At 37.5% G+C, this 144,179-nt stretch overlaps 1 protein-coding gene across 2 annotated transcripts; it reads left to right on the top strand.

Annotated features, from left to right (window-relative positions):
• Positions 1–32,831: 32,831 nt before the first annotated feature.
• On the top strand, positions 32,832–90,454 carry MACC1 (MET transcriptional regulator MACC1). 2 transcript variants are annotated; one of them, XM_047694088.1, is made up of 6 exons: positions 32,875–32,984; positions 54,134–54,230; positions 69,805–69,927; positions 71,399–73,440; positions 77,097–77,285; positions 89,936–90,454. In XM_047694088.1, exons 3-6 carry the CDS (start codon positions 69,813–69,815, stop codon positions 90,146–90,148), a joined length of 2,559 nt encoding a protein of 852 aa, XP_047550044.1. In that variant the 5' UTR covers positions 32,875–32,984; positions 54,134–54,230; positions 69,805–69,812; the 3' UTR covers positions 90,149–90,454. The 2 variants fall into 2 exon arrangements, with proteins under 2 accessions (XP_047550045.1, XP_047550044.1); XM_047694089.1 differs by lacking the exon at positions 54,134–54,230 and having other exon boundaries at positions 32,832–32,984.
• Positions 90,455–144,179: the final 53,725 nt, after the last annotated feature.

The following is a 144,179-nucleotide window of genomic DNA, read 5'->3' as shown; positions in this document are numbered from 1 at the left end:
ATTTTTAAAAGAGATTGTTTCTCTCCCCCCCCCAACAGTATTGAGTGTGTAAGTTTATTATCTATTTGGGGTATTAACCCCTTATCAGATAATATGGTTTATAATTATTTTCTTCCTTTACATAGGTTGCCTTTTCATTTTGTTGATTGTTTCTTTTGCTGTGAAGAAGGATTGTGGTTTGATGTAGTCTCATTTATTTTTGCTATGTTGCTTATGCTTTTGGTGGTAACCAAAATATCATTGTAAAGTCCTACTTCAAGAAGCTTTTTCCTTATGTTTTCTTCTAGGAGTTTTAAGGTTAGAGTATTAACCCATTTTGAATTCATTTTTGTGAGGGGTGTAAGATAGCAGTAGTTACATTTTTTTACATGTGGAAATCCAGTTTTCCCACCACATATTCAATCTCTTTATTGAAGAGACTATCTTTTCCCCAGTGAGCATTTTTGACTACTTTGTAAAATATTATTTGATTGTATATACATATATTTCTTTCCATGCTCTCAACTCTGTTCCATTGGTCTTTGTGTCTCTTTTTATGTCAGTACCATACTCTTTTTATAACTATGGCTTTGTGGTATATTTTGAAATCAGAAAGTGAAAGTTTCTTAATGACCATATAGAAGAGACTTTAATTTTGTTAAGGAACCCCTTTCTTTGGGCTGTTTCTAAATATCAAATCCACTTTTTAAAGATAAAGATTTGGGGGGTGCCTGAGTGGCTCAGTTGGTTAAGCGCCTGTCTTCAGCTCAGGCCATGATCCCAGGGTCCTGGGATCTAGCCCTGCATCAGGCTCCCTGCTCAGTGGGGAGCCTGCTTCTCCCTCTCCTTCGCTGCTCGCCCCCACAGTCAGATAAATTTTTTAAAAAATCTTAAAAAAAGAAAGATAAAGATTTGGTTTTCACTTCTGACCAAGATGGAATGCCAGGGACCAATATCTTCTCACCTGCCTAAAGCTTATGACTTCGGGTAATACTGCACCTGTACTTTCTCCCACGTCCCCCATACCAGAGGTGTAACATTTTCCATATCTGAAGTCTAGTTTTTCTAGAAACATAAGACAAGCAGCCTTCACAACCTCCACACTAAAGCATTCTGCAGGCTAGATCTCTCTTTCTTCCTCCCTTCCTCACTGGAGTGGAGGTAGGTGAGAAGAGGTCAGAGGTCAAAGCTGGGGCAACCCATAGTTTCTTAAACATAGTAGATTTGAACTAATGATTTGTTAAGTGGAGGAATAAATGAATTAATAACAATAAGGTAATATTTTTGACTTTTATTTTTTTTTGTTTTTGCATTTTCGCCTTGTCCTTTAACCATTTTTTTTTTTTTGGGCTATGATAAACACTGAGGATTATCCAGCTGATAGTCCATCATGTACACTTGTACAAACATGCAAACCATGAGCGAGTCCTCAGAAATTCTAGCCTCTCTTTCAATTTCTGACCTTTGTCATTTCCTCCTTCTAAAATATTATTGGCCTTGCTTTTCCCTCACCAGCTCCTAACCTTCCTCCAGATATCAGCTCAGATATCACTTCCTCCAGGAAACCTTACTGCTTAAGATTGGGATAGATGATACTTTTATCTGCTCCCAAAATACTCCCTGCTAACATTTACTTTAGCCCTTAAGATTCTGTGTTGAAATTGCCTATGCTTTTCTGATTCTCCTATTAAATTTTAAACTCCTCTGGGCAAGCACTGTTCACTCTTGCATACCCTGTGCTTAGCATAGTGCCTGGCAAGTGAAAGCTGCTCAAAAATATTCTGGTTATTAGTCCCAGGTTACACAGCTAATGAATGGCAGATCTGTGATTCAAATCCAGCTTTTCATGACTTTGGGGCATTTGTTTTGTCCTGTGCTGAAAAATACTATCTCTTACTCTCCCACATACGCACCTAAATTCATAGCTACTAAAAATCTAGTCTTAAAAGTATTGCATGGTACAGACTGACTGTCTTTGTCAGGGAATGATCCACAGCTCAAGTAAATTATTCTGAATACCTTCACTGAAGTGTGACAAAAGTTGGCACCACCTGTGGTGTTTCTACTGCAGCGTGTTCTGCCGGAGGAATGGGCCCTGCGGCATTTTTCATGTGATGGAACAATAACAATACCTACAACCCAGCCATTTGGAATGAATAGGCCATGGGTGAATTGCACAAAATGACCTCTCCCGATTAAGCAATGTTATTCCATAAAATATATGTAAAAGTTAGCAACTTTTTCATTTAGCTTAAGATAAATGAACTGTTTTGTGGATGTTTCTAATAATGGAAGAAATTGCATTTTAAATCTTTTCACTTAAGTATATTTTAACTGCATTTTCATTATGTGTTGTAAATTGTAACCTATCCGTACTATAGGACAATGTGTCTTTCAGTCTCAGCTGCAATGATGAATTATGCAAATGTCTCTAAGTGTTATTTCTTCTTAATCATTTTGATCTTCAGTTTTTAGATTATGGTAACATTATAGGCTGCTGCAGCTGAAAAGAGAAAAGAGAATTTGATAACAATTCCTACAGCTGTACACAGTGTTTTTTTATACCCTTGTTACTGAGAAAGTTTACTTGTAATTCAGGTGGCATGGGCTGAACACATAATTATTCATTGTAGTTATTCACTCTTTTTAATAGATTTGATGTCTGAAGGCCTTAATTGCCAAGTATCTACCTAGAGCAGAGGTAGTCGAACACATTGTGTTTTAAACCAAGTGAGTTAATGTTTTTAAATAAAGAGATTTAGCCTCAAAATATGTATTTCTGAGATCTGAAAAATCACACGATCTGGGACAGATGCCTGTGCAGCACGATCTCCTGGATTGATGGAGCTGCTGCCAGGCTCCTTTCAGGCACAAGTGGCTCTAGTCCCTCACAGCCACACATTTCCTCCTTTCGTGTTATCTCCTCAGCTTTCTTAGCATTGTTTATTTGTTTTTTGGTTTTGTGTTTGTTTTTTTGTGTGTGTGTTTTGTTTTGTTTTGTTCTGTTTTTTAAGTAAGCTTTATGCATGGTATGGGGCTCAAAACTCACGGGCATTGATTTCTTTATATCTGGGCTAAACTATTCCTCTTTGATTAAATAATAATAACTGTCAATCAGTCGAATGGATCCAACAAAACCTATTTTTTAAGATCCATAGCTATTGAATTCTTAAATCTGTAAGTGCTGGGGAGCACTTTTTTTTTTTTAAGTAAGATGACATCACCACTGGAATAAGTGAAATTTTGGTCAATATTATTTTGTATATGACTTAATTTGGTTCATTAAGAATGTATGGGACATCTGTCTGTGAAGCCCTGAGGATATAGCCATCTTCTTTCAAGGAACTTACTGATCTTCTCTACCACTATCAGTCAACTCTCAACAAACCAGCCATAAAACTTTGGATTTGGGGTAGGATAGGCTACAACCTATTAACTAAAACAGAATTAGAAGAATTCAACTTCTAAGAACTATTTAGAAACATGTTAATTCATAAATAAAGGTCAAAGAATTTTCATCAAAATTAAAGAAACATAAATCCTTAAACTATATTTCTTATCCCCCCGCCCCCCAAAAAAACCCTAAGTGTTTTATATAAGCATTTTTCTTCTTGGGGGAAAAAATGGACAGTCCTTGAAAAGTAAGGTTCACTTGTGCTCTCACTGAGCATAGTTGTAGAAAGTAGGTCATTGCTTTCCTCACCAAATTAACTAAATATGTTAGCCCTTGAACTTCAAAAAAAAAAAAAAAAAAAAAAAAGGAAGAAATTGTTAGTACATTGTTAGTACTTGAGCAGTCATGGTGTTCATGGATCTTTTCCCTAGTTAGGAGACAGCTGTTTACATGCTCTTTGTCCTGCTTTACTGCCTTCTAAATACTTCAGTGTTTCTTCTACTTTCAAGACAGAAGGGCACAGAGATTTGCCAATTCCTGGCACCAGCTCTCCATGGCATGGCATTTTTATTTTAGACATTTTCATTAGTTTGATCTAATTTTCTACAATTATGGCAACACAAGGAAATGAATCCAGGATGAATAGATAGAGTTATAAATCAGTTACCAAGCTTGAAGTAAGTCTATCAATGTATTTTTTACTCCTGAACTGCTTCTCAATCTTCTTTAAAATCCTGTGGTTCTAACAACCAGTACCTCTTCCCTATAAGATGGTACTGGTCTCATAGGTAAGTAGAAATTATATACTTACTTGTTTTGTCCTACAGCCATGCTGACTTTCTTGAAGCCTCCAACAAACTCCACACACAAGTCAGTATTTTTGCTCCTGAAGTTCCCTTTAAATGAAATCTCAGTACCTTCTTTCCATTCAATGATTTCCTAACTTTCTCAAACTGTAACACCATTTCTGCTTTCACCATTCCTTCAGTGGATCTGCTTTAGCTGAAGTTCCGAAGGAGATGCACATTACCAAAAACAATAGATTCTCCTCAGTCTTTCTCTTCATCTTTCTGCAGACTCTTCCTTGGAACTGCTGTTACCTTGCGTGACACTACAGTCTCCTAGTTTGTTCTTCCCTTCCTACTTAGTTTCTTTCACAGATTTCTCTTCCTCTGCCTATCCCTTAAATAAAATAAAACACACTTTATTTTTGGAACTTTCATGTACTTATCTCTTCCTGGAGTGATGTACTACATACTTCTATATGGAGACGCATTCCTATGCCACCAGCTCTCAGAGCTGTATCTTTAGTCTAGATCTTTTTTTTTTTTTTCTTTCCCCCAACTTTTATGTCCCACCTTTGAATATACACATTCATTTACCTGGAATACAGTACTTCAGCTTCAACTCACATTTTTTGCATCCAAGCCTAATCCTCCTCTTTTATTCCTTATCATTGGTAAAGACTACTTTTCTTTATCTATGCAAACATCTAAGCTAAAACCTGGGACTAATCCTGATCTGCCTTCTCTTAATAAGGAGTTCAGTCATTTACTCCAGGGAGGTGGAGAAGAGTTACAAAGACTATCGAGTTCTGCTCCAGTGACCTGCTCCATATCATGCCTGCTGCCTTCTGGGTATAGGCTCCCAGATTTTTGCTTTGGTGATGTAATTATTCTTAGGATCTAACCTCAGGCTCCTTCCACCTCCACTGAAAATCTAGTCAGTGATTTCTTAAAATGTAAATCTGTTCTCATTACTCTCAAGAACAAACAGATGACCTTCTACAAGCTCATTGCCTGTAACAGAGGTTTAAAAAAAATTTTTTTTAATAAATAAAGGAAATGTTAAGTAGAAGCCTAAACAGATAAAAGCTAAGAAGCTTTTCCTTCCAGCAGGCCTGAGAGGACTCTATTCTATAACTTGAAAACCACTGGCCTATGATATAGAGTTCAAATTCTTCCACATAGTACACAAGACCCTTTCTGTTCAGTCTTTCCCACCCTCACACTTTCTCACCAGCTCTTCACAATATTGATTGTCTTGCCTTTTCCTAAACTGGTCACTTTTGTTTGTGGCCTCTGCTGTTTCATATCCTCTACTAGATGCCTGAATGCTCTGCCTCAACTTGTATGACTTATAATATCTGGCTCATCTTTTTGAAAAACTGTGTCCTCAGTGGCATATATCAGTGTTCCCCTGTCCTGCCTACACCCTATATCCCCAGCAGCATTGATTTTTCTTGCTTTTGAGTATGGCAATATATATATATATATATATATTCTCTGTATCTCTAGATAGAGATAGATAGAAAGGTATAGATAAAAAATATATAAATATATTTAATATATATAGAGAGAGGTATAGAGGTATAGATAAAATATATATAAACATACATAATACAAATAAAATATATATAGTTTAGGTATACTTCTATTTTACATATACATTTATTTTAGGTTATTTATGAATCAATTAATTTCTCCCATGATATGAATTCCTTGAAAGTGAATTCTATACTCATCTTTGTATTCTCAGTCTGTAGCAGAATATTTGGATCAAATTCAATATCTGTTACCCTTTATAGTGATTTTAGGTAATTTTCCCTTTTCTGGATATATTACTTACAATGTCTAATCCTTTTCCTCAGAAGCACAAACGTATTTATCCCCTTTAGCACAATTCTGCAGTATCCTACCATGATTCCTTTAGTTATGATATCAGTATGTACCAACTAAGAGTTTCATGTTTTTAAATTTTCATTTAAAATTTTGGAAGTTTTTTTAAATCACCCATTCATTTGTTAATTTATACAATAAGCACTATCAAGAACCTGTAGTGTAGTAGGTACAGAGAAGTGAAGAAAAACAGAGGGAGAGAAGCAGAGATATCCATTTTCCTATGTTGAGACTTGCTGTCTGTGGTGATAACTTTCAAACAACACATTAGGGAAACTTTGAAGAGAAGGTAAGTTCTAAACTAATCGAAACAAAAATTTAAAAATTTTAATACACTAATCCTTAGAACACATGGTGAAATTTTTTTTTTAAAGATTTTATTTATTTATTTGACAGAGAGAGATCACAAGTAGACAGAGAGGCAGGCAGAGAGAGAGAGAGAGGGAAGCAGGCCCCCCGCCGAGCAGAGAGCCCGATGCGGGACTCGATCCCAGGACCCTGAGATCATGACCTGAGCCAAAGGCAGCGGCTTAACCCACTGAGCCACCCAGGTGCCCCCACATGGTGAAATTTAAGAAAGGATCGACTTCACAATTCTGCCTTTACTTTTAATATGTCTGCCACATTAAAGTCATTATGACTTAAGAAGTGTATACTTACATGATGCAAAACTATAGCCAGAATTCATTTTTCTGTCTAAAACTTCTATGATGTCTTCCTCATAGTAAGCAAACTATGAGAATTTCTTCAGTATTTCATACCTATTACTTATATATTTGAAAAAAGTAGTTTTTTGTATCTGAGTATAGTTGATACACAATGTTACATTAGTTTCAGGTATATAATTAGTGATTTAAATTCACATATTATGCTATGTTCACCATAAGGGTAGCCACCTGTTACATTGTATTACAATGTCCCATTACATTGCTATTTATAGAACAAAAGTGTTTTTATCCATTTTGGCAGGGGAGGTGGGGCAGGGAGTGGTTTGGTTTATGTGACTGTAAGCCATTAAACTGGAAATTAAGGATTATTATTATTTTTATAAAAAGTCCTGAGTTGGTTATTTAAAAACAAAAACAGACCCTCTTATTGAAGATAACTCGTGGCGGGCTGCTTAAGTCAGGTGATTTTTTGCTTAGAAAATTTCAAATTTTTATTCAATACACATAGAAAACACTTGGCTTTCCATGGACTGGTTTGCATTTTTAGGAAAGGAAAAGGGAAACTAATATTTATCAAATGTCACTTATGTACTAGGACGATGTCAGATGTTTTTCCTTTAATCCTTTCAACAAACCTTTAATCAAGTAGAAGATGGATGTCAGTAGGAGTGGAGTAATTTCCCAGATTCTTCACTAGAAATTAACAGTCTGATTTAGAAATCAGAGCTCCAGTGTCCATCCACACTCCTCTGTGCAGTATTGCCTCAGACACAAATGTTCCAGGCCAGTAATAAATAATATTACCCAAGAAAATGGGATAAAATAAGCCATTTTTAAGTGATAACACTTCCGGCCTGACCTTCTTGTTGCTGTTTATCTCAGTGGCGCATTCTGTATTTGTAACTATGACTCACTTTTTGCTATACATAGCTCATTTCTCATTCTTTCCTAAGGCTGTGAAGTTTATTAGAATTGTTTTTATGATGCAACGTATAGGACCTAAAAAGTCTACTAACTGGAAATCTAAACTTTTCTTTAAGATTTCTTTATTTGAGGGCACCTGGGTGGCTCAGTGAGGTGAGCCCCTGCCTTTGGCTCAGGGAGCCTGCTTCCCTCTCTCTCTCTCTTTCTCTCTGCCTGCCTCTCTGCCTACTTGTGATCTCTCTCTCTGTCAAATAAATAAATAAATAAAATCTTTAAAAAAAATTTCTTTATTTGAGAGAGAGAGAGAGAGAGAGAACGCAGGGAGAAGGGGCAGAGGGAAAAGGAGAAAGAAACTTAAGCAGACTCTGTGCTGAGCATGGAGTCCATCACGGGACTCAATCTCATAGCCCTGAGTTCATGACCTGAGCTGAAACCAAGAGTTGGACGATAACTGACTGAGCCACCCAAGTGCCGCAATTGTCTGTTCTTTTAAATTATTATATGTTTTGTGGTTCTTAAGGTTTTCAGAAATCTCCCATTCTTTGGTGCTTTTATAGTACTCTCTAGTCCAGCTTTTGTATATTATGCAAAGAGATTTGCTGTTCAAATATAAGATTGCTGTTAGTTCTAGAGCAGAATATAATCAGACTTGGAACCAATATGAAGTTTAATACTTTTTCATTGAATTGGGAATTTCATATTACAATTTTATTTCAAAGCTTTAAAACACATTGCAATTGGCATTTTAACAGTGGAATACTGTGTACAAAATTTAAAAGACCTGGGTGCCTGGGCGACTCAGTCAATTGGGTGACTCTTGGTCTTGGCTCAGGTCTTGATCTCATGGTCATAGTCTGAGGCCCATGTTGGGCTCCATGCAGGATGTGGAATCTGCTTAAAATAATAACAATAATAAAAATTTTAAAACTTTAAAAATTCAAAGAATGTATCTATTACCCTGATTTCCATTATTTTTCTTCAGATCATATTAAAGATTTTAGTTATTCAGACAGTAACGTAAGTATACTTCATTAGCCTTATTCACAAAGTTACTATAATGCGCATATATCTATCATGGAAGTAAGATGGTACAAATTTTTCTTAGCCACACAAAAAATAAGAAAACTGCAACTTGTACTTTTCAAGTGAAGGGAGCCCATTATTAAAACAAATTGCAATCTGAATCAATGGAATAATGAAGAGGAGGAAGTAGGTCTGTATTTTACTATGCTTACCTTTATGTTTCCAACTTCAATAAAACCTAAATTAACAATACTTCAAATTATAAATTAATAACTGAATATTTGAAATAACTTATAATAAACAACTTTACTATTTTCTACAATTTTAAATAGATACTGCTTTGAATTCTTACCAGTTTTATTTTGCAGAACGAGAATCAAAGAGGAAAACTCATATTTTTATAATTAGGACCAGAATAACAAAATTATGTCAGTGCTTATCCTGTCCTCTCTGCTAATCACTACTAACTTCCTGGGTGTAAAGATTTTTAAAGATATTGGCTATTTCCCTACTACTTTTCTTCTCATTCCCATCCCCCCATAACCCTATCCTCCAAAACAATCAAAGTTTGTTAATAGACAGCAAAGATATAATCTTTAGTGAACTGATCAAATACAGCAAAGAAAAGGCTTTTCTTGTCATCTGTGTGATCTGACATATATGAAGCCATACTTTCTCTCTACATTCTCACATTTAGTGGCAGAACAAAGTCTAAAATCTAGATGTCCAGACTGATATTCATGCCACACAACACTGTTGCTTATACTGAATTCAACCAATGATTTTTCCATAGTTTGTGCTATGCTTTTAAATAGATTTCATTGATGGACATTGGGGATGATATGTGCAATGGTGAGTGCTGTGAATTGTGTAAGACTGATGAATCACAGACCTGTACCCCTGAAACAAATAATGCATTATATGTTAATAAATTTTATTTATATCTTTATCTCTATATATGTATATAGATATAGATATAGATATATATTTCCTTGACATTTCACAGATTTTAAGGGATATTCATTCAATTCCATGGGTATTTACTGAGCAACTACTACATGCTAGAGATACAGTTATGACTTAAATGGACAAATTCCTTGCTTAAATTCAAGTAAGGGAGATGGACAATAAGTAAACTGACAAATCTGTAATGTAGTAATAGATATTCAAGCAGTGTAGAGATAGAATATTTTGGATAGTAACTTTGTGAATGCATTGTTTGACTATATTACTTTTTCAGGTAAAGATGGAATTGAGGGACGCCTGGGTGGCTCAGTTGGTTAAGCCGCTGCCTTCGGCTCAGGTCATGATCCCAGAGTCCTGGGATCGAGTCCCACATCGGGCTCCTTGTTCTGTGGGGAGCCTGCTTCTCCCTCTGCCTCTGCCTGCCACTCTGTCTGCCTGTGCTCGCTCTCTCTCTCTCTCTGACAAATAAATAAATAAAATCTTAAAAAAAAAAAGATGGAATTGAGACATTTGGGGGAATGTATTAACAAAAAGTATGCTTTTATCAGTTTTGGCTGTTGTCGCGGCTGGCGCGACAAACCGACCAGGAACGTGAGGGTAAGAGGATGGTGAAAAGAACTTAAGAGACAAAAAGATGGGGGTAGGAGGAGCACTGAGGAGGATGTCCAACAGTGCTAAGTTTATTCAAAGCATTAAGGCCATATATATAGTGATAGGAGAAACAATACACCTGTGTCTAGTTAAACAACCACGAGTTCCCATAATAAGTTTCACATTTAACTATGAGAGACCTCGTGAGGCCAAACGGCTGATGCTAGTACAATTGTTCTGTATTGATACAGCAAACCTGAAAGTAATTTATGAGCAGTATTAGGGCAGCAAGGACCAGCAACGAACTTTTGACCCCAACCAAATTGTTCTCATTTGTTTAGCAAGCATGTGGGAAGTCACATAGGCGAGTGCACAACACATAGCACAGATCCTTTCTCAGTGCTACTCAACTTTTCCCGTCCTAAACCTTTTGTTAGGTTATTCGGACTTTAAAGGAGGCACAAGTCAAGGCCTCGTTTGGTCCTCGTCTCAAGCCTTATTGCGGCCTCCCACAGGCTGTTGTACTTAATTTGGTATATTCACATACTCATGAACTACATACTCATAAACTCACATGCTCATACACACACACAGAGTGAGTGAGTTAGATGGGCATGACAATGGCTTTTCTGATGAATTGTTAAAATGCTGTTTTTGGGGTGCCTGGGTGGCTCAGTGGGTTAAGCCGCTGCCTTCGGCTCAGGTCATGATCTCAGAGTCCTGGGATCAAGCCCCGCATCAGGCTCTCTGCTCAGCGGGGAGCCTGCTTCCTCCTCTCTCTCTGCCTGCCTCTCTGCCTGCTTGTGATCTCTCTGTCAAATAAATAAATAAAATCTTTAAAAAAACAAAATAAAAAATAAAAATAATAAAGTGCTGTTTTAATACAACTCATCTCTTTTCATTGTGAGTGTTGCCATTCTCTTTTACTCCAGTTTATTTCATTGGCATTGTGATCTAACAGTGTAAACACACCTAACTGTTGAGGCAAAATTTGAAAGGCCAAATATATAGAATAAAATATAACAGAATGACTAAAAAAAACCCAGAAAAAATCACTAGGGTCTCTTTAGTACAACTGTGAAGAAACTTTTCCCATTCCTGGGGAATTCTAGTATACTGTGGAAAAGAAAGGCCTCTTGCTCCCTCTCATCCTGTGTTATCAGGAAAAGAGTAATGAAGGTATTCATAGCTTCTGATTGGCCATAAAGTAAGTGGCAAATGTTTTCTTTTTTTAATCTCCTTTACTTTTTTCAAATCTGAGAGTTTCCTTCTACAACTAAAGAAGAAATATCAAGTTGATAATGATAATAGCTAACATCCAACTAATATTAAGCTATCATGTTCTTAACATTAGCATTAGGATATACTAATCACTAATAACTATGCAAAGAACTTTTCATGAATTTTTTTTTTTTGAGTGGAAACAAAAACTCTATGAGTTAAACATTGTTATGTCCATGTTGTGGGTAGTAGTCTTAAAAAGGTTAAACACCTTTTTCAAGGTCATACGTATAATCAGGGGAGTCAAGATGGACCCTAATAATTGGACTTGAATCTCAACTCTTAAACAAAAGCCATCTGTGTGAATCTTTTATTCTGACAAACGAACTTGTGAGTCAGGTTCTAAGTGAAAATTGGGAAAAAAATGAACGGCATGCCATGAAGCACAAAAATCTCTGAAGGTGCTCACTGGTCATGATCAGTAAAAAAGTACTCGAGTGTGGTGAAAGACTATGGTTTTTCTAGGTATCTGTCTACTTTTCCTGAGGGTGATCCCCATGAGCACAACAGAGTTTTTGAACACAGAGGCTGATACAAACAGAAACCTTAGAGAAAATTAGATAATTTTTTTCCCTACAGTATTTTAGACAAGTACTCTTGCTAAAGCGTCTGTAGGGTGTGTTTGGAAAGACCAGGGAAAAGCCTCACAAATATCAACCAAAATCAAAAGGGTACTTGTGGTTGGTGGATACCTGCCACACAGGCTATATAACATGACTTTCTGGTCTCTGCTTCTTCTTCTGTCTCTTGTGGCAATTGAGAGTGAAATTATTCACATTTGCAGACACTTCCTTGATCATGTATTTATTCATTCAACCAATATTTATTGCATACCTACTCTATGTCAAGCATGGAGCTACAAAGTTATGGTATATAGAAGTGAAAGAGCAAATTCCTACTTTAAAAGAGCTTATAGAATGTTCCTTCTCTCCTTCTAATAATCATTAATAGATATAAAAGTAAATCATATGCAATATACTACTTGGTTCTGGTCTATAACCAAAACCAAAGGAAAATATTTACCCGAGCTTGTGTATGAGACATTCTAAAGAGGAGACAAAATAATCAAGTAAACAAATATGGACATATGCTGTGAGAGAAAATATTAGAATGTTACACATTATGGAGGGTAGATTAAGAAAACTTCTCTCTGAAAAAGTGACATATAAGATGAAATGGAAAGATGAGGTAGAGGCAATCATGTAAAAAGCCAGCCAAAAAGAAGTCCAGACAAAGGAAATGAAAGACTTAACATGGGAAGTAAGAGAAATAGGAGGAGGGGAATTTAATGACTTAATATAGAATGAGAAAAAAGATAGTTATTTGCAGGGCTGAGAAAACCAGGTTTTCAGAGACTTATTCCTATGATTTCTGTTTTATTTTCCTATTTCCAAGACAGTGACAGGAGCATTAGATGGACCAAAGGGCCATGAGGAGGAAAAAATTCTTTTCAAATTTAGCTGGTCTTCAAGATGCTAAGGGAAAAATTTTATTTCCAGAGAATTAATGACTCTCATAGAGTAATATACCAAGGTAAAAATCTTAAGATACACATTCCTTACTTGCATAAATGTGTTATTTCCCAACAGTTGATTGAGACACTGTGATGGTAGATTTGTTACTAAAAAAAAAAAAATTTTGAAACTTCAATTAAAAGGCTTTATTGAAAATGTCTGTCATGACAGTACCCCACTTAATGTTTCAGAAAAGTCATTGCTGAGGTCAATATCTGTGGAAAAAAGTGACATAATTTTTGTTTCAACTCAAAATTGCAGAAATAAGTTTTCACTAATGATTAATTCCTTATTTTAACAAGGTACTTTTTTAGTATTGTCACCCTAAGATACTGACACCTCATTACTTGGCAAATTTATATGGTTTTCAGATCTCTGAATTGTCTAAAGAAGACTTTGTGAAGCCCTAATTCACTCAGTTTCATTATTTATGTGACTGATTAAACATTAAGTCAAGAGGGAAGCACTAACAATGTGACTGAAAGTCTGTGGTTAACTGCTAGGTTGTCAAAAGAATCCAACACACACATACACACATGCGGTCACACACGCCCACATACATCCTTGGGGAGACACACACACAGACACGAAACCATATTTCATTGAGCATGAGCATAGGAAGGACAGGACATTCAGAGGCTCAACATTACTTCTTCATGCTCATACTAGATGAGCCTCTGGTCAGAATATTCTACAATTCTTCCCCCCCCCACCCCGCAAAGATTTATTTATTTATTTTTGTGGGGGGAGCAGCAGAAGGGAAGGGAGAGAATCTCAGGCAGATTCCCTGCTGAGCACGGAGCCTGACACAGGACTCAATCCCAGGGCCCTGAGATCATGACCTGACCCGAAATCATGAGTCAGATGCTTGACTGACTGAGCCACCCAGGTGTCCCATATTTTTCAATTCTTCAAAGGACACTGGAATGTCCCCAAATTATTCCATGATACTGCCTTGTGCCTCTCTGCTGGTGATATTGTTTATTATAGGGGACGAAAGAGGAGCACTCCCTGGAATCTCATTCTCATCTCTCCTTTCTTTATAGACCCATCAATTTCATTTTCTCTGATGCCTAATTCTCTATATCCTTGGTTCTCAAGGTGAGGTCCATGAACCAGCTACATCACCTGAGAGCTGGCTTGAAATGCAATTTCAAACCCCACACTAGACCTGCTGAATCAAAATCTGCTTTTTATGTACATTACATCATATGTACATATATATACATTATATATAAGCATTATATGTACATTATATGTACATTACAGTTTGAAGCTCTCCTCTGCATTTAAACAGGCACAGATTTACCCTATCGACAAAGCTATCATCAGACATTGCCCCTCCTCTTGCTCTAATACATTTTTCCTGTCTTTTGTGACAGATTTCCATGTGCTGCTTCATATATTCTGATTCCTTTTTGCTTTCCTCTCCATAGCACCCTCTATTCATGTCTAAATGTAGAGCACACATAAAAGTCATTGCCCGTCAACATCCTTTTACCTTATCCCACCTAGCTTCTACCATGGGGTTCATACCCCTCTCCCAGGGTATAGGATGCATCCAGGTTAAGTCAAATAGTCAACTATGTTTCTCCCGGCCGGGATGATTGGTACCTACAATGGGATGGGCTTGTGATCACTTAGAGTGAATGAGGAATAAGAGACTAGCTCAGGACTCCAGAAATAAACTCTTAGTTTATTTCTCTGAGACTTCAAGATGACAGGATGTAAGTTCTGGAGCTCCTTCCATCCTTCCAACCTGCTGTCTAACCTAGACCATCATGCTTTGGTCCTCTTCCAGCTGTGCTTCTTACCACCAATCAAGGAATCTCTAAGGCTATGGGGATGAATCAGGTAGAGCCCATGACATCCTCTTATCTGGGAACCCAGGACTCTGGAATTCACTGTCCATTTGACTCCCAAGTCTGCTTGCCAGCTTTTTCCAGAAAGAAAGGTGCTCCTGCACTTCTTGAGCTATTTCCTGAAATGTATCCTGTGCTGTTAGTGTATGTACTCTTAGTCTGAGCAATGACCAGGGGAAGTTTTCTATGAAGGGTGTGGACAGAGCTTGCTGCTATGGACTGTGTGTTCACAAGTCTGTCAGAATCCCATCATGTGGGCAAGGTGGGGCCAGAGATGAAGGAAGAAACAGCTACTGACAGCCACCAATATTTATTTACTGTTGGTAGCTTGAGACCCTTCTGCACATCTCTGCTCTGGAATGCTACTGATGACTTCTACGTTGCCACAACTTTCCCTCTGTTTTCATTTTCTTTTATGCTTTCCCTCATTTAGCATGATTGACTACTTTAGAACTTAGAAAACTCAATTATGAAGTATCTGTGCTGTGAACATGTCATAAACCTGAGTGTCAACCTAGACTCTTCCTTCCCGCTCAGGTCTGGTCCTCACCTTTAGGTCCTTTCCAATTAAAAATTGTTTTAATCAGTTACATCTTCATCTTCCTCACTGTAGATGTCATGTATTGTTACCTCAGTAGATTTCAAACTATTCTCATTCTCCTCAAATGCACCTTCTGCACAATCATAGGATTGATCTTCTAAGAGGAAACTAATTATATATTGTTTCCTATTTATTTATCACCAGTGGTTCCTCTACACCTGATGAATATATACAATCCTTATGCTGGCTTACTAATCCCTTCAACCTCTTCAACCTTTTCCCCTTGCTTACATGTGCAACCCACTTCATTCATTAACCAAATATTTACTGAGTGTCTCCTTTCTGGTAGGCAAGACACCATGGTAAATAAGATAGGGTAATGTCTTTCAAGGAACAGTTAGGGCCAAGTTGTCTGTAAATAAACATAAATAAATAAACAAAATAAACACTTAATATGTTTATTGTACATATATTAATGTATATAATGTACAAAATAAACATTTAATAAATAAATAAACAAAAATACTAGTATACTTTGTTAACAGAATGAGAATAGTTATTAGCTAGAAAATTATAAGGGGCTAAATTATTCTATGTGGTTTGTCTGGGAAAGTTTTCTAGAGATGTGACATTTAAGCAGAGATCTGAATGGCTAGAACACATGTGTACCAGAAGTGCTGCTGAGTAAATCTTCTCATGACTCAGAGAGAGTGCAAAGGCCCCAAAAGACCTCAAACTTGTGATTTCTCAAACATGCCAGTCTATTTCAAGTCTCGAGTGGCTTTGTGCGTACTGGTCCATCTGCTTGGAAGGCCTTGTCCTTCATTTTTCCCAGACAGTTACTACTCATCTTTCTAGTTCAATCCACTTGTTACCTCCTTTGTTAAGACTGTTTCCACCACCATCGTCTCGCCAAGCAGATGGAGGTGTTCCCATCTCTGTGCTCCCCTCTCCTTGCATGAATTCCTACTTTAATAATTCTATCATGGTATTGGAATTCTCTTAAAGGCAGAAAGCATGTTCTATCACCTTGTTTTTCTAGAGTCTTGCATATATTACTCACTCAATGAGTATTTGTTAGAATAGATGGAAGAAACTTTCTTTTCAGACTGTCTCATCTATTCAAATCCCCATGCCACTTTGTTCTAATTTTTTTTTAAACTCCTGGACATCCTTATTTTTCTTCTTAATGGGCTCTTCTTTCTTTTTCTCCTCTAGTCTTTATGATTCACTGGTGCTGAAGACTTAGAACCTTCTAGTTTCGAGATCCATTGAATTCGCAGAATGTCAATAACCATTTCTGTGTTGATTTAAATTTTTTATTTTCAATAAGATGTTAGTATTTTCTTAAAAAAATTATTTAGTCATATATTTTCAGCTGACTTTCATCTCCTTGCTTTATTCCTTATCCTAAATGTCTTAAATATTATTTAGAGAGAAAAAAAAACCAGAGGTATTAGGCACAAAAATCGAAGTCCGTATGTATTTTCAGGAATCCCTGGTGTCTAAACATGTGATAATTATCAAATAGCTTTGAGTCAGACATCCTAACTGCTTTTTAAATATGTCATTTAACTTTCATAAGCATCTTATAAAGCACTTTTATTACTTCCATTTTACAGATGGGTCTAATGAGGCTTAGGGAGATTGGAAATTTGCTCTCAGCCACCAGTCAGCACTGGAGCCTGGATTCTAACTCAAATCTTGTCTGATTCAACATTCAACCAGTAGTCCAGAAGGACACACAGAGTGTGTTGTAAATATTAAGCATTTTATGACAATTCTTTGCTTCCTCAGTTTACCATCCTATAGCTATCTTTCAAGTAAAGCTAGGAATGCAATTGGTCTTAAATTCCTGCAGTCATTTAGTAATGGGATTTGTATCCAGCCCTTTACTTTGTGTCTGTGTGTGTGTCCTATAAACAAGTATGTATATTTTGTACATGAAATATCTTTCTGAATCTAGCCACAACACTTCTGTGTTTCTTGCATACACTGAAACATTGTTACTGATGAAAAGGACAAGAATAGGACTCAGACTGCGGCTTTGTATAATTTTTTGTATATAAATTAGGGAACGGAAATTTGGAATTCATTAAGACTGCTAAGAGAAGTACATTTTGTAAATCAAGCAATGCTATAATCAGGCTTCAGGAACACAAAATGGCTTCTTCCAGACAATGTTTTTGAGATTTAATATGTTTCCCCTAGAAAACTGTACTAAAATGGGAGAGCAATCAGATTCCCTGGCTGATTAACTACTTAGTGAGCTTCATAACTTCACATTTACCTTCTCTGCAGGCAGGATAGAGGCTTCTGTTGGGGCATCCTAGCAGTTGTCCTGTGAGGAGAAAGGTGATTAGGCTCAGTTACAAACCATAGTAATTCAATAACAATGAACATTTATTAAGACATTGCCATCACATGCCAGCACACTATTGTAGAAACTGTACGTATATTAAGCTCTGTTAACCCTTGCAAAATCCTACTGATAGAAGTATTAGTGTCATCACTTTCAAGAGGAGGGTACAGGAGAGGCATAGAGCACAGGACAGGAACCAGGCAATGCTGTGCCACAACTCTGCCTTTGACCATTCTGTCATTTTGCACCCTCCCCCATATATAAAGTAGAAAAGACAAGTATTACTAAGAAATTAAGGTTGAGGTGTGTAATCTGTAAGGTCACACAACTGTTCCACAGCTCTTCTATGACATAAACTCACTTTAAGAGCAAATACTACCCAGGCTAGAAATTGCTTACTTCTGAGTAGAGAAAATGAAAAATCCAAAGATGAGTGAATCACCTAATGGAGAAATCAGAATATGACCTAGGAAGTGTGACTCTTACTTCCTAGATTTGGCAGTAGACCAGCAGCTTCTTTGGGGTCTAGTCCTTGCAAGAGAGAGCCCCTACAGGCAGAGCTCTCCATTGAGCCCAGTTTACCCCCACAGTTTCTCAGGAGTGTCAATGTATTCTGTGGGATTTAACTAAAGAAGAAAATGCTGCACCACATCATTTTACTCAAAGCCCACTAAGAGTTACTAGGCAAACAACTGCTTTGTCCCTCACTGCCCTATGTAAGATGGCCTCAGGCATGCTCAGAAAATATACCTATTTTCCCTTTTTTTGCTCCAAGGAGGTTTTCTTGGTCACTTTGTATGCAGACAGAAGGGAATGACCATCCTTCCTCACAAAATAGATTTAACTAACATTATATCCTTACTGTTATTTTGGCTTAGTTGCTAACAAACCATTGTATAAGAAGATGGGGGTTCACTCACTTATTGAGAAATATTTATCTCTACTGAAGTACCTGTAACATTTAATGGGATGGACTCTGGGGCCAGACAGTTGTTCAAATCCCATCTCTGGTCTTTACTGTCTGTGAGATTGATCAATGTCGCTGTTTCCTTATCTGTAAATTGTGGCTAACAATAGTACTTGGATCACAGGGTTGTTATGAAGATGAAATGCCTGGCACATGGGGGCTGTGTTAGAGTTAGTGTGTTACTTAGTGCCTGCTCTGTGGCAGACAATGTTGTAGGGACTGGGAATAAAGTCATAATCGAGGGAGATTAAAACCTTCCACTTCCCATGGCCTGCATTCAATAATTCTAGTGAGAAAGATATTAAGCATCAAGTTCAGTATACATTTTGATTTCAAGTTATGATTTAAATTACATAATAGGTGTCCATATTCATATGTTTAACAATATGGTACTTTATATTAGATAATACTCTAATGTTTCAGGCACCTTCCACATCTCTTATAATCATTTCAGTTATTCTTGGCCCAGAACTCATTAGTTATATTTATTTTGAGTCCTCCCCTAAATTCTAAAAGGCAAGAAACTGAGACTCAGAGAAATTCACTGACATCATAAGTGGTGGAGATAAAATCCAAACCTACATTTGTATCACTCAGAAGTCAATGTCCCATGACTGCTCTATAGTGCCTCACAACCCTGAGATACGAGGAGGGAAATCACAACCATTTCCTACTGAGAAAAGTGGGGCTCAGGTAAGTGTTTTGGATCAAGGTCAAATAGGTTAGTAAGTGGAAGAGCAAGGATGTGAATCTAGGTTTTTGGATTGTCATTGTTTTATCTACAGTAGCAAAATTGCACAATTCCACAAACATTTGAAGAGTGGTTGGAAATTCTCTCTAGTTCCTCAAAACCAAACCACTCTCAAACTTTATTGTTATTATTCATATCATTCTAGGGTTTAACTATGTATACTTTAAAAATCCCTATCGAATGTACCTGAGTCAATTTTTTTGGAATGGGAATGTAGCTTCTCAAATCAACAATGTTCAAATAGTGGTTAGTTTCTTGGATCATCCCACAAAAGTCTTAATGTTTAGGGGCATGAAACTGCTATGTTAATGAAAGCCACTAGATACTAATGATTTGATAGTTTCTCTGGATTTACATAAGGTAAGTTTTCTTTCTCAGTTGATGTTAAAAGTCCTGGTCAGTTGGGAAAGGAAAGATGGAGGATGATTATAGTGAAGGATCACTCTATCACCAGATGGGTCATTTGTCAGTCAGGAAAGACCTGCATTTTCATTTTCTGAAAAAAATCCCATAATAGAATTAGCGGATGTTTCTAACTTTTGTGTGAGACAATAGCCATATTCTCTACAGTTCTTAATTATTAAAAACTAGCATGACTCAGTGTATGCAGTCAGTGATCTGTCAATTCCTTCATGTTCACCTCCCCAAAGAGAATATATATAGAAAGTTTTTTTGGAAACAACTTTCAAATCTAATATTTCTCTGATACTCTCACAATCTCAGTGATGTTGGAAAACTTGGCCCAAAGAGAGAACAATAGGCAAATCAATATCAGCAGCATGAATATAAAAGGAAATTGTGTGGTGACACCACAAACTGTCCTCCTAAGACTGTTAAGTTGGCCAGAAATATTCTTTTATATTATGTGGTTTACCTTTTGGAAATACAAGCAAATGTATCCAAATAAGTCCCAGAGCTCTTTCATTTTTCAGAACTTTTGCTTTCATCTACCCACCAGTGAATATGAAAGGGACTTTTCTCTGTTTAGTTTCTTCTTTGGAATCCTAAAGCATTTCCCTAAAGTGTTTTTGATCTCCAAATACTTTTCTTGAAAATAATTTTTTTCCCCTTTTACTAAATGGTTCCTTTTAGCCACTTATACAAAACGTTTATTTAAAAATATGCAGTATTGGGGCACCTGGGTGCCTCAGTGGGTTGGGACTCTGCCTTTGGCTCAGGTCATGGTCTCAGGTTCCTGGGATCAAGACCCGCATTGGGCTCTCTGTTTGGTGGGGAGTCTGCTTCCCCCTCTCTCTCTCTCTCTGCCTGCCTCTCTGCCTACTAGTAATCTCTCTCTCTGCCAAATAAATAAAAAATAAAAATCTTTAAAAAAATATGCAGTATTATGGTTTCCAGAGTATTGGAACTTCATGATTCCAGAAAAGTTATATTAATTGTCATCATGTTAAAGCAGATCAATATTGAATGAAGAGCACAGAAAGCCAGTGTCCAGCCTGACTCATCTATTACGAAGATTCACTTAGATACTTTAAGTCTCAGTCTGTTGCAGTGCCTGATACATTGTTGTGAGTTATATGAATAAATAATTTTGTATGAATTTGCAAAATAAAGGTAGTCTTTGGGTGTTGTATGGAATAATTGAATCACTATAATGTATATCCGAAATTAATAAAACACCATATGTTAACTAACTGAAATTAAAATAAAAATTAAAAAACAAAAACAGAAACAGAAAGGTAGTCTTAGTCCTGAAAAACTCTAAGTAATCTGTCAATGTTAAGGATCTCTTTTTAGATTCTACACCAGCATCTTTTATCATACCTATGAGTGACTTGGACATCATTTAAATCATGTTCAATAGGACCTTTCTTAGATAATTAGCAAACTATTATTCTTCTGCAAAGATGAATGGAATTGGAGCAATTTATTTTATAAATTTAATAACTATAAATTCATATATAAATATAAATATTTTATAGGTACAGATAATATATGCAAATAACATTTTATAATTACACTAAAATTCATTGATTAGGTCTCTAAGATGTTCATGCTGTAAAGTGCTAAGGGAAATTCAGAATAATTTAATTATACACAGTAATTAATGTGAATAATATCCCCTTATTTTAGTCTCAAACAAATTTGATATTTTGTCTTTCTTACATATATTGAAATTATTTTACTCATGTTCATTTTAAAATGTCTTATAGATGACACAAGGCCTTAAACATAGATTTGAATCTTAAAAAAATGTAAAATTTCTGCTGCTTAATCCATTATTAAAGAATTGATTATGTAAATACAAATGCAAATTTTACCCTTTAAGTGGAAAGAAACATTATTTGTTAAACAGCACTTAAAATTCCACTACAGGAGCTTTAGTAATTTTAAAGAGTTAATATATGTCTAAATTGGGATAAATTATTTCCTTCTTACTGGCAGCGTCAGTCCCTAGGATGACACCAAAAATTATTGCCTTGAGATTTAGGGTGACACATTGCTTTAATCACTTGTGTGTGGGGCTGGTTAATTCCATTGCCCAGAAATACAGTGAAATATGCAGGCCTGTATTTATTTAATATGGCATCCATGACTTTAAACTCTGCCTTTGGAAATTCATAAATTTCTTTTCAAATGGAAAGGCGGAAATCACTGTAACTGTGTTTCGGTTAATTATTCTTTTTCAGCCGTGGCCATCTGGATATGTGTCTAGACTCTACCCTAAGTATTATCTTAGGGGAATGTCCATGACATATAATTTGGAAAGGATGAGCAACTGTGCCTCTTTCATTAGTGAGGTTATCACTAATAATCTCATATACAAGTACATTTTTTGCAAAAACCTTCTCTAATCAAAAAAATTTTTCTTTAAAGATTTCCCTGGTGAGAAGAACCTCATTTCCTTTCCATTTTGGGAGCAATCTTAACGAAAGATCTAAGTCTTGTTTCCACTAAAATCTAGTTTACAAAAGGAGAATAAAATTTATTATTCAGTCATACATTCATACTATGGTTAGCAAACATCTACTGTATCCCAGACACCATGCTAGCTGGGAAAATAATGGTGAAGAAACACAGACACAGGCTCTGGTTTCATGAAGTTTACCTGAACAATAAACATGAAGCTTACCTGAGCAAGAAGGAGACATCTGTTACAGTGAACCCGAGGTTTTGGGGTTGTTTTTCAGTGTGGTATGATCTAGACCATTGTGACTAATATAATCTGAAAGATCAAGAAAGATAAAGATTGAAAAAAAGTCCATTGATTTAGAAAAAAAATGGCCATAAAGAGAGCTTTGATGGGAGCAGGATTCAGACTAAAAAGGAAGGACTGAGAAGAAGTTAGAAAACTGATAGCAAGAACATAGAGGGAGATTCTGCCTAAAGCTTGTCAATGATGAGGAGCAAAGATTATCACAGCTGCTCAAAATGGTGTAAATGTTTGCTGTTTTTGTGAAATGGGGGAGACTTAACAGATGTGTGAGTAAGGAAAGGATCCTGATGAGAGAAAGAGGTAGAATATGAAAGAAAATTACAAAGGAAAATAAGAGATAATTGACACTGAATGTTTCTTTAAAAGGCAGGAGGGATATGGCTTGAGAACTACTAACAGAATTAGGCGAAGTTTAACAAGTGATTCTTGGTTCCTTATGAAGAGAATCATTTATTGGAGGAAAAAAAGATAACTACTTATAAATAAAATAAATAAATTAATAGGTACATAAATAATCCAAAATGAGTGAATAAGAGACAATGAAACCTTTATATTATTTAGCTTACTTCATTCTTCTGTTTTGATCTCAGTGTTATTTGCAAAAGAGAAAAATTCTTACTTCGTCCTCTTTGTTATGAGACTTCTATATGTTTAGAACTAGACCTAGGCAAAACTCTAAGTAATCAACTTTTAATTTGGCTTTTTCATTAATTAGACTCTTTCACGTTGCAAGAAATACAAAAATGAGATTGTGTTGAAAGGATAGGGAACAGTGAAGGGACACAGGAAGTCGTGGTGACATTTGTATGATCAGGAAGAATCCAAACATACTTCAGGGTATAACTCTTAGTGTACATCCACTAGAATAGATTCTTTTTTTTTTTTTTTAAAGATTTTATTTATTTATTTGACACAGAGAGATATATCACAAGTAGGCAGAGAAGCAGGCAGAGAGAGATGGGGAAGCAGGCTCCCTGCTGAGCAGAGAGCGCCGATGCAGGGCTCCATCCCAGGACACTGAGATCATGACCTGAGCCAAAGACAGGGGCTTAACCCACTGAGCCCCCCAGGCGCCCCGAATATAGATTCTACGAAGGTATAGATTTGTGCCTGTTTTCTTCACTGCAATATCCCCAGCTCTTAGAACAGTCCCTGGCACACAGGAGACACTCAGTAAGTATTTGTTGAATGTAGGAATGACAAACAGCTCACCTCACCTTGCCATTGTAAATGGGTTTCTCATGCCTCCAGTCTCTGTGATTCTGCCATTCCTCTAACTTTTCTTTTACTTTGTTTCTTTCTGTTTCTCCTGTCACTGTCAATCACCAGCCCTCCACCCTACTGCTCTCTACTCCCACAGTCTCTGGATATTACTCAAGCTTTTGACTATTTTGTGGTTTCTATTTTCCATCCTGTCAAGGTGTTTATCTTGGTTTTGCAACACTCCAAAGCCTGCAACTCTATTTTGAAGTTTTTCATTTGCATTCCATGAGAGAGATGATTTAATTGGTTAGTTTGTTGCTATTATATATATATATATATATATATATATATATATATATATATAAATTGGGCATAGCTTTCATGCCAGAGTACTTCATAAGACTTCTGTTAAGCTCTGTAGTCTTCAAATTTGCCTGCAGGAAGAAAATAGTCAAACATACACACAGACACATGCACACACAGAAATGGACATATTATGAAAAAATACTGACCCCTTTTATTAGTTTAATGCACTCAGATCTATTCTTTACTAGTTTATTTTCTTCTATTCATCCATGCCACTTATTCTGTCAATTCTGTTCTGTTTCACTTCCATATACTCTATTTCATTCTAAAATTTTGGAGAATTGATTCATAGCCCACAAACAACTCAAACATACAGTTTGAAAAACTGAGATCTAGCTTGCATATGGACAACTTTGTTTTGGACATCAATTTTCAAACCAATCATCTATGATCAGTCATCTATACTCAGGACAGTAGAATCATGTGTTAAAGGCATGAAGAACTCTGTGGCTAGATTCTTTCATGAGAAGGGAAAGACACTCCTTTTACATGTAGATGGGAGATGCAGTTTGTATGGTATCTCTGGTACAGGCAAACTCCTACTTTTCCATTTAATGCTGCCTTTATGCTTCCCATACTCTACCCATTTCATAAACCAACCCCTGCTAAAATGTTTATTGATGAATCCTTGCAGTGGGAATCCCTCTAAGGTATATTTTCATTTTGATATTGTCTTTGTTTTTTGAAGGTTTTATTTATTTGAGAGGAAGAGAAAGACAGCAAGAGTGCAAGAGCAGGGAGAGAGAGAAGCAGACTCCCCACTGAGCAAGGACCTGACATGGGGCTCCCTCCTAGGATACTGGGATCATGACCTGAGGTGAAGGCAGATGCTTAACCAACTGAGCCACTCAGGCACCCCCTCCTTTTTTTTGAGCATATAGTGAGCACTCACATGTTTATTACTGTTGTTACAGTGTCAGGATTATTGGCTTCCTAATGGAATGGCAAAAACTGTGGCACAGCAGTTTGGGTCCTAACTCTATTTGCTATGCCTGCATACAGACTTTGTGAAATAATGTTGAACCATCTTTTGTAGCCCCAGGAGGTCTGGAAATTCAAAAACTGAATCAATCTAAGACAACTGATTATTACTACTTCAGAATATGTTACACAAATTAGAATGAAGAAATGGTGGTTTCCCTCATTGGGTTTTCTTTCTTTCTTTTCTTTTTTCTTAATATTTTATTTATTTATTTGACAGAGAGAGAGAGTACAGGCAGGAGGAGCAACAGGAAGAGGGAGAAGCATGCTCCCTGCTGAACAGAGAGCCCGCGACATAGGGGTCGATCCCAGAACCCTGTGATCGTGACCTAAGCCAAAGGCAGACCCTTAGCTGACTGAGGCACCCAAGTGCCCTGCTCATTGGATTTTCCTTCCCCCCACCCTCTTCCTCCCTTTTAAATATGGTCTTATTTAATTAATTTAATTTAATTACTCTTGAGAACAAATCACTTTTAGAACTGAATCATGAATCTCTCAGAATTAAATAACAGATGCTGTCCCAGAAGCAGGTGATGATTGGGGGACCCAGGGCCTTTCTTTATGCCTCTTCAATTATATATCTTCTCTTAGAATTGGTTCTATGTGCAAATAAACATATTTTCTCTCAACTTTCAAATGGAAGTCTGTATAGGACCCAGTTCTAAACTTAGAATACTATATAGAGAATTTCCTGAGGTGGTAACCTGGTATTATAGCCTGAGTAATGGCCCTTCCACGTGTCTACTTCTTAATCCCTGAGAACTGTGAATATGTTACCTGACATGCAGGAATGACTGAGCAGATATGATTAAGGTCTGTACTTTGAGATGGTGGCGGGGGCAGGGGGATGGGGCAGATATCCAATATCCTGGTCTTCCCAGGTGATCTCAGTATAATCAATGAGTCCTTTGCAGAGATGCTTTCCCAGCTTCTGAGAAAGAGTGAGAAAGACAGAGAAGCAGAGACAGAGTCAGATGGTGACAGAAAAAGGCAGAGAGATGGACAGATAGAGGCACAGAGAAGGAGAGACAGAGAGAAAGAGAGAGAGGTGACGACAGGATTAGAAAGATGTCACTTGAGAAGATTCAACCTGCTGTTGCAGGCTTTGAAGATGGAGGAAGAGGATCTAGGCTAAGAAGTGTGTATGGTGTCTGAAAGTTGAAAAAGTCAAGGAAACGGATTCTCCTCCAGAGTTTCTAGAAAAGAATGTACTCTTGCTCATATCTTGGTTTTAGTCTAGTGAGATTCATGTCAGCCTCCTGACTTACACAACTATAAGATAATAAATTTGTGTGGTTTAAACCACTAAATTTAAGATGATTTGTTATGGTGGCAATTAAAAAAATATATACTCAGAATGATATTGTTAGCACCAGCGGATTGTGTGGAAATATAAGCAGCCAACCTCATATAGGCTCTGACATCCCAGATGGGAATCCTTACAGAATAATGAGTAAGTGACCTAAAACATTTCTCCTTTGGTATGTCAACCAGAACCCTGGATTTTTTTTCTATTTTTTTTTTTTTTTAAGATTTCACTTATTTATCTGACCGACAGAGATCACAAGCAGGCAGAGAGGCAGGCAGTGAGAGGAGGAAGCAGGCTCCCCGCTGAGCAGAGAGCCCAATGCGGGGCTCGATCCCAGGACCCTGGGATCATGCCTGAGCTGAAGGCAGAGGCTTTAACCCACTGAGCCACCCAGGTGCCCCAACACTGGATTTTTGTACCTTGTAGATAATCCTGTGTCTCTATAGAATCCAATCTCTTAACCCACTGTTGTTTAATAGTTATTAGGAACATGCAGAAGAAGAGGCCATATTCCCCGGATATGAACTATACTGCTACATTATTGCAGAGCTTCAAACTGACAGAAAAATTAAACTATTCTTGAAAAATCCCAATGACGGTCTCTGCAGCACATAGCAGTATATGGATGGATATTAACATTTAAAATGTTTTGTGTCTTCTTTGTGCAAAACTTAAAAATGTTCAAGAAACATATATAGTGAAACATATTATACAAACCATATTAGCAGATGAATTAGGATTATTTTGTCTTGGCTTCTAGATTGTGAGGTTTGCACACACACATAACTATTAAATGAATACACAAAATCGCTATTTTAATCAAAGTTCTACACATTCTTTGGATTTAGTGACAAATATACATGTATGTACTTTGGAAATTTTCTGGGAAATATGTAAGTTCCAAAGATGTTGATATAAAAAACAGTTGAAGATTTTAACAAAGAGTGATGTTGGTATAAAAGTGCCAATTGCACCAATAAAAATATAGATGAATCAACAAATGCATAACTCTTTAGGTTATAGTTAGGAGGCAAGTAATCCATAGACGTTCCAGCAAAAGCTGCACAGAGGGTCCTCTGTTGTTGAGTAGTAGCCAAAGGGCAGCATGGAAACATCTTATGATCATGCGAACAGTTGGCACATGTTTTCTTGTGTGTTATCCTGAAAGCAGTGAGCGAAAGAAAACAGTGATGAACTTCTCAACTTCTCAACTTTTACAGCTTGGTTGGGGTCAATTTATGGATGAGTCATCTTATGGTTGAATAAAGAGTCAGAAAGATGTAATGAAGGAAAATATGAAATTGTAAGAACAATTTGGCTCCTTTTCTTAATCTTGGGAAATAAGATCAGTCTGACCGAAATTAACTTTGGCTGTAACATTTTACTATGATTTGAGGTATTCACTGAAATTAACTGGTAAATGGCACAGTTATTAACTGTTTTTGGAAAGTTACAGTATGATCATGACTCAGAGACAAAGTGACCCAGAAAACGGATATCACAGGCAGCCCAGGGGTCTGAGAGTCAATAATAGTGAAAGACAACAGAGAAAAAACTCCTGGGGGAACTTTCTTCTAAGCTTCAAATGTGGCCTTTCTCTCCAAGATAACCTCATACTGGGAAATATCTGAGCATGTGGGGAATATGGCTGTTTCCTATTACTTTTTCTGGTATATTTGTCCTACAGAGACCAAACATGAGTGACATTTAACATAGGTCATTGAAGGATACCAAGAAAATCCCCTTTTGATTATTAAGTAACACCCTTTTTTTGTGTGTTTGATTTTCCCCTCTGGAGGCAGGAAATCACTAACTATGCTCTCTTACTAGATGTAGAGAGGGAATAAAGCCTAAATTCTAAACAGCTGGAGAAAAAACTGACCTCTGCATTAATAAGCAACTGACAGCTTCCATGTAGTTAAAGAATTTTAAAGTTAGAAGGAACTGTAAGCAAGGCTTCCTTATTTTACTGGTCAGTTTAATTTAGGTCAACAGCCGCGGTGGAGTTTTTGGTATTTAGAGATGAAATAAGATCCAGTCCTTGATCTGATGGAGTCTAACAATAATAGGGTAGGCAGAGGTACTCTCTGTGTCATTGAAGTAAGAATTGTGTTAGGTGTATGTATCAGTTGGAGTTTTTACCTCCAAGCAATAGCAAATAAGTTTGATATAAATTGAAAAGCAACACACCAAACTCCCTCCCATAATTTCTAAGGGGTTGCTGGAAAGCCAGAGCAGCAGCCAAAACAATGCCATTGGATAAATTCATTGTTTTTGCTAGCCCAAGAAACCACAGTTTGCATGATCAACATCAAGAGTCCTAGACCCTACTTCCCATGACCATTACAGCCACATTCAGTGTGGGACATTGTTTACACTACTGCCTCTGCTCACGAGAGTGGATTCTCCCCTATCCCTACTTCTTTGTGTCGCCCATTCCTAATTCTCCCAGATGGCTGTGTCTGATTAGGTATTCGGATTGCTCTGCTCTTATCTGGGTCGATGAGTCATTGCCAATTCAGCTTCCATGTCAATTGTCACTATTAGAGTGTGGATGTAGTGAAGCAGGTTTTAAATGAGGTGGCTGGGTGGTGGACACTGGAGAGGGTATGTACTATGGTGAGTGATGGGTATTGTGTAAGACTGTGGAATCACAGACCTGTACCCTGAAACAAATAATACATTATATGTTAATAAAAGATTAAAATTTTTTTAAAAATTAAAAAATTCACAGGTTAGTACATCACAGTCTTTAGCTTAAATAATTCTTTCGGTGGCTCCTATTTTATTTTCAGTTTCTTCTTGTCCTTATTTTCTGGTTTCTCTTCATGATTGTACTTGAGGGTATGGTAGGAGGAGAGACATAACATTATGGTATGGAAAAAAGAAGGGGGCCTGAAGTCCATGTGATGCTATCTGGGTCTTGTCTGGCCACCTGCTGTGGAGTTATCTGGTTTGATTCTGGTGCTTGACCAATGGACCTTTTGGGAACATTGTACAAGCATGGCAAACATCAATGGATGATTTTTACCATTTTTCTATAGTCACAAAGGCACAGTGCCTAACCCCTGGCTTCTGCATGTCCACTGGCCCTCTTGGCACCTTCACATCCCAACACTTAGGGATGTAGGTATAGTTAGTACCTGGTTAGCAATCCCAACTGGGCAAAGAAAGCATACAGTAGTGTAAACTGTGTGACTGAACATGGAGCCTCTGCTTCCCGTATATTTGACTCTTCAACAACTACCAATTTGTTTCTACTGAAGCATCCCTCAGAGTTCCACTCCACCTTTGGCTTGCTTCCCTGGGATCAATAGGGTTGGCTTTCCATACCCCATTTCCATCTGTCAGGAAATAACGTTTGTCCATATTCTACTTATTTTTTAGGTACAATAAATATTATGGCTGCAAGTGATCATGGTTTCATGGGTAAATGAAAACATCTTGGATTAGTGTGAAAAAAAGTCAACCCAGTGAGACATCTCCATAAATTAGAAACATGTAAGGGGAAAAGTAGGGGCAAAGAGATCAGAAAAGAGATTTTTAAGGAAATGACACAGCGGTATATGCTGACCATCAACTTTGTGCCCAACTTTAGATCATTTAGATTATGGTCCCATAGGCAGGCTAAGGGGCTGGCAGCCTTTATGACATGATAGGGAAGAGTTAGGAAGACTTTCCATTCCAGATAACAGTCACCTTCAGCAGCCTGACTTTGTGTCTGATGGTTCATAGAAATATCATTGTGTGTCAGCAAGATCTAGAAGGTTCACTTCCTCCACAGTGGCTGACAGCTAGAAGACAGGGTAGCGTGTGGGGACCAAGAAAATCCCATAGTAGCAGAAGTTTAAGGAACTAACAAGTGGCAAGAGACTTACCTCCCTTGGGTGAAAGAGATTAATGATTAGAAATTATTTAAAGTAGTCCAAAGTTCAGAGATCTATGTTGAGAGCCGGGAGATTAGATTATAGGGGAAATGAACCAGAGATGCTGGAGTGATCAAAATCATAGAAGAAGGAAGGGATGACTGTCCAAGATGCAGTCATGGGGCTGAGGGCCAGTATTTGGAAGCTGTTAAGAAAGCCGGGTGCACCACATGAAGCATAGCCATGAAACAATTAGTGCTGGTCCATGAGAGACTTCATTTCAGGCACTGTCAGGAGTTAAATTGATGGATTTAATACCTTACCTTTCTGTAAATAAAGATTATGGAAGCCACACCAGACTAGACCACAGGGGGACTCTGATAACAGTACTCTTTACATGAATTTGAGAGTTCTTTTAAAGTAAATGTTTGTTTTCTGGGACAGATAGAAATGATACTGGTATTGGGGCATCTGGGTGGCTCCGTCACTTAAGCATCTGACTCTTGATTTTGGCTCAGGTTCTAATCTCAGGGTCATGAGATTGAGCCCACAATGGTCTCCACACTCAGCAGGGAGTCTGCTTGAGAGTCTTTCCCTTTGTCTCCCGCACCCCGTTTGTGAGTGTGCACTCTCTTTCTCTCTCTCTCAAATAAACAAATCTTGAAGAAATGGCTTTGGTATTAACATCCAGCTTAGAGTTGATATCTCACTATTACCTTCATTGGTTATTTATCTGAGTTAGTGAAGTAGGAATAAAATAAGGTGTTGCCTTCTTACTAGAAGGTGTTGCCTTCACACACACAGACACACACACACACACAATCAAGGAAACGAGGTATAAAAACTGTTAGGAGAAGACTAGAAAAAATATTATGCAATTGATAAGGAGGAGGAAAATAAATGACTGGAGGAAGCTACTTAAAGAAGAGTGTTTTTTCAATGAGCTTTGAAAGAAAGGAAAGATTTAAACATTTAAATGTAGGCAAAGAATATTTTAGGGAGAAGAAACAGCATGGAGAACAAAAGGTCTGTAGGGTCTGGGGAAATGGAGTGCCATTTGTTCTAGAAGGAATATAAATAGCAAAAGACAACTTAGGTTCTAGTCAGAAGATTGAAGGACCTGTGACAAAGGCAGATAAAATAGCACCCTTTGGATTGTGGGACCACCCAAGGGGATACTTCAACAGAACTCTGGATGGGTTAAGCAGCATGGGCACATGAAGCCGCAGGGTTCCTTAGGGAGGCAGCATTTAGAAAGAGTAGAGAGAAAGTGCAGAAAAGGGAAAGAAATTTCTCCTTTGTCACTTTTACACCATCTCCTTATTTATTTATTTTTTTTAAGAGAGGGAGAGGGGTAGGGGCAGAGAGAGAAAGGGAGAGAGAGAATCTCACACAGGCTCCACACCGGTCATGGTGTTCCATCTCATGACCCTGAGGTGATGATCTAAAAAACAACAACAACAAAAGGTTGGACTCTTAACAGACTGAACCACCCAGGTACCCTACCATCTGCATATTTTAGGTGGATCTTCCCATTATGTTTTGGGGCCCAGGGCAAGCCAGGGCTTGTCTATATCCATTTTCTGGGTTGTGTCTAAGAGGAAATGAAAGGCTAGAAAAAGATGCTGTATGAGCAAATGGAGGAAACACATTCCTTGGCTTTCTTTTCTTTTCTTTTTTTTTTTTTAAACATTCTCTTTTCCCAGAGTTGCAAAGAAGTGAAACAATCATTGCACCTTTCATTTTACCCAAGTTTTAAAAATCCATTTTTCTTTTTTTTCCCTTCAATTTTCTTGTCCTTGAATTTCGAGCCATCAGAAATAATGCTAGAATATACAGAAGGAAAACACAAAATCAGAAAATGGAAGGAAATATCAAAAAGGGATTCCGTTTTGCTTACATTTTTGAAAGCACATTAAAAAAAAAAATCCAGGGCATTTCTGTCAGATGAAAGGTCAAAGATCTCCACTGTGTCTGTCACACCTCTGAGTGAAGATCACAGTGCTGATGTAGGAGAACACCAGGGACGCACTCATTCATCTGCTCCACCAGGCAGTGAGGCTTCCTCAGCTCTAACTCACTCAAAGAGAATCTGGTGGGGCAGGTTCCACCTCTGCAGGAGGATTTATTTGCATGAGGAGTTTTTAGTTCTTGTCTACACCTTGGCAAACATCAAACCACTTTTGTTTCCTTTTATAGAAATAGGTCTATATTTACAAATTATTCTTACATATTCCCACCTGACCTGACTGTTTTAATGCTTTGCTTTACTGTTCTGCTTTTTACTTATATACCCTTTTCCCCTAGAGTGAAACTGTAACCATCCACCCTCTTCTCCTGGTTTCAGGTGAGGAGTCTGAATTGTGGGTATTGTAGTTCTTTTGCCTTTTAGGGTTTCTGGTTGAGCAACCTTGGAGTCACAGTGGGAGGACTTCCAGTCCCAGGTGGCTCTATAAGCAGCAGTTCAGCCACTACACACAGAGGGAGACACATTTGAAGAGAGTCCTGGGTTTTGGTAGAGTGACTTCCATTCACAAAAATGATGTTCCTGAACTGAAGAAGCTGGGGTTCATTTCCACAACTGTAAGTGTTGTTCTTAAAAAATTTATATCTTTTCACTACTGTTATGTAGTGAAACTAGGAAACCATGTAATTTCCAGAAGAATTGAACAAACTAAATGCTTGTTCCAGCCTAAGTCCTGCCTGGAAAGAAAAAAGGGAAGGTAACTGATATTCAGTGATTTTGTAGGACATGGTTTAAAAATAAACTTTGAGAGGCTAGAATGATAACTTGAGAAATGATCTAGAATAAAATAATTCATAAAAAGAGGAGGAAGATATGCAATGTTCAAAGTCAAATTAGAAACACACACACACACACACACACACACACACACACACTTGTTTCTGGCTTGCTTCATATACATAGATGGTTGAAATCCTCTGAAAACTTTTAACTGTTTCAAAAGACAACCAAGTGAGTTGAATACTGTGGGCCCTGAAGTCAGATAAAGTTGAATTTGATGGCTCCACTACTTATCAGATGTGTGGCCTTTGGTAAGATGTTTCACCTGGTCAAGCCTCAGTTTCCTCATTTGTGGAATCGGTATGAAATCTACCTCATTGGGTTAATAGGATGAAATTTGCATCGTACTAAGTAGTTGAAGTACGATAAGTTTGACTTTTTCCTAATTTTCAACTAATCTTCAAAAACAGATTAAATAAACTTTTTAATGTGATAAGGTGATTCCACTTATATGAGGTATTAAGAGCAGTCAAATTTATAGAAACAGAAAGCAGAATAGTGGTTGCCAGGGGTTGGGGAAGGGGAAAATAGGAAATGTTTAATGGGTGTAGAGTTTCGGTTTTGCAATTTGAAAATGTTCTGATGATTGGTTGCACACAATGTAAATATACTTAACACTAAACCATACGCTTACAAATGGTCAAGTTGATAAGTTTTATGTTGTTTTTCACCACAATTTAAAAAAATAGATCAAAGAGCATGTGGTCAAAATTCTGGTACCTCCAATTTATTAATGTGTCCCTCACTCTTGAAAAATGTCTAAGTCCATTTTCAGAGGATTGATATTGGATCACCTATGTTAGTATCTGTTTTTTACATTCCAATAATTAATAGTAATGATGATGAATTTCTGGTATATTCTTGAAGTTGTCTCCACCTTAATGGTCATCTTTTAATATCTCCTTAACTTAGTTATGTGATTATCTCTAATTCATAATAGTGATATTCAATATGATTTTATGGGTACTGTATAGAATCTAGGAATTAAGAAGTCATAATTATTAGCTATATTTCAATTGCATTATTTATTCAGGTTTTCTCACCTTCATTGTAGCTTATTTATAAACAGATTATTTTTATGTGTCTGTGTCTTAGAAATAACAGACTGTCAAGACAGGATCTGTTAAATGCCACGTTATCTTAAAATGTATTAGCTAATTTGGAGGACAAAAGGCAACTTGGAATTCTCTTGATTTGAATCTTGGAACTTTGTCATTGTTGAACGTCTGGAAAATCCGTTCTTGAAAGACCATATGCATTCCTAGCTGTCTATTAAGACTATCCCCTAGGGTATTTAGTGATAACCGAAGGTCATAACAACATGTGTTTGTGAAGAGTGCAAGGTTTTACATGTAATACACCGCGTGAATTTAAATCCTCTCGGAAGCTACGTCAGGAAATCCAGGTAACATCAGAATGAAAATACAGCAGAGGGAAAGCTGCAGAAGTACTTGATAAATACTTGCCAAAAGAGACCACTGTTTTTGCTATTGAATGCTGTCTCTGCCCTACTTTGTCTAGGAAGTGTCGTTTATTTATTTAACAACTACTTCTAGCAATCCTGCAATGTTCTCCCACTGGGCAGGACCCTGGAGTTAAACTGACTGAGACTTAGTCCTTGAGGGGATCCTGATCGACTCTAAGAGAAATGTATTCATAAACAATTAAAGGGACGAAGTGCTAATCCACTAATCATGCCCACCATTCGTGGCATCACCCTTCATTAATTCCCACTCCTTAGAATATGTGATGCTTAATATCAAGGGATAAAAGGAATGCCATAAATCTTTGCTTGAACTGTCATCATTGGAGATTAGAAGATATAAACTTCCAAACTTTTATCTGAACCCATCAAAAGCAGAATGGAGTGAAAAGACATGTACCCAGAATAGCCGAGAAAGGGGAGGCTATGACCTACTGAATATTAAGAGGACACCATGGGAAGTGTGGAGCTTTAGCCAGACCTGGAAGGCAGAAAAAAAATGAAGAGCCTATCTCATCTAAAGCAGTATTCCCCAAACTTCACATGGATGAAATGATTTTAGGAAATAGATAGAATGGACAATCAATAACATTGAGTAATGCTGTGAGGAAAGTTAGTATGTTTTTCAAATTTCTTTCCATTTTTCAAGGACAGAGTTTTATTACTGTTGTTGATACAACTTCAACTAACACTCACTTCCAACACTTGTTTTTAATTCTCCTTTGTAAGAATTATAGAGTAAGTAACAGGGTCAATGATTTTAGCAGGCAAGAGGTATTTAATTGTAACTTAACTTTTAGAATAACATTTATTTTTGTATGTATTGCCTATTTATTCCAATAGACACTGGTTTTTTTTCCATTTATGATACTGCTAGAAATGTGTTATTTTTAAATACATAAATTTTTATTTACACTTATCTTTATTTTAAATAAATTTGTATTTATCCTTATTTTTTTATTTATCCTTATTTTTATAATACTTATCTGAGCTAAAATCAGAGTGGATTTACAGAGAATATTAAGTAAAAAATAGTTCAGATCATACTTGGTAATGAAAAATCATGAAAAGGTGCCAGAATGCATGAAGTTTGGGAAACATTGAAATAGAGGCACTGTCAAATACAAAAATTAGGAAGTGAAATGGAATCAGTTATGTTTATGTATAGCTTGGAAGGAAGGACATTTGGTATCCTATGAATATCTTTGGACAATGGTGCTGGAATAAGGTTGATTGTGGAAGCTTTAAAAAGATCTGGACTTCAGCTTCTAGGTGGTATCCTGACCCAGGGACATGGTGAAAGTTGTGCTTTAGGAAGATCATCTAAGGAATGGCTTGTAAGAGGTTTGGAGCAGAGGGAACATGAATTCAGGCAGAGTGCTTTGGGCATAGGTCTTAATAATCTGAGCATGGATGAACAATGGGTGCTGGGGATGAAAATGGAAAAGAAGAGAGGGATGAGGAAGCCATTCAGTAAAAAAGAAAACTAAATCATAATTATAAAAGACAGCCCCCAAGTTGCTCTTGTTAAGTTTGGTGGCCTAAGAGAATTACAGTGACACCGAGACAAAAGAGAAAGAGCTGGCATTTGCTGAGGAAGTAATCCCTTCTGCTACAGGTAATTTGCAAATAAGATGAATCAACCTTTCAGTGGAAAGGGAAGCTGTGTTGTTAATCACATGGGACTGGAATTTTAGAAAGCCATCAAAGTTGGCCAGGAAAGTGGAGACAGCAAGCACATCCCTCCTTAAAATGAAACTTAGCCCTGCTCTTTTTCCTGTCCCACTCAAGTACAAATGGAGAAACTTCAGCTATCTAGGGAAAGGGATGGAGAGGAGGTTGACTATTTCCTCCTAAGATTTTATTTTCTTTGGAGAATTATCTCTTAATTATTGTAGTCATCATCTTGCTCAGAGATGAGACTCCTTTATTGGGTCTTTCATGAGAATATCTTCATCTTTAGCCAGGAGAATAGTTACCAGGTTTGATTTCTATGTATTTAAGTGGAGTTTCTGTGTCTTCTCCTTTACTGAGAAGGGCACTTCATTTAGATGTTTCCCTAATATGTAAAATACATGATAGATAGATATTAAGGATAGGCAGATTATCACAAAGATTCCCAGCTTAAACAATAAGATATAGAAATAAAAAAAAAAAAAATACAGCACTTTCCCTGATCCTGTTCTCCACTTTCCCACCTCAGAGGTTGCTACTGTCCTGTCTTTGTACATTATTCTCCATTGTATGCATTTATTCTTCTATCTGTTTTTATTTGTGTTTTTATTCTTCCTGCCACTGTGTGAATATATCCACAAACAGTATATAACATTGTTTTGAATGTCTAAAAAATTTTTATATAAATGTTAGCATATACATTATTCATCTGCAACTTGCTCTTTTTTCTCAGCATTGCACTTTGGAGATGAATCCATGTTGATTTTGTAGCACAACTTATTCATTTTCATAGCTGTGTGGTATTTTGCTATCATAAGTAACACTATAATAAGTATTTTTTACATATGCACTTGGGTAGGAATGTAAGAATTACTGTAGTGACTGTTTCAGGGATTAGATTTGGTGAGCCATAGACATATGCATCTTCAGTTTTATGAGATACTGATAATAAATTGCTTTCCAAAATGTTTATACCACATTTTATTCCAGGCCAAAATGAATGAGAGTAACTGTTTCTCTCCATTCTCAACACACTTATTTCTCTCAAATGTTCTAAATAAATAGTCTTTCCAGATGTAACTGAAAACCAGACACTTGTGGCATCTGAGCATCCAAGATATTTTTGGAACATTCCAATCTCTAAAATATAGTGCAAAATTTGATTTCAAATCAACTTTCTTATTTTTCAACCTATGTGAGAGACTAATAATAATAATGATGATAATATTAACAACTGTTAATGTCATTGAATGCTTACCATGGCTGTCCTAAGCACTTTAATTACATTGTCTTATTTAACTAATTTGGGGGGCAGATAATGTATTATACCAATTTTAGAGATGAAGAAACCAACTCACAGAAATACTGCAACCACAGTTAGTAAGTAGGGTTGGTGGATTTAATATATACTCAGTCTATTCCAGTTAGGACAGGTGAGAAAGGATAGGTGGGGACAGACTGGAGAGAGAGACATTAAGGTATCATAATCCTTAACTTGTAAAAAGTTAAAATCTAGTTAATATTTAAATTACATCAAGAGAATATTTAATTTAATTTAACTTAATTTTGCCTAGGAAATTGGAAAATGACCCTTATAGGTTATCAAACTTTACTGAGCCTTGGAGATGAGAGAAAAGAAGTAAAGAGGCAAGAAAAGGAAGGGAGTAGCTTTTTATAAAGTATGAGGAAGTAGAAAATAGGAGATATATTTGGTGAAGTTAACTTATCTAATTAATTCAACAAATAATTTCTGAACATCTGTACTTTGTGAGGCACTGAGCTAAGTTCTGGGATATAGAACTGAACAGGAAAAGCATCCCTCCTATAGACAGATGTGCTTGGAGATTTAGTATTTGGGGAACTGGGGGCAAAAAAACAAGAGAATAAGACTGGAAAGACAGGTTGTGTCTAATTACAAATGATTTTCAAATGTTGGTCCTAGAAATGTGTACTTTTTTCTGAAGGCAGTGAGGAATCAGTATGAGTCACTGTGAGGTGAGTTGCATTATTTGTTAATTTATTCAGTAAACATTTATTCTGCCTGTGCTTTGCTTGTGCTGGAGATGTAGAGATGGCAGAGCTCATATTACAAAGGAAGTGATAAATAAGTATATAAAATTGATAATACAGTGTGAGAACTAAAACAGGGTTTTATACAGGATAGAGATGCCTAACTCAGCCTGGAAAAGTGTAGTGAGGACTGGGAAGGCCACAGTGGGAGATAGTCCAAGGTGGTTTTGGGATAAAGAAAATTGCTTGAAGAAATTTAATAACCGAGTTTAGTCTTTTTTTTTTTTTTTCCAATTTGAGTACAGTGGACATACAATGTTACATTAGTTTTGGTTATACGATATAGTCATTTATGGTATGCTCACAAGTGTGGCCACTGTCTGTCACCATGCAACCCTATTATATTACCACAGACTAGCATGTACCTTTCATTCCTGTGACTTACTCTTTCCATAACTGGAAGCTTGTATCTCCCATTCCCCTTCATCCATTTTGCCAATCCTCCACTCCTCTCCCCTCTGGTAACCTTTGGATATTCTCTGTATTTATAGGTCTAATCCTGTTTTTGTTTGTTGGTTTATTTATTTTGTTTTTTAGATTCCACATATAAGTGAAATTACATGGTATTTGTCTTTCTGACTTATTTCACTTAGCTAATGCCCTCTTAGGTCCCATCATGTTGTCACGCATAGCAAATTCAATTTTTGTGGCCAAGTAATGTTCCTCTCTGTGTGTGTATGTGTGTGTATACCACACCTTTATTCCTTCATCTATGGGTACAGTCTTTTATAGAATAGCATTTGTTTGCTTTTTCTGGTTTCAAAGTGTTGAATGTCACTGTAGAAAACTTGAGAGCCACGGTCATTCTTAACAAGGATGTACCATCTTTAAGATTTGTGTTTTATGTATATCCTCCCTTTTTATGACTGTAACAGATATTAAGAATGAGTAGTTGAAATATTATGTGATCATTTAGTTCACCCAGTAATAAGTGTACATTTCCATGTCATTGTATATCCTTAAATAACATACTTTTAAATTGTTCATTTGTGTGCGATAATTTATCTAGTCCTTTAAAATTAAAAATATCTTCTCCACATATTTGAGTAGTTGCCACGTTGAATATTGTTGTACAAAAATCTCAGGACATATCTGAGTACTTTTAAAGATAAATTTCTAGAATTTGGATTATAGGTCATGATACCCACTAAAACTCCTGACCATATCATGCAAAAGAAGGAAAGCCCTCACAGAATACTTACAAGAAATTGAATTGATGAAACTTGAATTTTAGAAAGATCATTTTAAAAATATCATACAGGAAAAAATATATATATATCATGTAGGGAGAACAAGAAAGATTGGAAGCAGCAGGCCAGTTAAGATTTATTGCAGAAATCTAGGTGAGAAAAAAATAAAGACTACACAAGTGAAGCCACATTAGTGTTGGAATATGGCAGAAATTTTTAGAGATATTAACTGGGTGAACAGTGGTGTCCTTGTTCCCTTAGATAGGGAAGGCAGAATCAATGGGGTTGGAAGGAAAGATAGGTGAGTTCCCATAAGGATAGTGGATTTTGACCTGCCTATGACTATTTATTTATTCACAAATAAATTATTTAAGCAATAGGACAGATCTGGGAGTCAGGGGTACAAATAAATGAGAGAAAGTTGTAGGAGTCAGCAATCCCTAGACATAGTTACAGTCATGGTTGTGGGTGGGATCTCCCAGAGGTATTGAAGACTGCAGAATGAGAAGAGTAGGGGGCTCATAGTGGTGTCCTCTGACATAAAACATGAAGGTTTAATTAGAGGAAGAAACAGCCATAATGGAGACTGAGAAGGACAGGCCAGAAAAATAGGAGGAAACCCAATGATGAGTAGAGTGAGTGAAGACAAAGGAAAACTTTCAACAAGGGAGAAGTTAAACAGTGTCACATGTCAAAGCAAAGCCTAACAAGAACAAAAGGTGGCCTTTACATTTCTGCGGTAGTATTGCCCAGAGCAGTTTCAACAGAGTGGCCAGGACAGACACCAAGAATGCTATTACTAGACCTGTGTTTCATGCAGTGGGCAGAATAGCATAGGAAAAGAAGAGAAAAGGAAATGGAAGGCTAGTGCAATGGAGAGGGGATTAAGGCTCCATAAAGGATGTAATAAAGACTAACTCAGGGCAGTTGCCATGGCATTAGATAGAAAGAGATGTGGCAAGAAGGTTTACCAAGTAGATGGATATGATATATGTGAGAGAGGATGGAGTTCAAGAGGCTCCAAGATTTTATCTGATATAACTGAGAAGATTGCAAAACCATCAACAGAGTTCTGGGGAAAAACAACAACAACAACAACACACAACAGGAATTTTGTTGGTGAAAATAAGGAAGGAGAGCTGAGTTCTACTATGGATATGTTGATTTGAGGGACATACAGAGATGTATAAGGGTATGGCAGCATTCACACTGAGACAGTCTGAAGGGGCTGTTAAGGTTCTGCCGCTCAGGGCAGAAATCTAGGTTAGAGACAAAGATCAGTGAGTTTTTCCCATAAAAATGGGACATAGAATCATGGGGAAGGCTGGAATAGCTCAAAGAGATCTCCGAGAGTGAAAAAAACAAGAAAACCAGGGGCAATATTTAAATAAACAGGTAACATAGGTGGAGTCACTGAAGAAAACATGGAAGGAATGATCAAAGCAATAGCAGGAAAACCACCAGGATATTAATGCAAGAAAGTAGAGGAGAGGGAGTTTTAGGAAGCCGTGGTCATGACCAAATCAGCGGCAGGCAGTACAATCAGGAAGAGGACCACGGAGGACCTTTGGGATCCAGACTGCTTGCAACTTTTGCTTTGTCTTGGAAAAACATTTTTGGAATATTTATATCTTTTGTAATACTGTGACTTACACTGTCTTCTAGGTTGTTGTTGTTCTTTTTTTCTGTCTTAATTTCTTCTTTCCTTTTGCGTGGAGTTAAATACTTACTTTTGTTTAATTCTATAACACGGCTTTCGATTTGTCTTCCTGACTGAAGTTTCAAGAAATATACTATGACCAAAATGACATTACTAGAAACTAACCAGTTTGACCTCATGAAAATTTACCAAAGGCAAAATTTTATATGGGTTTCTCTTCTTACTTTTTGTCATTTGAAAGAAATAAGTTGTATTAATTCACATATCAGTTCATATACCAAACTTTCTTTTTACTTACTAAAAGTTTCTCCTTCATATCTATAGCTAAATTTAATTCTAGACCCTCAGACTAAGCTATAGAAACAGGCCGTAACTTACTTTGATTGAAAAGTAGCATGTCTCCAACAGAGACTTCTCACTGGGTGATTCTCTTTTTTGGATTATTTCAATACACTGAAAATTCAGTAAAAAATTGTCTTTGAATATGAAGATTCAAATAATCCAGATGTTAAGTAAATCCCTCTGTATTTACATGTAGCTTACAAACTTAATGAATGTAGTTTAATGTAATACCTGTAATCCAGTCTATTTTTCTGTATTCTCCTGGGAAAGAAAGCATTTTGTTACAAATCACCTATTTACTCAATAATATAGACTCATTATCCTGTCTTTGGTGTTTCCAGTCAAGTTTCCAAAGGTTGATGCTGTAAATGAGCTGGCCAGTTATTTAGGTAGGGCATTTCACTCAGACTAGCATTTAGACAAATCTGTGTTGGAAAGCTAGGGTTGATAAAAAGGTGTTAGAGACTGTGCCAGGTAGAGAGACTTGAAAATACTATTTTTAAAAACTGAACAATCAAGAGAGTCTTTAATATCTGTCCAAATATATTTGCAAAGATATTTTAAAAACATAAAGTAATTCTTACTCACAAGAAAAAATCCAAATAATATACAAGCTTAGAGAATGAAAAGTAAGTTAAAACCCCAGGTTTCAGATTCCTTGTCTGCAAATCCTGTCCTCAGAAGCACAGCAGTTTAAGTTTACTCTGAATTCTTTCAGTAATCAATATTCTAAACATATGGAGTATTTGGAGTCCTTACTTTTTTTTACTTAATATTTTCATGATTGATTCATATCATCACATACGAAGATACCACACTTTTTTTTTTTTACCACAATGTTATAGATATGTCAAAACTTACGAACTAGTCTCCTATTGGCAGTTGTTATGTGCTTTGAAGTCTCTAACTATTAACACAGCTACACTGGTCATTTTTGCAAAGTAATAGAATAATAAACTGGAAATTTTGGCTAAGATTCCAAGATAATTGATTGGAGATACAAAAAGAGGTATCTGACTAAAATCCCAATTGGGGATATTTTTACAGTTCGTGAGCTCCTCCCTCACTTCTAGGTTATTAAAAAAACTATAGGGAGAAAGAACAAAGGATTTTGTGAGAATGATTTGGAGCGCTAACCCAATGCAGAGGGGCAGAAGTGAGGAATGGTACTTTTTTTTTTTTTTTAAAGATTTTATTTATTCATTTTACAGACAGAGATCACAAGTAGGCAGAGAGGCAGGCAGAGAGAGAGAGAGGAGGAAGCAGGCTCCCTGCTGAGCAGAGAGCCCGACGTGGGGCTCGATCCCAGGACCCTGGGACCATGACCCGAGCCAAAAGCAGAGGCTTTAACCCACTGAGACACCCAGGCGCCCCAGGAATGGTACTTTTTATCTCAAGCTTTGAGGAAGTGGCTTTATTGCAAACTCCTGGAAAGCTTGACGTGTCTTTCTGCTTAAAAAAAAAAAAAAAAAAAAGCTGAAGGAGTAGCTGACAAAAGAGTTAGATGCATTGCTCATTTCACGAGGGGTGCAGTCATAAGCTTCTCAGGATCCCCCAGAGCTCACTTGCGCGTGGTTGCCTACACACACACACACACACACACACACACACACACACACACACGAGTATCAGCAATAAACATCAGCAGAGACAAAAGCAGCTTTCCATCATACCAGTAGAGTAAAAAAGTTCTGTTTTCTCTCTCCCTTTCCTTCCCCATTCCTCAGTTTTGGAGGCTTCAGTACCAGGATCTTGCAAGTCAGGTGATGGAGGAGGTGTAGCAGGAAAAGGGACACACAGCACTCCCTCCCCCAAAGGCTGTAAAGCTGCAGGGCAGGGGCATCTGTCTCACGCTGGGAGTCCCTTGTACTGATGGAAATACTGGATGGGACATTCTAATTTATGAAACAAAGCTGTGTTTTACAACTTAAAGTAACCGCAGAATTTTCTTTCGGTCTAAGAGTGACCAGAAGACACACGAGGCCAACTGGGGAATTTTTATTAGTGGTATTGGAAAAAACTCCCCCCCCAACCCCGTGAATACATTTTTAAAAGGAAAGTGGTAGACAGAAATGCAGTTGCATTCTGAATTCATCTCACAAGTGTTTTTAAAATGATCACATACCTATCTTTGCCCACATATAAGGAACCAGTCTTAAATAAGTCCAGTATACTAATTTATGGATTTCCAGAGTGGAGCAGAGTTAATTAATTTGCAGTGGAAATAATTGAAACTAAAGCCATATTCCACGGTGCACCTTCCAAGATGGGAATCATAGCTACATGTGTCTTTTAAATTTTAAATTAATTAAAATTAACAATTCAGTTCCTCAGTTATGCTGACATATTTCAAGTGTTTAGTAGTTACAGAAGGACAGATTTGGAACATTCCTAAAACCACAGGATATTTGGTGCTTATAATAGACATTTAAACATTTAATTCTTAAAAAACAAAGCGTCAAAGTCATAATTACTATTCCTACTTAATAGATAAAAAATGAAGATCAGAGACGTTTAGGAACTTGATCAATTTCTTTGATTCCAGGTCCTGTGTTCTTTTCTCTAAACCACATTTTTTGACCCTCAAAACAAACAGAAAATATAAAATCAGCTTTACTCCACTTTCACAATACAATGGGGAATATTCTAAAATCTAGAAATCCCTAAGGGAAGGAGACTTTGCCCTTCTCTATGTCATTACTATTGGTGGGAAACAACACAGTCTTGTTTCTCCTTTCTGATAACTGCCATTTTACATTCCATAACATTTATTTACAGAGGTAGGTGCAACCTAAAAGATAATTTTAATGAGTGGGAAAGGTATTAGTAACAATAACAAGTCCTAAATGTCTGCTTTTACCTACGTTATTCCTTCACTTCAGTAGGGGTCTCTAAAAAGCTTCTCACTGACTTGGATATGTCTAAATTGTTTTGAGACTTGCTCTCTGTATTTTTTTATGAATGAAGATCAATGAAATTTATAATAAAACTGCTTCACACTAAACATGTAACGGTTTATTGCAAATGACTGTTTTACTGGGTGTGGGGAGTATAGGAGCAAAGGTAGGAAATGATCATTAGCAGTGAGTATGTGCACACACACCCTTCCTTTCTAAGAGGCCAGAAAATTCCAGCTGGTGCATGGACTAAGGGAGTTACTTCCATGTTGTGCGTCGTTGGAGGCTGAAGCTCAAAAATGGAAACTAAGGAGGTCTTGAGTGCAGAACTCTAGTCCCTGGGAACTCAGGAGTGAACAACAGAGAATGAATTGGGCTCTGTCTTCTTCTGTCCACTCCCACGACCCCTCTCCTTGTTGAGGATGCTGCCATTTTTCCTTGTGTCTGGTTCTGCTCCACCTTGTGCTTTCCATACTTCTACAATGTAAATCATAAATCAGATCCTGTCATTCTCTTGATTTAAACTCCTCTGTATCTTATTTCCTTTAGGCTAAAGTTCAAGTTCCTCAGCATGTCTTGTAAAGTCATTCAGGCCCAGCTCTGCTGGCCTCTGCATCCTTTCCTCTTGCCACTTCCTCTGTCCTCTCACCTTAATCCCTGCTACATTGCTATGGCCCAGCCTTCCTCAACTACTTGCTTCCTGAACGAGCCACACTCACACTTGCTTCTCTATCCCTGGTATCAAATTCCTTTTACCTGAAGCACTCTTCACCCTTCATTGTACACACTCCAGTGTAGCTGCCATGGAAACCCAGATAGCGCAATCTCCAGAACCCATTTCATAAACACTACATGATACACTGGGGCAGATAGGCTGAGGGGTATCTCCTGTCCTTATGATCCCAGCTGTTACTTTCATCCCTGTCTTTTGTTATACCTATATGCTGTGTGCTTTCTGCTGGGTTGGACCAGCGCCCATCAAGGTCATCTCTACATTTAATTCATCAATTCTGATGATACAGTATCACTTTTTTTTTTTTTAAAGAGTTTATTTATTTGACAGAGAGAGAGAGATCACAAGTAGGCAGAGAGGCAGGCAGAGAGAGGAGGAAGCAGGCTCAGTGCTGAGCAGAGAGCCCGATGCGGGGCTCGATCCCAGGACCCTGAGATCATGACCTGAGCTGAAGGCAGAGGCTTAACCCGCTGAGCCACCCAGGCGCCCCGATACAGTATCACTTTTATCTCTTTAGAAGATCTATTTTTTAAATAAAAAAACATAAAAGTAGAAATCCATTCTACTAAATAAGACCCAGTCATCTTTGAAGGTTTAAAAAGGAGAAATGCACAGTTAGGTTGGGTAGGCTTAGGTTAACACTTTCCTGGGTGCAGAGTGGTATTAAAAATATTCAACAGTGGTTATGGCTTAGACACTGACCTATCAGAATGGATGCTGGCCAGTATAAGATACTTGGGTGTTCTCATGGGATATCCACTTTACCTGAAAACAAGGGATAGGCATGAAAATATTGCCTGTTTTTTATTAACTTCCAATATAGGAAACACCCATGTTTCTAGGCTATTATGTCAAGAGATGTCTTTAGAAGCCTAACTGGGCATAAAGGGGAATATTTCTCCTGGCCAAAACGAAGAGGAAATTAGATAATAATGGCAGCATGTGGTGCTTTGACTCTCTTGTCTAATTACATTGCTTGATCCTCTCGTCTTAATTTGGGTTTGGCAATTTCCTAAAGTTCAAAGTCCCTGTGATTAACCTGTGTACTCTTGCCTGTTATGATTTGACAATTTATTTTCTTTTCCAGGATTGGTTGTTATGATCAGTAAGTTGGTTGAGAATGTTGATAACAGAGGTCTCTCAGTAACTTGTTTTCTTCTTGAATGTCATGGTGTTTTTCTTCAGTTTTTGTTATTATTTTGCAATATAACTTAGTACTGTTTGTTAGTGGAGAGGTATTTTTATGCTTCTCTGTAGCTGTCCATTTCTGGTAATCTTTTAAACAGGTATATACGTGTATATGCATGTGTGTGTGTGCGTGTGTATGAAAAATGGGATAGCCACATATTTTCCTTTAGTCTCTTGTTGCTAATAGTTATACAGGATGTGGCTAAATCACAACTGTTTTAAAATCCTGCTCATAAGGCTTTTTCCTTTATGAAGATATGTATAATTCACAACTTTCTTATTGACTCATTTTACAGAACATTTAGTTTATTTATTTTAAATTTATGGGGAGGGTGAGAGGGGTGGGATGGCTTAGGAATGAACATCGGGGAGGGTGTGTCCTATGGTGAGTGCTGTGAATTGTGTAAGACTGGTGATTCACAGACCTGTATCCCTGAAACAAATAATACATTATAGCTTAATTAAAAAAAATTATTTTCAAATAAAAATAATTATTGATTTTTAAATAAAATAGTCTTTTTTCCTTTTTTAACTAAAAGAAGGAGGTAGGATTGAAAGTAGATTCTGCAGTATTATTTTTGATGGCACTTTATGTATTCTTGACTCACCTCTGTGATTTCCTCTTCATTCATTTTGGTGTTAAATTCTCATGTTAATAAGCACTCTGTCGTCCCTGTGTGCTTCCTATTTAATTTGAGTAATGGGACTTATTCCCTTATTCTAATCCTTATTTCAGGCATGGCTTTGAAGTGATTGCTTCCTGATGGTTATGTAATGATCTCCCTAGAGTTGATGGAAGATGTGGAAGGGAAGGGTGGTGTTAGAGCAGGAGACTGGCTTCAGGCCAAGACGATGCCGACATGTCCCTGTGCTGAGCAAGGCAAGCCAAACCCTCCACCTGTGTAGTGCACCAGTTTCTCCTGCGTTGAACTGCTGCCTCCGGCACTCCACCGCACACTCTCAGGTCCCTTCTCTGTGTAATCTCCTTTCGCCTCAGATAGCTTTGTTTGGGATGGTGCCTACTTTCTGGTATGTCTGGACAGGAGGAGATCAAACCTGCCAACTCTTTATCTATGGACCACATTCCCACCTTTGTAGCTAAGGAATTTTCCTTCTACCCTCAGCTTCCTTGTCCAAGCCTTTATAAGCCACATAATCTGTCTGTGTCTCAATTTCTTATCTGCAAAAAGAGCTAATAACATTGGCTACTTTTCTCCTAAGATAGCTTTGAGGATTAATAAGCTGGCATTCAAAAGGACAAGTGAGATGACAGGCCTTCCATAAATTCAAATTACTATTATTATCATCCTTCTTTTTTTTATTGCCAACAGAATAATAGCTCATATAGGATCTAGTATTTATGGAGGGCTTTGCATTTTTAAAGGTAGTTTGTAATGTTTAATCATTTAGAAAAGACTCGTTCTGCATAGTCTCATCATCATACTTTTATGGGCAAAGAATTTCCTAAGAGTCATCTGTAGATCTCTCTTTTTCATGAACTATTTGTTGTCATGCCAGTTATTACTTGTTAGTCTATTCTGCCTCTCATTTGAAAGATTTGTTCTGTATCAGGGCTGCTTGAAGTATATGGGATTGATTCTGCTGATTAATTGGATAATATATATGTGATCTGACTTACAAATTGGTAGGGCTCATAAAAATCTTGCTTCATTAGAGAAAAACTGAAGAGTAAAAATGAGGCTGAAATTTGAATGGAGAACTCCAGGATGGAGGCTAAGACCAGGGGCAGACTTCAGGAGATTATCAAGACATGATTGAATAATCAAAGGGTGGAGCCTGGACAGAATGTTTACTCGTCTGGGCAAGCCTTCAGTGTTTACTTTGGCCAATTGATCCCCTTTCATCCTCTCATGCCCACTAGGAGACCAACATCCATTAAACTCAAGTCTTTGGCAGTCTTGCTTTGTTCATTGTTTACATCCTGAAATAGCATGATTCTCTTGGCTCGTTATCCCTCTTGATCTCCCATGCTACATTTGGATTCAATGGCAAATTCTGATTCAGAAAAGTCCCTGGGACTTTACTTAGGCACTAGTTTAATTACTGCCAGGTTTTTCCCAGTCCTCATGAAAGGAGATCAGACATTGCTTTGATCAATATCTTTTTGTCAGTGGTTTGCTTCTCTTCCCACCATACTCTTCCAGGCCCCAGGTATCTGATGCCTCAGGAACCTCCAGATGTTGTAATCTTTTTGAGGTTTCTTTGCTAATAACCAAACTTCAGACCCTTTACCTGGATGAGGCAGTGCCTGTCAGACCCACAGAAAGATGGTCTGCCCTCAGGACTTCGCTGTTTCAAGGTTTCACCACTAGAGAGTGGTGTTTTCTTCTTATCGTCCTTGAAATGGTTTACGTTGAAATGGTTGTGTGTGTGTGTGTGTGTGTGTGTGTGTGTGTGTGCTTTAAGATTTCATTTATTTATTTGAGAGAGAAATCACAAGCAAGGGAGGATGGGCAGAGGAGAGGGAGAAGCAGACCCACCCCCTGAGCAGGGAGCCCAGCTTGGTGGACCCCGAGATCATGACCTGAGCAGAAGGCAGACACTTAACCAATGAGCCACCCATGTGCCCCCAAATGGTTTTTATTAAATAAATCTTTCCATAAATGAAATTGTGTATATATTCTAGTGAAAAAATAAGCTTGTATATTTTAAGGACTAAAAATGAAAAACGGTAAAAACATTTCTTCTAAAAGTCATGATGTTAAGTCTACTATTAGATGATCAAAATTTGAAAGTTTTCTGCTTCACCTTAAATTGAGTGTAAAGAACCATGATTTTGAATTCTGCAGCTCAAATATGGCTTTTTAAACTTTCCACGGTCTATCCAGACCTTTGTCTGAAGCCATTGTGCATAATGCAGTTACGTTCTACTCTCTTGGTTTTCATCTGGAGACATTTGAAAATAAACCATGCTTTCAAGTTAATTTATTCTCCAGTTTATTGATGGCACCTACACAGGAACATGTGCAGGCTTTTCTAAATGGAAAAAAGAATGTGATATGTATAATCTTAAAAAATCAAAGTCAGGCCAACTTTAAAAATGCCCAAGAAAGGAAAACAAGTTGTCGTTAAGATTCCACAGAATCTTTCTAGTAGCTATGCTTATTTAATATACAAAAAAGGCAAGACCACATGATTCTTTACTCAGAGGGCCAAAAACTTTAGCTCTAATGGGTTTGCATAGGGACTAGGCAAATGGCAGAACCAGTTGAAAGCAAATCTGAGAAGAAGAGAGAGCAGCTCCTGCTGGATAGGCCTGGGAGGAGGAAGAAAGAAAATAGTGTTTGCTGCCTCATTGAGTTTAAGATGATCTCAGACTTTCTTTACTTTTTAACCAAATCCTAATTTACGGGACTCTTTTCAAGCACCACAATTTTAATATTAAAACAATATTGGGAGTTAGCTTTCTGTTCTGAAAAAAATAAACATCTGGAAATCAGGGCACCTGCGATCGGATATTGACCTAATCACCAACTAGGTAAGTGTTTTTAGATAACTCATAACTTCAGTGTCTTAATTTCTGAATTTATAGAAGAAGACAACTGAAGTTGGTCAGTAGTATTTAAATATGTATCATGGAAAATATGAGTTCTGTGGAGTGACTCCAGAGCCCCTCATTGCAGTGGACAGGGTGGTAGCAAGGTGAAGGTAGTGAGCTTTTTATCCCCCTAACTTTCAACCAGATGAAATTTTTTGTTGTTTATTTATTTTATAACTGTATTTCTTTAAGTTCTGGACATATTTCCTGAATACATGAGAGAATGATGTTAGAAACCATTCAATTAAATTATTGCTAAGGTCTTTCTAGTTCTAAATATATGTTTTCTGTGACAATCAATGATAATATATATTGCATACAACAGATGTATGTATACATATTTCAACACATGCTGTTATATATTTATATATTACCTTTCCCCGATATGACCTGAAGTATCCAATCATAATATACACACAATAAAATTGAAAACCATTAACAAGAGAAGCTAAGTCTCACAGAATAATAATGACAGGATATAGTTGGTTCGGGCTGGGGGAGGAGATAACTTATATTAAACAAACAAGCCAAAAGTGGAAATACAGGGATCTTACTGCAAATGCACAAAAACCTAGCCTAAGCTTCCTTAGTAGCCAAAGTAAAACCCAAAGCATGAGGTGACACTAGTCTTTTAATAAAAGAAAACTTTAAGACTAGGAGGAAGAAACTTTTCCTTTCCCTAAACTCTGAGAATAATTATCCATACAGGGCTTATATGATAACACAATGGGCAAATTCCCTGATTACAGTTTTACAAAAATATGTAGAAATTTCATGTGTGTCACATCTCATCTGTGCCATGAGTTAAAACCAAGAAAGTAGTGCTGAGCCATCACTCTGTAAAAGCCATTTTGATAGGAGGCTGGAGTAATACACTTTACTTTAATGCTGTCTTGTGATTCAAACTGATTTAGAGTTAAGAGTAGAAGAACTGTGTGTTGTAAATGGTTTGCATGTCCCTTTTTAGTACTAGAGTGGCTTTTCATGGAAAGATGTGGTAGGCGAGTTTAAATTCACATTGTGGGGACATACCTGAAAGGGAGGCTTTCCTTCTTGCTCTTGAATGCAGCAAAATGATATTTTGGGTGGAAGTGAAGCGCCTGGCATGTTCTTGCCTTCCTAGTTGCCTACAGAACCTCTGCGATAAGAGCCCTGAGGGCTGAGTTGGCTTTCGGCCAGCACCCAAGTGAGGCACAGTGAAAAGAGAGAGACCTACTTAGAGGCCCTTTTTAGGGGCGCCTGGGTGGCTCAGTGGGTTAAGCCTCTGCCTTCGGCTCAGGTCATGATCTCAGGGTCCTGGGATTGAGTCCCGAGTCGGGCTCTCTGCTCAGCAGGGAGCCTGCTTCCCTCTCTCTCTCTCTCTCTCTCTCTGCCTGCCTCTCTGTCTACTTGTGATCTCTCTCTGTCAAATAAATAAATAAAATCTTTAAAAAAAAAAGAAAAGAGGCCCTTTTTACCTCTGCCATGGGGTCAGTTTATAATGTCTTTCCCTGTGTTACTCTAATGAAAATCAAAAGGAAAGGACGGGGTGGGGGACAGCGGTCATCACTTGGTTACATTGTTTTGGAGGAGAAGGAAAACTGGGTCCCCTGCCTCTGTCACCAGTGAACTGTGTCAGAATCTGGCTTTCCTTTCAGTTCTTTTCTAGTGGCCAAAATTTTGTCATTTGAAATTTTAGTATTTTGAAGTACGATATAACAAAGAGATAAAACCCACTGACCAGTATGGCTTCACAAATTCCCTGCTTTTTAAATGTACCCCATTTCATTTATGAACATAGTTGGATGGTGGTGACAACAGACTGGATCTTGGCGATCATGTCTTGACGATCCCTCCATTTTACAGATGGGCATCTGAGGCTCTCAGCCAGCAAGATGTCACTGAGTTATACCGGGCTGGCCACAAACCCAGAACTAGCCTCCAGACCTTGAGATTTCTGGCCACCATGTCACAATATCCAAAAAAATTATTATAATAGCTAATATTTTGTTTCAGTATGTCTAAATGAAGCTTCGTGTATGTGTGTGTATGTGCGTGCGTGTGTGGGTTCATTTCTCTTTGTGTAAAGATGGCAGATATGGAGATGGCTACAGTGTTGGCTTTTCGATTTTTGGCTTCGAACGGTTTTACTTTGTCATTCATGAGGCGAAAGAGGAAGAGAAAGAAGACAAACTTCCCCAAGAGTCTGAGTTTACCTTCCTAATGACAAATTTATTTTCCCACATCACATTTTGCAAACATAAGAGAAGTGGCCTTCTACAGCCTGGTCGGTTGGCTTTCCTGAGTTTTAGGCATTACAGCAATTCCCTGAGTTTAGCCACAGCTTTTACAGGATCCCTCTTATAAAACCTCAGACGCTGATTTCTGAGAGAGCTTGCATCACTTACACTGACCATAATGGGATGTGACTTAGAAAAACAAATGTGAATAAAAAGAATTAAAGGCAGAGTTGCATCTCATGACCATCATATCAACGTAACCATTCTCACTTCTCTAAATTTCTTTTCAGTTTTAATCTGTAATATATACATTTTTATACTTGAGATCATAGTTTATATAAACTTTCCAAATTAGCTTTTTCACTTAGCCATACTATAAACAATTTCTCATGTTATTAGAGATTTTGTGAGTACTTTTTAAAAAGATGACCTTGTGCCCTAAGTTGATAGTTTGTAATTTATTCAATTATTCATCTGTTATAGAGCATTTGGGTTATTTTCAGTTTATTTTTCTAATACATATAATGCTCTGATAAAGAATCTTATAAGCTTAGCTGTCCTCTTTTTCTTGAATTATTTTCTTGGGGAAAATGTAAATTACTGAGAAGGGCTAAAAAAGTTTTAGGATTATTAATGTGCACTCCCCAGGGACAGACTCTGTTTTGTGGGGCCTGAAATTTATACAACATGGGAAGGGGACCCTTTGAGAAAAAGAATACAAATTACAAACATAAATTTTTAGAGGCCCTCCCAGTGCCTTGAAAGGACTCATCACAGTAAGGGACCATAAGCTCAACTTGTATCAACTCCATATTGTCAAATATTTTCCTTGAAATATTGTATTAATTTTTAAATCCATCATTAAGCTATAAGAACACCTCATTCCTGAATACTGCATTTTGTGATTTAATTACATTAGCTAGCATAACTCGGGTACCTTTAATATGGATAATTTGCTTTAGTGTGCATTTCTTTCCTTATTTTAAAGACCACAGCCCATTATCTCTTGCTACATAACAAATTATCCCAAAACTTAGTGGCTCAAAATAAGCATTTTATTATATTTCACAATTTGATAGCTGAAAGATTTAGGTGTAGGGATCAGCTGAGTGGTTTTCTGCTCATCATGGCATGAACTGTAGTTCTTGGCTTGCAGATGAGCTGGTCTGGAGGGTTCAAGGTGGCTTCACATTCATGCTTGGCACCTTGTAGGGGCTGACTAGGAGTTGGGGCTCAGCTGGAGCTCAACTGTCGACAAGAGTACCCACATGTATATCTCCAGCAAGGTGGCCTCGGGGCAGCTGGATTCCTTACATGGCAGCTGGTTTCACCCAGAGTAAGTTTTCTTCCTCTCTTCCTTCCTTCCTTCCTTCCTTCCTTCTGTTCTTTCTTTCTTTCTTTTGTTCTTTCTTCTTTTTTTCCAGAGTAAGTTTTCAAAGAGACCTGGGCAGTAGATGCAAGGTGTGTTATAATCTAGACTTGGCAATCCCAGCAATCCCAGTTCCTTCTGCATTCTATTAGTCACGCAGATCACTAAGGTTAATACAGAGTCACAGATATTTGCAATGAGCTTTTGGGTCTCTAACCTCAGCAGCACAAGACTATGGACTCCAGCATCTTCTGGCCATTCTAGTTACCCATTATACAGAATTTTTTCCTTGGTTAAATGACCAATGCCATCTCAGATATCATAGCATCTGCCAATTGGTGCTCCTCTTGGCTATCCCAGTCTCCACAAGCATAGACCGTTGGAAGCCTTGGCTTAGGTGAGTGGTACATCCACAGCAGTGCCCACGCTAATATCCAGGCCCCAGCTGTGTTTTCAGACCGCTGTGTAATACACCTTGAACCAGCTTCCTTAACTCCAGCTGAGGTATAAAGGAGCTTATCTGGTTTCTGTTTTCCTTACAGGACCCTGTATGTGCTGTGTTACTGCTAGTCTTTTGTAGACATGGATAAAATGTCCAAGGAAGAATGTTTAGATCAGTGCAGCTGGCATGACAGAAAGGTGAGCAAGTCATTCATGAAATCCTGGAGCTTTGTTTTCTGAGTTTTTTTTTTTTTTTTTAAGATTTTATTTATTTATTTGACAGAGAGAGATCACAAGTAGATGGAGAGGCAGGCAGAGAGAGAGAGAGAGGGAAGCAGGCCCCTGTTTTCTGAGTTTTTAATAGCTTCCCTTGTTTATAGACTTTGTGTCCCAGGTCCCATAGTGTTTTGCAAGGGAAGACTGTATTTTCACAAAACAGAAAGCAAACATTATTGGGAGCAACACTCGTTTTTCTTGTCAGTGTCAAATTGAATTTCTAACAGCAGAAATCACAGGAAGATGTCCGTTGATCAGTCCATCATTACCAGTTCACAGACAGTCTCTCAAAAATGAAAAAGTGGGTTATTAGAAAAAAAGCTTGCAATAAAAAACTCACACCCCTTTTTTTGTAGTTTAACAAAAACTAACAGATTTTGGCTTTGTTGCCATTTGAAGAAATGAACTGCTCCAGGATTTTCATGCTTTAGAATTTAGTCTGTGCATTCTGTGGGAATGGAAAAAGGCACTGCTAATTCCTTTTTGAACAAAAGAATCGACAGAGTAATGTTTATTAATGCCTTGACTCTCATCTTCTTTGTTCTGCAAAATTTGAATTGAGCAAAAATTTTTTTATTTATTGTCAGGATCCAATAATAATATATCAGTGCTTTGTTAGTTTATTAATTAATTTGTGGCTTCAAATATTATACAAGTGCTAAATAATAATTAAAATGGTAGGATTGAAATGTTTTGAATAAAGGAAGGTAAGAAGAAAACTGTTTAAAATTTAAAATTTAATTTGGCATAATTGTAGTCATCTTTGGTATTCAGCAAAATAGTCTGGTATAGGGGCGCCTGGGTGGTTCAGTGGGTTAAAGCCTCTGCCTTCGGCTCAGGTCATGATCCCTGGGGTCTTTGGATCGAACCCCGCATCGGGCTCTCTCAGCGAGGAGCCTGCTTCCCTTCCTCTCTCTCTGCCTGCCTCTCTGCCTACTTGTGATCTCTGTCTGTCAAAATAAAGATCTTAAAAAAAAAAAAAAATGTCTGGTATACATACATTTGAATAAACATGTAAAGTGGTCCTTATTTTTTTTATTTTTTTTTTTTTTACCGTTTTAAGCCTGGTCCTATAGTTAACTGAATATTTATCTTTCTACCTTTGAACTACTGCCTATTTACAACTATTCTATGTCTTAGATGTCCTTATTTTATTATTAAGTCACTTTGAAATACAAAGACTGGTTTGTGAAGGAAGCAGCTGGAGGGGAGGCAGCGAGAAGGTAGTAAGATCAATAGGTTGCTGGTCCTATAAGGTGAAAGGGTTATTGGAATCAAGGGATTGCCATGAAATACTAATTTAAGTTAGAATTTATCACAGTTTTAAGAAACTGTGTTTCTTAACACAGTTAAGAAACTGCTTGTGGTTTCTGCTTTATCCTGTTTTACCCTAAATGTGTCCCTCTTTAGAAACAAACTACGAGGGGTGCCTGGGTGCTCAGTGGGTAAAGCCTCTGCCTTCGGCTCAGGTCATGATCTCAGGGTCCTGGGATGGAGCCCTGAGTTGGGCTCTCTGCTCAGCTGGGAACCTGCTTCCCTTCCTCTCTCTCTGCCTGCCTCTCTGCCTACTTGTGGATCTCTGTCAAATAAATAAATAAAATCTTAAAAAAATTTTTAATTTAATTACCGTGACCCACTTCAGGTAAAAATATTTTCACAGTAAGAGATTATATCTCATTAAACATTAGAAAAATAGACAAAAGGAAAACAAAAATCAGTATTGAGATTCTTACCACTTACACACGTGTCCTGGTAGTACTTGTGGATGTGTTGTTCCAGTCTTGTTTCCCTTCCTCTGATTTTATAAAACATGATTATGATAGTTCTATGCATTTGATTTTGGACCACATTTTAAGCTTTTCCATCTTACTATAATCTCATAAACATATTTTATGCTCTTACAGACTTATCAAGATTTTCTTTCACAACTGCATAATATTCCAGTGAGGCAATGTTTCATAATTTATTCAATTTTGTCTATAAGATATTTATATTAATATAATATTTATATTATTTATATTATATATACTTATATATAATATTAATATAATATTTATATTAATTTACTTTGGCATTGAAATTGTGTAGTGATGAATATCATTATGTATAATTAATATATTATTATTTAGATTCCCTTAGGAATATTTATAAATTCATTTCCTTTCTTCAAACAAAATAATCCAGATTCCTCAAATCAATCCTTAGATATTTTTGTTTTATGTGAATCTTCTGAAAGTTTCCACATCGTATTTTAATAACTCTCCCACTGGATTTAAGTATACCAGACTGATCTTATATTTTCAGTATTTCTGGCTCCTATATTTATTTTATTATTTTACCCACTTTTCTATGTGATCCTACATTTTTATGGTGTTCCATTCCGACCACAGCCATAAATCCACACATTGCTGATTAAAATAATAATTTATTTAAACTAATTAATTTATTTTATATTTTTGGGCTAGTACTTTTTTTCTGGTGAGTGTTTCCAGAATCATTTAGAATGCCCTTGGTAAATGCTTCATCTTCCTTATATTGCAAAAGTGAAAATTAACTTTCCAGTTAGCAAGTTCCTTTGAGCTTATAAGGATCAAAGATGCTTTTACATGACAAGGAGAGGTAACAGTGAGGAAGTAAGGAAGGAAAACAACCCCAAGAGCCCATAGGCAAGGCTTTCCTGCACTGGGACCCCAGTGTGAATGCAGTAGGAGCACTGGCCACAGGAGGGTAATTCTTGTAGTTGTTGACTCAGAAGTTCCCTACTCCAGGCCTTCTGCATTCCAGTCTTCAGGGATATTGCCCACGGAATGACTCTGCATGTAGTCATTGGGAGTGTGGACCCTGAAGCAGATTCTCAGGCTTTGGCTCCTGTCCCCTTTACTTTCTACAGTGTGATGTTGGATAAGTGAATTCATCTCTATGTATCTGAGTTTCCCCACCTGCCAAAAGGAGACAATAATATGCCCCTAGCCCTGCTGTGAGGGTTAGAAGACACAACAGATGCAAAGGACTTCGAACACTGCCCGCACAGAGGATACCCAGTGAGTGCTAGCCGTTACTGCAAATTTAAGTTAATCTCCATTAGATAGTCTTTTTCCTATTTCTGTCAGATTTGCCTCATTTTCAGTGTCTTTATTTTCTATTACCGTATTTTATTCGTAATGATTTAAGAACATTAAATGTGAGTTTCTCTGGGGCGCCTGGGTGGTTCAGTTGGTTAAGTGTCTCCCTTTGGCTTGGGCCGTGATCCCACGGTCCTGGGATAGAGCCCCACATCGGGCTCCCTGCTCAGCAGGAAGCCTGCTTCTCCCTCTCCCTCTCCCCCTGCTTATGTTCCCTCTCTCGCTGTGTTTCTCTCTGTCAAATAAATAAATAAAATATTTTTTAGAAGAAGTTAATTTTTCTCACTTTGCCCTCTGTTTTCATCCTCTTCCTTTGGTAATTCAGCAGTATTAATTTTCTCTCTCATTTTTATTCATGGTTAAAATCTGTTGAAAGGAATGTTTCTGTTCCCTTCCGTATAAGTGCCATGTCATTTTTAGCTTGGACATACGAATCAGTTTTAAGACTCTTCCTTATATCTTGCCTCATTTCCATGATTACATGTCATTTTCATTTTAGTTTATGTCTCTCTGTGTGGATTTAATTGAAATGCTTATTTTGGCTATTGTTCAAATACCAAAAGATATATGCTGGAGAAATAAATGTTTTAACATAGTCTTTAAAAAGTTTACAAGAGATAAGTGGCTAGGATATTGATAGAATTTTAAAAACATTTGTCTCTTATTAGTTCATTTATTATAACAACAAATTGTAGGCCTCTGTACAAATATCAATGTCTTGGTGATTCAGATTCAGTTTTTCTACTTTTTAGAGAGGACCATACTATTTATCCTTTATGGTCTTACTGGGAGGTTGAAGAGAAAATTGATATGTGTTTAGAAATGTGGAATAGGAAAAAGAAGGGAATATTGTAATTCCAAGAGAAGGAAGAGAAAAATAGAAGCAAATAAGTAAAACACAATATAAGATAGTAGAAATGAGTAGAAGTTGAGAGTTTTTAAGTGACTATAGAAGGATAGCATTCAACTACTTAAAGACAGAGGTTAATAAAAAATACACATTTTTAAAAATCCAGCTATTTGCTGTTTATAGTGGCATACCTAATAATCAGCTAGAGGGGTTGAAATAAGGAGGTTGTAAAAGATATTCCAGGTAATTACTGTAGTTCTTTGAATTTATGATACCATCCATTTTAATACACACTCTTATTTTATATAATACCATAGAAAAAAACAAAGCCAATTAAAATCTAGTATCAATTGCATATGCATCTTGATTTCTAGAGATATTAAACCGTGTAAAAAATGTCTTAAAATTATAAAATACAATAATGAAAAGAGCTGGTATGGCAATATTAATATCACATTAAATGAATTTAGGTCAGAAAGCATTTACAGGGATAAGTAGAAACACTAGAGGAAAATAAAGAGAAAATCCATTAAGAAATCATAGCCTTTGCGTACTTATATGAGTTTAACAACAAAACCTTGAAACTTATCAAGCAAAAACTGAATTACAATAAATTTAACACCTTCAAAATTATGGTTGGAAATTTAATCACATCTCCAGAAGAAATGTATAAATTACACAATTGTAAAATAATTATAAGCATAGAGTATACTTGAACAATATAGTTTAAAATGTCACCTAATAGACACAAAAGGATTTCAGACATTCTGGTTCTATATTTCTAACTTTTTAAATGAGGAAAGTGATAATGCATTATATATCACTCTAAACCCTCAACCCTTTTCCTAAAAATGTAACAAAAAATAGTAAAATACATGTGTATGTTAAATACCACACAGTTAAGGTAGTCATATAAAAACAAAAAAATTTAAAAACTCAATATTGCTTAGTGCTAGTAGCTGCAAAATTCACCTGTCCTTTATACCATCTTGATTTTGAAATGGCTACTATGGTTCCAGTGTTCTATTGGTTTCATCTGAAATGAAACTTTATGCTTTCTTGAAATTGTTTGGCTAAAAATGTTCCTTTGAGTTTAGGGGAAATAAATGTTTTTTTCCCCTAGAAAGAGAGTTGGCCAAAATATTGTAATGAGAGATTCATATTTCTGTAAATGTATTATGTATTAATAACTAAGAGGTTTTACTGGGAAAATGTTAACCAGAGAGATATTTTTGGGGATATACATATGGGTGAGAGAGAGAGAGAGCCAGTGAGCACTGGAAAATGCCACCTGGAGCACAAGCCAACTTTGTCTTCCTGAGCTACAGGTAGAACCAAGACTTGTGCTAAAAGCCAGCTTTTACGTTTTCTTAGTATCCAGAAGTACCTCCATCTAGATCTTACAATTCTATGAAAAGACAGGGAAACCTGAACCCCAGCAAAGCAATGTGAAGGAGAGAGGCTTTGTCCCTAATTTAGAGTAGAACTAGTCTTAGATACAGTTCCTAGGCAAAAGGCCATGCCACTCACAGGGAAGAGAGAGTCCTACAGTTTTCCTTTATCATTCTGATACCCCATGTCTAGTACAATGTCTTAATATGTGTTTTGGCCCTGGAAGGGTTGCCTTGTAGGGGTGGGCATCTTAGGCTGCCATATATTTTATTATGTCCAGTAATATGTTTGCCTAACAAAAAAAAATGAAACAAATACATTTTTATCACCTCACAATTTATGATTTAGTGGCTCTCAATCTTTATTGTACATCAGAATCTCTTGAGAGCTTTTTCTCAAAATAATGATACCTTGGCCCCATCCCAGGATCTTGGGGTAGATATTGGGCATCTACATATTTTTTTTAAAGCTCTGAAGTTGACTTTGATGCAGAGGAACCATTGAGAACCACCATTTTACACTAACCTGGTTAGGGCAAATGGGCAGGATGCCGACCAGGACAAAGCTCCAGAACAACCATCTAGGAGGACCCTGACCTGGCACCAAGTGGTGCTGTGGGCACAACTCTGAGCCTCCTGCCATTTTCCCCATCTGTATCTGAGGAGCCCACTTCTCCTACAAAGCAGTAAGGGTCTTAGCAGAGAGAAACACAACTCTTAAGCCTGAGTATTACCCTTGCTTTTAAAGAAGGAGGCATTGGGGAGGAAGAGAGAGGACTTGTTCTTGGAAAAGTTTGCAGTCCATTTGGGCTGCTAAGAGAATAGGTTCAATTTTTCAGGCTGATTTAATGAAATAAAAAGGACAGTGATGGATAATTCCATTCACTCCATTCTCGATGATTTCCTTTGTGTTTAATTTGCTGTTTCCATTAGTATAATACCTGAAAATGGAATAATAAAACAGAGTTTAAAATATTAAAATTGATCATTTCTGTTGGTTCCCATTCTTATATAAGAAAATTTGGGTTTCTTTTAACTTCTTTCTTCAGAGTTCTTGTACACTCTATCACTACTTGATACTATCTGCAAATAAGTGAAATTTTGAAGATTTAACTGTCTCCCAGAAAGGAAATAATCCTCTAGTTTCCCAGCATTCAGAGAATATTGAAGCATTATTAGTAACAAAAATATTTCATTTGACTGAATTATATATATGTATTATATATGTATATATAAATTGTATATAGTTTTCATATATATCGCTAAAACTATCCACCTATCTATCTACCCATTCATCCATCTATTTGAAAATGTATATTCACATAGGTACATATGTTAGTATTTTTCAAGTTTGTACTTTGATAAACATTTCATACTTTACACCCTATTCTCAGTTTACAAAATTGACAAATAAAAACATGGTGAGTCCCTGAAACATTAAAAATTAGACATGATAAATTGTGGAGAACTTAGGGGAAACTCTTGCTTTACGCATAGGCTGATGTGGCATAATGAGTGTTCTTTTTAAAAAATCTTACCAGTTCTACCAAACTTCATCCATGTGCTCCTCACAGCAATTATCATGAACACTCTGTTCTCATTTAACAGCCACGGAACATTGATATTTTCTTTCTGTCAAGAAGGTGGACTTGTTGGATGATATATATGATGATTCATGCCAGTGTTCTAAGTTCAAACCAAGAAAGACTGTGGGTGTATACAAAATATTTGTCAGAGGGTGTTTTTCTCTTGGCAAAGAATATTGGGAATCTTATAATTGGTTCTACCCACTAACAGGGGGCAGGTATTGGCTGAAAAACGTTAATTTTTGTTGAAAAGGGATTGACAAACTCTGGTTGGGAAAAAATTCAGTATTTTTTCAGTTATGCTCTTTAAAGAGGTGAAAAGAGCATTATCAGGTTGAATATTCAGTTAAGTTAAAATGGCAATGAAACTTCCACAGTGCCTTTCCTTCTTTCTCTTTTCCAGTATTCCTTAAGTATCTTTGTTAGTAACCACTCTTACTCTTGTTAAAACCAACAGAACTGACACAGATATGAGAAAATAAAATAATCAAAAATTATCATTTTCAACAGTGATTGGTATTAACTGGAGATTTATGGTATTTAATCTGCACAAAAGCTTTTTAAAAAAACAGTTTTATTGAAATGTAATTCATATACCATTGCTACAACTACTTAAAGTAGATATATTTACACCCTATCAATGAGAAAAAGTGATGCTCAGACCACTGTATTCATTTTTTTTAAATATTTTATTTATTTATTTGCCAGACAGAGATCACAAGTAGACAGGCAGGCAGAGAGAGAGCGGGGGAAGCAAGCTCCCTGCTGAGCAGAGAGCCCGATGTGGGGCTCGATCCCAGGACACTGGGACCATGACCTGAGCCAAAGGCAGAGGCTTTAACCTACTGAGCCACCCAGATACCCCCTACTATATTCATTTTTAAGCTTTGTTTCAAACCCATCTGTCTAAGGTCAAAGCCTGTATTCTTTCTACTGTGCCTTAGTGCCTCTGTTGTCAAAAGCCCAGCACTCTTTTTGGTAGGAGTAATGCAAATAGCTGTTAAAATGTTCTATAGGAAGTGATGAAAAGGAGATTGAGTCCCAAGATTCGACCGGTCAGTAGTCATTTTTTTCGCTTAGGGAGTGAGGTCAGAGTCTCAAGCCATCTGAGGGAGAGCAATTCAAGCTTCTCGAGTGGGTCCAGCTGAAGAAATTGTTTCTATTTTTTCAGGAATAACAGGAGGGAGAAATCAGAGGAAAAGAAAAGAAAAGGAGTTAGTTAGCTGGTTGTGCCACTTTTTATACAGTATTCCATTTGACTATTAAAGCAGTACTGTGCAGATTGTGGGCTCAGTATATAATAATAAAAGTAATACATAGTAATACCTGCTATTCTTCCTCCTCCCCTTCTCCTCGTCCCCCTCTCCGCCTCCCCTTCTCCCTCTCTTCCTCCTCCTCCTTCTTCTTCCTTTTCCTCTTTCCCTTCCCCTCCTCCTCCTCCTCCTCCTCCTCCTTCCTCTTCCTCTTCTTCTCCTTCTCCTCCTCCTCTTCCTCCTCCTCGTCCTCCTCCTCATCCTCCTCCTCGTCCTCCTCCTCATCCTCCTCCACCTCTTCCTCCTCCTATCCTACCTCCTCCACCTCTTCCTTCTCCTATTCCTTCTTCTTCTTTACAGATGATAAATAAAATCACAGAAATGTTTAGTAACTCTCTCAAATTTATACCCAGGGTCTGCAACACGGGAATTCTAATTCCAAAGCCTGTATTCTCTGGACTTTTCCAAATATGCTTTTACATATAAGAAACAAACAAATACTGCTGGTAGGTGAAAAACTGATCTCATGGTGTCAAATATTCTATAAAGTGGTGGAGTTTTGCATGATATGAAGCTTACAAGAAAACAAAGAATTAAGCTCAGGGCCTTGGAGAGGGTTGTGCAAACGAGGGCCCTACAGGTTCAGCTTCATTAGCCACACTGTAAATCCGACTCTGGCTCCACCCCTTTTGAATCAGTAGTTGATCTCTGTATCTTTTGAAAAATATAAGCCAGGAAGCTTCTCTTGCACTGAAGGGTGCAAGGGAAAAAAAAAAGGGTTAAAGTCACTATTACATAGCCAAATTGTATCCAAGAACTCATAAAACAATCAAACTTGTTCAGTTACTAGGGACAGATTTTACAGCTAATTTATCTTTGAAGGTTTTCTAGGAGCATGCATCACTTAAAGTTAAACTTGAGAGACACATCACTGTGAATATTATATGGCAACAGTGGACATTTGGTAACAAATTTTTTAAATGTTTTCCACAATGAAAGTACTAAAGCCTTGATCCATGACTTAGAGGATTAGTACTCATATGCTTTTGTGGGGAGCAATAACGCAACTGTGCTCAGAGGAACATTTCAGGCCATGTCACAGCCACCATTTACAAAGGTAGAATCCTCTGTTTAGACCTGCATTTGAGCTACTTGTCTCACCGGAGTGTGATTCTCATCTTTAACTTAGCTGATTGGATCTTTAAGAGGAAGTGCTGTTCTCTAATCCTCATCAAGAGCTAGAACATCTAACTCCATATACTCTAAGAAGTAGAAACAAAGTCAGCTGAAAGAAACTAAGTATGGTGGGTTTTCCCAGACCAGATGACCTATCCTGGTTTTTTGTAACCTAACGTGTATTCTTGTATCTGGATCTGGATCAGGAGGCAGATGGCTGCTTAGCTGGACCCGCTGCTTTCCATCCAGTCTGACGTGATTGCCCTTGGGCAAGATGCCATCAGTACACATTAAGAAACAGTTCCATGAAAGGGACCTGGTGTTGAACTTAGGGTAAATGGCAGGGTAAGGGTGTTGTTCCCAGCAGTCCTGATGATGCTGGTGCTTCTGATAAGTGATTTATTTATATTTTACCATCACACTGTGAGGCATGTAACTAACAATGTTTTCCTTGCTGTGATCTCTTTGAGAAAGGGAGAGCCAGATTTGTGGGTTTTTGCTAGCAATATATGGAACTTAAAGCATGATGTTAATAAAATTATTTATTTTGGGTTTCCTACCAACTCTTTCTGTAAGTATCACCCTAATGACTTACTTGTTATTTTTTTTTAACTTTCTTACTGAAGAATAATATACACTTGCTTGTTGTTTAAACACATTGTGTTGGTTGAGTATTTGTAAACATTTTCAAATTCTTTTTAAATCAAGGAAAGGGGTGTTTGTGTGTGCACACAGGCATGCACATGCACACGCGCACACACACACACACACACACACACACACACACTCTGTCCTTAAAATGAATATCACTATGACAGCAAATTTTTGTTATTAGTTTACAAGACTGAAATACTCCTTTTGCGTATCTGTTTAGAGTCCTTTACTTTTTCCCTTCCAGACTGAGGCTTCTGTGAAGGTCCCTTGACTACCTCATTAAGCTGAACGTAAAGCAATTTCTAATCAACTCTTTCTTTGTTCCTGATTTGTGCTCATTAATATGATGTTAGCCTGAACAATTATCATAATTTTCCTGGACTTCAATTCTGCCAGTGGTGGAAGGGTAATAAGATATAAAGGAAGTGATAAACATCTTGATGTGGTAATATTAACAAGATGGAATATTTTGAGTTACCAAGATTGGAGGCATCATAGAAATTATCGTGCATTACTAATGCCTTAAAGTAGAAGGGACCCTGCTGCCCACCCTGAAGAATCTTGTAAAGCCATTTTCCTTGGGGAAAAATCACCCTAACAGTTTTTTTTTTTTTAATCTTTGAGCATAATGACCAGAGATGATAAACTATTTAATTATTGGTTTAAGGGGTATGTACACTACCAATCAGAAAATTCCACTCGTCCATCCAGAGGTTCTCTGGATCCAGTAGCATAACATCCGGTAACACTACACACACCATGGCAACATCAAGTAAAATCATAGCAGGTGCGTGTCATCAGCTGACTACGGTATTCTTTTATGAGCCTCTCAGACTTTATTTATTTAAAGATTTTAAAAATTTATTTGAGAGAGAGAGAGCACACAGGGAGGAACAGAGGGGGTGGGAGAAGGACAAACAGACTCTGAGCTGAGTGCAGAGCCAGACCCTGAGCTCAGGGGCTCACTGCAGGGCTCCAGGCAGGGCTCTACTCAGGCACTTACCTATTTAACCCAACAAAAAGGAACACATTTTAAAGAAATAATTATTTTAGAAGTTATTGCGTCCCTGGCTAAGCTTTTGCAAACACTCCTCTCCTGCTCTACCCCCAAATTTTCTGGAATCTTTTGCTAAGTTGTACAGCTGGTAAATATTCTTAATTGCTTAAGGCCTAGTTTAAACAGTAAAATAAATGAAGAGCAAATCTTTGTTTATTGTTTTTTTTTTAAGAAAAAAATAATGGGTCATTCATGTAGAATCAGAATATGTGTATTGTAAGAGACATGTTTGACAAGAATGTGTCCCCAATTAAGTGAGTAGTAGACTGCTCTTTTTCCACTTATTTCTTCTAGCCAAGAATGACTCATGCCTCTTTAGACGAAATTTTAAAAATTCCCTTTGGGAGAGCAATTGCCAGTGAGTATGACACTTAATTGTAAGAAAACACAGGGAAATGATAAATCTGAAGAGTGCTATTTGCACCTGTGTAAACAAAAACTGCCCTCCATAGGTCACCATCATAGTCCTTTCAGTCAAAGGCTTTTCCCGTATACTCCTCCCTGTATTCAAAGACAAAAAGTCATATTTAGGATGAAGTCCTGTGAGATTGTGTGTGTGTGTGTGTGTGTGTGTGAGTGTGAGTGTGCATGCGCACATGCACGCGCACCAGAGAAAGAAGTTAGCATGGTGGTTTTCAGAATGTGGTTCTCAAAATGTGCCCCTCTCCCCCCACTCAAAACCACAATATCACATCACTTGGCCACTTTGTTAGAAATGCAGAATCTTGGGTGCAACCCCAGACCTTCTGAATCAGAGATACAGGGTGGGTCCAGCAAAGTACCTTAGAACAAATCCTGCAGGTGATTATGGTACCATTGAGTTTTAGAACCACTGGCATAAAGGACAATGAAGATGTGCTTGGGTGACTGGAGAAGAGGGCTACTCCACAAAGAATTATAGCTAATAACCACCTGTTTGTTCCTGAAATGTTATGACCCTCCAGGACCCCAGCTGCATAAGTCATCCTGATTCTTATGTTGCTGAGGACTTCTAACTGCATTTCACTGGGTTGTAACTATTTTTTTTATGTCAGGGGTTGTTAGCCTCAAAGGAATCCTAGATATAAATTGTTCCTGTTTGCTCTTTCCTCCCCCAAGAGATTGAAGAGTTTAGGGAGCTTTCTGTCTTAATTGATTTTCCATTAAAAAATATACTTTTATCATTTTGAAAAATATTTTTTCATTTAAACCTTGTTTTTCTACTCATTTTAATTTGATTTGCTTAATTTTGCTCAAGGATGTGTACTTAATTTTCTAACCTAAAGCTTTGGCTACCTGTGGTGTGCCAAGGACTTTAGTTTTGGACATTATATTTGGTAAAACCAACCACAGAATTTTGAAGATCTTCCAGGAAACCTGAGGTTTCAGTATAAATAGCATATTGCACAATTTGGATTTTCACCCAACCTTCCCATGTAGTTTCACCTATCAGAGGAAAAAATTGCTATACACCATTTGAATTTTTTAAGTATGCCACATTGTGAGATAAGTCTTGCCTTTGTTTATCCATTATATTTGAAAAACGTTTTCCCTTCTTTCCTTTTCTTTTTTTTTCTCCTTTCCTCTTCTCTCCTTATTTAATTTTGTTCTTTACTTCTTGATACCAGAAAAGTCTTTTGATTTCTTTTAAAAATGGAATAAATGTCTTTGAAATAAAATGTCAAAACTTCAGGGGTGACTGGATGGCTCAGTAGGTTAAGCCTCTGCCTTCGGCTCAGGTCATGATCTCAGAGTCCTGGGATTGAGCCCCACATCGGGCTCTCTGCTCAGCAGGGAGCCTGCTTCTCCCTCCCCCTCTACCTACCTCTCTGCCTACTTGTGATCTCTCTCTGTCAAATAAAAAATAAAATCTTTTAAAAATATATAAAAGACTTGAAAGAAGAGTATGAGAATTAGAGTCAAAGGTGAAAGAGGTGTGGTTAACACCTCAAGGAGAACAAGAAGTCAAAGTTTCGCATGCCTGGCAGTTTGAACTAGAGGGTGGCATACTTTCAGAGTGTAGTGTTGGGAACCTTGAGTCTGAGACGGGGTGTATAGCATCCTGAGTCATGGGCTGTATGGAGTAGCCATAATATTCATGAGGAATTATGTCTGGGTCAGTCACTCACCAGCTGTTTGACCTGGTAGGTTTGTTATGCCCCGTTGCTGAGATTTGTTTTTGTACTCTGTAAAATCTTACAGAAAATATCTATTTTTCAGGGTTGTCATGGGACAAAGAGAAAACATGCATGTAGAGAAGACTGAATCTCAGCAATGGGATGCTCACAGTTAGTATATCCTGATGCTTTTAGTTGTAGTTCATCCGTTTTCATAGTTGCATGGTACTTCAGTGAATTAAAACACCAATTTATTTATCCATTCATATGGCAAAGGATAATTTGGGTAATCCAGTTTTTTGTTAGTGTAACATAATGAACATTCATGTGTAACTCTTCCAACATACATATACAAGGCTTTAGTGGCACAAATAGCTGAGATTGGAATTGCTGGGTACTGTGGTATAAGCACCTTTCCTAGAGGATGCCAGATTGATTTTTAAGTGATTATACCTAGTGACACTTCCACTAGGAGAATATAGGACTTCTCCCTTTCTCCACATCTTTGCCAAAGCTGGTGTTGCAGATTTTAAAATTTTGACAAATTTGATGGGTGTAATTGTACCTCATGCAGTCTTATTTAGCATTCCCCTGATTTCCAATAAATTGAGCATATTTTAATATACTTTTGGGTCATTTGTGTTTATTTTTTAAAGAAATACTTGTTCAGGGCGCCTGGGTGGCTCAGTTGGCTGAGTGACTGCCTTCGGCTCAGCTCATGATCCCGGACTCCAGGATCAGAGTCCTGCATCAGGCTCCCAGCTCCTTGAGGAGTCTGCTTCTCCCTCTGACCTTCTCCTCTCTCATGCTCTCTCAAATAAATAAATAAAAAATCCTTAAAAAAAAAAAAAAAGAAATACTTGTTCAGATCTTTTTCAAAATTTTCTGTAATTTTGTTTTATTTTGGTTATTGATTATGAGTCTTTTAAATTTCTTTATATCATTATTATTATTAAGTAGGCTCCACATCCTGAATGGAATCCAATGCAGGGCCTGAACTCAGGGCCCCAAATCAAGACCTGAGCTGAGATCAAGAGTCAAATGCTCAACTGACAGAGCCACCCAGGTGCCCCTGATTCATAGGAGTCTTTTAGAATATAATCCTTTTCTTCTTCTCCTTTTAGAATCCAATCCTTATCTTCTCCCACTTTTTGGCTTATGTTGTTAATTTTTGTAAATGATGTCATTTGACTTATCTGTAGGATTTCTCATTCTTTTAAAATATGGTTTGCATTTTGTGCTTGGGCTTTGCTTAAGAAATTCTCTACTTCCCAGAAAGTGTAAAGATAATTCTTTAGATTCTATTTTAAATTTTGCTTTTCAGTCTTTAAATCTCTTAAAATTGATTTGTGTATAATTAATGTAACTTTTTAAACTGTATATCCTCCATTTATTGAATCATCATTTCACTGCTCTATGTGACGAATTCTGTTATTCATCAAGTTTTCATGTGAGGGTGGGTCTGTTTGTAGGGGTATTGTGTGTCCTTAGTTTGTTTCTGTTCTCATTTCACATTGTCCTACTTAGCACATAATTAAACTAGATGCTGGTGGCACACTTCACTTCCTTCTTGCTCTTTTTTGGGATTGTCTTGAATATTAGCCCTTTGCTTTCCTATATAAATTTTAAAGTAGCTTAAGAAGTTACAAACACATACATATACATAAAATGTCTTGATTTCTCTTAGAACTGCCTTGAATGTATAGAAGAACTTAAGGAAGAATTTCCAGTTTTGTGAATGTTTGTCTTCCAATCACCAATGAGGAATTTCCTATTTATTGAAGTTGCAGCTTACTATTCTTTTTTGTTATCCTTGGAATTTTCACCAATTATTTTTTTTAATAGGATCAGTTATACATTCTAGTTTTGCTTGTTGGTATTAATCCAGAGTCTAAGCATTTTTCAGTAAAGTGCTGATACATATTTTAGGATATTTAGTCCAGCATCCCACCAGAAGTAGAGGATCTATGTAGAGTATTATTAAATGCAGTTTTCTATTCTTTTTAAAGATTTCATTTATTTATTTGGGAGACAGAACAGGTAAGAGAGAGAGCATGAGCATGGGGAGGGGTAGAGGGAGAGAAAGAATCAGATTCCCTGCTGAGCAGAGAGCCCAAGGTGCAGGACTTGATCCCCGGACTCCTGGGATCATGATCTGAGCCTAAGGGAGACATTTAACCAACTGAGCCAACCCAGGCACACTGCAGTTTTCTATTTAAGTATGTGTGAATACTTTAAGTTTAGTTTCTCTGCCAACGTGTATATATATGCTTATTAACATTATTTATTTATTTATTTATTTATTTTGTAGGTGGAAAAATGATAACCAATAAAAGATCCCAGTTTTGGTTAGGAGGAATCTCACGAAGTAAGTCTGAAGGAAATTTGTTTGACATGGAAGCTCAAAAATCCTCAAGAAATCTCCATGTTACAGGTACGAGAATCTATAACTTGTAATTTTTTAATTCAGCATCGATAATTATTGGAAGCTTACCTCTGAAAAGAGCTACAGAAGATTAAAAGAATTATAGAATTATCATGCAAATACACTATCGTTAAAAAATGAGCAAAATGAAATAGCGCAGTCAGCAGATTACATAAATCTTCTGAGAAGGCAAAGATTCATTATTAAGTGAATGATATATGCAGTAAGTATAATAAATTTGGGGGTAAATGAGATCTCTAGAGGTTGAACTGGGCTAAAAAAATTTCATGAAAAGTGAAAGAATTGAACTGATCCTCAGAGGAAAGGTAAGTTTGAAGAGAGTTAGATGAAACCAGATTGAAAGAAACATGAAAATAAGAGGAATACAACTTTTATTTTTCAAATGCACATTCTGATTTTTAATGTGTGATGCTTAAAACCCATTTCAATTAAGATACAGCTCTCTGTGTATTAAACAAAAAAGTCTGACAGTTTACTTGGATTCACTTTTCAATTTTTGGCTGGCCAGTTGGGCTTTTGTTTTCATGAAAGCTGTACCAGTTTCACCAAGGCCACAGAATCACCAATATTTATTGAGAAATGACCAAGTATGAATTGCTAAACATTTAAAAATGACTAATACTTGTGAGATATATAGAAATTCCTTATGGTTCATATGTAAATATTTTCATGTGTTGCCAATTCTTAAAAATATTCACTTTCTGAAGTAATAACATGTTTTCACTTCATAGCGGTAAGCCTATTCTTTGTCATTTTAAACTTGGAAAACCTCAATGAATTCCTTCAAATAGTAAATCTAAAGGTGATCTATTTTTCAATGTTCATTTTCATGAAATGTTTTTCATGAAAAAATTTCAACGTTATTAAAATTTATCAGAGCAAAGCTACAGGAAATAATCTAAGAAATACATTACTGTTTAATTTGGCATATTGTTTTTTTTAATTACTTTGGCTATTAACAGATGCATTTGATTTTTTTACATGGGGACTATTATAAAAGAAAAACATTAAATGAATATTCTAGATATAATGAGACTGACTATTCAGTGTTTAGAAAAAATTGGGTAGTTGACTGAATTATTTTGTTTGTTCAGAGGTTTTCTTCTGTGAAAATGAAACATAAAACAATAAGGTATACGCATATGTAGTCTGGGTAATTTTCAAGGAAATGTGTTCAAATGATTATTATCTAAATTTTTGAACATTTATTTGTAAATCACAGTGTTTTAAGAAAAAGTAACATTAAACATAGTCAAAATATACTGGCAGAACATTTTCTCTTTCCTCCTAACATGAAAATTTGAGCAAATTTAACATTAATTTTGTAGGAGCTATTAGATTGGAGATCAAAAAGCAAAATAAAAAGCATTGAATTTTTAAGCTATAATAATAATTAGTTGGTTGTATCTCAGGATGCCACCTCACTTTTGTTTTGCTTTGTTTTTGTCTAAATAACAAGAATCTACAGACCCAGGATTTCTTCTCCATTGGCCAGATCCTTTCACATGTCCGGGCAATAAGGCTTCCGAGGTTACAAATCCATTCTGGAATGACCTGTCTGCTTCTAACCCATTTTTGGATGACATAACTCAGCTAAGAAATAACCAGAAGAGAGAGAATATTTCCATCTTGAAGGAAGATCCTTTTCTTTTTTTTAGAGAAACAGAAACTGGAAATTCTTTTGATTCCTCTGGTGATGAACTAGATGTGCATCAGTTACTCAGGCAGTCTTCCTCACGGACATCTGCAAGATCTAAAAGTGTTTCAGAACTTTTGGACATTTTAGATGACACAGCACATGCCCATCAGAATATACATAACTCTGGCCAGATACTAGAACAAGACTTAGAATGGCTTCAGAATGATAGAGAGGCTTATAAAATGGCTTGGTTAAGTGGACGCCAGCTGGCCCGTTCCTGCATGGATTTGAATATAATTAATCAGAGTCCGGGATGGGCCCAAACACAAGTAGCAGAGACGGTGATAGTTTGCAAAGTAAGCCACCAAGGAGGGTCAGTACAATTACCTGAATCAGGTATCACTGTTCATGTGCCCCAAGGCCATGTAGCCGTGGGAGAATTCCAAGAGGTATCTCTAAGGGCATTTCTTGAACCTCCACAAATGCTTAACCATGATCTTTCATGCACTGTAAGCCCACTGTTGGAAATCACGTTAGGCAACCTAAATACAATGGAAGCCGTTTTGCTGGAGATGAAAATAGGGGCTGAAGTGAGAAAGGATCCTTTCAGCCAAGTCATGACAGAAATGGTGTGTTTACACAGCCCTGGTAAAGAAGGCCCTTTCAAAGTGTTAAACAACTGCTATATTTATAAAGACATCATCCAAGTCAAGTTAATAGACTTGAGCCAGGTGACATACCTCGTGGTTGCTGCACATATTAAAGCTATTCAGTCACCAGCTCCCACCATTTGGGATTGTATCCACAAAACCACCTCCATTGGAATTTATGGGCCCAGATATATTCATCCCAGTTTCACTGTTATTTTCACAGTTTGTGGACATTGTTACATGCCAGGAAAGCTTACAATCTCTGATATTAAGAAGGGTGGAAAAAACACATCTCCAGTTGTGTTTCAGCTCTGGGGGAAGCATTCGTTCTTACTTGACAAGCCACAAGATTTAAGTATTTCTGTTTTTTCATGTGATCCTGATTTTGAAGTAAAGACAGAAAGAGAAAGGAAAGAAATTAAACAAAAGCAGTTGCTCTCAGGTGAAGTAGTTCATCAGCAGTTTTTATTTTCCTTAGCTGACTCCAAAGAAATGCACATATTTGTTTTCCGTGTTCAGGTGGAGCCTCCCAATGGTAGAGCAGTTACACAGTTCTTTGTCACTACACCTGATCCAGCTCCCAATCTTAAAAGGCTCTCAAATCAGTTAGGCGATTTGCAGGAAGAGAAGAAAATCAAGTCTGCTCCGTTATTGCCAGCAGTGTGTGTGAAATACCCCACATTTCAAGATAAAAAAATGAACTTTACCAACTATGGGATAACTGTGAAGACAGTGCTAAGACAAAAAAAGATTGACTACTTACTTGAGTATTTCAAAGGGGACACAGTAGCTCTTATTGGAGAGGGTAAGGTAAAAGCCATTGGGCAGTCCAAAGTGAAAGAATGGTATGTGGGAGTCCTGAGGGGTAAGGTTGGGCTTGTACATTGCAAAAATGTCAAGGTGATTGAAAAAGAACAAGTAATATCTATGTCCAATAATGTTTTCACAACCAGAAATCTTCTCGAACAAATTACCCGACCCTTTAAAAAACTGACTTACATCTACTCAGTTGTATTGACTTCGGTGTCAGAAAAAGTTTATGATTGGAAAGTTTTAGCTGAAGTCTTGGGTTACTCACATCTGGCACTAGAAGACTTTGACCAAACACAAGCTGACAAAGAATCAGACAAAGTTTCCTATATTGTAAAGAAGTTAAAGGAAGATTGCCATGCAGATAAAAATACCAGGAAGTTTCTTTATGAACTTATTGTGGTGAGTATTGCTTGTTCATAGTATTGTTCACTGTAGAGAATTTTATTAACTTGGGAATATTTATAGAAACATATGAGAGAAGTTAAAAAATTCTCAGCAGTTTCAAATAAACTAAAGTTACTTTATAGTAAATATAGATATTTTCTTACAAGATCATATAATTGATTTCTTAGTTTTAAAATTCAAGTGTGATTTTTCCCAGAAACTAGGCTCCCGAGGATCATCTTTCAAATGAAGATTAAAGTTCTATTTGTGCTAGAATATAGCAGTTAAGAGATCTCTTCTCTTCTTCTCTCAAGTAGTTGAAAAGCTCTTAAAATATCAGAGCAGCTCCAATAACATGAAAATAAATAAAGGCAAATAGTCAGGGCCCCTGGGTGACTCACCTCGGTTAAGCATCAGACTCTTTGGTTTTGGCTCAGGTCATGATCTCGGGGTTTTGAGATTGAGCCCCTGTGAGATTGAACCTGGAGTCTGCTTGTCTTTCTCACTCTGCTCGTGGCCCCTGCTCGTACTTTTCTAGGGTGACTGAGTGGTTCAGTTGGTTAAGTTTCTGATTCTTGATTTCAGATCAGGTCATGATCTTAGGGCCCTAGGATTGAGCCCCCTGTTGGGTTCTGTGCTCTGTGTGGAATCTGCTTGAGATTCTCTCTTTCCCTCTCACTCTGCTCCTCCCCCCTGCTCTCTAGATCTCTCCCTAAAAATAAATAAATAAGTCTTTAAAAAAAAAAAGCCAACCGAAACAAGATTAATTAACTTGTACATTCTTATAGGTCCACTATTTAGTGTTTTTTTTTTAATTTGCAATGTTTTGTTTTTAAAACATATTGTCAAAATTTAAAAACCCATATTATCAATGTCTTCACTTTATAAGCTTAATATTCTTCTCATGTGTGTGATGCATCACAACTCAAAAAGTGATATTGCTAACTTTCTTCTTAATCTTCACGTTTTAATAGAACTTTTAGGATCTTTTTTTTTTTTTCCACCATAGCATTTACCTCAGTGTAAGGCTCAGTGGAGAGCTATAAAGAAGTTAAAGAACTGGTTTGCCTTTAAAGTGGACATACAGTATTTTATAAAAGTAAAGAGAAAAACCAAAGTATATTCCTAAAAGTGGCTATAATATGAATGTATAAATAATAATAATAATAGCTAACAATGCTGTAGGGTTCTGTATGTGTTTGACCCTGTGTTGAACTCTCCATACACATCTCTCACTTAGCCAACAACTCTTTGGAATAAGTGTAGGAGCTTCATCTTACCAACAGACTCTTGGAAGGCTGGGAAACTTGCCCAAGATCCCACAGTTGGTTAGCATCAGAGACAAGGTTTGAGACCTTTTTGGCTCCAAAGTCACCCTTAAACTACTCCACTTTCCTAAAACAGTTATGAATGTGTGTGTGTGGTGTGGTGTAGAAGCTTGTGTGACTTACGTGTATTGGTGTGTAGTTAATACTGTTGTAACTGTGCAAGGCCAGTGCCCTGTGAGAGATGGGTAGGATTACCCAGGCAAGTTCACAGAGAGGAGGACAGCTCTCATCCAGGTACATGTGGAGGAGAGAGATTTCTGGAGAAGAATTTACTTTGAGACACTAACAATAATTTAACAAGAAATTGTATATATAAAACATTTTCTTTTCTTTATTATTTTTATGATTCTACAGTGATACTAACGGGGTTAAATTTTCCAAGCCCCAGTATCCAGTGTTTTATGATGGTGTGCTGGGTTCTCCCCCGAGGAATTCAGAGTCATTGGCTGATCTACCTGCTTGAAGCTGCATGTGCCTTTTATAGCAGCTCATTACCTCTCATTATCTCTGCATTAGCTCATGTTCAGCATGGACTCATGAAGCCTTGATTTGAAACTTACTTTCTTTGTTCTCTTAGTGACAAAAAAAAAAAAAAAAAAGGGTTATTTTGGTCAAATGGCTTGGAAATTTTAGCCTAATCATATCTGCTCTATATTGGTGTATACTAATGAAGTGAGTAGTTTGGTAACTAACTGAACAGTACTGATGGAGAACTCACTCAAGGGAGTAGTTCCTAAAAAACTCATACCACACCTCAGTGAAGGCTTCAGGATTTCTATGGAAGGGGCCTGGGCCTGGTTATCTGACCAGAAGATGATGGAGCATGGGGTATAGAGGCCATCTCTTGAAACTTTATCTGCATAATAAGTATGTGTTTTTCTTGAGTTATGTATTAATTTGGAGAGCTGGAAGGGAACTAATAAAGACTGTGGATTCAAAAAACCCTCAGACATATATAGACATTGAGACTAGTTGTCCTCATATACTTGATACTTGACATTTCCTAAAAGCACTTGGATATCTGATTCAATTTTCCTAAAGATTGTAGGCATCTAGAGAAGGTGGTATTACCACTATATCCATTTTAAAAATCATTAAACAGTGATATTTTGTGATTTATCTAAAGCCCTATACTTTGTGGTGTTGGATTTTAAATTCAGATTGTGTAACTCCAAGTGCAGATTTCTTTTCCTTAAATCAAGAAACTAGAATAAGCATTGCTAAAACCATTCCACGATTTACTTAAAGCACCTTCCAGGGCCTCCTGGCTCAGTGCTGCTTTTTTCCTGAGATCATAACTCCTCACCATAAATTTATGGACCAATACGGTCAATGTATAAAAACCATGGTGGTCTTTCTAATGCTTCCAGAGCCATGAATATTCTATGGACTTTACTAGTTGCCTTACTTGGTCACTCATTTTTACATATTGTTTCATAGTGATGGATAAAGCTTTTTAGTGCTGTTAAATGACAAGGCGCTACCACACATGTTTCTTTGCTTGTTTGAACAGGGAAGAGCTATAGATAGGTCTAATTCCATGTTTTAAAAATATGTTCATGGCAAAGGGAAACTCAGATTTGTTTGAAATATGCATGGTGATTGACAAAGCTCAGATGCCTTACTAAGAGGGAAGGGACAGGAAGGGAAGGGAAGATTCTCTGGTGGGTTTCCATTTGCAACGTTGAGGACTAAGTGTTTTATCTTTAACATGTTGTGGTTCTATTTAACACAGTTAAACTGGTGCTGAAGGGAGATTGTTAATTTTCTGAAGTCATAAATATCTACAGCTTTGTTCAAAGTTGTAGGAGTAACTCATTTTTGTGCAAGAGGCATTATTCTGGGGAGTTTTAAATCACATTTTGATGGAAAGTAGAGTAATATTTACGAGCACCAGTGTGCTTATTCTTTAGAGAAATCCTGTAGCCAATTCTCTGGTAAGGAAAGGAATTACTTTTTTTTTGCAGAGTGAATAATCATCCCTGGGTTGATAAATTATAGACTGCTAGAACCTCAGGGTATCTTTGTAAGTGTCTAGTTCAACTTCTTCCTTTTCCAATTAGGATATTAAGAAACATATTAGTTGAGTGGTTTACCCAAGGCCCTATAATTAGTCACTGATTTGGGCTTAAATCTCCCCTAATTTTGGTCTAGTCATATCCTCTGTACTTTGCTGATTGGATTTGCTTAAAAGTAAATCAGCTTTTTGAATTTTAGAAACCTCAAATATACATGTGGTGAGAAAGATGATGCCAGTTTCTAGAAAATATAATGAAAATTTTTACTTATAGGAGAAAGCCCAAATTAGTTGATTTTAACTATGATATGTAATTGTTGCTGCAGGCTCTGCTGAAGATGGATTGCCAAGGGTTAGTAGCACATCTCATCCAAGAGGCTGCTATTCTGACTTCAGCTGTCAAGCTTGGAAAAGGCTGGAGGGAACTAGCTGAAAAGTTAGTACAACTCACAAAGCAACAGATGGAAGCATATGAAATTCCTCACCGAGGAAAAGCTAGAGATGTTGCTGCTGAGGTAAGATTTCTCTTTGTCTAATCAAATAATAAAAATTACAGATCAAGTAAATCAAATGTAATCAAGTCTACACCACATACATGGCTTAAATGAGGGAGTGTCTAGAGGATCCACTAACTGAAGTCACTGCCCCCATAACCATTAACATTATCTGAAATATACACACATCACTCTTCAAAGGCATCAAGAACCTTTAAAATACATTGATGTTTCTTCTATTGGATTGCATATTAACATGGTCTTTGCTCAAATAATTGTACCAAATTGGATAGCTAGTCAGTCAGTAAGCAGGGCTATAAGAACTCTAGGCAGAAACAGATAAACTTTGAAGGGAGGAAATGGGGCCAAATCAGAACAAAGGCATTGTTCAGAACAATAAGCATTTATCAGCCTTAGTCACAGAACTAGTCATTTGTAATAAATAATGTTTAGTGACAAGCATTAAGGAAGTGGATGGTGTGGGGTTACTGGTAATGAGAGCTAGAAACATCTAAGAGCTTCCTTACCTCTTTCACAATTTTGTATACAGCAAGAGCTATAGACATCAAATACAGAAGAACAACACTTCCTGCAAAGTAAATATTCACCATGCAACTATTTTTATTAATATTAAAACAAATGTATATTGGTGGGCCTAATTAGGTAAATATTTTCTCTATCATAAAGAAAGTGAGTCCATTTTTATTGACTTAAATGGAAGTATTCCAGTGATGATCACATATAAAATGTTCTTTATCTTTCTCACATGAGTGAAAGCATTTCCAGGATATTTCAGTTAAGGAAAGGTGGTCTTGGATTAGATGATGACTTGGTAGGAGGCAGAAGCCATGTTCCCCATTTCCTATTTGGGCATAGAGCTGGGTTTTAATTTCTTGAGAAAATTTTCTTATTTTGAAACAAAACAACTATGCCAGCTGGATAAGCAGAACAAGACAACCTTTCCATGAAGCTTGAAGAGTCAAATCAAGTCAGTTGAATTCCAGCAGCTGCAGTAGAAGCTTCAGGGTTCCTGGAGCCTGGCTCTCCAGCAAGGACTCCCATAAACAGACTCTTTAGCCAAGAGCATCCAAGACCTATTTCCCCCTTATAGATTACATCCCCTTTACAGACTACATTTATCTTTGTACACTGAAAAGGACATTACAACCTCCAAATGAGTTTTTAGTGTATGAGCTAAAAGACAACAAACCTTTAATAAGGAGAAAAAAAAAAGACAACATTATGAGGGATATACTATTCTGATATTTAAATGAAATTGATTAAAAAGCTGTCTAATTGAGATACCACCACCTAACAGAATGGCCAAAATCCAGAACACTAATGACACTGAATGCTGTCGAGAATGTGGAACAAGAGGAATCCTCATTCATTGCTGGTGGAATGCAAAATGGTAATGGCCACTTTGGAAGACCCTTTGGCTGTTTCTTACAAACAAAACATACCCCCTTACCATACGATCACTCAGTCACAGCCCTTGGTAGTTATCCAAAAGAGTTGAAAACTTTTGTCCACACAAGTCTGTAGGTATATGGGTAAATAGACTGGTGCACCTATCTCTTCTCGGCCTTTTGGTCAAGATCAAGTGTAATATACTGGTGCATCTAAACAATGGAATATTATTCAGTACTAAAAAGGAATGAACTACCAAACCGTGAAAAGACATGGAAGAACTTTAAATGCATATTACTAAGTGAAAGAAGCCAATTTGAAAAAAAACGTTTATACTGTATGATACCAAATATATGACATTCTGGAAAAGACAAAACTAGGGAGACAGCAAAGAGATCAGTGGTTGCCAGGTGTCAGGAGGGAGAAATGAATAGGCAGAGCACAGAAATTATACTAAGTGAAAATACTCAATATAATATCATAATGATGGATATATGTCATTATACATTTGTCTAAACCCACAGCATATACACCACCACAAGTGAACCCAGGGTGAACTGTGGACTTTAGGCAATTGTAATGTATCACTGTAGATTCAACTGCAACAAATGTACCCCTCAGGTGGAGGCTGCTGATAATGGGGTAGGCTATGCATGTGTATGAGTGGGATATACATGGAAAATCTCTATACTTTCCTCTCAATTTTGCTGTGAACCTAAAACTACTTTAAAGATGATTCATTTTTAAAAAGTTGCCTAGTTGAAAGCCAGACTTTTTTTCTTAGTAAGGCTTTGTTTTAAAAAAAGGTTTTCTTGAGAATTATTTACCAGAGAGTTGCTTACTCTCTCAGGTTTCTTAAACATCTAACTTCTCTCTAACTGTGATTGTTTATATTTTGTCTTCCCCCAAATCTTGATGGAAGCCAACAAACAGCCTACTTTTCCATTATTCACTTTTGCACAGTCCAAATCACAAATGACTAAGTCTATGTCTGAGTTTGATAAAATGCTCAGAAGCAGGAAGGGAAGTTCCTAGATGTCTTTCTAGAGGTTATCATTCAACTATTTGTGGCAAAGCTAACAATCATCACTCTGATCTGTGTTATTAAATGCTTAGAAAATTATGCATGGTATATCCCAACTTATGGGAGTCTTTACCTGTTAGGCCACTTAAACCAAAGGGTAAACGTATGCTAATTTTTAACAGCTGTACGATTATTTTTCTCTCAGGAAGGAGCTTATTTTTAAATATGATCAGTTTACAAGTCAAGAAATGATTTCAAAACACGCTGATATTAGTTCTGGGTAGAGTGTGCAGAGGGAGGGAACCAGCATCGGGGCAGAGAGATAATGAGGCCTGGTGGTTCCCATGCGGCTTCCGTTTCCTTTATCTCACTTCCTCAGAGGGCACACTTCCCAGCAATTCCTCTCTATGTGTGCCAATGTCTACAATCGGGCTCTTTCACCCACTTTACTTCTTCTTCAATTTCTCCCTTTTCCTTTGTTCTATTTTTATTCTATCTCAAAGACAGTTATCTGGCACTTACTGTGGGCCAGACACTGCTCCAAGAGTATCACAAAAATTAATCCTTATTTAATCCTTTCAACAAAAACTTCGGGGGCAGATACTAATACTATCTAAGATGCAGAGAGGCTAAGTAACTTGTTTAAGCATATAGAGCTAGGAACTCTTAGAACCAGGTTTGGAGCATAGACTTTGGCTTTGGGGCCCTTGTACTTTAACTATTATACTCTTCCCACCCACACCAAATCCACCATGGTGGCTGAGTGGCAGGGCCAGATGTAGTCAGGATTGTGGGGGTTAAAGGACTCATTTCACTTTTTCTTTTTCTTTTTCTTTTTCTTTTTTCAAGCCGTCATATGATACTACCAAAATTTGCCTTTACATTTTCATTAAACTTCAATCCAATTAAAGAATAGAGATTATTAGTAGTATGTCAGATTTTCCTTGAGTACTTTTGCTCATTTCTCATTCTTTTATGAGGTGAAAAAGAAAAGCTTCTCTCTGGGGGCGCCTGGGTGGTTTAGTTGCTTGGGTGTCTGCCTTCAGCTCAGGTCATGATCCCAGGGACCTATGATTTGAGTCCCACCTAGGCTCTGTGCTCAGCAGGGGGCCTGCTTCTCCCTCTCCCCATCTGCTACCCTGCTTGCTTCTGCTTTCTCTCTCTCTCTCCCTGTCAAATAAATAAATAAAATCTTTTTTAAAAATAGTGAAAAAAGAGAACCTTCTCTCTGGAGACTTCTGAGAATGTCACTTTTAAACTAACTATCCCCTTAGTTGTAAAAAATGTTACTCAACTTTTCTAGTGAAATTTCATTTTCTACGTAAAAGCAAAGCAACAAAACTTTGAATCTGATTCTGAGGGAAATATGTTTATCAGAGTATTTCTTTTGAAAAGAAAATACATTTATGCTATACAGAGGTGTTTAATCATTGCCAAGGTTCTCCTGTGAAAGTTAATGAAAATTCATTGGAGTTTTTCTGAAGATATTTAGAGCTTTAACTCAAAAAACAAAATCAACAAAATACTAGAAAAATAGCCTATTTAAAGAAAATTGGATTTTACAAGAGGAAATGCTGGGGATGTCAGAGCTAAGATTCTCTGGCCTAAATTGCATACTCTTTACCTATCCTTCTGGGGATTAATAGTATATATGACACCTTTCCTAGCAACTGTCTTCCATTGGCACCTGCCTAACAATAAAGGATATGTTCTTTCCATCTCATTCGATAAGAGCAGTTATTTACCAAGGACACTAAAACATCACTTCTTCTTATCAAATTACCTTCTACCCCACTGGGCTCCACCTCAGCCACTGACACAAATAAGCCTGTCAAGGCTAATTTCTTATCTGACCTGCCAGAAGGGGCCGCCCTAACTATGGAAGCCTGAGGAAGTCAGCATTGCTAATTGCAATTTATTCTCATACCAGAAACTACTCACCTATAGAGTTATGACTGGCACTGTGTATTTATAAGTCTTTTTGTAGTCAACACTCAATCAGTGAGGATCTGATTTTCTGTTTTATCTTCTAGCTATAACTTTGTCCCTCCTCATTTTTGACTGGCAGCTATAGTGCTCCAAGCACTTTATTGTAGGTCTAGATTTAAAATGACAAAGTAGTTATTCCTCAAACAGCTAATTTTATTTATTTTTATAGATGAATAAAAATTCTATATGGAATTCTTCCTACTTATTTAGTATATTTCCTCTGAATCCTTACTCTCAGTATTTAATTCATCTGTACACTTAACACATTTACTAGGACTATCAGTTCTTAACACTGGAGCATTAGGAGCTACAAAAATCACAAACAGAATGAAATATGTGACTTTTTTTCTCTCTAAGCCAAATTTTATTTGGCCTGGGAATTGAGATAAACTTTTATTTATTATTTATTTTTTTTAAGAGAGGGAGAGAGGGAGTGAAGGGCAGAGGAAGAGGGAGAGAGAATATTAAGCAGGTTCCATGCCCAGCACAGAGCCAGATGTGGGGCTCAATCGTACGACTCTGAGATCATGACCTTAGCCAAAATCAAGGGCAGTTGCTTAAATTAAATGACTGAGTCACCCAGGCACCTCAATATTTGAGGTGTTTTATTTTAAAGAGGCATATGTTTTTTTTAAGTTTTTTTTTATTTATTAATTTGACAGACAGAGATCACAAGTAGGCAGAGAGGCAGACAGCGAGAGAGAGGGGGCGGGGAAGCAGGCTCCCCCCTGAGCAGAGAGCTCGATGCGGGGCTCGATCCCAGGACCCTGGGATCATGACCTGAGCCGAAGGAAGAGGCTTAACCCACTGAGCCACCCAGGCGCCCTAAGAGGCATATGATTTGATGCTGAAATAAATGAAAATGAAAATAGTAATAGTTGTTGCAATTTATTGCATGTTTACTGTGTGTCAGCTAATCATTATGAGCATTTTCTTTACTGTATCCCATTTATTTTAATAGACTTTGTAAAGAAGCCATTCTAACTATTGACTTTTCACAATATGCTGAGAGTGAATGCATTTATGTAAATTACCCAGAATTACATGGTTATTAAGTATAGATCTGGGATCCAGACCCAGATATGTTTTACACACAGTCCTATCCACTCTGCACAATAGATGATAACTCCTTTCAGAATTAACTAAATAAAAGAAGATCAAAGTGAGAAAAAGCTGTCAGCAGACACATCCTAGTCCTGAAGGATGGGTAGCATTTGAATAATGGGAAAGGATTGGAAGGGGATTTCAGTGTTTCTGGATACCAATGACTTCTAGAGACTACTGAGGAGAATATGCAGACTGGAGGGAGGTACATTTTAGTAATTATTGGAAGATATGGGTGGAAATATTGGTCAGAGCGACATATATTTGAAGTCGATAGAGTCTTTAATGACTCTTTAATGCCAGAGCAAGTGGTTAAGTGGTTAAGATTCCTGGTCTGGATTCCTTGTCCAACTGTATCATCTATTAGCCCTAAGAACTTCAGCAAGTTACTGGACTCTTCTAGAAGTATTTTTTTGTATTGTAAAATGAGGTAAAAAATACTATCTTGCTCATCAGATATTTGTAGGAGTATATGAAACAATATATATGAAATATTTGGAACAACAATTTGCCCTTTGCAATAACTAAATATATATTATCTATTACTTTGACTAAGAGGTGAATTTGACAACTGTGTGATGCTGAGTGATTTTAGAAAAGGAAATAAAGTATAGTGAGTTTTTAGTAATATGGCTGAGAGTAACTGTAGAAAGAATATAGGTAAGGGAAGGGTGCCTGGGTGGCTCAGTGGGTTAAGCCTCTGCCTTCGCCTCAGGTCGTGATCTCAGGGTCCTGGGATCGAGTCCTGCACTGGGCTCTCTGTTTGGCAGGGAACCTGCTTCCTCCTCTCTCTCTCTCTGCCTGCCTCTCGCCTACTTGTGATCCCTCTCCATCAAATAAATAAATAAAATCTTAAAAAAAAAAAAAAAGAATATAGGTAAGGTAAAAGTCAGCAATGATTTCAAGGTTTCTCTTCTGAGAAACTGGCAGAATGATAATGCATGGGAACAAATGACAAAAAAAATCTTGGCTGGTCAGCTTTTTTTTTTTTTTTTCTTAACCAGTTTAACAACATTTAATTTTCCTTGGAAAATATCTCTTGCAAAAGATGAAAGGCATGTCCTTGAACTCTTACGATCTTCTGGCTCACCCAGCAAGTCCTGGATACTGCTTACAGGGATGTGGCACTGTCCCCTTCTAACCTTGGTACCTAAGTGTGTGGTTTGATAGGTTTTTACAGAAAGAGATACATTTATAATTTCTTAAAAAATGGGAAAGTGTTATGTGGAAATTCATCTACCAGTGGTAAAATGTGTAGAATAATTGCTTAATTCTGCATTGTTTGTGCTAGGTATTTGGCACAGTGACATAATATTTTGATTATCATTGTCTATTTTGTACAATACTATAATGCTTGTTGCTGCCATCTTTAATTTCAAAAGATACTCCATTTTTTGAAAATGAAATAAAGAAAAAAATCACATCATAGTGGAATTTATTATCATATTTGTATGATCTTTGGTTTAATTCTACCTTATATGTCTAATTACACACAGAAAATCAAGTAGAAATAATAATCATATTAATAAATATTAGTTAAATATTATAAAGATATCTTAAAATGAATTTAGAGACATCAATATTTGATTTAGATTTTAGATTTTTTTTAGATTTTTTTTATTAAGGTTTATTTTGAGGGATCACAAACAACAAGGAATTTTGGATAACCAGAGTCCAGCTAACATGTGAATCAGCATTTAACATTGAATACATTAAGATGTAAATCTGCTTAACATTGAAATAAATCCGTGGCTATACTTTAATGAAATGACCCTGGATTTATAGCTAGGTGACCTGACTTATCTTCCTGGTTAGTGAGTTAGTGACATAGTGAGAATGGCTTGTCCAGTAGGTTCTCCTGAGATGTTAGACTGTTCTGAGTAGATACACTGGCAAGGAGTGTGTCCTCTGTCTTCCTGTGGCTTATGTTTAATCCCTGATGATTCAGGTGGTTATTCCTAGACAAAATGGAGCTGGATGTATGCAAAGAGACTTTTCTAAGAGAATCTTACATCAAGTTTTAACCGAGTACCATCTCCCTTCTGAAGAAATAGGGACCCCCATGATATGTTAGCCTCCTTTCTTTCTGAAGATAATTGTAGCCTCATTTTCAACAATATTTAGGTAGTTACCAAGTACAGGTGATAGAATGCCCACTTGAATATTATAGATGATGTACTGAATATTGTTATTCATGCAATAATCGTTAATAAGGCAAATTTGCCTTAATACTTCTTCAGCTAATTATACTTAAAATGAAACATTGCTCCTAGAGTTTTATGAGGAAAGTAGGTGGGTTATGAATCTTTTAATGTGGCAAAATGTAATTATCCAAATGTAGTTAACCAATTGCATTCTTTATGCTATTCATGTCTTACAAGCTAAAAAAAGACATAGAATGCTGTGCTCAGATCTGAATTGCTTTTATTCATGTTGCATTTCATTATCTAGAGCATTATCTAATGAGTCTTATTGGCTTCTGGGACCAAGCTCTCTAAATTTGGAAAACTATTCTTTAAATCTCTATTCCTGTTTCATTTCTTTTAACATCTCACTACTTCTTTTATTGTTCTTTTACCCTTTTCTTTGTCCTTTAATACCTGGAAGATAAACCAAAGATATAATTCTTTTACACAAATGCCAGGACTTTGGAAACTACTAACCTTCACTAGGTTAAATGCTTACTGATGCTGCTGCTGCTTACAGAGGGAGATCAAAACATACCTCCGAGAAATTAACAGCTCCAAGCTTTTCTCAGCCTCATGTTTCCTAGTCAAAGATGTACCCATAACATCAGGAAGTTAACCTTCAAAAAAATCTATGAGTGAGGGAGTCAGAGTGAGGCCTGTGTGTCCAGTAACTGTAACAGCGATGAGAAAGCTGTGAGAATTTGTTTTGTGGTTAAGAAAAATTCAGCAAAAACAAACTCTCAGGAGCATGCTCACCTTTTGATTTGTTTAAGCATTAGTGCCGAGATTTGGCATATCATCCCTTAAATCATAACACTGAGCACAAGCGGGAGAATTATTTCAGCAGAAGAGCTATTTCAAACAGCTGAAGAGATATAAGATAACATAAACCTGGAAGAGATCTAAGCAGTCCACAGTCACTTCCAGCTTTTGGAGGACTTAGGTCATCCTGGAAAGAAAATTGTTTATTCTACTTATTTTTTTCATTCAAACATTTCCAGAAAAAAGTAACTTCATTTTCTCTTTAATGATTACAAAGCTAAAAATACTTTGTGGCTTTTAATGTGTATTTTTGGACACAGTTTCATGAAGTCTGTAGTTAATGTATGCAAGTTTTCCCTTTTGTCTTTGCCGTCGATAGCACGTGTTCACTTGCTGAATAAGGAACGTAGAATGGCATAGAAAGAAGTGCCGAAGAAATAAAAGTGTAAATATTTAAGGACTTGAGTCAAATATCACATAGCTATGCCACAAAGGACAGCTTATTACTTATTGCATTGATGGAAGTTGGATTTTTGTCATGCTTTGTAAGGCATGGTGTAAAAACTAACACTGATGATTGTGACCTCTCCATGTGGTGTCACTGAACTTGCAGTTGGGAGGTTATGTGAACAACAGGCTCTAAGAAGCTGCTGTGAGCTGAATGTCTTTTCTGGGATGCTATCACTCCTTGACTTTTTTGCACCATAAAGTACCCTACTTCATTTTCTATTACTCTGACACCAGGTTCTCTCCATTTTTTTATTGCTTCTATTTCTTATTTGTGATCCCTAACTGTAGACTTAATTGAGGGTTAAATTTTCCATCCCTTCATTTTCTTCCCTGGCATTTTCCTCCATTCATGCTTTCATCATCACTTTAACTCTTGGCTCTTCCTGGAGGTCGTGTCTCTAGTCTAATGTCTTACTGAAGCTAGAGATACTCCCTCCTTCACCTCATATGCAGTAAGGCTAAAGCTAGATTCCTAATCTTTTTCTTATCCCCAAATTACCCATTCATATCCTATTAAAAAGTGTTAAATGCAAACTATACGTCAGACATTTCAGGAGGTGCTTTGGACACAAACCTGGAAATTATTACCTATATTTTATAGAGTGCAAAATACAAAGCTCAGATACTTGGATTAATTTACTCAAATTGACCCATCCAACAGGGAATGTAACTCAGAGGTCAACCCAGAACTCTGACACCAAAACCTGTCTTTCTTTCTATTATACCATAAAGCTTCTCAATCAATGGAACTATCATTTTTTATTACACGAAATGAAAATATGAAAGTAATTTTTTGAGTTTTTCTTAACTGTTAGTAGTGACCAAATCCTGTCTAATCATACATTGGGCCAGTGTTTGCACAAATATCTCTCTCCCTTCTATGCTAAGAGCTTCTAAAATCCAGCCATGCCATACTCATCATTTTATTCCTTTCTGTAACAAAATTCTTTGTAGTGGTAGCTGCTCAAAATTTCTTGATTTAATAAGTGATATAATTAATTAATGAACAACAATGCATTTTGAATATATTCATTGTGTTTGTGCTACAATAGTCTTTCTCTGTTATCTCTATTGAGAGCCATGAATGATGTTTTATGTAGCAGATCAGATTTACACTAAAGGGATATTCAGGTTTAGTTTGCTGCAAAGAGAAACAAAAGTGGAATGCAATATATACTTGTTGTAGCATAAATCATGAAATTTACCATTGCCCTAGTGTTTTCAGCCCAGAGCTGTTGTACCCATTTCTATGTAGCTTATGGATTAGACTCCAGAGACTCCCCAGTGAGTTAAAGCAATATGCCTCCTTGCTTTTCTGACTAATTCAGAGTAGTCGTGGGAAGTCCTTTTACACTTTCAGATGTCTTAATTAGGGTCCAGGCTCAGAAAGCACTCCAAATTTCTCTGAATTGAAAGAGCTGACTGAAATGTTCTATCGTTAAAATTGCCAAATGTGAGAACATTATATGGCTCTCTGCATAAGTGAGTAGATAAATGTATCATTGGACTTCCTCTGAATCTGTAGTTTCCAATTCCTGCATCACCTGGGTACCTTTCCTGCTTCAGACAACACCCAGGGATGCATGATTGAATATGCCTCAGGGCTTTTCTATTCATAGCAATCCGCCGTGGTGTGGCAAGCTGTGTGAGGCAGAGTTGGCAGAGTTTTTCTGCCGGGGAAGGCAGTGTAGCCATTTTGGCTGCCTCTATGAAGTTACTCTAACTCTGCACACAGAAGTGCACAACGTGAAAATTACCCACTGTGATTCTTTAAGAGACATCTGGTTTTTTTTTGTGATATATGCCATCATCTTGCTACCAAAATGTTCCCAGTTGCTATTTATTATAAAATATCTTCAAATGCATCTTTTTTTTTTTTATCATTCACTTCCTAAAGGATTTAGCATAAAATCTTAAAAGACTTTGGCTATAAACATCATTATTTTAAACAACATCTGACAACTTGAAAAATAATGTGCCAACTAGTTGAGCATCAAGGAATTTTAAATGAATGCAACATAGAATACAGGTTTCAAAGCTTTTGCAGAGGGTTAGTATATATTGACTACAAATTAATCTGCTTGTTTAGTGCATCTTTGCCTCTGAGCAGTGACAGACAAGATTGAATCTGCCAAAAAAAAAAAAAAAGGCTCTGTTATATGCCTCAACTCATTTTCCATTGCTGAGCTATTCTTGGTAACCAGTAATTGGAAGGTTTGGTTTCAAAGTGAGTGTTCAGAGAAATAGATGAAAGAACACCTCATTCACAGTCTATCAGTGATGGAAGATACAGTTCTTTATAAGCCTGACTGGGGAGGGTAAATCTTACATAAAAAATCTGAGACCATTTGGAATGAGGCGCTGTGACCACCTGGACATGGTATAACTTTGGTAATCATTCTCCACTTGGTACCTTGCAGAGTCTAGCTTCATTGAGAGAGGTGAAGCTATGACTATTTGTGGTTTCTCAGGAATGCCAATTTGGACAAATAACAACAAACTGTCTTTTGGGTTCAATGCCTAGCCTCTTATGTAGGTTGAATTGAAATACAACAAAACTCCTTATTTAGGTCTTTCATTCTTTTAATGTCAATTGTAGAGTATATGAGGCTATCAAAGCAGGGTAAAAAATTATATCCCAAGGCCCTACTTCATGTGATATTACTGTTAATGGAGCCTCTATTTTAAGAGAGCAGCTCTGCATAATATCGAGCTGATAGTCTGTGTTCCTGCTTTTTACAAGTGATAAAATCACAAATGAATGAGTTTAGTGAACCCAAATAAAGCTTATATTACAAATATTCCAATTATAAGTGCATGGTTCATTTTTTCATTTTCTTAGAGAAAATTTATTTTAAGCTGGTTGTGTTTCTGTGTGTGTGTGTGTGTGTGTGTTCTACAATTTGTCTTGTTTGTTCAGCCTTTGTCTTTATTCTCCCTGAGCCTGGTTGCCTTGGTTACCATTACATACATGCTTGAACATGAAGTTCCTCTTTGACGTACATTTATTTCTATGGAAACAATGATGTCATTGGCACGGGTAGGTGCTCAGGGAAAGCATAAATAAATATTCAATACTGATCTTTCTTTTGGTCATAAAGTGATTCATTAAATTATTTTCTTTTTAATTAGAGAACTGTATTTTTGCTTTCCTTTTGACTTGATCATGAAGGTACATTTTTCCTTGTTTATAGACATGCTCAAATAAAATGACTTACTTAAAGAATTAAATACACCATATAGTTCCTTCTCTGATATGTGGTGTCATAAAGCTCACTGCAGATACTATTACAATAAAAGAGTCATTACTTTTATCTTAAAAGACTCTCAGAGAGTGAGAAATTTATCTCGGTAACATCTCAATGTTATCAAAAAATTGTGCAAGGAATTTTATATTCAGATCAAGGTAATATACAATGTTTAGATGATGGATCAAGAAAAAAAAAGGGCCCTACTTATAGTCATTATTTTAAAAACCTCTAGGTTTAGAAACACAGGGATATACGAGGGAAGTGATACTTACTAAAACATTTTTCATCACATTAAGTAAATCCACACATAATTGGTATTCCATTTTTTTTTTATGTCTTAAGAGGCTTTTAAAACTTCTTTTTTAAAAAGCATCTATCTTCTTCTCTGCTTTACTTCCACCCTACTCCAGTCTAATTTTTTTTTCTTTGTAGATGATGTGGAAACCTGCCTATGATTTTCTCTATACTTGGAGTGCTCACTATGGAAACAGCTACAGAGACGTGTTACAAGATCTTCAATCAGCTTTGGACAGAATGAAAAACCCTGTGACCAAACAGTGGCGAGACTTAACTGGAGCTTTAATACTAATACATTCCTTAGAGTTTTTGAGAGCAACTGCATTCTCAACTTCTGACGAAGTATAAAAATGAAGGGTATGTTCTGGGGAGGAAGGAAGAATGGTAGGGGGAAAATGAGTGTGTGTGTATGTGCGCGTGCGCGCGCGTGTGTGAAAAGAATCTCAAAAAAGTATTATTTTTTTCAAGTTTGAAAAAGTATGTTTTCCCTGGTGAAAGCACAGCAGAACACAAAATTCAAAGATAGGTTTTATAATCAAATATGTATTTTTATATATGTTTCAAATACAAACATTAAGCTGTTCTGTTGTTGCGAAGGAAAATAAAGCCCTCTGTCACTTTCAAAGTTATTTTTCATTTATTTAAGTTAAAACAAATGACTGTTAGCATGATTACACAGATACCCAGATAAACTAGAGGCTCCCAGGGTAAACACTGGAGTTTTACCAGTAGGCAGGTCAAGAGAGAGGAGAAGCAAACACATACTCTGTGGACAGGCACAGGGCTATAAGCTTCTATATTTGATCTCTTTATTTAATTTCTCAGTGGAGTGTGCTGACATTCTTCCCATTTTTTATCTGAAGAGACTAAGGACTAGAGAGGACACTCAAGGCTATTTGGCAATGTGAAGTAAGTTTTCTGTCTGCAAAACCTGGTTTTATTTATCTTTCTAAAAAACATAGTACATAGCAAAATAGTAAAAATTAAAAGTGCATATTAAAACTTATAGGGACAGGGTAGCTACTTCATTTTAAGGGAAGCTTGCTGTATTTTTCCACCATCTTTTGAAAGACTGCCAGAAGGAAATATGATTTATCCTCAGAAATCTATTGTCTGTATCCACGGACTGTCGTTTTCACCATCTTTTTCCAGTATTTTGGGACAGAGCTAATCCTGCCAAACTTGGACTTGTTTTCAGGATCATAGTGTGGAGTAGTTCTTTAAATCTCAGGGACTTTTATCGGGAAGAATTAGTTTTTAGGAAACTGATTTATCACTGTCGAGTGTAGCAGTCTTAACCACCAAAAACACTGATATCTCTGTGTGTGAATGCTCATGTAAATGTGTGTGTGTGTGTGTGTGTGTTTACCAGAGCATTTCATAAAGCTTTTGGAAAACAGAGACTACCCAGGAATTTAGGCCAGTACAAATGCTAACTGCTGGTAGAGTTCACAAAAAGATGTTTTGTGCTTACTCATATGTTAAATCCTTTGGCCATCTGCCAGTGTTGATGTGTTTTGGACAGTCATTCATTTATTGTCACTTAATCAAGAGTTGGAATGTGTGTACTTACTTTGAGGCAGGCACATAGATGCTTGGGGTTTACAATAGGAGAAACAACATGATTCCTGACTTCAGTACTGCCAAGTGACAGAGAGAGACAAAAACTTAAAACATACGGTTAAAGGTAAAATTGGATCTGTAATAAAAACTGCAAGGGACAGACTGACAGATATATGGAGGGCCATCACAGGAATCCGAAGGATCAGGCATGTTTGTCCTTGGAAAGAAATGATGAGCCCTAAGGAGGATCAGGCACTGCTTCTGGTCTGGGAGGGTAGAAGAGGTAGGTCCTAAGGCAGAAGTTGGAGCTTAGGAGATGCAGGGAGCCAGTAGGACAGGCCTAAAGGGAGAAAGAATGAAGGAAGGAAAGACACACCCTCAATGGTAATATGATGAGCTGAATAAGGATTTTGTTTGGGGATCCTGAATAAAACATGTCCATTTGGCTAAAAAGTAAAAGCAGAATCTTTTTAGAGCTTTTAATACACCTACCCTGGGGTATTTGTTATTCTGGCAAAGATAATTTAAATTAGGTTTAAGAACAATCTTTAAGGTTTTCAATATTTATATTTGATAATAAGAGAACATAGCCTGTCCAGGGAGTTATGCACACATTCAAGGACAGAATTTATTTTAGTTGAAAATAAATGCAGAGAGAGGGGGGGAAAAACAACAGTGTGTAAGTTCAGGACACAATCATTTTTAGTGGTGATTTTGCTTTCTTTAGAACATTCTTGGAATCTTATTAACATGTCAGCAAACCAGAGAATTTCGGGAAGCGATAGTGCAGAATGAATAACTGGGTTTTTCCAGGCTCCAAGATCTGAGAAGATAGAGACCCTGTTAGCTGATTAGGGTAGTAAGATTAAACAAATCACTTCAGGTTTACAGCGCATCATGGATTGTGACTGTGGCTGGGAAGTTTAAAAAGAGTTTAAAAAATGAAAAACATGAGGTCCAACTCTAGGATGAAGCAATGGCTTAGATATTAATGTATACAAAGATATCTTACAGTCTTGCAACAAATCCTCCCAGAGAAAATTTTTTTTTTTAAAGATTTTATTTATTTATTAGACAGAGAGAAATCACAAGTAGGCAGAGAGAGAGGAGGAAGCAGGCTCCCTGCTGAGCAGAAAGCCCGATGCGGGGCTTGAACCCAGGACCTGGGATCATGACCTGAGCCGAAGGCAGCGGCTTAACCCACTGAGCCACCCAGGCGTCCCCTCCCAGAGAAATTTTAAACGCATGTCCAAACATTCTGTTCTTATAAATATATTCTAATATTTTTATAAATCATTTCTACTTTTCTGAATTTTATATTTTTCTTCGTATAATGGATTTCGTAATCAGGAAAGATTAACTCAGTAATCACGAATTGCCTTTAATATTTGGCAGCAAATCAAGGGAATTAATAAGGCACTTAAATCCCATCCTTGACATCATTAAAAACATCAAAAGCCATTAATCTAAAACTTCTTTAAGCATTTTGGAATTGGAAATATCATAGATAGTTCTTTCAGTACCTCAGGCTTTTTCTCTAATGATGCATTAGGACGAGATTTTAGTTCAGTGCTCAGCTTGTAGTGTCACAGTTTTTCTTTTTTCTTTTTTTTTTTTTTTTAAAGATTTTATTTATTTATTTGTCAGAGAGAGAGAGGGAGAGAGAGCAAGCACGGGCAGACAGAATGGCAGGCAGAGGCAGAGGGAGAAGCAGGCTCCCCGATGAGCAAGGAGCCCGATGTGGGACTCGATCCCAGGACGCTGGGATCATGACCTGAGCCGAAGGCAGCTGCTTAACCAACTGAGCCACCCAGGCGTCCCTGTCACAGTTTTTCTATGGAAGCCACAGATTCTCCACTTCCTCTGTTAAAGCCTTACTATGAAGGCCAATTAAGGAGGTGCAGGTGAGAGCAGATGATTAACACTTCATACCAATAATGGTTACAGCACACTTTCATGTCCTGTAATGTAGGAAATACCATAAGAAGTTTTGACCTTGAGGATGACTCGACTTCTGGAAGGAGCAGCATTTGCTACATGAATGGATGGCATTGGTCTAAGAAATGTCACTGCCAATAAACAGGTTTGAATATGTGACATGAACATATAATAGAAGGAAAAAGGAAATACCATAGAGTACATTCAAATCATACTATGCTATAATTAGAAGGTTCAGAACTTGAATTTTCATACGATGCTGCTGTCAATTATATTTTCTGTAATTTTTTTAATGTCTAAGGAATGTTTGAGACAATATAAAGAAAAAGAATATTGAAAAATTATGTGACTAGAGGTTTTTCTAATTAAAATAGATATTTTTTTCTTCTCATTCCCACATAATTTTCCCCTCTTCTGTATGAAGTTGTTTCCCATGTACTGCTGTATACCATAGTTAGTGAAGTTCCAAAAATCATATATTAGCATTATGCTAGGTACAGGTAACGCAAAGGCATTCTTCAGAATAAGATGATTGTTGAATGTTGGTTTCTTGCATGCATATTTATTTGTCTACAACACAAAATAAGAAGTGATTATATGCACACGGGAAACCTGAATTTGCACATAGGTAGCATCTGGTGTTTATCTCATATTCAGCATCAAGATTTCACTAAATGTACAGATTTGTGGCTTCTGCATATATTTTTTACATTGATTTTCTCTTTATGTATATCTAGACTTATGTAATCCAGAAGGTTTTAAATATAACAGCTTTGCAATTCTGAATAATAGTGTCAGTTCATATATGAGGGAATGAGGATGGGGAATCAGTACTGGATAATAATTTGTAACGCCAAAGCAGAGAATCCCAGAGCAAGCTCTGCTGTTGTAGTAGTGAATACAACAAGAATGGCTTCCTCTGCAAAACAGGAGTCTAGAGTGGAGAGCTGTGGCTTAAATCTTTGCCTGTTACGTCCCAAGAGACCTTTGACCTGTTGCCCAGCCTCCCTGGGCTTTGGTTTTCCCACCCATAAAACAAAGGGCTTGAACTAGGTAACCTCAGAAGTTCCCCATGGGTTTAAATGTCAATGAGTATTTAATGAGTAGGATATTTCATGGTCTTTTTTATTTGTTTGGCTATGCAGGAAGAGAATGTGAACTAAGACTAATAATACTAATCATCTACATCAAACTAATGTCCCCTCTGTGTGAGGCAAAGCACACATAGCACATACACACGAACATTCTAAGCACTTTACAGCCCTTCACACAATTACTCACAGAACCTAGTGAAAATGCTTTGCAATGTGTACTGTTTTGAACAGCTGCAAACTACCCAACTCTTCAAATCGACTAGACAATGGTGTAGGAGGGTTGCTTAGGAGGGCAGCAGCAGCTTTAAGAGCAGTGACCCAAAGCACACTGCCAGACACGCTCCAATCTCCCTGCAACGCCTTAGACCAGGCAATCTCTCCTGCAGGAAGTCTCCAATTTCAGCAGCAGCAAAATCCCCTGGAGGGCTGGCTGGAACACAGATTGTTGGGCCCCACCCCCAAATTCCTGATTTAGCAGGTCTGTCGTGGTACCCAATAAGCTGCATTTCTGCTAAGTTCCTATGTGATGCAGATGCTGCTGATCCAGGGACCCCACTTTGAGAGCCACTGAACTATGGTTTCCTTCCTTTCTCTAGAAATGAAAGAATCTTTGTTAAGCCAGAAAAACTTGCTTTTAGATAAACAAATTTTTGTGTTGTTCCATCAGAGAAATCATTTTTAAATTAAAAAAAAAAACCTCAAAAATTACGTTATATGGTAGCTCCATTTATTTATATTCAGTGAACTTTTCACAGTGAATTAATGCAAACCTTACTATTTCAAAATGATAATTTTGGTTGGAAAGCTAATTGAAATAATTGAGTACTCTGCATCTTGTTTAAAACATAACATTTGAGGTAAAATAGGTTAATAATTTGAGATTAGTAATTAATAATTGAAATTATTAATTTTGGTGTAACTATAAAACAGTGTTAAGATGATTTTGCAGGGTGCCTGGGTGGCTCAGTGGGTTAAAGCCTCTGCCTTCAGCTCAGGTCATGATCCCAGGGTCCTGGGAACCATGAACCATCTATATGTCTCACTTTCATTGTAAAATTAGAGTATGATTCTAGGCACTTGTTAAATAAGGTAGCCAGATGTTCTCTTTCCAATGAGTAGTTTCACATTTAAAGGGAAGGAGACTCTGAGAAGGGTGATGAACTGGCCAATTCACTTAAACATTATGTATTATAGCTCATCCTCTGCCATCATTTCCTTTTTAAATTGTTCTTCTTTGAGTAACTAGGAGGATCTAGGACTTTTTTTTTTTTTTTTTCTGTTTGTAGAGATATTTGAGACTGTCCTTTTGTGCCTGGAAGCAGATTTTTAAATGTTCCTAATATTTAAGTCTACATTCGAACCATGGAGTCTACTGGGACATTTAGCATATCCATTTAAATATTTTTAATACTTAGAAATCAAAGCTTAGTCATGATGAAGTTACTAGTTTTATTTAAACTGGTTCTGCCAAGCTCAGTCTTCTTTTAAACAGACCTCGGGATTGACAAATTTGGTGTAAGGTTGATCTTACGCATATTAGGTTAAATGGCATAATAGAATTAGCCAAGAAACGCCTTAGAAAAATTCATTTTATGGGAGGAAAATACACTTTTTTTACTCCCAGGAAACAGGTACTCAGTGCTTACCCAGGCACCTTACATCACAGAGGAAAAGAAGGAAAGTGAAGGGGAGATTTAGAAGAGTTCGATTATAGTCTAAGAAAAGGAGACTATTCAGGGACAATGGAAAGGGTCTTCCTCTCTTTGTGGTGTGTGTGTTTAAATGGAAAGTATCTCAGTTCTTTCTCCTTATCTGATCAATAATAAGTTACAAATTAACTGATGTTTGGTTTTCTCCAAGATAGATTTCACACTGCTTCAGACTGCTCTTCAAAACAACTAAGAACATTCAGCTAAAGCAAACACAGCAGCCCTACGTTAAGACTGTCGCTCTGCAGGCTATCAGGAGCTGGTGTCAGAAAACCGGTTTCAAACTGGCTTTAAGCACAAAGAATTTATTGTCCCCCACAGCTGAAAACAATAGGGTAGTTTCAAGCATTACTGGATTCGGGGCTTGAAGGATGGGATCAAATTGCTTCTTTCTCCTGCCTCTCTGCGTTTGATTACATTGGTTTCATGCGTGGGCTCCACGAAAGCAGCCTAGCCGCTCCTGGCTGTTCTTTCTCGGTTCAAGTTGGCGGCAGAACCTCCCGCCAAACATTTCCCGTGTTCCAGATTCAGGCTGTTTCAGCTTTGTCAGCTTGGCTAAACCAAATTGTGTTTCCCAGAGTTCTCACTGAATATTTCTGGTTAAGGTTGGCCTGAAGTGAAATCTGGGAACTATCTAGGTCACAGTAGAGCACAGGGTGACTCTTGTAAGAGGATTTGGTTCAGGCCCCCCCTGCAGACCCTGACTCCATTAGTTGGAGGGGTGCAGGTCGGCGGGTAGCTGCCTGGCCTGCAGCTCTGGTTTCCCTCAGTTCACTTTCTTTCCCATCACCAAATCCTGGCCAGGTGTGCATGCCAGTCGACAGCGAGAGAACCACTTATGTGGTACACTCAGCAGTGAGGCTGCAGATTTGGAGTCAGTGAGAAAGGAGCATAGGTGCCAGTGACCGACAAACAGATCTAGTTGTATCTGCTGTTCCCCGATCCATGTCCGTCTTTTTCTTCTGGCCTGACCTATGATTTCAGGCTCAGCATCAAGACAGAAGAAAGGAGCCAGCCAAGACTGTGACCAGCTCTCACAAATGTGGAAGATCAGGGGCACCTGGATGGCTCAGTGGGTTAAAGCCTCTGCCTTAGGTTCAGGTCATGATCCCAGGGTCCTGGGATCGAGCCCTGCATCGGGCTCTGCTCAGCAGGGAACCTGCTTCCTCCTCTCTCTCTGCCTGCCTCTCTGCCTACTTGTGATCTCTGTCTGTCAAATAAATAAATAAAATCTTAAAAAAAATGTGGAAGATCAGATAACCACAAAAAAACCCTCAGGGTCCATCATTGATGATGGCTCTGCTTTTCTTTTTTCTTTTTTTTTTTTAATTTTATTTATTTATTTGATAGAGATCACAAGTAGGCAGAGAGTCAGGCAGAGAGAGAGGGGGAAGCAGGCTCCCCGACAAGCAGAGAGCTGGATGTGGGGCTCGATCCCAAGACCCTGAGATCATGACCTGAGCCGAAGGCAGAGGCTTTAACCCACTGAGCCACCCAAGTGCCCGTGGCTCTGCTTTTCTGAGAAAACACTGAGCAATAAGGACAAAAGAGTATTTCCCGCTAACCTTCCAAGAATGGTCCCTCTGATTGGACCAATTTAGAGGTGCTCATCTCTCAGCCAATCATGGAGAGCTATAATCAATGGTCCTCTGATTGGCCAGAACTGGTCGCAGGCTCCTCTTTTGACAACGCCACCAGAGCTCCAGGTTTGGGAGTCACTGATCACCAGCTGAAATTGAAATGTTTTGGGAAATGGAAGGAGATGAATATTGGGGAGGCCACCAGCAATTTTCCACCAAAAAGGTGAGGAGAGATTAACCTCTGCACTATTTCACATAACAGGAAAACTTTTCCCCTGAGGTGTAATTCCAGAAGCTAGTCGTCCAAGTCCTTCTTAGGAGGCTGGGTAATGGGCCTGCTTCTATAAACTTCTGCACTAAATCAGAGGCTAGGTAAATGGAATTTCACCTACAATATCCATCCTCTGCATACCACTTTCTAAATTGCTGATGACATGACAGAGCTGTCTAAAACCCCATGGAGACTACAGGTTCACTGGACCCAGGAGGTCCAGGGGCAAATCTTCTATTACTTCTTTTTTTTTTTTTTTTAGATTTTTATTTATTTATTTGACAGATCACAAGTAGGTAGAGAGGCAGGCAGAGAGAGAGAGGAGGAAGCAGGCTCCCCACTGAGCAGAGAGCCCGATGTGGGGCTCGATCCCAGGACCCTGAGATCATGACGTGAGCTGAAGGCAGAGGCTTTAACCTACTGAGCCACCCAGCTGCCCCCTTCTATTACTTCTAATTCCTCACTCTTAAAGTAGGACCCATCACCTAATAAAATCACCTCACCTGCTGCCAGAAAGAAGCTAACTGGAAAAGAGGGATAGAGGAGTTCCCAGAATGACCAATTGATAGGACGTAAAGTTAGGATAGAGTGGCATCTTCTGCCAGTGAAAAACAGCATGGCAAAGTCTTTTGAATATTCTCTGAAGGCAGTTATGAAAGCAAGCCCAAGGTCAGTGGTATTTCTCTCTTTCTCAGCCATCTGACTTTTCAATGGAGACTTTTATCTCCTCTTTGGAATCATTAGTAACTTCTAAATGCTGCCCAAGGGGAAAGTAGAACGGCAATATGAACAAGGTGAATTAGGTGATTCTAAGACATCGGTGAAAAATAGGGCCAAATGAAAGAAATATGCTGACAAAGGTGGTGTGTTTGTTTGTTTATTCTATAGACATACGAGCTTTTAAAAATATCATTCACATGATCATACAATTCACCCTATCCATCTTTAGGAACCCATAAACATTTTCTTGATATATAGTTTCTGTTTAAAACGTGTTCAGTTATATTCAGTTTGCTCTGTGTGGAGAAATTCTCTTCAGGAGGGAATGCCGTATTTTTCTGTTTTTCAGGGTGGAGTGGAATACTGTGGGTTGTGGCAAAATAAGAGATTAGCAGTCAAGGTTGTTTGTGAGAAGACTAGGAGAGAGGACTTGACATTACATTTTAAAAGCCATTTTTAAGAGGTTTCACTGATAGTCTGGAAGAAAAAAAATCTAAAACCTCCCTTTAACACTCCTAGAGAACCTTTGTATTTCTTTCCATTTTCATTGCCGAGAAGATTACTGCGTGCTTAAGGATGAATCCAAGTTTCCATGTGAGAGCTGCAAATACGCTGCAAGTAATTAATCCACCCGCCCTGGGTTCCTGCCTCCAGAAAGGTTTCTAAGTCTATCCTTAATGAGAGCTCTGTTTTGACCACATGGTATATTCTGTGTTTATCTACTAGAACACTTTATCAATTTCCTAGCACTGCCATGACAAAGTACCACTGACTGGGTGGCTTAAACAACAGAAATTTATTTTCTCTCAATTCTGGAGGCCAGATCAAAGTTTTGGCAGCTTTGGTTTCTTCTAGGACTGTGATGGAAAGATCTGTTCCAGGCTTCTGTCCTGGCTTAGAGATGGTCATCTTCTCCTTATGTCTTCATAGGGTTTTACCCTGGTGCATTTGTCTGTGTCCCAGTCTCTTAAGGATGCAAATCATATTAGATCAAGGCCCACCTTGGTGACCTGATTTTAATTTAATTACCTATGAAAGACCTTATCACCAAATACAGTCACACGGCTAGGTACTGAGGGTTAAGACTTCAACATATGAATTAGGGGGCACAGTTAACTCATAACAAAAATGATTTGGTCAGTTTTTGGGTTTTATTTGCTAAAATCAACTATTTTGTTCAAATGCATTTTTTCTTTAAATAGTTTTTAAATTTATTTTTTATTTTAATTCCAATATAGGTAACATACAGTGTGATATTAGTTTCAGGTGTACGATATAGTGATTTGACTGTTTTATACATTACTCAGTAAACATCATGATTAAATGTACATGATTAAGTATACATAGGATAATCTTAATCCCCTTCACCTATTTCACCCATCCCCCCACCTACGTCCCCTCTGGTAACCATCAATTTGCTCTCTAGAGTTAAGAGTCTCATTCTTGGTCTGTCTCTTTTTTTCCTTTGTTCATTTGTTTGGTTTCTTAAATTCCACATATGAGTGAAATTATATGGTATTTGTCTTTCTCTGACTGACTTCTTTTGCTTAACATTATACTTTCCAGTTCCATCTGTGTTGTTGCAAATACCAGGATTTCATTCTTTTTATGGCTGAATAATGTTGGGGTATATATCACATGGGATATATCTATCACATCTTCTTTATCCATCCATCCGTTGTTGGACACTTGGGCTGGTTCCATAACTTGGCTTTATTGTAAATAATGCTGCTATAAACCTAGGGGTACATATATCCTTTTGATTTACTGGTTTTTTATTCTTCAAGTAAATATCTAGGAGTACAATTACTGGATTGTATGGTAGGTCTATTTTTAATTTTTTTAGAACCTCCATACTGTTTACCAAACTGACTGCACCAGTTTGCATTCCCAGCAACAGTGCAAGAGAATTCCTTTTTCTCCACTTCCTCACCAGCACTTGTTGTTTCTTGTGTTTTTGATTTTAGCCATTCTGACAGGTGTGATGTAATATTTCATTGTAGTTTGGATTTGTATTTCCCTGATGATGAGGGATGTTGAGTGCTTTTTCATGTCAGTTGGCCATTTGGTTGTCTTCTTTGGAGAAATACCTGTTCGTGTCTTCTGCCCATTTTTTAATTAGATTATTTGCTTTTTGGGTATCCAGTTGTATAAGTTCTTTACATATTTTGGATATTACTTCTTTATCAGAGATGTCATTTGCAGTCAGTAGGTTGCCTTGTAGTTTTATTGATTGTTTCCTTCACTGTGCAGAAGTTTTTATTTTGATGTAGTCCCAAAGTTGATTTTTGCTTATATTCCTCTTCCTTTAGCAGATATATCTAGAAAGATGTTGGTATGGCCAGTGTCAGAGAAATTACTGCCTGTGTTCTCATTCGTTCATTCATTCACTTATTGGCATTACTTCTTTAAATGTTTGGTAGAATTGGCCTTGAAGCCATGTGATCCTGGACTTTTGCTTGATGGGATTTTTTTTATTAATGATTAATTTCATTGCTGGTAACCAGTTTGTTTGATTTTCTATTTCTTCCTGATTAAATTTTGGGAGGTTATGTTTCTAGTAACATCTAGGTTTTCGTAGGTTGTCCAGTAACTTCTAGGTTGTCCAATTTGTTGGCATATAATTTTTCATAATATTCTCTTAAATTCCATTGTATTTCTGTGGTATTAATTCTGATTTTGAGTCCTCTCTCTTTCTCTCTCTCTCTCTTTTTTTAGTAAGTGTGGCTATCAGTTTTGTTGATATTTTCAAAGAACCAGCTCCTGGTTTCACTGATCTGTTCTATTGTTTTTTAAATTTCTGTTTCACTTATTTGTGCTGTAATCTTTATTATTTCCCTTAAAAAAATTTTTTTTAAGATTTTATTCACCCATTTGACAGAGATTACAAGTAGGCAGAGAGGCAGGCAGAGAGAGGGGAGGAAGCAGGCTCCCCGCTGAGCAGAGAGCCTGATGTGGGGCTCGATCCCAGGACCCTGAGATCATGACCTGAGCCAAAGGCAGAGGCTTTAATCCACTGAGCCACCCAGGCACCCCTATTACTTCCCTTTTAATACTGGTTTTAGATTTTGTCTGTTCTTCTTTTTCTAGCTCCTTTACGTGTACAATTAAATTGTTCATTTGAGATTTTTCTTGCTTCTCAAGGGCCTGTATTGCTATAAACTTCCCTCTTAGAACAGCTTTTGCTGATCCCCCAAATTTTGGATTATTGTGTCTTCATTTTCATTTGTTTCCATGTATTTTTTAATTTCCTTGTTGATTATTTATTTTACCCATTCATGGTTTAGTAGCATGTTATTTAATCTCCATGTATTTGTGCTCTTTCCAGATTTTTTTCTTGTGGTTGATCTGTAGCTTTGTAGCATTGTGGTCAGAAAAGATGCATGGAATGACTTTGATCTTTTTGAGTTTGTTGAAACTTGTTTTGTGGACTAATATATGATCTATTCTAGAGAATGTTACATGTGCACTTGAGAAGAATATGTGTTTTTAGATTGAACATTCTGAATATATCTGTTAAATCCATCTGCTCCAATGTGTCATTCAAAGCCATTATTTCCTTGTTGTTTTTCTGTTTGGATGATCTGTCCATTGAGGTAAGTGGGGTGTTAAAGTCCCCTGCTGTTATTTCACTACTGTTGATTATTTCCTTTATATTTGTTGTTAACTGATTTAAGTATTTGGATGCTCCATGTTGAGTGTGTATGTTTTTATAATTGTTAGATCTTCTTGTTGGATTGACCCCTTAATGATGATAGGTGTTCTTCTTTGTCTCTTGTTACAATGTTGGCTTAAAGTCTATTTTGTCCAATATAAGTATTATTACTACAGCTTTCTTTTCACATCCCTTTGCATGATAAATTGCTTCTCCTTCCCTTCACTTTCAATTTGCACGTGTTCTTAGTTTTGAAATGAGCCTCTTTTAGTCAGTATATAAATAGGGCTTGTGTTTGTGTGTTTGTTTGTTTGTTTTTATCCATTCTGTTACCCTAAGTCTTTTAATTGGGGCATTTGGTCCATTTACATTTAAAGTAACTGTATTTTTTGCCATTTTGTTACTCGTTATAGGTTGTTTTGTAGTTTTTCTCCATTCTTTTCTTCTCTCATGACTAGTTAGCTTTCTTTAGTGATCTACTTGGATTCTTTCTCTTTATTTTTTGTGTATCTATTACTGGTTTTTGATTTGTGGTTACCATTCAGTTTGTGTATAACATCTTCTGCATGTAGCAATCTGTATTAAATTGATAGTGTTCACTTATGTTTGAATCCATTCTTTACTCCCCTCCTCCCCACATTTTAGGTATATGGTGTCATCCTTCTCATCCATTTATTTTATGAGTCCCTTGCCTGAGTTTTACACATATACTTGTTTCTACTGCTTTTGGGCTTCCTATTTTCCTCAATATTGCTTATGGTCTTTCCTTTCTACTATCAGAGTTCCCTTTAACATTTCTTGTAGGGCTGATTTAGTGGTCATGAATTCCTTTAACTTGTTTCTTTGGAAGATTTTACCTCTTTTTCTCTACTGAATGAAAGCCTTGCTGGATAGAGTATTCTTGCTTACAGATATTATCCTTTCAGCACTTTGAATATATCATGCCACTGTCTTCTGGCCTGTTAAGTTTCTTCTGGAAGATCAGCAGAGAGCCTTGTGGGGTCTCCTTTTTATGTAACTGCTTTAAAAATTCTCTTTATCACTGATTTTTTATCATCTTAAGTACTGTGTGTCTTGGTGTGTACTTCCTTGGTTGATATTATTGGGGGCTCTCTGTGACTCCTGGACCTGGATTTCTCTGTCCTTCCCCAGATTTGAGAAGTTTTCAGCTGTTATTTCTTGAAATAAATTTTCTGCCCCTTTTATTTTTCTTCTCTTTCGGGGATCCCTTTATTGGTGAATGTTATTATACTTGGTGTTGCCGAGTTCCCCAGGTGTATTCTCATTTTGCCTAATTTTTTTTCTCACCGGCTCAGGTTGATTACTTTCCATTACTCAGTCCTCCAGCTCACTGCTTTGTTTTTCTACTATGTCTAGTCTTCTTTATATTCCATCTTGTGTATTTTAGTTTCATTTATTGTGTTCTTCATCTCTGATTGGTTCTTTCTTATCTCATTATTAAGTGTCTCATTGATGTCCTCATTCTTTTCTCAAGTCCAGTGAGTATCTTTATGATCATTGCCTTAAATTCTCTATCAGACTTATTATTTATCTCCATTTTGCTCAGGTCTTTTGCTGTGATTTTGTCCTCTTCTTTCATTTGGGACATATTCCTCTGTTTCCTCATTTGTCTATTTCTCTATGTCTGTTTCTTTGTGTTAGGAAAGACTATGTCTCCTACTCTTGAAAGTAATGGCCTTATGAAAAAGAAGTCCTTTATGCTCTACCATGCAGTGTCCCCATTCACCAGAACCTGGTGTTTGAAGAGTGTCTCCTATGTGTGTTTTATGCATTTTGCTGTTATGGCTGAGCCGCTTTTTCCTTCAGTCCAATCATCTGCCATGGCTCTTTTTGTCTGTTGTGGGCTGTGTTTGGTCCCTGTAGTGTTAGTGGGCTAGTCTGGGGAGTCCTTGAGCTTGAATTGAGCCACACCGGGAATTTGCCAGAGATGCAGTAATACCAAACTGCAAGGTTCTTTCCCTGTATTGTACCCTGAGAAGCTTTTGTTGGTGGGTTGGGCTGCAGTCAGACCAGTTGTCTACCTCCGGCTCACTCCTGGGACCTCCATCTGACTTGTGCATGTGGTTATCTTTACCTCTTTATTCCTCTATGGAGGAATCTCTTTTGAGTGGTGCTGTCCACTGTATGGGGCTGATTGCACACTGACAGACCTGTGATATCTGGCTCTGGTCAAGAGCATATTGTAGAGGACAGATCCACTGTATCTGTCCCCTCTGTCCAGGGGAGATTTGTGTGCCCTAGGTCCTCTGTGTGAGGGGTCTTGAAACACTGAAACTGAGACAGACTGTCCAGAGGGGTGGATTAGTGGAAGCACAGCATGGGAAAGGGGCATGTGGTGGCAGTGCTAGCAGGTTAGGTAACAAGTCCAGCATATGGTCATGAGTTTATGCTAGTGGGAGTATAGTGGGGAGGGGAAATGGTGCCTGTTGATTCCTTTGTTCCTGGGGGAGTTCCCCAGAGATTTCTGTCCCTCTGGGCAAGCTATGAAATTAATAAATAACTCTCCTTCCCATATATCCCAGGTGCCTTTCAAACTGCTGCTTCTATGCTGTATCTCCACAGACTGTTTGTTGTGCTTTCTTTTTAAGGGTGGGGACTGTTTTCTCTCACCCTCCCACTCTCCAAGCTGAGCCTACTGATTTTTTAAAATTCCAAGTTTTAGGTTCCACTAGTTATAAGAACTCATAAAATTCAGCCTCTCTGGTTTTCAAAGCCAAATGTTATGGGGGTTTGTCCTCCCCAGAGGGGGTCTCTGGTGTAGGCGTCTGTTTCTCTCCCTTCTCGTTGCCCCTAGTATTCCTTCCTCCTATGGACAGCCCCAGAAATTTAGTTCCCCACCATGTCTCTGCCCTTCCTGCCCTCTTCCACGTGGCCTCTTCTCTACATTTAGTTGTGAAATTTATTCTGCATGTCTTTGGATCATTTTCTAGGTTATTTACACTGATGTGAGTGTTATCTTGTTGTGTCTGTGAGACAGGGTGAGCCTAGGGTCCTCCTACTATGCCATCTTCCCCCAGAACTTTCTCAAATGAATTTTAACAATCCTGTAAAGAGCATTTAAAAAATTATGCTTCCTTGTTTCTCTATCACAGACAAATCATAGATGTTTGAGAACTGCTTGGTACTCCAGAGCCACAGAATGAACAGAATTGTAAAGAGATGGTAGACTCTTGACAAAAACAAAACAGAACAACAAATAAACAAACAAACAAACAAACACTAGAAAGGTGGAACACTTTCACTGCATTGTCCTTTTACCATAGGCAAGATATGGTGTCTAACTCTGCTTATTGGAACAAATGAAAAATATTGGTCTGGATAATACATACTTGTAGAGAATTTCCCTTGAGTTTTCTTTGTTGTCACTAAAGGTTCTGAGTGCTGCAGATAAAGTATGTTCTTTTGGCAGGTGGGGAATATGAAGACAGTCTAAGAATAGACTGAGTGTCATGGGTGGGGACTGTGATATAAATCTGGACTCCTTTATTTATTTGTTTATTTTTTTATGTGGACATGGAGATGCCTGGGAAGGCAAATGTCTCTTATTGCGCAAACAGAAATAATAGAAGGCTTAGATCACCCAGAAAGCACACTGAGCAAATCTGGGAAATTTTTCTTGAAGAGTGTGGTGGGTGGGGAAAAAGACAGGATACGCTGGGCTCCTGAGGGGGCCAAGAAGATCATTCTGAACAGGGACTTGAGAGGAAGTAGAAAAATCTCCAACTGGGAAATGCAGCTGGAGAGAGAAGGGTAAAAAAAGTGTTCCCCAATTATTGTTTTTTTAAAGTCCTTCCAGTGCAGTTAGAGTAAACAACCTTCTCAGTTTGCCAAGGACAGAGAAGTTTCCTGAGAGTTGGGATTTTCGTTGTTGAAACCAGGAAAGGCCCAGACAAACTGAGACAGTTGGTTACCCCAGGTGCAAAACACTGGAAGTCACTGGTAAAAAATAAAAGTGGCAGCTGAGAAGGATAACATTTTCAAATCGTTGTCTGACATTTTGTACCATAACTCAAGTAATTAGAGTAGTTAAACCCATGTTAATGAAGGGACTTGGGCTATTTTTGTAGGTGAAGGGAGTCTTGTGAAGTAGCAAGAAAGTGTCCCTCACTTGGAGACAGGCTGTTTTGTGAAAAAGGCAAAATTTGAAGTAAATACAAAGTTGAAAAGGTGAAAGGGAGAGATATTGAGAGCAAATCTTGTTAATTAAAAATATTGGCTGAGGACCAGGCCTGATAAACCTCATGCCACGCTGATGTGAAGAATCTTTGCGAGTATATTTATCTGTAAGTTTATTGCTCTGTTGCCACTTTTACTGACTATAAAACACTGAATTATTAACTTAATTCAGTCAAAAGAATATGTCAAACCATTTGTGACTTTATTGGCAGCTTTATGGAAAGAGTATTTGCTAAAGTGGTTATTCTGATTTTAGAAGACCAGTGTTAGGTGTGTTCATCTGTACATTACATTTAAAACATGGAGAAGTGGGGCACCTGGGTGGCTCAGTTGGTTAAGCAGCTGCCTTCGGCTCGGGTCTTGATCCCGGTGTCCTGGGATTGAGTCCCGCATCGGGCTCCTTGCTCAGCAGGGAGCCTGCTTCTCCCTCTGCCTCTGCCTGCCATTCTCTCTGCCTGTGCTCACTCTCTCTCTCTCTCTCTGACAAATAAATAAAAAAAAATCTTAAAAAAAAATTAAAAAAAATAAAACATGGAGAAGATGTGAAAAGCTTTTAAGTGTCTAAATGCAATTTTTGCAGAATCTTTGGAAATCTTTCTCAGGGCAACCTAGAACAAAGCAGCAACTTAACATGGAAGCATGGATGCAGTTATCAACCAACCTGTCAATTAGCATTTAAGAATCACCAATTTGGGGGCACCTGGGTGGCTCAGAGCTTTAAGCCTCTGGCTTCGGCTGAGGTCACGATCTCAGGGTTCTGGGATCGAGCCCCACATTGGGCTCTCTGCTCAGCAGGGAGCCTGCTTCCCCTCTCTCTCTGCCTGCCTCTCTGCCTACTTATGATCTCTCTCTGTGTGTGTTAAATAAATAAATAAAATCTTTAAAAAAAAAAAGAAAAGAATCACCGATTTGTGCCAAGTCTGGCATCATATGCATGAACAATGATGCAAATAAATTTAAATGGCAATTGATTACTTTAAGTATGGGATTCTAGTCAATGCCAGTCTCCTCTAATTTTTTTTTTCTTTTTCTTCTTCTTCCTTCTCACTTTCCCTCTTCTTTTTCTCATTGGCAAAATGAATGGAAGTAGGCCTATTCTTTTTTTTATTATTCTTAATACATGAAGTAACTGCTTCTGAGAAAACAGTATTCATTGTTTGTCTGCCATGTCTAAAGCACTACACACAGCATGCGTGAGACATAAATAAAGTCTTTCCATTATTACATCATCTTCTAGTGGCAGAGCTAAGCATGTAAACAAATAATTATAAACATGGAAGAAAAAATAATTGATCATTGGTTGAATTCACATGTGGAAGGTCCTTGAATGAATCCTTGTTATCTTAAATGACTTATGGAACATACTAAACACAGAAAGTAGAGAGATCTGTTGTCATTAGTACTGCAATTCAGTCCTGTTGCTTCCCCTGTGGTTTTGTGGTAAACAGTAGACATGCTTGTGTTAACCATAAATTGTTATTTTGTATATTTACATTTAACTAGATTCAAAGCTCATTTGATAGTTAATTTCAACTGTTATACATAGTAAAAATAATGGACTTGAAGACTTTTCTTCTGTCTGGACCACCTACTTCTTAAATTCCATTTTTCTACATCCTGGGAATGCAGGGTAAGTGCAATTGACAAGCTCTCCTGCCTTCCCAGCCCTTTGTATATTGATAGTGTCTGTATTATTTAGGAGCAAAAAACACCTTCAAATGGAAAGTTTCTAAAATCTTACACAAGGTTCCTTATTAAATATTACAGTGACAACTACATTAATGCACTCCTTGATTCCTTAGGGGCAAAGGACACTTGGAACACAACGTTTAAAGTTCTGGGTAAATTCAGGAATCTATCAGTAAGTCCTGACTCAACAGAATTAACTCAAGTTTACGGGCAGAGCTCTTACATTAATAAAGGAGATCATTTTTCCAAAACATTCCATTGTTTAAAAAAGTCTTAGAAAAGCTACAATCCTGACTAAACAGTGCTTAAGTAGAAATAATTCTGTGACAAAGTACTTTGTACAGGAAGTAGACTTTGAGAGAAGCCTAGTTATAATTAACTGGAAGATGTGAGTTTGAGAGTTGTTCCTCTGTTTAGGAAAAAGACTAAATATTTTAATAATAAATACTCTCTGGGTATTGGATAAAGTAACTGGAAAGAATCCCTGGAAAGGGGCTTGATACATCTCTCTAAAACACTCTACCAAATGAAATTGTAGACTATAAAACCGTACCTGTTGAAAGGATTATCTGAAGTTATATATTATGTAGGAATCTACGTAATCATATGATGTTCCTGGATTAATATCATGACTTCTAAAATGGTTGGATAAAAATACTAGTGGAGCAATTTGAGTGACTATCACATTCATTTTGGGTATAATTATCAGAATCAATTGATCCAGTGGATATATGGTAACTAATTAGAAATGCATTGCATAGATTGGAAGATCTTACCATTAAAAGAAACCCACCGTATGATCATCCTGATTCTGTTTCAACAGCCTGAATACTGAAAAACTCACAACTCAAAAGGCAGGTCATTCTACTTTTGATCGTTTCTCCTTTTATGAATGAAGTTCATGTATGCTTAAACACAAAGCTACCTTTTGAACCTCATAACTGAATTCATTCATTCATTCATCATTTAATAAATACTGATTGAGTGCAGGGGGTAAAATGATGAATGAGACATGCTTCCTGCTCTCATGGATCTTAGAGTCAGTGGGGAAAGTCTATTCCATCAGCACCATTTATTTACTTCTCTCAGACATTTGAGATAATGAATATGTCCTCAACTTTAACACATTTCCTCATTGGGCTTATGTACCCATTAGGCTACTTCATTTTAAATAAAGAAGTTCCAGATTCTTCCCTGCACTTGTCACTTTTACTCTGGTTTGGCCATGCTCTTCTTCAAATATTTGCCCAGTAGTAAACCCATTCTTGGAGAGGTCTGTCCAGAGTATACTAACTATCTAGTCATTTGTTTAGAACATTATTTAACACCTGTCATGTGTCAAAAAATGTGAATATGACCTTAATTTCTGTCTTCAAGTTCATGTTCAGGGGCACCTGGTGGCTCACTGGGTTAAGCTTCTATCCTTTGGCTCAGGTCATGATCTCAAGGTCCTGGAATCGATCCCTGTATCAGGCTCTCTGCTCAGCAAGGAGCCTGCTTTTCCTCTTCTCTTCTGCCTACCTCTCTGTCTACTTGTGATCTCTTGTCTGTCAAATAAATAAATAAAATCTTAAAAAAAATAAGAAGAAGAAGAAGAAGAAGTTCCTGTTCTAAGAGAAATTCCAGAATGCACGAACAACTGCTCTTCTAATGCAGTCAATGTTAATTCTGACTGTTCTCTACAGATAAGGAAATGGGCGTTCTGAGGCTTATGACTTAACTCTTCTTGTGTTAGATTAAGGAATTGTGGCTCCAGATCCAGGCCCCAATACAGCAGAATTCACTGAGCTAAGCAACTGAAGACCTGAGAAATAATGCAAGCTACAAAGTAATCACTTTCTTTATATGTAAAATGGAACATCAGCCTCTTTGGGGTTATAGGAAGTTGTGGAAAACCAATATATCTCTAATCAGTATTAATTTGAAAATAGAAGACTATGTACATATTTATGATACAAGTCAAATAGCCTTACATATTGCCATCATTATTAGTTTACATTTTGTTTTTGTTTCCTCCTCTTCCTTTCATGTAATGACAGCTTCTGAGTCTGTAAACTATCTATCTGTAAACCAGTCTATCAATGGCCTCTTGGATACAAATGTCACTTCTTGGTTCTCTTAGTCTGTGAATGAGAGGAGGTTTCCTTCCCGTCGCGTTTTCTGTGTTAAGGCTTTTTATTTTGAGATTGTATACTGGTGCTACAAAGAAAGTTAGTGAGCAAGGTGGCTAAAGTCATGTGTTCACTCATACACCTATTCATATTATTTCATTTATTCATTAAATGTTAAAAATAAATTTAGTACTTAGTTCATATATGGAGCTCAGTTTTGTGGAGTGAGTGAATGAACGGATGAGGACCTAGGTGACAGGCCCCCACCTATTCAATAGGCAGGAAAAAGACTTGGGTTTCTTGCTGGGAAATGCTGCCAACAGTATCAGAGATACTGAAAAGAGTACCAGTCCAATGGGGAACGGGTGCCTACAATTATAACTTGATCCTGTGGTTCTCAAGTGACTAGCAAGTGTTATGGTGTTAGGCACCTAACAAAGCCAGGGCCTACAAGAATATATTTGATGACTTTTAATGTTCCTTTGGGCCTTTCTTATGATCATTTTAAAGATCCCTTATTATTGCTGCATGAAATTAGTTATCAGTATTGATCAGTCTGTACCTATGCCTGACGTGTTTTTAAATATTGTACATATCATGCCTGCCACTATGAGATCAAATTTCAGCTCAGACATCATTTGGAAATGGCTCTTCCCATGAGGGATTTACAGTGATCCTCCAGTCCTCCAAACATGATGGAGAAAAAGGCACAGGTGCATGGGTTGGTGGGTGGTATTGCTGAGTTGAAAAAATGTGGGTGTCAATTCCAAGGCGATAAATATATAGGCAGCCAAGGTTTTAAAACATGAAAATGCTTGTAGACATTTATTGTTAAATGTTGCTCTTGCGTACATTTTGGGGAACTACATAAGTAGAGATTCAGAAGTAAGGATCAAGACAGTGAGAAGGGATCAATCCCCAAAAGGAAAAGAACAACATGGAAAACAGAAACTAGATGAAAAGGAATTCAGGCAGAATGAAAACAGAAACTTACCTCGGTTACTGGTCATCACTGGTACCTTGATAAGAAGGAACTGCAAGCTGCAAAGTAATATCATAAACCAGACATAAGCAGTTACAAGGTTATATTTTTTATGCCAAATTTAACTGTACAGTGCTGAGAGTGTGGTAGTATGAATTTTCTAAACCTGCCCAAAACCAATTTAAGAAAATGCTTAGAATGCATTGTGTATCAATGTTTAATAAAAGGGAGGTTGTTTTATCAGTGGAAATGACAGTGAAGAAGTTGATAGATGTATTCTGTACAATGATACATACTTCTGATGACAAGAGGTTACTCTTCATGGAAGAGTTCTGATTATCTTTTAGATAGTGTGCCTGAAACCAGGCCATGTAGAATTTGTTTCTTCTCAATGCTCAGGATCTAAAGCTGCTATGTTTCTATCAATAAAAAGAATCCATGACATAAAGGATGATTAACAAGCCTTGCACAAAGCCAGACAAAAGAAGAGACAGTTCTTGGTGTAGGATAAAACACAAAGATTTGGGTCTGACCTTGAAGGCATTTAAGAACTCAAGACCCCAAGTGATGCTTTCTTTTGATTGTAGAGTAGGCCATTTGGTACATTCAAAGTTTCCAAGACTTATGTTCTTTGCCATTATATTTGTTAGTTGGGGCTGCCATAACAAAATACCACAGACTGTTTGTCTTTTTTTTTTTTTTTTTTTTTTTTTTTTTTAAATTTTTTTTTACCACAGACTGTTTGTCTTAAGCAACAGGAATTTATTTTCTTACAGTCCTGGAAATTGCAAGTCCAAGATTGAGGTGTCAGCAGGGTTGGTGTCAGGGTTTCTCCTGAGGTCTCTCTTCTTGGATTTAGCTGGCCTCCTTCTTGCTGCCTCTTCACATAGTCATCTCTCTGATAGCCCTGTTGTCCCTTCCTCTTCTTATCAGGACATAGTCATATTGAATTTGGGCCCTACTCTAACAACCTCATTTTAACTTAATTATCTCTTTTAAAATCTTATCTCCAAATATAGCTACATTCTGAGGTATGGGGTCTTGGGACTTCAACATATGAATTTTGGGGAGATCATAATTTAACCCATAACATTGCCATGTATGGCACGCAAGAGGCAAATATAAACAGACTAGAGAAGACATGTCTAAGTCCTGGGCACTATCTAGACTTCATGTAGAGTGAGAGAACATTCTCCAGATGCCAGTGTATGTATGGGATTAAGAGAAGTTTTATTATGGGCCACACTATACTCCACATCTTCTATCAGAGACCCGAAGCTGGGGATACAACAGCAAAACAGAATTGCCAGTCCAATTATAGATTATTGTAGTCTTACCTAATCTTTTGTGATCTTAATGCAGTTTGGAATTATAAATCTTTCTAGATATTTTTACAGATATCTAGGTTGAATTTATTTATTTCATTAAAATGTTGACAGCCAGGTGGACCTTATCAAGGTAAGCAGGCCCCTCTAGGGAGCACTGTCCTCATATTGCTTCTTTTTCTCAGTGCATTCTGTGTTTACCTCCTTGATTTGGTATTCCTTCTTGATTTGCATTGAAAGGCAAGCCTCTGTCTAGCTTTTTTCCTCTGTAAGCTATAATGATACATATTGAAGATAGTGGCAAATTAGGGGGAAGAACAGTCTGTGACTTTAAATCTCAGTCTTTTTTAACCTCTTACTGTTGTCACATCAGATAAGTTATTGTAAACAACAGTGATGAGCACATCCTTCTTTTGTAGGTAGCTTGGACCCTGTGGTGGTACTTTTGGCATTTATCTAGTATTTGGGTGAGAGACCAGCACTCTTATTGGTCTGACTTTCAGAGTTTCTTATTAATCTTTTTACCTATTATAAAACCAGTGCATACATTTTATATGGTATGACAGTAGAGTCCTGGAGAAATATCACTCAAGAAACCACTGAGTTATTAAAATTACTTATAATTGCTTATGCTTTAGTCACACAACAGCAGGTATGGGAAATGAGAAATTTGTGTCAAAAAGGAATAAAATGCCTTGAGGAATTTACTCAAACAAATGCATGAATAATGCAGCAAGTGAGAAGTGTAAAATAATTTGTCAAAGGGAAGACATTTGCAAGGGCACTCCTAGGGCATGTGGGGGGCATTTAGAAGATTTTATTGGGTGGTAAAGTTTCAAAGGAAAGGAAGAGAAGGAGGGTCCATTGGTATTTCTTGCCAGGACTATAACACAAAACTGGACAGAGAAAGGATAAAGAGTCATTGTAAACACAGGAGATGGAGGCGTGTGGGGATAGGAGTAGTGGAGAGGCAATGACAGGATAATAAGCCTAAGTAAGTGCTGAGTAGGACTAGGATCCCAGACCATTTGGAATTCTCCACCCTTCTTTGGTGGGTTTCCTTTGTTCTAGATTCTCTTATGTTTTACAGCTTGGTTCCCTATGCATAATACTTGACATTGTTATGTCTCCATTCCTATTTCATTATGTTAGTTTCTCATTTTCTTTAAGAAGTACACCACCTGCATTGGAATTATGCATACATAATTTAAGATACACAATAGCCTTTGCCTTATGGGAATCTGCTATTTAAATATATGTTTTCCTTCATAATCATATCTTATGCTCACACTTGTTCATATGCCTTTACACCCGAAGATATAATTTATGTACCTAAAGACAACACCTTCTAACTAAAAGCTAAAACAAAAACATGATGAGTGAAGAAAGTAGAGTTAAAAAGAATTTATATAATATGTAGACCTTCATATACATTTCTGAATATGCAAAATTATTCTATTATCTATGAGTATATTCTTACCTATGTAGTAAATGTGTTAAAGACATGCATTGGGGAAATGCATGGCAATTTCAGATCAGTGGTCACATTTAGAGAGAGGAAGAAACAGATGAGTAGTGGGGCATTGGCTGTTTCTATTACATTTTTTTTTTCTAAGTGGGCTTTGAACCACATAATAGTAAAATACCAAGATGTTTGTTTAATCTAGTTATTTTTGGATGTAGTTGCTTGCATGAACAGGAACAAATAGAACAGACATTCTATACTTTTTCTTATATTTCAAATACCTGGTAGGCAAAAATAGATCTAAAAAAAATTAAAACAAATTAACAACAAAAAAGCCTAAACCCCTATTTTTCTGCTAGAAAAAAAAATTTAGCAGAATGCCTCATCAAGCAGAATCTTACTTGAAATTCCTCACCGAGCTGAATCTCAAATCATTCAACTCTCTTTACTGACCTCTCTGCTTAGCTGAGAGATAGGCTTTCATCCACTGTTAAGTGGCAAGAATGCTACCTTTAAAAGAATTAGTTATGTATTCCTGTTTTATAAAAGATAACTCATATGCAAAGATAACTGAGTACGTGAGGAACCAAGAAGCTTTGAGATTACTCAGTTCTCCTCTAAAACATTAAAATTGCACACAAATTACATATATGGATTGCCTCCCATTGAGGAAGGCATGTTGTAGTGAAGAACTCTGAGTTAATGACTAGGAGACTAGGTTCTGGCTCTATTTTCCCATTTACTAGTAGTTAACCATATGGAAGCTGGTTACCCTCTCTGCGTCTTTACCCCTCCATCTTTAAATTGAAGACTTGAAATTCTTCCTAGCTCTGGGTACTCTCAGTATGTGGCAAAGTAGCAGAGTGTTAAAGAAATAGGTTCTGGAATGAGATTGGAGCCGACTATCATCCCTTCCTTCCAGGGTGTTTGTGAGAACTGAATAATACAAGCATAGGTCTTAGAATTGGATTATATTTGCTATTTTTTATAACCATTTCATATTTGAAGTGCCTCACAAATATAAAAGGGCTTAGCTGTTTTTATTGCTGTGATAAAATGCTATAATTCTGTTTGCTCGGAACTATGCTAGGCTTGTGAAAACTTAGCATACCAAGTATTTTGTTTTGGTTTATCACATGTAGAGTACTTTCACACACTTGCATTATATCCCAGGATTGAGAAGACATATATGCTTTGGTCCTGGGCCTTGAAGACTTAACAGTGTAGTTGAGATATAACAAGTAAATTACCTGAGATCATTACAAATTCATATAAGTCTTTATGTGGTGAAGAGCTAGGCAGTGAGATTGGGGATGAGACACACAGTGTTGGAGGTGAGGTGAAAAATGATTCAATAACTAACATGGGAACCTAGCTAAATCTCAGGGTCTTTTGTTATCTTAGTCTCTTCCCAGCCATAGTCAATGCTAATAACAGAATGGAGTAACAGAGTCCTGATTGGTTTCATCATTAACAGGGAGGGCTCTGGGTTCTGGAAGAATCTGAATTATTTACAACTTCGGGCATGGATTAATAACTTCTTTCTTAAGCAAAGAAGTTTATGTGCCAGAATCTACATTCCCTCACTTAAAAGAATGAATTTCATTTGTTCCAAGTCTCAAATAAACACTCTTTCCAAATAAACTATGTACTTTTTAATCCTTTCTTCCAGGAATCCTTGTGCATTCACATTACTGATCTCCTGCTCAACATAGCAATGTATTTGGTCTTATGCTTGTTAGTTTGAACCAGGAGGAGAATTTAACCCTCACAAAAGGAAGAAGTAAGCCTTGAACAGAGACTTACTGCCCACCATTGTGGTCTAGAATGGTCAATAACTTACCCCCTAGTAGGAAGGCAGCCACCCTTGGAAAGCTAGCTATTAAGTCCTTGTAGAAATCAGGCTCTGGCAGTTTATCCTGAGTCTCTCTAGGAGTGTGGTGAACTGCAGTCATGCAGGATTCGCTGGCAGGTGGATCTGGGTGAACTTTCCCTCCCACAAGCTACTGAGCTTCTTTTAGCAAATTATTTAGCTTCTCTAAGACTATTTCCTTATTCGTAAAATGGGAAAAAAATAGCTCTACCTTATTGGATTATTGTGAAGATTGACAAAATAATTCATGCAAATACTTAGAAAAGTAACTAACCACAAAGTGTTACTTATGTGTGTGATACATAGAATTAAAAATATACATATTAGCTCCCATTACCTTGTTCTTTCCTGAAGTAAAAAACCACATTTCAAAATTGTGATATTTAATGTTTAACTTTTATTCTTTCGAAAATGTAAAGAAGAAATTCACATTTCAAATAATTCATGTAAAAACCCAAGACTTTAGGCAAGAGAGAGAAAACTATTCTGAGCAGAATAGAGTGGCACATTGCTCTTTTTCACTGCCCAAGACATTTATGGTATAGTGTTGGTTTCCCCTGTCCACACTATGTTGTCCACATTTATTAAGGTTTTGTTTCGGTGAGGATCACAACTTTCCTTTGCTAATCCCTTTGAACATGTCCATCAAAGTTTTTGTTTCACTTTGGCTTATGGCTACTTGTTTTTCTCATGTTAGTGGGTGTAAAAGGATTTTGAAGGAAGAGGCTTTTCATTGAGCTGAGTCAGGTGATCTCAGAAATCTGATTTAGAATCCAAACTGAGTCATTGTGTTCCTTTTGTCCCATACTAATCCTTTTATTCACCTCAGGTGGCTCCCTAGTCTACAAAACTTACCAAATCTTTGACACTCTTCCATCTCCTCTTTTGTCCTGCCTTTCACAAGGAAGAACAGGCAAGCAGTACTATTTCTGACAGAATGGAAGCTACACAGAACTGATAAATGACTTCTGTTTTTGCATTGTCGTCCTCTCTGTGTGCTTAGTGTGGCTTTGGTCTCAGAAGAGTAATGGCTAGAAAGCAGCTCTTCTGAGAATGGCCCCAAGCTTCTGAAAGCCTTCCACTAGTAATGGCTTTCTGGAACCCAAGTGTTTTCTTGTGTTATCCTTTTGGCTTACAAAAACACAGAATATCCAGACCTCTTCCTGAAATGATCATGATGAAACCATATGTGGCTAAGGATATACTTGTGTACTCTCTAATGTTATCACCTAAAAGTAATGAAAATGGATTCCACAAATGATCTTTAATTTTACCGGTGACTCTTTTCTATGTAACTGCTCACCTTAATGATAGAGAATAACTAAAGTTTATCAAGCATTGACTACATCACAGGCATTGCTAATAAATACTTTAACATGTGCATGGTACCTACATGGGAGTTATAGGTACTATTATCATATATGTTTTACCAGTGATGACGCTGAAACTCAAAGAAGTAAATAACTTGGGGTCACATAGCTTGTAAGCTAAGTGATCGGCCCTGGAATAAAAATTGAGTCTTTGGATTCCAGCAGAACCACATTTGGAGAGTGTTCTTATAAAAGGCTGCAATTTATCCAAGGATGCTATTGCTCCCAGATTCCATTTGGATTTTGTGAACAAGATAGTTTTGAAAAGGAAGACATCCCACCCAGATTCAGGGTCCATTTGGAACAGCCTTGCCTCAGCTAGTTACTTCAGTGTTTCTTATATGCAGTGAGGCTCCCAACTATCTTCCAATGGAGAAGGTCTTAGGGATATTGGAAAATGCACAGATGATATTAGGCTGTTGATTAAGGACCTATTATAAGAATATTATTTTCTGAATTTATTATAAATTGCCCAGGCACATACTACATGTGTTTGCTATTTTCATTCTTTTTTTTCTATTAATTATTTTTATTAACATATAATGTATAATTTGCTCCAGGGGTGCAGGTCTGTGAATCGTCAGACTTACACATTTCACAGCACTCACCATATCACATACCTTCCCCAATGACCATAACCCAACGACCCTATACCTACTCCCCCATCCCCCAGCAACCCTCAGTTTGTTTTGTGAGATTTAGTCTCTTATGATTTGTCTCCCTCCCGATCCCATCTTGTTTTATTCTTTCCTTCCCTACTTCCCTTCAAGAAAGGATGCTGTACTTTGTCAGATGCTCTTTTGGCATCTAATGAGAGTATCATATGGCTGTTGTTCTTTCTTTTATTAATGCATTGTATCACACTGATTGATTTGTGGATGTTGAACCAACCTTGCTGTCCAGGAATAAATCTCACAGATTGGTCATGGTGAATAATCCTTTTAATGTACTGTTGGATCCTATTGGCTAGTATTTTGGGGACAATTTTTGCATCCATGTTCATCAAGGATATTGGCCTATAATTCTCCTATTTGATAGGATCTTTGTCTGGTTTGGGGATCAAGGTAGTGCTGACCTCATAAAATGAGTTTGGATGTTTTTCTTCCATTGCTATTTTTTAGAACAGTTTCAGGAGAATAGGTATTAATTCTTCCTTAAATGTTTGGTAGAATTCCTCTGGGAAGCCGTCTGGCCCTGGGCTCTTGTTTCCTGGGAGATTTTTGATGACTGCTTCAACCTCCTTACTGGTTATGGTCTGTTTAGGTTTTCAATTTCTTCCTGGTTCAGTTTTGGTAGTTTATATGTCTCTAGGAATGCATCCATTTCTTCCAGATTGTCAAATTTACTGGTGTATAGTTGCTTATGTTTTTAAAACTGTTTGTATAACTTTGGTGTTGGTTGTGGTCTCTCCTCTTTCATTCATGATTTTATTTATTTGGGTCCTTTCTCTTTTCTTTTTGATAAGTCTGGCTAGGGGTTTATCAATCTTATTAATTCTTTCAAAGAACCAGCTCCTAGTTTCATTGATTTGTTCTACTGTTCTTTTGGTTTCCATTTTATTGATTTCTGCTCTGATCTTTATTATTTCTCTTTTTCTGCTGGGTTTAGGCTTTCTTTGCTGTTCTTTCTCCAGCTCCTTTAGGTGTAGGGTTAGCTTGTGTGCTTGAGACCTTTCTTGCTTCTTGAGAAAGGCTTGTATCACTGTATACTTTCCTCTCAGGACTGCCTTTGCTGTGTCCCACAGATTTTGAACAGTTGTGTTTTCATTTTCATTTCTTTCCATGAATTTTTTCAATTCTTCTTTAATTTCCTGGTTGACCCATTCATTCTTTAGTAGGATGCTCTTTAGCCTCCATTTTGAGTTCTTTTGAGTATTTGAGTTCTTTCCAACTTTCCTTTTGTGATTGAATTCTAGCTTCATAGCACTGTAGTCTGAAAATATGTAGGGAATGATCCCAATCTTTTTTTTTTTTTAAGATTTTATTTATTTATTTGAGAGAGAATGAGTGAGAGAGAGCATGAGCGAGGAGAAGGTCAGAGAGAGAAGCAGACTCCCCGTGGAGCTGGGAGCCCAGGAATCCAGGATCATGACCTGAGCCGAAGGCAGTCGTCCAACCAACTGAGCCACCCAGCGTCCCTGATCCCAATCTTTTAGTACTGGTTGAGACCTGATTTGTGACCCAGGATGTGATCTATTCTGGAGAATGTTCCATGTGCACTAGAGAAGAATGTGTATTCTGTTGCTTCGGGATGGAATGTTCTGAATATATCTGTGATGTCCATCTGGTCCAGTGTGTCATTTAAGGCCTTTATTTTCTCTTGTTCTTTTGCTTGGATGATCTGTCCATTTCAGTGAGGGGGGGTGTTAAAGTCTCCTACTATTGTTGTATTATTATCAATGTGTTTCTTTGATTTTGTTATGAATTGGTTTATATAGTTGGCTGCTCTCATGTTAGGGGCATAGATATTTAAAATTGTTAGATCTTCTTGTCAGACACAACCTTTAACTAGGATGTAATGGCCTTCCTCATCCCTTAGTATAGTCTTTGGCTTAAAATCTAATTTATCTGATATAAGGAATGCCACCCCAGCTTTCTTTTGATGGCCATTATCATGGTAAATTGTTTTCCACCCCCTTACTTTAAATCTGAAGGTGTCTTTGGGTCTAAAATGAGTTTCTTGTAGACAGCATATTGATGGGTCTTGTTTTTTTACCCATTCTGATACCCTGTGTCTTTTGACTGGGGTATTTAGCCCATTTACATTCAGGGTAAGTATTGAAAGATATGAATTTAGTGCCATTGTATTGCCTATAAGGTGACTGTTACTGTATATTGTTTCTGTTCCTTTCTAGTCTACTACTTTTAGGCTCTCTCTTTGCTTAGAGGACCCCTTTCAATATTTCCTGTAGGCCTTATTTGGTGCTTGCAAATTCTTTTAGTTTTTGTTTGTCCTGGAAGCTTTTTATCTCTCCTTTCATTTTCAATGATAGCCTAGCTGCATATAGTATTCTTAGTTGCATATTTTTCTCATTTAGTGCTCTAAATATATCATGCCAGTTCTTTCTTGCCTGCCAGGTCTGTGTGAATAAGTCTGCTGCCAATCTAATATTTCTACCATTGTATGTTACAGACTTCTTTTATAGGGCTCGTTTCAGGATTTTCTCTTTGTCACTAAGACTTGTAAGTTTTACTATTAGATGATGGGGTGTGGACCTATTTTTATTCATTTTGAGTGGGATTCTCTGTGCCTCCTGGATTTTTATCCTTATTCCCTTTGCCATATTAGGGAAACTCTCTACTATAATTTGCTTCTGCCCCTCTCCCTTTTGCTTCTTCTGGAATCCCAATTATTCTAATATTGTTTCATCTTATGGTATCACTTGTCTCTCAAATTCTCCCCTCATGGTCCAGTAGTTGTTTGTTTCTCTTTTGTGCAGCTTCTTTATTCTCCATCATTTGGTCTTCTATATCACTAATTTTCTCTTCTGCCTCATTTATCCTAGCAGTAAGAGCCTCCATTTTTTATTGCACCTCATTAATAGCTTTTTTAATTTCAACTTGGTTAGATTTTAGTTCTTTTATTTCTCCAGACAGGGCTTCTTCAATATCTTCCATGCCTTTTTCAAGGCCGGGTAGCTCCTTGAGAATCATCATTCTGAACTCTAGTTCTGACATATTACCAGTGTCCATATTGATTATTTCCCTAGCCATTGGCACTGTCTCTTGTTCTTTTTCTTGTGATGAGTTTTTGCACCTTGTCAGTTTATCCAGAGAAGAATATATGAATGAGAGCATAAAATACTAAAAGGGTGGCAAAGACCCCAGAAAAATGTACACTAACCAAATCAGAACAGACCCAAAACCAGGGGGAGAAGAAAGGGAAAAGGAAAACAAAATTACATATATATGTAATTTTGTTTTCTTTTATATATATAATATATATATATTATATGTATATAATATATATATACTAGACTGGTGAATAGAATAGAGCCACCCACTTGATTTTGGGTGTATTCTGGTGTCTTAGAAGAAACTACCTCCCGAAATTTTAAAGAAGAAAAACATACACACACACACACACACACACACACACACACACACACACATATATACACACATACACATATATATATACACAAAAATTAGGTTAAACATGATGAAGGGGTGGAATATGACTGTAAAGGTGAAAATTTAAAAAAACTCTAAAAAGGATTTGATAAGATAAGTTGGTAGTAAAAAGAAAAAAGAGAGAATGTGAGAATGTGCTCAGGCTGGAGACTTGAACAAAGCCACGTGCTTGATTTAGGGTATATTTTGATCTATTAGAATAAATTGTATCCCAAAATTAAAAAAGAAACCCTATATGTATACAAAAAATAAGGTTAAATACAATGAAGAGAGAAAATATGACTATAACAATGAAGATTTTAAAAGATTTTTTTAAGAAAGGTATTGTTAAGATAAACTAGTTAAAACAGGTTAAAAGAGGGGCACCTGGGTGGCTCAGTGGGTTAAGCCTCTGCCTTCAGCTCGCGTCATGATCTCAGGGTCCTGGATCGAGCCCCACATCGGGCTCTCTGCTCAGGGGTGAGCCTGCTTCTCCCTCTCTCTGCCTGCCTCTCTGCCTACTTGTGATCTCTCTCTCTCTCTGTCAAATAAATGAATAAAATCTTTAAAATAAAATAAAATAAAATAAAACATGTTAAAAGAGGAAAGAGGAGAAGTTAAAAAAATAGAATAAGAAAAAAATTTTAAAAATTTACCTTTGCAAGACTAAAGGATCATGGGGGAAACGCCATGAATTCTATGCATTGCTTTCCCCTAGCTCTGGAGTTCTGCTGTTCTCCTTGATCGGTGAGCTTGGCCTTGGCTGGATGTTCTTGCTGATCTTCTGGGGGAGAGGCCTATTGCAGTGATTCTCAAATGCCTGCCTGAGGCAGAATTGCACCGCCCTTGCCAGGGGCCAGGCTAAGTAATCTGCTTGGGTTCGCTCTCAGGAGCTTCTGTTCCCTGAGTGCTTTCCATAGAGCTTTGGAGAACGGGAATGAAAACGGCGGGCTCCCAATCTCTAGCCCAGAGATACCGAGAGAGCTCGGGGCCCCACTCTTCAGTATGCCCTCAGAGAAAAACAGTCAGTTCCTCCTGTCTCCCTGGTCTCTGGCCGCACTCCATGCCCATCCAACCTGTGACCGAGCATTTCTGTCTCTGGTGCACAGTCCCATTTGGAGTCTCCAAACCCAGCAGATTCCTGCCACTTGTTCCTGTGCCACTTCTCCTGAAGAAGGAAGGAGGGGGTCTCTCCAGATCTGTCACTTGTGGATTCCCTGCTCGAAGAACAGTGGTCCGACTGTGCCTTGGATCACGGTTTAAGGTAACCCCCCATTTGAAAGCTCACTCCTCGACTCTGTCTCTGTAATCAGCTTCCCTGCTCTGATACCTGGGAGTTCAGCTACACTCAGAAAGCCCGAATCTTTCTGTGATCCTGTGGGACCTGCATCCACACTGTCCCTGGAAGGGCTCACCTGCTGAGCCTCTGAGCAATGTCCCTCAGTGGAGCAGACTTCTAAAAGTTCATTTTGTGCTCCACTGCTGCACTGCTTGCGGGGAACTGGCCCTTCCCCTCATGGTCTATCTTCCTGTGGTTTCAGATTCACTTCTCCACATGTTCTACCTTTCAGAATGTGATCGATTTTCTGTTCCTAGAATTGCTGCTGTTTTCTGTTTCCTGTTGAGTTTGTAGGTGTTTGGAATGGTTTGATAACTATCTAGCTGAACTCCTGGGACCTGATGTCATTGTAGTCTGCTACTCCTCTGCCATCTGGCTTCAGTCCCTGCTATTTTCATTCTTAATTTTTTTTTTAATTTTAGTGTTTTAGGAGGAGAAATAGGTTTCTACGGAGAATATATATTTTCACTCTTTTTCAGTGCATATATTTCATCTGGTATATAAAAAGATAAAATGGTATTGGGGGAATGCTAAAAAAAGAAATATAAGAAGAACCTTAAATAACAGAGATGTGTTATGTGTGGGCAGGTCACAATGGAGAAATGAAAAAGGAGAGTGTGAATCAGAAATATTTAGTGGAGACTCACTTTTCACCCTTACTTGGTAATAGGCAGTGAAATGAAAGGGTTTTTCTAGTTATAGCTCAGAAGGAAATAATTGAGTAGTGATATCATTCATCCCAGAAGGAAATATCTAGTTAATGCTAAGAGAGAAAGTGACCCTTTGTCATTGAAAACATTTTTTCCTTTTCTTGTGACAGAATATAAGACCCCCTATGGATTTTTTTAAACAGAAATATGCATTAATGAAAACAAATGTTTCTTCTCCCAAATTTTGTGTGGGAACTGTGTAGGGGCATGGAATGTTCTTCTGAGCTACCATTTCTTTCAATCAAGTTAATTATCATTCATTCTTACAAACATAAGGACTCCAATACCTACCAGGGTACCTGGGAAGTCCCTATATACTGTTTTTCTTGCCTCTATAGCCTTATAGGTGTTTATACCATGAAACATCTCTGCTAAGAGTTTAGAGTGTAGGGGCGCCTGGGTGGCTCAGTGGGTTAAGCCGCTGCCTTCGGCTCAGGTCATGATCTCAGGGTCCTGGGATCGAGTCCCACATCGGGCTCTCTGCTCAGCAAGGAGCCTGCTTCCCTCTCTCTCTCTGCCTGCCTCTCTACTTGTGATCTCTGTCTGACAAATAAATAAATAAAATCTTAAAAAAAAAAAAAGAGTTTAGAGTCTATACCTTAGACAAACTGAAACTGCTATTATATATGGAGACCTCCTCTGAAGATATCTCTTTTTATTTATTTTTTAACTTTCTTTCTTAAAAGTAACTCTAGGGGCTTCTGGGTGGCTCAGTTGGTGGAACATCTGATTCCTGATTTCAGTTCAGGTCATGATCTCAGGGTTGTGGATTGAACTTCACCTCGGGCTCCATGCGTCTTATGGTGTCCCCTTGGGATTCTCTCTCTCCTCTCCTTCTGCTCCACCCCACCCCCATTTTCTCTCTCAAATAAATAAATAAATAAATTCTTTTTTAAAAATAGAGTAATCTTTATGCCCAGTATGAGGCTAAGACTCATGACCCTGAGATCAAGAGTCACATGCTGTACTAACTGAGCCAGCCCACCCCTGCAGCCCTGCCAAGATCTCTTTTAAATGCAGATATCGTGAATTGGTATCACTGAGGGTAAAAACCAATGAGTGACATATAATTTTTTTTCCTTTGAAAAGTTATTGTCAAAATTCAGTATAGTTAAGAAAGAAATATATGGTTATTGGCAATTTGGAAACTTCCACTAGTATAGAACAACATTATTCTTATATGTCAAGATTTCCAAATAAAATAATACTGTACTTACCTAGATTATGCAATATTTCATATAAGTTTAATCCATTCAGATAAAAAAGTCCTATTCTTTATGTACCATCCCTCTCATGGTTTTTAAACATTTTATCATAGTCTTTCTAAAATGTCTTAAAAAATTTCCTACCAATGTGTACTAAGTATACACTAAAAGTAATTTATTTCTGAATGATATAAGTTACTCTGTATTGCATTCCATAAAACTCTATAAAAATTTTAAATTTTTTCTGGTCTCTTCCTTTGCTATTGTCCAGTTTTTCATATTGCAACTCTTGCTGATAACCAGGGCTTCTCTAGGTAGCCCACTTCTTTTTTCAAAGTCGCTCTTTCTAATCTGTTGTAAACACAGAAACCAGATAATAGTTCTTATAGGAAGTTAGAGTTAACAGGCTCTAAGTTAGGTCTTTTTTAGGTGTTTGTAACATTGATTTTTAGCTTACTTGGAGACCTGTTTAATTTTATCTCAGATTCTAGTCAATATTCTAGAGGGTTGACATTTCCAGATAAGTGACCTCTGATTGAGTTAGGGAAATGAAGAGGTACAGGTGGAGTCTCTAGGCAGTCCAAGGAACATGAACAGAGGCAAGAATGGGAGCTAGAGATATGGTATGTTTTGAAAACTGCAAGCAGTTAACAAGACTGCAGCCTCAGCTAGAAGGCAAAGAGAAGGAATGTGGGAGATGGCAATAAGTGACAAGGAATGGAGTAAAAGCAAGGGCAAAATAACAGTAGCTCTTATATTTCATGCTAAGGAAGTTTAACTTCAACGATGAGATGTGAAATGATAGTGAAGTGTTTTAGGGAAGGCAACGACATAGTCAGATTTGTGTGTAAGAAAGGTTGCTATGTCATTGAGAAAATGTTGTTCTAAATGACTAAGGAAGTCATGTTAATAATATATATTTACATTAGCTGGCAGCATTTGATTCAACAGCCAGGGTAGTGGAAGTGGGTTGTGTTTAACTCTTGTTTATAATGACTCATTTTCATATCTAAAATTAAAAAAAAAAAAACATTCCAGACTCGAACTATGACTCAAATGTGACAGCAATAGATCAACTACTTCCTACAAGGGACACAGAGAAAAGAATCACTAATATTCTGTATCGCTTCTTCAGAGAGTTCCAGAGTTCCAGTGTATATATTTTTGTCATCTGGTATATAGCAGCAAAGCCTGGAGACAAATCTAGAATGTCCCTCCTTTTTTTTTTTTTTTTGAAGATTTTATTTATTTATTTGAGAGATAGAGTGAGAGAGCACAAGGTAGGGGAGAGGGAGAAGCCGACTCCCCACTGAGCAGGGAGCCCAATGTCGGGCTTGATCCCAGGACCCTGAGATCATGACCTGAGCCAAATGCAGACATGTAACTGACTGAGCCACCCAGGGATCCCTAGAATGTCCTTCCTTATGTAACACATTCTAATTGAGAAAGAATGCAAAAGATATGTAGAAAATTGAGTTGAGTAAAAATATTATGAAATGTCAGTCACCAAATTATTAATATTTTTAACATTGCTATCATTATTACATTATGTACATTGTAACCATTGTCTTAACTTTTAAGTGATGAAAGAGATGTCAGGAAGAGTAGGTGGCTTGCTTAAGAAGTATAGTAAAGATAAATATACAAATAGGTCTTCACTTACAGTTACATAAGAATCTGGTCAGAAGAGGTGTTTTTTTTCTTTTGTACTGGTCCAGGAATCTAACCCCAAGTATACCAAATTGCCTGCCCTAAGAAACTGAGAATGGAACTCAGAGAAATACTCTACTATGCTGTCATGAACACATGAATAATAATAACAATAACAAAGCAATAATCATTATGGTAGTGGTGATGAAGATGATGGTTATTTCGCTTTCCTCAAAGGTAGCTGTGTGCTTTTGTTTCCTCTTCTGGACAAATTCTAATAAATAAAGTGTAGAAGGAGCTAAATATCTGAAGTTGATTTCAATCTGCTTATTATTTAAGGAGCTAGATGAAATCATTAAATTGCATCCTTTCATTTTATTCATTAGAAAACTAAAGCTCAGAAGACGTAGAAGTCCACTTAGTTGGGCATCGAATTTCAAAGTGTCCTGCTTCATACACTTCATAATTTAGTACATATTTAGTACATATTTCTTATATATTGAGTGTCCCTCAGAAGAACTGGTATTGTGGGGCTCAGTCCCTAAATTCATAAGGAAGGTAAGGGGGAGTATGACAGAACTGGCTTAACACCACTGAAATCTATTCCTAGGTTGATTGCTTTCTTTACTTTATTCAGCAGATATTATTTCAGAGTAGGCATAATCACTTCTGTTTAGGAGGGCAGGGAGAGTAGGCTTCTGCTAATCAACTCCCGAGAGGGATGAGGAGGCATAGTTAAACCACCCAGGATTAACAGGTTTGTGCCTCAATATTTTCTTGCTTATGTGTTTCTTTAGAGGACTGAAGAATTTAGCTAAGTCTCATTAAATCCAGTTAAACACCATGTAGCCATGTAAGTTTGATCAATGGTTCAGTATCTTGTGGCAATGTCTTAGTCTTAGATTTTGCAGTATTAGTGTCGGTAATCTGCTACAGAATATCTAATTTTGTCCTTTGCCTGAATTTTTTTTATTAGGCTGCTCATTTTCAACCCAGGATGGGAGATTTCCTTTTGATTTATTATTAAACTATTCTAGTATAATAGTATTAGTTGCTGTATTTCAATAAGCTTATAGTGGTTTTTTTACCTAGCAAGGAAAAATCCTGAGAAAATACCTAGGCAATTTAAAATATAACTTATGATCTAAAAAGTTCATGATGGTTAGGTATATCTAGGATTTTGCTGAACAATGACTCAGAGAGAAAATACGGGGCCATCTATGGGTGCATCTGAGAGCTATTTTGATAAAAAGTGCTCCCTTATCCAATATGTAGTGTACGAAAATACAAATTTTAGGCATATTATGACTACAAAAGCTTAATAGATTTTCTTAGGAACATGGTTTCATGAAATGCATGAATGGTATGTATCAAATCAGACTGTTTAGATGAGACCAGGAAAGCTGAATCAGCTTCATTCGAAACCATCAACATCTGTGACCTTGGAACCAATCAGTAGAATCTCTGCAGCTTGTCTTAGGGAATTGAAGTTAATTCACCTTCTAATTCAAGTCAATTAATATCTGTGGATCTCTCACAATGTTTCTGGCAATAGGGATATAATGATGGTTGCTTTTCTTGTTCTCCAGTAGCCCACCAACTAACTAGGAGACAGATTTGTACACATTGCACCAAAATATAAGTTTGGGCTATGACCCTCACACAAGCAAAACATTAAAGGGAAACAGAGAATGACCAAAGGTTGAAGGAAGCTGTGGGAGGGGAAAGCTTTACAGAGGAAGTGAAATTAAAATTAGATATCTAAGGAAAAGTGATTTTTTCCTTCATTCTGACAGAAGGCTCAGCAATCCTGTAGAATCACACACCTTTTCTTCCTGACTGATCAGTTACTTCCAGTGTGCTAGTATGTGAGCTAGTTCTATCACTAGAAAATTATCTATCACTAGAAAATTTTCTATCACTAGAAAATTAATGAGCTAAATTGACTTTCTAAAAATGTAATCTTGTTTCTATTTACTTGTGAAGACTAGAATTGGGAGGAAGTAGGTGTTCTCTTTTCTCAAATGGGAAATTTGAGTCAAAAAAGATAGTTCAATGGAAAACCAAAAGAGAAACAGTACTTCTGTCTTTCAAGGAAACACTATTTTGCCTGGACATTTTCATTATCAAAACAAAACTAAGTAACAACAATAAAGACATTGTTAACAAAACAAGCATATCACTTAGATCCCCTAAAGGATTAAATATTTGTATGGAAAAGGGCATTAAGAGGATTCTGTTCAACTTCAGGCATCAAACTAAGACTAATGGTTTGTTTCCTGGATTTGGGCTTCGTAAAGGCAAACTTCTAAAAAAGAGTGGCTCAAAATTCAAATGAGGTGCCTTGTGAAATAATGAGCTTTCAGTTTTCATATAGAAGAAAGATCACCACCCTTCCAAATAAAGTTAAGCTCTGGGGTTATGGCAAACATAAACTTTACCTCAAGAAGCAATTTTGGATTGACTCAAATAGTGAAGGCAAGAGAGTTACTTACATTCCATTGAGTAAGACTGAGATGATTTTGGCTCAAACATTAAAAATAAAATGAGCAGCTGACAGGGAAAAAGAACAAAAAGTAACTTTTTTTTTTTTTGTCTGAACCATTTGGGAATGTTATATATCCAAAAGATATATAAAAAGATAAGTTGAAAAGAAAACTGACAAATTTTTTCCCCCCTTTTCCATTATGAATTAAGAGCCATCTGTACGGCCAAAATGTCTGAACAATACAAAGTATTCATTCATGCAGTAGATGAGATGATAAGAAACTAGGTATGTATTCAGATTTATTTGACAAATACTTATAAAATACATTTAAAATGTACATTTAAGGGGCGCCTGGGTGGCTCAGTCTTTAAGTATCTGGCTTTAGTTCAGGTCATGATCCCAGGACCCTGGAATGGAGCCCCATAGCAGGCTTCCTGCTCAGCAGGGAGTCTGCTTCTCCCTCTGGCACTCCCCTTGCTTATGTTGCCTCTCTCACTTATCTGTCAAGTGAATAAATAAAATCTTTTTTAAAAATTTAAAAAAAAATAAAATGTACATTTAAAACATTAGGAATAGGTGTGGATTAACTTCTTTAGTAACCTAATTATAATTTTGCTTGCTGCTACAAGGCAAACAGTCGCTCTATCTAGAGACAAGCAAAGAAGGTGAACCTCAACTGCAGCCAGATTGTTCCAAGCCTCATTTTCTAAGCCAATGAAAATGCAGTGCTGAGTTGGATTTTTCTTCTAATGGGTACTGATTTGGAATTAACTGAGATTGGATGACTTGTAGGATTTTCCTGTCAACCAACGGGAGAAGAGGACTTGTAACATTTCTAATATTCTTTCCCAGTCAAGGAAGAAAGAGGACTTGTAACATTTGGTAAATTATTTTCTGCATGTCTTTTGATCCTTGGGATCAGACTCCTTGTATTTCTACATAGGACATTTATTTGGCTATCCCCTGTTTTTGTTTTGTTTTGTTTTTGATTTGTTTGTTTGTTTTCCTCTCTGAGCTTCAGCTTCATTAAGTTAATGGTAGAAGGTGAAGGGGTTTATGAGTTTGGACACATTTTCGATCTAGATATTTTGCTCTTATGGATTTCTGAAGGTCTCTCGTACCTTTTCCAAATGACTCTTATCTGCCTCTTGTCCTAACAATGTAATGACCTTACAACATATTTTTTTAAAAGAGTATTTATTTATTTATTTATTTATTTGACAAAGAGAGAGAGATACAGTGAGAGAGGGAATACAAGCAGGGGGAGTTGGAGAGGGAGAAGCAGTCTCCCCGCTGAGCAGGGGGCCTGATGTGGGACTATGCGGGGCTTGATCCCAGGATCCTGGGATCATGACCTGAGCCGAAAGCAGACGCTTAATGACTGAGCCACCCAGGTACCCCTCTTTACATCATATTTTACTCCATGAAGGCTGCCAGCATATTTGCCCTAAACTTATACTCTCTCGATATATCATCTATCTTGATAGGGAAATATGTCTTCCTCTTCACATGACCCTAGGTGGTAGACATTTTCCTATTTTTATCTTTCCTACCAAGGATTGTAATTGACCTAAGAATGGAGTTTTTTCCTATTTCTTGTTTAGCGTGGTTCTCTACATATAGCTGTTGCCCAACAAATATGTTGACTGTCAGGAGACATGAAGCAAGTTTGGTAGGAACTTGGTAAGAATATTGTTTTTTCAAACTGAATTCATTCTTTTTTTTTCCTTTTTCATTGATAACAGGTCAGAAAATAACATTTACAATACATCCAGGTTTAATGAATTGTCATGTGATATCCTTAAATAAAATTCAGAGAAACATTAGTAGATTAATATGGTTAGGTAGATTAATAGCTTGTTGAATAGTTAGGCTTTCAGTTTTTTGATCAGTGGTTTGATGATAGGCTATTTTGTGGGGGGAGCATGTTGGAATGCTATTCCGGAACATCTCAGAGTTACACAAATCAGAACAGCATTCTAGAGGCTTATTTGTACCATCATTTAAAAGGATACAGTAATATACTTTTAAAACAGAAAATCCAAATCATCTGTTTTTAAAAAATTCCCATATAGCTAACGTACAGTATTAGATCAGTTTTAGGTGTATAATATGGTGGTTCAACATTTCTATACATTACTCAGTGCTCATTATGATAAGTGTATCCTTAATTCCCTTCACCAATTTCACCCATTCCCACCTCCCATCTCCCCTCTGGTAACCATCAGTTTGTTCTCTATAGTTAAGGTCTGTTTTTTGGTTTGTCTTTTTTTTTCTTTGTTCATTCGTTTTGTTTCTTAAGTTCCACAAATGATCGCCTTAACCATATTTTTATATTTTTTCTATCTTCTTGTGAAATAAAAGGAATCATCTTATAATATGCTTTTTCTTTAAGTTACTGAGTTAAGTTACTGCATTTTTTTCTTTCTTCTGGTTCACATGTTGACCAGCCTATTTCACAGACACTCCTGGGAAAATGATTGAAGAGATGAAGACAACAGTGTAACTGTGGATTCCATATTTACTAATTTGGGACACTGCAGTAGCTGAATGGTAACCCAGGCTCAGCTCATGGTTTCTGATATATAGTGGGGTGGCTAGTGATCAAGGGAACCATTCGGAAAGCACTAATAGATGCTTTCCTTTCCTTTCCATAGACACTTCCCTTACATTGTCTCATTCTTATTAGATAATAAGTCAAACTATATAATGAAAAACTAGACTATAGTAATAAACCTCAGAAAATACTTATCTCTGAGAATGGTGATAACTGGAAAGGCAGATAAGGTGATCTTATGTGGTATTAAACATATCTTGTACCTTGGTGTGGGTGATGAATACATGCATTTATAAATATTGGGCAAAAAATAATTGTGTAGTTTGTCTACAGAACTATATTTACTTTATTCCTCATTTATTTTAAATAGAAGCATATAATGATTAAAGGCATTAGGCAGTAAAAAGGAAATAACCAGATATTAAATCAGTTTCACTAGAGTGGGTAGGTTTATATAGTAGGTAAGTAGAAGGAAGAGTTGAGAATATTGTCTCACATTAACTTCTCAGAGTTTTAAATGCCATGATGAAGAAACCAAACTTTATTCCTTATATTTGAGGTAACGTTGGGGAGTCTTTCTTGAACACTTTATCTTCCACCTCACTAGAGTGAATTGATGCCTGCAGGAGTTGGTTGGCAATCCTCTGGAAAGCATATATACTGTTATCTCTAAGGAAGGATACCCTCTAATAGGTCATGACTTCTGAATGGAAGGTCAGAGTCACTAACCTCCACCCCACCCCAGGCAAAAGCTAATAACAAGTATGCTATAAGAAATTCTATGATTTTTAGTAGCTGGTTTTAAGATGAACCATGCTGCAATGTCCATAATAGCTAAACTATGGAAAGAGCCCAGATATCCATCAACAGATCGATGGATAAAGAAGGTGTGGTATACACACACATGCACACACACACATACACGCACACACACACACACACACACACGCACACACACACACTGGAATATTACTTAGTTATCAAAAAAATGAAATCTTGCCATTTGCAACTATGTGGATAGAACTAGAGGGTATTATGTTAAGTGAAGTAAGTCAATCAGAGAAAGACAAATACCATATGATTTCACTCCTATGTGAAATTTCCAGAAACAAAACAGGATCACAGGGAAAGGGAAGGAAAAATAAAACAAGATGAAATCAGAAAGGGAAACAAACCATAGAGACTCTTAACCATAGGAAACAAACTGAGGGTTGCTGGAGGGGAAGGGGTCGGGGAATGGGGTAAACTGAGCGATGGACATTAAGGAGGGCACATGATGTAATGGGCACTGGGTGTTATATACAACTGATGATTCTCTGAGCTCTACCTCTGGAACTAATAATACACTATATTAATTAATTGAATTTAAATAAAATAAATAGGGTACCTGGGTGGCTCAGTTGGTTATATGACTGCCTTCAGCTTAGGTCATGATCCTGGAGTCCCAGGACTGAGTCCTGCATCAGGCTCCCTGCTCAGCAGGGAGTCGCTTCTCCCTTTGACCTTCCCCCCTTTCATGCTTTCTTCTCTCTCATTCTCTGAAATAAATACAAATTAAATAAAATAAAATAAACGAATCTGCAGATTAAGGAAAAAGAATAATTTAAGGCAACATGTATGTTATAGAGGCTGCTTTTAATTTAATCAAGGCAAAAGGGCCCACAGTGACCACCTGGCTGAATAAAGACAAGACCATTGGGTGACCACCTCAAAGTATCCATAGGCACTAACTAACAAATAGGTTACTTAGAATAGGGCATACATATATACTAAAAAAAGGGAAAATTCCATATGTTCCCATACCTCCTCTCCTTCCTCTTTAAAAACAGCCTCCCCCACTGCCTTGTGACAGACACTCTGCTTTGCTCTCCTGCCCACTTTTCTCTTGCAGTGTATGCAACAAACTTCTGTCTCCTTAAAAAAATAAATCAATCAAACAAGTAAAATAATTAAAATAAAATGATCCATGTCAGGATGCCTGGGTGGTTCAGTTGGTTAAAGCCTCTGCCTTCAGCTCAGGTTGGGATCCCCAGGTCTTGGGATCCAGTCCCGTAACAGGCTTCCTGTTCAGCAGGGAGTCTGCTTCTCCCTCTCCCTCTGCTTCTTCTTGGCCTGCCCATACTCACTCTCATTCTCAAATAAATAAGTAAAATCTTAAAAAAAAGAACTATGGCTGGAGAGTTAGACTTGGAGGAGAAAAATGAGAGGGAATACATAGAGTTCCTTCCTGGGCGAGTTTCTTGATACACAGCAGAGGCAGTCCAGGGCTACCTGGAAGTAATGACCTTTCTATGTAAGATGGCTTCCTCAGCTCCTCCTCTAAGAGCCTAAGGACTTTTTTTTTCCTGGGATAGGTCTGGAACACAGTAGGCATTTAATAAAGCTTTTTGAATGAGAATGGATAATCTCCAAAATAATATACTTTTTGCAAAAGAATAATTTGCTGTTTTATTTTTGCTGGTAAGACTGTTAAAAATGGTGATCACTCTACATTAATATATTGTTTTTCCTGGCTAGAATATGTCTTCAGTGCTAGATGTACCAACAATTTAATAACATGGTTTATTGGCAGAGGATATATGTGTGTAAGAAATACTGCACTAAATATACATACATACACATAGTCATGAGCTGCATCTCAATTTCAGAAATATTAAAAACTGAAAAATAATGTATTTTAGAAATGAGGGAATGAACATGCATAAGTCCCCTTTCCCAGCCTTCCTTAAAAACCTGCATCAGCATATATATGACACAATCACCTTTCTCTCACATGTTCAGTGGCTTGCAGGGTTAGCTCTTGATGTCTTTATTACTGCAGACTCCATGGGAATATCCGGTAGGTTAAAATCCTTGGGAGGGGGGAAAGGTCACTACATACTGCTCTGCACAGTTTACGAAAAATAGAATACTGCCCCAGATCTTACACCTTTAAAAACACACGCATACACAAACAAAAAATGAAAAGATGGCTACAATTGAGAAAGAAAAACTGGGAAGTGCCCTCCTTTAAGATTTTATTCTTGGCAAGATAATTCTTTGATTATTGTTATTTGGTTGAAAGTTGAGTTTCTGCCCATGCATTCCCACTAGAACCTTCCAAAACATAAACACTCTCAACTTCACCTTACTTGTCCTTATGTAGATTTCCCACTGTGTATTTACCCTTGTCTGTTTATCCTCGAGGCTTATCTACTATTCATTCCCTCAGGTTCTTCAGGGCCTTAGCTGTTTTTTTCTGAAATTTAATAATCATACTGAATAGTAATAATGTAATAACATATATAAATATAAAACCACTTTAACATTTTCATACACAATTATTTAATGTGGGTAGGACAGCTATTATTAAGTCTGTTTTAAAGATAAATAAGTGGAGGCACGAATTGGATAAACAACTTGGCCAAGATCACACAGCAATTAAATACCAGGTAAAGAACCAGAACTGAGGTATGGCAAAGCTTTGACAAGTACTTGGGAAAGTGCTCCTACTCTTTGTTATGCTCTTAGCTATTCCTTTTCTTGTGATTGATTTTTTAAAAAACACTTAATGAATTTTCTTACTTTAGAGAGTGACAGAGACTGAGAAGGGGGAGGGGCAGAGGGAGAGGGAGAAGCAGACTCTCTACTAAGGGAGCCCAAAGTGGGGGGGGGGTCAGTATCATGACCTTGAGATCATGACCTGAGCACAGAAATCAAGAGTTGAATGCTTAATCTACTGAGCCACACAGGCGCCCCCTCCTTGTGTTTGATTTTTAAAGGAACCACTTAATTATATAGAACAAGTGCATCAGACTGCCTCCTTTAATGTTGAGTATCTCTTTTTTCCCTTTTATTTTATTTTTAATTTAATTTCAATTAATTTACCTATAGTATAGTATTAGTTTCAGAGCTAGAGTTCAGTGATTCATCATTTGCATATAATACCCAGTGCCCATTACATCACATGTCCTCCTTAATCCCCATCACCAGTTACTTCATCCCCCCACCTCCCTCCCCTCCAGCAACCCTAAGTTTGTTTCCTGCGGTTAAGTGTCTCTTGTGATTTCTTTCCTCCTCTGATTATGTCTTGTTTTATTTTTCCCTCCCTTTCTCTATTATCCTGTTTTGTTTCTTAAATTCTGCACGAGTGACATCATATGATAATTGTCTTTCTCTGATTGAGTTATTTCATTTAGCATAATACCCTCTAGTTCCATCCACGTCATTGCCAATGGCAAGATTTCATTTTTTTGATGACTGAATAATATTCTATTGTGTATATATATATATATACCACATCTCTTAACATTAATTTCAGCAAAAAATTCTCTTCTCTCCCTCCCTCTCTCTCTCTCCTTTTTTCTCTGTCTCTGCTTCCAACATCCCATTCTCATTTCTTCTTTGCAATAACCTGTAACTGCTTAAAGAGATCTAATATGGGCGCCTGGGTGGCTCAGTGGGTTAAGCCGCTGCCTTCAGCTCAGGTCATGATCTCAGGGTCCTGGGATCGAGGCCCGCATCGGGCTCTCTGCTCGGCAGGGAGCCTGCTTCCCTCTCTCTCTCTCTCTGCCTGCCTCTCTGTCTACTTGTGATCTCTCTCTGTCAAATAAATAAATAAAATCTTTAAAAAAAAAATAAAGAGATCTAATATGAAGAACGCAATAATGATGCTTCAGTTACCTTTTTGCTGTTTAATTTCTCTCAACTCACATTTGGGCAGTTGGATGCTATTCTCAAAATTACCCTTCAATTCCCTCTCATATACTCTTTAAAATGAAGTTCATAGTGTGTTCCTCATACGATCCTTCTGGACAGCGCCAACCCACATCTAGACTATGTTTGAGTACTGAGGCCAAAACTCTGCTCCTTTGGTTCTCAGTGCTCTCCTACTGTGCCCCAGACCAGTTCTGCTTCTAGAGTTTCCTGTTGAGGGGAAGGGAATTATGTAAGTCATGAAGCTATCCATGGAGATAACATTGCTGCTTTTCTATTCCTCACTCATCATGTCCAACCCATCACAAATTTGGTCACCTTTTCCTCCTAATCATATCTTGAATCAACCACTTTCCTCTATTTACATGACCCGGTGTTAGTTCATACCATGTCATCTCTGCTAAGACACCTGCAGTAGTCTTCTAACCCATCTTGTTATTTCCACTCTCTCCTTTCCTTCAAAGTTCATGTCACTCTCTCTCTACTCCCATTGAAAATGTTTCTCTTTGCTTTTAAGATAAAGATCTCTAAATTTATCTTGCCCTGTTCATGTGTTCATGGTTTAGCCCTTTCAGATCTCCCTGGAATCACTTCTCCCCATTTTCTGTCTTGTTCCTCATAGTCCAGTCTCAATTGAGTTCTTCCAATTACTGAAACAGACCCACTTCTTCCCAACCCACATGCTATTCCCTCTACCTAGAGAATTTTCTATTTTCCCTCTGTCACATGGTTAACTCTTACCCTTGCTTCCAGTTCTCAGTTCAGATACCACTTACTTATACAAACCTTCTCTGACTCCCCTGCCATGTTAATACTCTCCTTCACAGCAGCATGTAACCTTCCCTTTGAAGCACTCACTACTGTGGTAGGTTTACTTTTATTTAGCTAATTGTTTGATCAGGTGCTGAAAAGAAAAATGTTCACAGTGGGTCTGCAACTCATTCTTTCCACCTTGGAAATGCCTGAGACAGTTTTTCTTTTAACCCCAAACACATCTCTTTACAAATATTGACTGATGAAATTTACTAGCTCCTGTCACTGATCTAGGAATGCTTTTAACAAAATGTATATGATCTTTCTGGTCTGTTTGTTGTAAATACATCTATAATTTATAGATATATGAACTGCAGTGGTACTGATGAGTTCAAGTTAATTGCACAGCTAGAACTGGACTGTGAGATAATGAGAAGTAGAGCTGTGAGACCACAGCATTAAGAGGCTTCTCTTTGCTAATTCAAGCTTACAGGAGTAGCTTTCAGTCCAGAGCCACAACACATCAGAGTGTAGGAAACAGGAGGCTACATCTGACAGGCTCAGGTCTGCCCAACACACCTATAGCATACTCTGTTGATAGTCCTTTCTTACAACCTTTGCTAATCATTTGTAAAGGTTGATGCTGGGTCAGATTTTTATCTCATCTGAGTCTTACAACTTGGGCTTTTATTATTATATAAGTAGAATATCCACATTTCTCCCTTATTGTCTCATGAGCTCCATGAAAACAGGGAAATGATTATATTATCTGAGAGTTCCTAATTTCTGGCCCAATATTTAGCACACAGTAAATGCATACTAGATGCAAAGTAGATCCTTTCCTTTGTGTGGCAGAGATCACTAGAACTCATCATATCCAATTTTTTCTTTCTTTTCTGCACACACTGGAAAACTATCCAGCTTCCCATGTAATTAGATTGGGGACATGTGATTAATTTTGGCCAATAGATTTTGAGGGGAAGTAGTATATGTAACTTCAGGGCAGAGGCAGGTAAGATCAGATTTAAGTTGCCTGTGTTATATTTTCCTTGTCTAGCAAATGCTGAGATCTTGTAATAAGATGGTTTTATGAAAAAAAAAAAAAAAGATGGTTTTATGAAAAGATGGCAGAGCTTCTGTCATTTCTGGGTTCCTGACTAATATGTAAAGAACACCCTACTCCTATCCAGGTTGGTATACACTATGAGCCAGAAATGCCAAAAGATTTTATTAAGTTCCTCAAATTCTGAGGTTAATTTGTTACCTGTATATTACATAACATATGCCATCTAATACACGAATGAGCAGTAGGTAGGCAAGACTATGTATAAGGACACTCTGGAGCACACATATCTTCTTCTCATCCCTTGATTTTTCCATTCTCTCTGTTCCTTCTCAAAATGCAAATTAGCGAAGCACAAGAGAGAGGGAGTTACAGTTTCAACCACTACTCCAGAAACAATTGACTTGCCTTAGACTGAATTGACTCAATGAATTAAACTTATGCCATAATTTATTTAACAGAGAGCATTATGTACCAGGCCTTTGCTAGGTATTTAAGATCAATGATGAAGAATGCTGCTTCCTGCACTCAAAGTGCTCATATATCCCAGTAAGAGTAGTGAAAACACGAGTATGCTAGAATAGGGATAAGGTAAAAAAAGAGCCATCAATTCCGATTTATGGAAGAGAGTTGGGAGAATGACTTTATAGAGTGATATCCAAATATTTGAAAGAATGAAGGATTTCACCAATTGCCAAGAGAAAATGGCTTATTATAAACAATTTCCCATGGCATAAATGTTTATGGTATGTTTGGAAAGAGCGTTTAGTATTTGTGGACTTGGTGGCTGGGGTCAGGATTGGGGAGAGAGTGCAGAAAGTCAACTTCTCCTTTCCTGTTCCACACCTCCAATTCTTGCTTTCACATTTTTTTCCCCTCAGCTTAAGATGAAAGTATAATGGTTTCAATTATCACAATAGGCTTGCATTAAGATTGTAGATAACTGTATTTATTAAAGAATAAAAAGAAAGAGAAATACACGTAACCAACTAATTCTACCCTGTATTTTATACCCAGAGTATTGTCTTTATTTCTAGCTTTTTAGTTAATGATCCATATATAGCTACTCTGAACATGCCTCAGACGTGCTCTGTATATCTTTCTAAATCTGTATCTAGCTAGCCCCTCTCCTATTTGCATTTCTAAGTTCTGTCCTTTATTCACATTTTAGTTCTTTTGGTGCTAATGTTCTCCTTTTGTAGTTCCTTATTTATGAAGGGCAAACCTTCCAGATTACCCATTCAGTGGTAATATTTCACTTCTTCAACCATATCAATACAGATTTAGAGGGTGATCTGGACTACTGAACTTTGAGAAAACTTTGAACCAGAGTAGAAGTTTTTCACTTTTGACTAAAAAATACATCCTGTGTTCTTTTTTTTTTTTTTAAGATATTATTTATTTATTTGACAGAGAAAGAGATCACAAGCAGGCAGAGAGGCAGGCAGAGAGAGGGGGAAGGAGGCTCCCTGCCGAGCAGAGAGCCCGATGTAGGGCTCGATCCCAGGACCCACTGAGCCACCCAGGTGCCCCTTTTTTCTTTTTTCTTTTTTTTAAAGATATTATTTATTTATTTGACAGAGAGAGAGAGAGATCACAAGCAGGCAGAAAGGCAGGCGGAGAGAGGGGGAAGCAGCCTCCCCGCCGAGCAGAGAGCCAGACATTCTGTGTTCTTGGCCTGTGTTCTCACAGGATATTCAGCCACATCTTCTCTTGTGGTTCTCAAAAAAATTTTGGTATGCATAAAAATAATCTCAATAGTTCAATAAAAATGACAATTTTAAGGTCTCTATCCAGTAATTCTGAGTCATTGGCTTTGTGTAAGGCCCAGGGATTTGCATTTTTAATAATACCCCAAGTATTCTGATTTACATGATTCTCAAACCACACTTTGATAAACACTGGTATGTATAGTAGTTGTAAAAAGTCTAGCAAGATGGGCTGTTTTTCATTTACATCAGTGTTTCTCAACTCCGGCTATATATCAGAACCCCTAATACCTTGAAATGGAGAGCTTTTCAAAACACCATCATTGCATGGCCATTCCACAGACCAGTTGCATCTGATTATCTGGAAGAAGATGAATATAAGTGAATTTGTATTCTGCACACTACGGCAAATTATTGCTTAGAATATCTCCTCCTTACTGTGGCCATTGCGAGAAATTGGTAAACAGGTCCTCTGCCAGCCCCTTAACTGAGAACTCTGATGCGGAGTATTAGAGGATAAGGCAAAACAAGTACCAACTTAAAAGTTTTGAACATAGAGAGCAGAGCTTACTCTACTTGTAACTAACCAATCTACCCTTGCCATGCCATGTTGCTGCTGTAGACCAAGCAGGTAGGGACTGAGGAATGTTAGCCTCGGGCTCTCAGAGCCCTGACAGATGGAGCACCAAGTTGTGAAAAAGGGCAGAAATCAGAGTTAGAAAAGCCATTATGAATATCTGACAGCTGTGATTCCTTTACTTAGTTCAAACTGATCCTATTTCGGTGAGGGTGTGTGTGTGAGAGTGGAGAGAAAGAGACCTAAATAAGCTGTCCTGAGTGCACTTGGTTTCTTTGACTTTTTTTTAGGCATATGGAGGAGTAGTTAGAAAGCAGGCTGAGTTTTCTGTCCCTGAAGAATAGAGAGGTCCATGGATACTCAGCATAATACCCTACAGTTCCATTCACCTCGATGTGTGTAGGCAGATTCTAATAATAGTTTGGAAAGTGTCACGTTACTTCAGGAAAATTTACAAGTTGGTTTAGACTCATGATGACAAAGCAGAAGTAGAAAGATTACAAAGATTTCCCCTAAGAGTCAAAGAAAAAAAATGGAGGAAGAAAAGCAAAGAATGGGGACAGTTAATAGTATTCTAAAAGTCTTATCACTTGGTGGGACATCGCTGGGGAATAGAGAATTTTGATGGAGGAAACAGTTGGTAACTTGGTTTTGTATACGTTGATAGCTTTTTTTCTCCCCCTAAGCATCAAGAATGGAAAGGTAAGGGCACCTGGGTGGCTCAGTGGATTAAGCCTCTGCCTTAGGCTCAGGTCATGATCTCAGGGTCCTGGGATCGAGCCCCGCATCGGGCTCTCTGCTCAGCAGTGAGCCTGCTTCCTCCTCTCTCTGCCTGCCTCTGCCTACTTGTGATCTCTCTCTCTCTCTCTCTGTCAAATAAATAAAAAATTAAAAAAAAAAAAGAATGGAAAGGTAAGCATGAATGGCATGAAAAAATAATATATAACACCTAACATAAGGAATGAAGAGCAATTCGACCAAAAGAGCAAAACACAAGTTAAAGGGCATCTTCAGTCCCATAGTTTGCCTTCCTTCTTCTTACTATAGATGATGTATCTAAGGGTGGTTTCTCTATTTGTATACATTCCCAGTGGTTTGTTCAGTCTCCAGAAAATTTCCTCTCTCTACTACAGTTTCACTAATTCACTGTCTACTAAAGCATTCACATTAGTATCCAAACATGTTTTTATTTTTCCCATATTTAAAAATAATACCCTCATTCCATACCCCCGATGAGCTGTAGCCCTATTTATACACTCCTTGAAATCCCCTTCCTTCTAAGTGCTCTTTAACTTCATCAGATCTTCTGCACCCCACTGCTGCACCAGGATTTTTGGTCAAATCTCCATGTTGCTAAATCTAGCTTTTAATTCTTATTCCCCATTTTAGTCTTTGAGTGACATTTAACACAGATAATCACCCTCTTCACTTGATATCCCTTTTTCACTTGCCTTCTGGGATACCACACTTTCTCAGTTTCCTCCTCTTTTACTGGCCACTCCTTAACAGTCTCATTTGTGGGTTTCTTATCTTTTCCCCAATAGCTTTATCATGAAATGCCTCCTGTTTCAGTTCTTCTTCCTTTTCCCCACTTTTACGCACACTCTTAGTGGTCTCATTCCCTCTAATCATGACTAATTCCCAAATTTGTAGCCTGGCTGAATCTGAAATTGATATCCCAATGCTCACTTAACATTTTTGATTGGATGTGTAATAGACACCACAAATCGAATACGTACAAACTAGTTACAGTCCTCTCTGTACGTGCAGCTTTCTCCATCTCATTTTTTAATTAACATGTAAGGTATTGTTTGCTTCAGGAGTACAGGTCTGTGAAATCATCAGACTTACATATTTCACAGCACTCATCATAGCACATACCCTCCGTAATGTCCATAACCCAGCCACCCTATCCCCACCCTCCCCACCCCCCAGCAATCCTCAGTTTCCTGAGATTAAGAGTCTCTTATGGTTTGTCTCCCTCCCGATCCCATCTTGTTTCATTTTTTTCCTCCCTACCCCCCTGACCCCCTGCCCTGCCTCTCCAATTCCTCATATCAGAGAGATCATATGATAATTGTCTTTCTCTGATTGACTTATTTTGCTTAGCATAATACCCTCTAGTTCCATCCAGTTGTTGCAAATGGCAAGATTTCAATTTTTGATGGCTGCATAGTATTCCATTTTATATATGTACCACATCTTTATCTGTTCATCTGTTGATGGACATCTAGGTTCTTTCCATAGTTTGGCTTCTCATTTAGTGTCAACCCATCCCTTCCATTGCTCTTGCCAAGTAACCCATCTCACTTTCCCTCTTTTTACTCTTCTTCTTCCTTGGTTTTCTCAAGGACATCAGCTCTTTGCAATTCCTTCAATTTGTTACTCGTGTTTCTTTGAGTCTTTTGCCTAGCCATTTCCTCTTCCAGTACTTCTCTTCCCTCAGATAGCTACAATTCCATCACTATCACCAGTTTGGAGACTTTGCTCAAATACCTCCATTTAAATGAGTTCTACCCTGAGTACCCTGTATAAAATGATTCCTGCCCCTTACACCATAACATTCCTAATCGCTCTTACTCTACACTATGTTTTCACAGCATTTACCACTGTATCATCACATAAAAGATTATGTAACTTTCAATTTTATTATGTTTTCTGTATGTTTCATCCCATTACAATTTGTGTTTCTCAAAGCTGAGAATTTCTGTTTGGTTTTACTAATATATTTATCCTAAAACCCTAGAACAGTTCCCAATACCAACTAGGGCTAAACAGATATTCATTAAATAAATAAATTAGATATATTTGTGTTTAAGTAGCATGAATAAGAATGATTCATGGGATGTAACCAGAACCTAATTTATTTTAATCTCTTTAAAGTTAATTAATTTTAGCAAGTCCTTCTCCTGCCCCTACAGGAAAACTCATATATGTCCATGAGACCACTTTAGGGAAAACACAATTTCAAAAATTTTTTTTTTTTAGATTTTTTATTTATTTATTTGACAGACAGAAATCAGAAGTAGGCAGAGAGGCAGGCAGAGAGAGAGGAGGAAGCAGGCTCCCCACTGAGCAGAGAGCCCGACGTGGGGCTCGATCCCAGCACCCTGGGATCATGACCTGAGCCGAAGGCAGAGGCTTTACCCCACTGAGCCACCCAGGCGCCCCCACAATTTCAAATTTGTAATTAAAACTTCCTTAGCAGAATGAGCCATAGGACAGAGCGTTCATCTGCACCTGGTTGCTTGTTGCCTGCTGGCTCACTTCATTTCCCACTGGTTTGCTGTTCCTACTGACCTGTCCAGGGTGTGGGCCAAGGGGGATGGAGAAAGAAGAAAGCTCTACTTAACCGGTGCTCTCATAGGACGGCTTTGTATTCTGTGGGTTTGGTACATGGTAAATCAGTCTCTTTCCCTCAAGACCACTTTTATGGCCTCTTCAGGTATTCCTCTGTGAGCTCCTGAGACTATGACTTATTTTCAAGGGAGAGGCATTCTGCTAGCCCCAGGTTTCATGTCGATCTACTCGATGTTTTGGGCAAAAACCTTTTCAAAGGGTACTCCGTGATAGAAGCCCCAGACAGCTCTTTTTTATGTCTCACATGTATCCTGTGCTCTGTCTACCGTTGGAGAGGACCACATGTCTTCTCAGAAGCAGCTCTCTTTGCTGCCGCAGGCTACTTTAAATTTTCTTTAACATGAGTCAACTGTCCCCTTTCTTGTCCACCTTCAGAGAACACATATCACACTCCCCATGTGGCATTGTGTTAGCCTTTTTGATAGACTTGGCGTTAGGATATGGTCCTCTGTCACCGTAAACCATTATTTTTAGAAAGGAAATCTGTTTACAAACCCATTCCCAATTTCCACACACTTCATTTTTTATAACCAGTTTCTGGATTTTTAAGGACATAGTACTAGTTCTCATCATTTTGAAATGTCCTCCAAGGTCTGTCCTTTATTTTGAAATTTTATGT

Source organism: Lutra lutra, chromosome 11, assembly GCF_902655055.1.
Source record: "Lutra lutra chromosome 11, mLutLut1.2, whole genome shotgun sequence".
Lineage (NCBI taxonomy): Eukaryota > Metazoa > Chordata > Mammalia > Carnivora > Mustelidae > Lutra > Lutra lutra.
Note: the sequence above shows the minus strand (reverse complement) of the source record. Positions and strands in the feature narration are given on the sequence as shown.

Coding starts and splice junctions, on each gene's coding strand:
- MACC1 (XM_047694089.1), top strand. CDS start 69,813: ATGATAACCAATAAAAGATCCCAGTTTTGGTTAGGAGGAATCTCACGA. Junction 69,928..71,398: donor AAGAAATCTCCATGTTACAG/GTACGAGAATCT, acceptor CTAAATAACAAG/AATCTACAGACCCAGGATTT. Junction 77,286..89,935: donor CTAGAGATGTTGCTGCTGAG/GTAAGATTTCTC, acceptor TTTTCTTTGTAG/ATGATGTGGAAACCTGCCTA.